General features: G+C 38.0%; 9 protein-coding genes across 15 annotated transcripts in view; 7 read left to right on the top strand and 2 right to left on the bottom strand.

Moving 5' to 3' along the window:
• vstm2la (V-set and transmembrane domain containing 2 like a) overlaps positions 1 to 14,852 on the top strand; it is an 87,404-nt gene extending 72,552 nt beyond the window's left edge. For both annotated transcript variants that reach the window (XM_077218033.1, XM_077218035.1), the window contains exons 3-4: positions 658 to 702; positions 11,243 to 14,852. In XM_077218033.1, coding sequence (XP_077074148.1) covers positions 658 to 702; positions 11,243 to 11,551 — 354 coding nt within the window. In that variant the 3' untranslated portion in view covers positions 11,552 to 14,852. The remainder of the gene's footprint in view (positions 1 to 657; positions 703 to 11,242) is intronic.
• A 3,686-nt stretch (positions 14,853 to 18,538) lies between these two features.
• tti1 (TELO2 interacting protein 1) lies at positions 18,539 to 30,055 on the bottom strand. The gene is made up of 8 exons (XM_077217969.1): positions 29,709 to 30,055; positions 26,301 to 28,627; positions 25,545 to 25,703; positions 23,904 to 24,052; positions 23,593 to 23,733; positions 22,709 to 22,913; positions 20,032 to 20,119; positions 18,539 to 18,891 (listed from the first exon to the last, which is right to left on the bottom strand). Exons 2-8 carry the CDS (start codon positions 28,591 to 28,593, stop codon positions 18,675 to 18,677), a joined length of 3,252 nt encoding a protein of 1,083 aa, XP_077074084.1. The 5' UTR covers positions 28,594 to 28,627; positions 29,709 to 30,055; the 3' UTR covers positions 18,539 to 18,674.
• On the top strand, positions 29,986 to 42,306 carry rprd1b (regulation of nuclear pre-mRNA domain containing 1B). Of its 2 annotated transcripts, none has more exons than XM_077218017.1 (8): positions 29,986 to 30,119; positions 31,167 to 31,343; positions 33,435 to 33,564; positions 33,650 to 33,789; positions 34,787 to 34,905; positions 36,473 to 36,599; positions 40,213 to 40,388; positions 41,564 to 42,306. In XM_077218017.1, the coding sequence occupies exons 1-8, from the start codon at positions 30,017 to 30,019 to the stop codon at positions 41,711 to 41,713; spliced, it is 1,122 nt and encodes a 373-aa protein (XP_077074132.1). In that variant the 5' UTR covers positions 29,986 to 30,016; the 3' UTR covers positions 41,714 to 42,306. The 2 variants fall into 2 exon arrangements, with proteins under 2 accessions (XP_077074132.1, XP_077074133.1); XM_077218018.1 differs by having other exon boundaries at positions 30,030 to 30,262.
• A 2,021-nt stretch (positions 42,307 to 44,327) lies between these two features.
• Positions 44,328 to 61,259, top strand: LOC143725552 (uncharacterized). The gene is made up of 4 exons (XM_077218036.1): positions 44,328 to 44,633; positions 57,330 to 57,665; positions 57,934 to 58,037; positions 59,277 to 61,259. Exons 1-4 carry the CDS (start codon positions 44,573 to 44,575, stop codon positions 59,403 to 59,405), a joined length of 630 nt encoding a protein of 209 aa, XP_077074151.1. The 5' UTR covers positions 44,328 to 44,572; the 3' UTR covers positions 59,406 to 61,259.
• A 2,431-nt stretch (positions 61,260 to 63,690) lies between these two features.
• Positions 63,691 to 70,411, top strand: LOC143725556 (uncharacterized). Its single transcript, XM_077218043.1, has 4 exons — positions 63,691 to 63,927; positions 67,603 to 67,941; positions 68,172 to 68,263; positions 68,954 to 70,411. The coding sequence occupies exons 1-4, from the start codon at positions 63,867 to 63,869 to the stop codon at positions 68,990 to 68,992; spliced, it is 531 nt and encodes a 176-aa protein (XP_077074158.1). The 5' UTR covers positions 63,691 to 63,866; the 3' UTR covers positions 68,993 to 70,411.
• Positions 70,163 to 133,393, bottom strand: LOC143725550 (uncharacterized). 3 transcript variants are annotated; one of them, XM_077218030.1, is made up of 7 exons: positions 132,950 to 133,393; positions 131,536 to 131,862; positions 131,321 to 131,380; positions 104,229 to 104,252; positions 72,288 to 72,311; positions 71,208 to 71,288; positions 70,936 to 71,085 (listed from the first exon to the last, which is right to left on the bottom strand). In XM_077218030.1, the coding sequence occupies exons 1-7, from the start codon at positions 133,005 to 133,007 to the stop codon at positions 70,946 to 70,948; spliced, it is 714 nt and encodes a 237-aa protein (XP_077074145.1). In that variant the 5' UTR covers positions 133,008 to 133,393; the 3' UTR covers positions 70,936 to 70,945. The 3 variants fall into 3 exon arrangements, with proteins under 3 accessions (XP_077074146.1, XP_077074145.1, XP_077074147.1); XM_077218031.1 differs by lacking the exons at positions 104,229 to 104,252; positions 131,321 to 131,380; positions 131,536 to 131,862; positions 132,950 to 133,393 and adding exons at positions 72,505 to 72,831; positions 73,920 to 74,060 and having other exon boundaries at positions 70,163 to 71,085; positions 72,288 to 72,347; XM_077218032.1 differs by lacking the exons at positions 70,936 to 71,085; positions 71,208 to 71,288; positions 72,288 to 72,311; ... (1 more) ...; positions 131,536 to 131,862; positions 132,950 to 133,393 and adding exons at positions 102,711 to 103,037; positions 103,156 to 103,230; positions 104,444 to 104,770; positions 105,860 to 106,242 and having other exon boundaries at positions 104,229 to 104,288.
• LOC143725557 (uncharacterized) lies at positions 83,689 to 94,042 on the top strand. The gene is made up of 4 exons (XM_077218044.1): positions 83,689 to 83,984; positions 90,127 to 90,465; positions 90,734 to 90,837; positions 92,077 to 94,042. Exons 1-4 carry the CDS (start codon positions 83,924 to 83,926, stop codon positions 92,143 to 92,145), a joined length of 573 nt encoding a protein of 190 aa, XP_077074159.1. The 5' UTR covers positions 83,689 to 83,923; the 3' UTR covers positions 92,146 to 94,042.
• Positions 96,532 to 104,466, top strand: LOC143725559 (uncharacterized). 3 transcript variants are annotated; one of them, XR_013198248.1, is made up of 6 exons: positions 96,547 to 96,649; positions 99,294 to 99,367; positions 99,530 to 99,868; positions 100,099 to 100,190; positions 100,885 to 101,063; positions 102,867 to 104,466. XR_013198248.1 is itself a non-coding variant. In XM_077218046.1 (4 exons), exons 1-4 carry the CDS (start codon positions 96,634 to 96,636, stop codon positions 100,921 to 100,923), a joined length of 486 nt encoding a protein of 161 aa, XP_077074161.1. In that variant the 5' UTR covers positions 96,542 to 96,633; the 3' UTR covers positions 100,924 to 102,796. The 3 variants fall into 3 exon arrangements, 1 of the variants encoding a protein (XP_077074161.1); XR_013198247.1 differs by lacking the exon at positions 99,294 to 99,367 and having other exon boundaries at positions 96,532 to 96,649; XM_077218046.1 differs by lacking the exons at positions 99,294 to 99,367; positions 102,867 to 104,466 and having other exon boundaries at positions 96,542 to 96,649; positions 100,885 to 102,796.
• On the top strand, positions 116,026 to 125,523 carry LOC143725554 (uncharacterized). The gene is made up of 4 exons (XM_077218040.1): positions 116,026 to 116,326; positions 122,304 to 122,642; positions 122,911 to 123,014; positions 124,284 to 125,523. Exons 1-4 carry the CDS (start codon positions 116,266 to 116,268, stop codon positions 124,320 to 124,322), a joined length of 543 nt encoding a protein of 180 aa, XP_077074155.1. The 5' UTR covers positions 116,026 to 116,265; the 3' UTR covers positions 124,323 to 125,523.
• Positions 133,394 to 140,184: the final 6,791 nt, after the last annotated feature.

Raw genomic sequence — 140,184 nt, 5'->3', positions numbered from 1 at the left:
CTCGTCCCAGAAGGAAGCCTCTTCTGAAGCTGGCTCACAAGAAAGCTGAAAACAACCTGTCCAAGATTATGAATTTTGCTCATTTTGAATTTTGGAAACATGGATTTCAACATGAACTGTGACATTCTGAAGCAGAACATGATGCCCGTGATGGAGTGGCCAAGTATGTCTCCAGACCTGAACACTATTGAGCACCTGTGCTGATCCTCAAGTGAAAGGTGGAGAAGTAACATGTGTCTAACATCCAGCAGCTCCTTGATGACATTATAGAGGAGTGAAAGAGGATCGCAGCAACAACCTGTGCAGCTCTGGTGAACTCCATGCCTAGGAGGATCAAGGCAGTGCTAGATAACAATGGTACTCACACAAAATATTGACACTTTGGACACAGTTTTGACATGTTCACTTACGGTGTACTCAGTTTTGTTGCTAGCTATTTTGACAATAACGGCTGTATGTTGAGTTATTTTCAGAGGACAGTAAATATATACTGCTATACAAGCAGCACATTGACTACTCTAAAATCTATCCAAGTTTTGTATTGGCCCTTGAGAAGATATACTAAAATGTTTGCTGAAATATGAGGGGTGTACTCACTTTTGTGAGATACTGTATATCATAATATGTTGATTATGACTACAATGTTTCTTGTTGCAGGTGGTGCCACAGAATGAGATGTCAAAGGATGCCACCAAAATCAGTGTAAGTTTGTGATTTACTTCTCATTTCCTTCATGAACGTCTCTTTCGTGTTCGTTCTTAGCTGTTTTCATCTAAAAGTACATGGTGTGTGTGTGTGTGTGTGTGTGTGTGTGTGTGTGTGTGTGTGTGTGTGTGTGTGTGTGTGTGTGTGTGTGTGTGTGTGTGTGTGTGTGTGTATGTGTCAGGAGGGCAAATAACTGGAGCATGCAAACACAACATCACACTCTCTTGGGCTAAAGGTGATTTGTTTGCAACTTGCTCGGCTCTTGCTGGTTGAGTCGCTGCAGGCTGTGTGTGTGTGTGACTCAGAAGCCTCCTCACGTTAAAGCAATGAAGGGTTAGAGAGACACAAACACAGACTGAGATAAAGCGGCTGGGGCTTGTTTCAGAGGTGGAGTGTGTGACACAGAACAACAGTTAAATGTTAACGCACACACACACACACACACACACACACACACACACACACACACACACACACACACACACACACACACACACACACACACACACTCCTCACTCTCATCTGTGATTGCGCTGTAGGTCATCACAACTGTGCTGTTGTGATCCATACTCACTGCATGACTGTCAGTGTGATATTGCATATAAGCATTCAGTGGCTTAACTTTGTTTTAAAAAGTGGGCGGGACAGGTGTGTGTGTGTCTGGGGGGTGGGGAGTGGGGTGGGGGGGGGTACATAGTATACAATAGTACATTGTGTTTAATTTGTCGCTTAATGAGATCTAATATATGTTGTTAGTGGCGAGAACTTTCATGTGAATAAATACATAGATCCGACTGTTATCCCCATGTACTTTAATGGTCCAGTGGCAGGACTTTTGCCAAGCGTGTCAGAGGTTCTGGGTTCTAATCCGCACTAAGTAACGTTAGTATAGTTTTTTTTTTCCTCATCAAAACCGATTGTTTATTAGTGGTTGTATATCAAGCAGGGACACGTTTTTTTGTGCTTTATGTTTTGTGATTTCACCGTAACAAATAGAGAGTCTCCACAACGGATTGAAGCGCGTGTCCTTGTGAAGACTGTGCGCGAGTCACAACAGAACACTGTATCCGCGCCACTGATAGCAGCGGCAACGAGCACTTTGGTCACTTGATTTCAAAAACGACACATTTCAGATCGCCTCTTATTTATCAAACGAACGAAATGAATGCTCTACTAGAGTTAACTGGAAAGGTTTTTTTATTTATTTGTATTTGTACATCCGTGCCGCGAGATGTTTCAAAAGTGGTGGGGACACAATCGACCCTGGCAAAAAGTTATGGGGATATGTCCCACCTGTCTCACCCGCAAATTACGCCTATGTAAGCAGTTAATATTGGTAACGCCTCGGTTACGTCTGTAACCTCGGTTCCCTAAAGAGGGAACGAGACGTAGTGTTGAGATTGACGCTGTGGGAACGCTCTGCGTAATTGTGTTGTGAAGCTCGTGTGAAATCAGTCCAATGGCCTATAGGTGGGTGACGTCATGGCAGGAAGCTATAAAGCGCTCCCAGACCAAACATTGTCAGCGTCTGATAGGTCGAAGCAAGTCGATCACAGGCACGTATGGCAGGGCGACGCAACGTCTCATTCCCTCTTCAGGGAACCGAGGTTACAGTCGTAACCGAGGTGTTCCCTTTCAAGGGAACTCGCGTTTATTAAGATGTGGGAACGTCTTTACAAACGCCACCATAGTGACCAGTGCCTGTCTTGTGTAAAACAATGCATCTACGCATTTTGTGAAAGTGTGGGATGATAGTGCTAGGCCGAATGTAAGAACTCAATATTGGTATGCTTTGCCCCTGAAAGCAAACCTCAGGAACTTCCTGTAATATGGAAGCATGGATATATGGAAGTGCGTCCTTGAGATCTATTGTGACAAACCAGTCCTTGGATCTGATCTGTGGCATGATTTGTCTCAAGGTTAACATTTTGAATTTTAGCTGCATGACGGACTCGTTCAGAACTCGCAGATCCAAAATGGGACGCAACTCACCAACCTTCTTTATGAAATACCGACTGTAGAACCCGGTTTCCCTGTTGGAGGGAGGTACATGTTCTATGGCCCATTTCTCCAACAGGGCTTTCACTTCTTGTTGCATTGGGGCCAACCATGGTTGATAGGACCCCCATGAACTTGGGCAGACAAGACTCAAACTGAGAAACATAGAGGCATGATGAGGTGAGAGGAAGGAGAAACATAGAGGCATGAGGGGTGAGTGAGGAGAAACACAGAGAAACCATTTACAGCTTGCATGATGGACTGAGGGGGTAGAGAAATGGGGAACAGAGAAATCTGGAACGAAGACCACCTCTCATGTAGCCTTATTCTTCAATGCCTATTTCTCTATTAAATAAGAAATAAGAAATCTCTTGGCAAAATATCTGGTGTAGCTTCCATTATTCAACAATAATGGGGAATAGCATGATTTTCAAATCTACACCGTGAACCGTCAGGGAACAGCCGAACTGACAGCTCTGAGACCCTCCTCGGAGGGGGCGAGAATCCCAGCGCCGCTACGTTTCCGGTCGGACACTGAGATATGTGCTCGCCGGAGACCACTGCGCCCTGAAGCACATGAGGTGGCGGGGTACAGGGTCTTAAGGTATGGCACCATTGGCGTCAGGACCTCTTCCCCGAAGCCTTTTTTTTTAGATAATCACTGTCCTCAGATGTCTTATCCCAAGACGACTACGGCTGAGACTACTAAAGGAACCAGCCTATTGACACTGGTCTCTAGTATAGCTTGAGAAGCCAATCCAGTGTCCTGAAACGGATGACCGGCAGGAAACAACCGATCTGACCCTCTTAAACCCTCCTTCCGCGAATCAGACACTGAGACTAAAAGTCGCTGGAGACTGTTGCGCCCTGAAGCACACGAGGTGGTGGGGTTGGCAGAACGGCCCCCGAGGGCACCGAAGGGAAATGGGCACTGTATAATGAGGTGTTATTCATTTCCCCCCCCATGAATTTCACTATTTATTTCCTCAGAATTAAATGGAGCCAAAGATCAACCAGACAAGTAAACACGGTCTGGATGAAAGGCTGAAAAGTATATTAATACAGACATTTAACTCCTCAAAGATCAGATGAGTACATATTTGTCACAAACTGCTCTGAGACACAAAGGTTGTGGATTCAAATGCAGTATTTATTGAACAGGGTAATCCAAAGACGTAATCCAAAGTACAGGCAACCAGTCCACACAAACAAACACAACACAGGAACACGGGCAAAAGAGTAATCAACGGAACAGGCAAGAAATCCAAAAACCAAGAGACATGAAACCAGGGAGAATGCTTGGAATTGCAGTGTAACACTAAACAAGACTTCGCAGATAATGAATGAGAAAACCAGGTTTATATGGGGTGAGCTAAACAAGATAATGAGACACTGTTGAATGTGATAATGGACGAAGAGTTTGGGTAGTGAGTTATTGGGGATGTAGTTTGTGAGGGAATGACAATCGTCTGATGTGGAGTGCCCTCTGGTGGCTCTCAAGGGCACTCCAGCTGGTGACCGTTACAATATTCTGTAATAATATGATATGGTAAGTTGGACATCACTGTCCACCCACAGAAAACTGGTATATTTTTATTATTAAAGCCATGCTGGGTAAACTTCCTACTTACCTCTGTACCCTTCTCTGTCTCAATTCTGCTAGTTACCAGCTACGCTCCTCCAAGTGGTTGCTTTTTAACGGGCATGGAATAATTTGCAAAAAGAAAACGTATGTATCAGTTGATAAATTTAAGAGCATCATAAAGAATGTGGTAAAGGAAACATGTTTTTTTCTTGAGAGGCTTGAGTTTTTTTTTTGTTTTTTTTTGTGAATTGTGAAAAATCGGTCTGTCTAAACGGAAGTTACAACCGGCAAGTCGGTTGGACTAATAGAAAAGAAAAAGAATAATTGGGTCGGTCCTAAATTGACAGGGTCGGTCGGGTTACGGCAAACAAGAATATTTTTAAGGATGGCTTCATACTGTAGGTTATGGCTTGTAATACCGCTTGTCAGAGTAGTGGAAACCACTTGGAGGGTTGCACAATTTGTGATTTCAGTTTTATTTTATTTCAATAAAAGTTTTTTAATTACTATTTTATTGTCCGAACCCATGGGTCCTCAGGATTGCATCCAAATAGTCCCCATAAGCATGTTTGATCGAGGGCGAGTGCACAGTCTGCTCATACGGGGCTTTATTACTGTCAACTAGTGATTGAAGCAACGTGTCGACTAGACAAATCTGTGAATGTGTAGCTTTGCAGGTTAAGTAAGACCTTCAGTATGTGAGGGTCAGTGTGTGTGTGTGTGTGTGTGTGTGTGTGTGTGTGTGTGTGTGTGTGTGTGTGTGTGTGTGTGTGTGTGTGTGTGTGTGTGTGTGTGTGTGTGTGTGTGTGTGTGAGAGAGAGATTGTGTGTGTGTGTGTGTGTGTGTGTGTGTTTTGTGTGAGTGTATAATAGAGAGAGAGAGTGTGTGTGTATGTGTGTGTGTGTGTGTGTGTGTGTGTGTGTGTGTGTGTGAGAGAGAGAGAGATTGTGTGTGTGTTTTGTGAGTTTGTGTGTGTTAGAGTGTGTTGTGTTTGAGTGCATGTTCTAAACGTGTCTAAAACGGTGTGTGTGTGTGGGGGGGGGTGTGTTAGAGTGTGTTGTGTGCATATGTGTGTTCTAAAACTGTGTTTGTTGTGTGAGTGTGTGTGTGTGTGTGTGTGTGTGTGTGTGTGTGCGTGTGTGTGTGTGTGTGTGTGTGTGTGTGTGTGTGTGTGTGTGTGTGTGTGTGTGTGTGTGTGTGTGTGTGTGTGTGTGTGTGTGTGTGTGTGTATGTGTGTGTGTGTGTGTGAATAAATCAAAGCTTCTCTCTCTGCTACTCCATAAAATATTCACAAGGACATTTGCTTCCACTGAATGCAGAGCCGTTGATCTGAGACTGGAGAGCCACTAGAAACACACCGTCCAGGCGCTGGCGTTCACTGGACTCCAGCATGACCTTCCCCATACAGTTGTTAACTCTTGTAGATTTAGCTGTGATCTTATTTCTGATCCTACAGGTGCTGACAGCTAGAGTGTTTGTTTGTTACCATCCTCGACATATGTAACGCTGTGGAAACGAGTTGATGTGTGTTTGAGTGTGTGCATGTGGGTTTGGGAATGTATGTTTATTTATCCACCTGATCCACACTCAATCTGCTTCACTGGCAGACGCTTTATTGAGCGCCTGGACCCGCTGGGAACCCCGACCGCTTTACACAGAGATTGTCCTGTTGTCTGTGTGTTTCAGAGAGAGAGAGAGAGAGAGAGAGAGAGAGAGAGAGAGAGAGAGAGAGAGAGAGAGAGAGAGAGAGTGGGAGAGAGACAGAGAGAGACAGAGAGAGAGAGAGAGAAATGTTGAGTGAATCTCTCTCATCCGTCTCTGCGGTTCCACATCTGCATTTCTATCTCCCACTGCATTCACTTCCATTAGGATTTCTCCCATTTATTCATTTAGCAGATGCTTTTATCCAAAGTGACTTACAACTGAGCAAGAATTTATCATAAAGAGGCAATAAACATGAGAAGTGCTGGTAATACAAAGTTTCAGACATCGTTTAGAAGCTGGAACAGGGAGAGATTAAGGAATAGTCAAAGCATTGGGAAGAAGGTTTTTTTTTTTTTTTTAGGATGCAATTATTTGTGTTTTCAGCTGTTTCTTGAATATTCTGCGTTCAGGATAGGACTGGGAAGATCATTTCACCAGAAGCTATGGGCGATATGGACTTAAAACTATATCACAATATTTTCTGGTATTTATTGCGCTAACTATATCTATGATGATATAAATATCGTACCATTCACCACTGTTTTTGGTTACAAGTGATAGCTGCATTTTTGAGAGCCTCAGAAACACAAACATTGATCTAAAGTAAAACGTACCCATCATCAAATAGGCTCCTACGATATACCACTTACATAAAATAACTAAACAAAACTGTAAAAATCTAAACACCAGCCCTTGCAGAAAAGCAAAAGTTACAGATATATGTTTCTTCTGTAAAAATGCAGATACATGTTTAAATAGAGGAACTCTACTAAAAAACATCACACAATAATATTTACACACAATAATAATCAATTACAAGTTTGAAATGTACAATAATACTGATAAGATAATACAGTTTTTTTTCGATTGCTAAACGACATTGAGCACAACTGGAGCTATATGTGCAAAACTCTAACTACAGTCTGCATTACCAACAGTCCCCTGAGCTAAACAGTTCACATCACCTGCAAAACTCATTCCAAGCAACACAACTCTTAACACATGCTCAAAACAGGCTCAGTGCAGCCAAACACTACACAACCCTCACTGAGATAACACACACTGTCACTCAGAACACACTGAGAGTAAAAACACTACACAACCCTCACTGAGATAACACACACTGTCACTCAGAACACACTGAGAGTAAAAACACTAGCATCAAACACCAATACAGAAAATACAAACATTTCATCTTTACAGTTTGAACAATTTCAGTGACTTCATACAAAGTCATATTTTCTTCAAAGAAAAGATTGACATTCTTTCACATGATTTATTTAAATTTTTAGAACAACAATTCTTTAAGGTACATGGAAATTAGCAGTTTGCTTCAATAGTCTGTAGTAATTTACGGAATTACAGTAATGAGAGAGAAAAAAAATGTAGAAACTAAAAGTACATACTGTAATTCGAACAAATAACAAGCAAGACTCCTGCTTAGCCTTTCAGCTGAAATTGCAGTCAGCCGTGTTTGAAAGGCGCAAGGCTGAAATCTATTCTGTTTTGAATGTGTGGTTCACAGTTTTGACAGCAGTGTGTTAGCATTTGAACAAAGTGCTGTCAATCCACAGTGTTGTGCAGGTTGTGGTTAAAGTCATGGGATAAGTGTGTAGAGTTTTGAAAACTGTGTTCAAGCAATGAAAAACGAACTAGAGTTTGGTCCACATGATCTGCTGCTGTGCAGACTGTAGTTAGAGTTTACACATGTAGCTCCAGTTGTGCTCACTGTCGTTTAGCAATCGAAAAAAACTGTAATACTACTATGAATTCTACTACTAATAACAATATAAACCGCACTAAGCATCGATGAGCTGCTGAGTTCATTAATATTATTCACGTCTGCATTTGCACATAAGTTTCTGCTTGATCATAAAGGCTGAATAATTCCAAATGAACTACATTCTTTTTTACAGGAATATACAACGAATAATATCGTTTAAAATCTATTCTTCTTAAAGCTTAAAAAAAAAAAAATACTTCATCAACTAGGCTTAATCGTTATTATCATTGGAAGACCAAATCTTACCTAGAGGATCCTTTTTAACCGTGTATCCGGATACATAAGTTATCCAGATGATAATAATGATAATATTCACCAGCAAGAAACTGAACGAAAACATTCTGGATAGTGATTTTGTGCCTCTCAGCGTCGACGCTGCTTCTGGAGGGCATGTAGATTCATGAGGAGTGTGTAGAGCCTGTGGCCGTTCTGCAAGCTTCAATCTCATGAACAAGTGCACTGAGATAAACAGAAGTGTGACGTGAGCTCTCTTGGGCTCATTGAAGAACAGTCGTGCTGCATCTGTAGTCTGAACAGCATTGCAATAGGCCAGTCTAGAGATGACCAGGGCCTGGACGAGGAGCTGTGTTTCATGGGCCTGATCTTCCTGATGTTGTGTGGTGCAAACCTGCGTGACGGAGCTGGCCTTGCAGTGTGGTCTTGTTGGTCATCAAACATTACCTCAAGATTTCTGACCGAACTTGATGGGATTATCATTGCTAGAAGGTGAAGTTGGTGAAGTTGAAGGGAAACCGAGACGCTCCGTGTTTGTAAGGTTGCACAGATGCATTTCACTCTCTCTCTCTGAATCTCACTGCTGCATCACACTGGCCCTTTTACTACAATCAATAGTATTCAATGTAATCAATAGTATTCAACAGTTTGCACTAATTAACTAATAAACTAATTACTATAAATAAATAAATAAATATATTTTCATTTTTTTTAGGATTTATAATTTTCATAATTTATTTTTATATTTTAAGTTTTCATAATTTATTTTCCAATAAAATATTTATTAACATTTAAGCTACATTTTGGGTATTTTATTTGCATTTCCCATTTTGAATAACAAATAAAGATATTTGAATAATTTTTGGGGATTTTTTTTTTTCATAATTTATTTTAATCTTTCAATTTTTCGTCATTTATTATTGAATATAGTATTTATTAACATTTGCAGTTGCATTTGGCTATTTTATTTGCATTTCCCATCCAGCATTTTTTATGCAATGTCCCAAAATATGCATAGAAATATGTGGAAGAAAGCTCAGTTATTGACTCCACTGCAGCTGTTTTTGTGTGTAAAAAAAAATTGTCGCAATAAAGCAGTATTTTTATATGCAATGAGTTCAAGAAAAACTAATAATAAATTAATTAATTACTTATAAATAAAGTTATTTTTTAATGCACATGTTAGAAATTTGCTGTTTCCATTTCATTTTTATTCAATATACCAAAATTTGCACACAAAAAAATACATGGATGGAAACCCGGTCTTCAATGCTGCGTGTCACTGTCTCTCACTGCCAAACACTGTTGCATTTCACTGGCCCCGTCCCAAACGCTGTCCTAAATCCCTAGAGTCCACACTTCAGTGACATGATGCCGCATACTTGTCCACTATGGAGTGTGTATTTGGGACAGTGTCTCAGACAGCATCACTGCTGCCTCACATTACATCTAGGCCGTTTCTCAAAACCAAGAATGCAAAGAACGGACTTGTGTTCTTGGGGAGAACGCTCTTGCTAGTTGTTCTTGGAAGAATAAACTTACAAGGTGACGAGCACACAGAACGCTGCTGACAGTTTGAGGCGATGTGTTCTTGCTGGTATTGCGCAATACCCCCGCACACCGCCGTCTTCAGTACGCAAACATAACAAGAATTATTGATGATAACTGCCAGGTTTTTAGCATGACTGGCCGGTTGGCTCGCTAGCTACACCCGCGTGCGCTTATGGAGATTGTTCACTACCGAAAATGTTTGAGCATATTTTCGATTCGCCATAAATTTTCGTAAAAATGGCAATATTTGAAATCAACACAGTAGATTTCTCGCATCAAATGCTCTCAGAAGTGAATTTAGTGATGAAATAGCATACGAAATTGTAGAAAAACGACTAACTGTTGTTCTGCCTTTCTGCTCCCGCTCCTTCCTTGAATGCCGAAATGAATCCTGGGATATTTCTGCCGTCAAGTTCACACAAGTTACCAACCGATGCATCCTCGGGAAAATGGGCGTGTCAAGAACACTTCCGGGATTTTTAACCGTTCTTGCCAAAATGCAAACTTGTGTATTGAGACAGTACTTGGGCAGCGACTGATGACGTTTCACAAGTCCACAAGAACACAAGTACAGACAAGAACGCATATTGAGAAACGGCCCTACTGTAGCGTTTCATGATGATCCACACTGGAGCTCTGATGTTCAGGAGACATGCCTGCGAGACATGACAATGAGTGCTATAGGAACCATAAAAAAAACATTTTGTTAACAAATCCAGAGGTTTATGAGATTTGTGAGTTCCACATGCTTTATTGCATTTAATGCAAGACACTACATTTAATCATTTAGCATCACTATACTTCCCAATTCATTAATCACAGTACATTAAGACAGTTGTATTGTTTTGCAAAGTTGTCTGAAATGTTCAAATATGCAAATTAGGTTTTATATGATTAAATATGCATACATTTGCAGAACAGAAATGTGAATGTTGGATAAAGCGAACAGCAATCCCCTCACTAAAAGCCTTCAGAATATAGATAGGATAAAATCTGTAAAGTTTGGTGCGTGTAAGTGCTGCTGAAGTGCAGTTTTTTTAACCCTTATTAAATATATGTATTGTAATGGAAATCTACAGACTAGTAGATAAAGTGTAAATAAACACTTAAAGGGATAGTTGATGAACATTTTGTCCTAATTTACTCACCCTCGAATTTCTTTCTTCTTCTAAACACAAAAGAAGATATTTTGAATAATATGGGTAAACATACAGTTGATGGTCTCCATTGACTTCTATAGTATATATATAAAAAAATACTATGTAAGTCAATGGGGTCCATCATCTGTTTATCGACATTCTTCGAAATATCTTCTTTTGTGCTCAGAAGAAAAAAATTCATACAGGTTTGGAACAACTTGAGGGCGAGTAAGTTTGATTTTTGGGTGAACTATCTCTTTAAATGTGATTTTGGATGCTTACTTTCCACTAGTTATGGAAGCTAAATGTCCCAAAAAATTTGAAAAACAATGGTTTTGCCTGTAGGGTCTCTCCTTAAATGTTCTCAAAAAGCTGCTCTTTTCTAGAACACAATGCATGTTTTGACCTCCTAGTCATCTCTGCTTCAGCCCAAATCAGTCGGAGTCTGTTTTAAATCAGCATTTTCGAGGCTGATTAATGATTTAATACCCTGACCGATCATTTTCAAACCTCTGAGCAGTTCTCCTGTCCGTCTCTCCGCAGGTGGTGAAGGTCGCCGGAAGCAACATCTCCCACAAGCTCCGACTGTCCAATGTGAAGCCGTCAGACGAGGGCACGTATGAATGCCGCGTCATCGACTTCAGCGACAGCAAGCTACGTCACCATCGCGTGCGGGCGTACCTGCAGGTGGAGCGCGCGGATCCTCCGTCCCACCAGGGGGCGACGTCACAGGAGGACGTTCTGCAGTCTGAGCACCACAAACACCACGCTCACCACAAACCCGGCCGAGAGCTCAGGAAGAGGGCCGCTGATGATAGTACCATCGACTGCACGGAGAGCTGTGCACTTTAGGTTCCTCTTATCTTTACTTACTACCCAACCCGAGAGCCCGTACACCCACATCATTCCTTACACCGACCCTTGAAGTTGGGATAGTTCATCCAAAAATGAAAACATTCTCACATTTTCTCTACTACATTTTATTGTCATTGCAGGTATTATGGTCACTGTGATTTTGCCAAGTAAGACATGTTCCTGGATCAACATATTTTGTTGATCCTGGAATAACATTCCTGTCCCAAAATTTAGTCCTTACCCTATCCCTACCCCTAAACCTAACCCTACCCATAACCTTTCCCTAAAATTAGAGGGAAATAATAGGTGAATAACACTGATGTTGAAGCACCTAACCCTGGTTCTAAGCCTAAACATGACATAAACTGTAAACTTGTCCCTCAAATCTGATTGGTTGATCTGAAAGTTGTTCCAGGATCAACAAAGATGTTGATCCAGGAACATGTGGTACTTGGTGAAATCACGTTCACCCTGGTGGTCATACGGTGAAATTAATTAGCAAACCTTACGGTGCATCCAAACATGACAACACAACAACAATAATTAAGTGACCATAAATGTAACACACCACAATACAGAAACTTGACAGTTTCATGTAAAGATATTGCACATTGTTGTCACAAAGTGACCCTAACTGTAATAATGATTAATGCAATTGAATCATGACTATTCAAGGTGTAATCAAAAGTTCGGTGATCAATTGCAAACCAAGCTCCCGCACAACTCCAGAAAAGTGAAGCCAAAGCGCCTCGATCGCCCCCAGCTGGTTGGTCCCAGTATAGATCGTAAACCATGTAATGTAATTGACGAAGCAATGGACGTGAGGAAAACTAAACAAATTACACTTCAAATACATTTTTTCCAAAGATGTTTTCTGTCATTTTAGGTAGTTTTTATCTCGCTGATGTAAGTTTAAGTGTTCGTTTTTTGAAATAAGTTTGGTTTTAGTTAGTTATTTGTTGCTATAAAAACATTGTGTGACGTCATGATTGACAGCTTCTCTAAATAAAGTATTCACTGATGCACCAACAGACTTTTTTTGGGGATTCTCGGGAGGAGATTGGAGCTTTAACTTTAATTTCGACATTTCCTTAACTGTTTATTTTACACTGACACAATGAGTTGCTAATACTAACGGTTTCTGCGAGAGTGAGGGCGGGACCTTGATATCGCGACTCCACACACACTCACTACTGCGCAGAATCGGATCCCAAATCTGCGCAAGATGTAAGCACCATATTGGGATATTGGTGGCTTCACTTTTCTACAATGGAAGAGAGTGAAGGTGCTTCGTCCATTTTTTTTTTTTACAGACTATGTTCCAAACCCGTATGACCGACTTTCTTATGTAAAAACAAAATAAAACATTTAGGGCCAGATTTACTAAACAGGGCAATTTAGCGTGAGAGCGCAATCCAATAAAAGTGCAGATGGGAGTGTAAAGTTCTGCGCGTGATCTACTGACGACGTCTTTAAAATTTGTCACATGTTAGAAAATTAGAAGTTCTTTAAAATTAAAGAACACAGACAGAACCGGATCATTTCCATAATAACTAAAGCTATCAAGAGCAGCGCAAGTTAGCGTCTGGTTTAAGGCGTGCTTTTTTGAGGGGTAAATAATGGCGGAAACACCAGAGAATTGACTAGCGCAAACCTTAATAAATCACCTTACATGATTCCTTTAAATACTCTCCTCTCATAAATTTAGAGTCTTAAAGGGACACTGTGTAGGAATTTCTCCCATCTAGCGGTGAAATTGTGTTTTGAATTCAAACTAATTGTGTTCTCCCAGCGCCTCGCTTTTTCAAATGCGTGTTGCATCTACGGTAGCTGTTATGTACCAAAAAGCTATGACAGGATGTCTTCTAATAGCACTTCGTCGAGTTTTCCTTCGGGTGAACAGGTTTGTTATTTCAAACAGACTGCAACTTGACACACCTTGTAATCTCCGGTCCAGTTTCCTTTTACGTTCAATTTTGGACTTTTTTGGCGACGAGGATTTCTTCTCCTGTGGCTCGGCATATGTACAGTATGGTCCGCCATTAAAAATAACAGTGCAATGCAGCCTTTTAAACTTGCCGGGGCAGTGAAGCGCCTCTCACTGCTCTGCTCCTCCGTTTCTGCTGCTTTCAGTCACGTGACGCTGGCTCTGAACGAAAACGCGTTGGCCTAGTACTTTTTGTCCCTCTCTGCTATTATAGTTTTCAAGATGGCGGAACGACATGGAAGCCTCCGTGGACCTACCCGTCACATGTATATAAAGATAATAAATTCTTCGTTTACGAGGATAAGTCAGATAATTGGCAGAGGTATTTGTACACCATTGAGGACATATTTATGAATAAAAATATTGATTTTAGATAATAAAATACCTAAAAAAAATTGTAAAAAGATTAGTAAATCTGGCCCTTAAGCTTTTTAGAGCTTTATTTCAGTTTCGTATAGTTTCGTATTTGTCCTTTATTTTATTTGATTAGCCCCTGGTCAGTGGCTACTTTCAAAGAGCAGCTTAGATATTCTGCAAAATAAATACTTTTGTGTTTTATGGTAGAAAGTGAGTCAAGCAGGTTTGAACACGAGGGTTGAGAGAATAAATAAAAACTGAATTTTCATTTTGGAGTGAACTATCCCTATAACAACTGATGTATATTTCTGTATAAAACCGAAGGTAGATATCTGTTCACAACAGCAAGTGCATGTGACAAACGTTTCTAATAATATTTGCCAATGAGCAAGAAACCAAATTAGAGAGTTGATTTAAATTCTTTGGTCATTCTTAGTTTGATCAGATTCATGTTTTGATACGATGTAGACGGCTAGAAGCGACAGAACAAAAGTGAATGTTTGAAATATTCTTCATCAGGCCTAAACGATGACATTTACATGCTGTAATATTACTATCATTGTTTACATGTATAATGTTACGGGCACCAGTCTGAGGAGTTTTCTGGACTGGCATCACCGTTGGCACAAGTGCGATTTAATAGGTGCCAGCTTTTGCAAATATGTTTCATGAAGCTTTTCTGTCAATAGAAGGATGGTGCACACACGATATTCCAATGTTTTGTGGTTTTCATGCAGCTTTAAAATATCTTGAAAACACTCACAGTATGTTCAATGGTATTAATGACGGCTTCGTTTCTGTTTTTTTACTTTATTTTTCTGGTTTGATTCAATTTTCTTTTTGTTTCTGGAAGTAATACATGTACAGATTGTGTATATTACAATAATCCTACAAAAGACTGGTTTCACCTTCAATGTATGCCTTTATCAAATAAATAAAAACATTGTACATTTATCATATATCTTTGTGTCCTATTAATACATGATTTTTCTTGTTTAAAAAAAATGTAAATAGTGTGAAGTACTAAGCTATTCAACCCCAGTTAAAAAAGATATTGTTTTGAAATATTTTTTAAAAGGCTTTGGGTGCTCGAGCCCCTGCCCTTTTTCAAAATTAATCAAAAGTGCCAAAAAGTGCAAATATCAATGATAATATTGTGGTCAATAAAACAAAATGCATTTTATTATAATTAACATGTGAATTTAGGCTACTTTAGTTTTGTACACACGTTTATTTTTACGTTTCTGTCAGTCTGAGGTGTCGTTGCCATAACGCGTTGCTATGGGTTGCGTCAGTTGCGTGTGACCGTCTTGCTTCGGACTTGACTGAACTGAAGAGGTCAGTCTCCCTTCGGGGGTCGAAAACTCCGGAGTAGTGTGTGTGGACAGCAGGCGCAACCGTAGCGAAGGATATGCATTTTAAAATGAAAATGCACTGGTGTAAAACCATGTGTAAAACGTATTCCACAGAGCACAGACTGCTTGGGAGGAACCGATGCTCTCGAGCCAAATATGGTTCTTTCAGTGAGTAGGCCCCCTTTCACACAGCGCGTTGATCCCGGGAAATTCCCAGAACACCTTCTGTGTGAACGCAAACACGACCCGGGATTGATCCCGGGATGGGGACCAGGTAACAAAAACTGTGTGAACAAAAGCCGTAATCAATGCCGTGTCGTAATGATGACGCTGAAGTGAAGTGAGAGCAGGCTAGTGAAACGGTACGTAATGCGCTAGTTTATGATCGAATCAGAGAAAAAATGCACAAGCGTGGTTTGAGAGAGAGAGAGAGAGAGAAATCGCAGCTCATAGACGCTGCTGAGACATTACATGTCACATCGATGTCACGTGTCTTTACGGGATTTTTACGGGTTGTGTGTGAACGCACTCTCTGATTCCGGAAAATCACTGGCAGTGTGAATGAACCAAAATCAAACGAACCCGGGTCAAATCCCGGGTCGCTTTATCCGTGTATTTTCCGGAATCTCTTTGATCCCGGGAATTTGCCGGGAAATTGCCAGAACGCCTTCTGTGTGAACGCAAACACGACCCGGGATTGATGCCGGGATCGGTGCTGGGTTGGGGACCTAGTAACATTGCCGGGATCAGTCCCGGTGTTGTGCCGAATTTCGACCCCCTGCCAAATTATTACCCCCCTCGTTGAAGTCAGTACCTGATTGCCTAATCCTAACCCCACCCATAATCCTAACCCCTCCCCCACAATTAATCCTAAACCTACCAATACTAGGGGGTAATAATTTGGCGGGGGGTCGAAATTCGGCAAACACTGGAACGCGTGCAATGTGAACAAAAGCTGTAATCAATGCCGTGTCGTAATGATGACGCTGAAGTGAAGTGAGAGCAGGCTAGTGAAACGGTACGTAATGCGCTAGTTTATGATCGAATCAGAGAAAAAAATGCACAAGCGTGGTTTCACCAGAGAGAAATCGCAGCTCATAAGCAAACTATAGATGCTGTTGACTGTGCTGAGACATTACATGTCACTTCGATGTCACGGGATTTTTACGGGTTGTGTGTGAACGCACTCTCTGATTCCGGAAAATCACTGGCAGTGTGAATGAACCAAAGTCAAACGAACCCGGGTCAAATCCCGGGTCGCTTTATCCGTGTATTTTCCAGAATATCTGTGTGAAAGGGGCTTCTGTTTGAAAGGGGCTACAGAAACAAGGGCGCCGCCATCTTTAGAATATAAGTTTCTGATAAACATTTTGTCAACTTTATATTGTAATAGCTGAACACACGCACACACTTTTGACAGAGGTTGGGTAATTCAGCCTGAGGGTGGCGCTCAAATATTGATTGACAGATTCATACATGACACAGAACGCTAAATCGCCTTAATATACATATACAAGTTCTGGTGACGAAACACTGCAATGTTTTGAAACATTCACCAGCCCTTACAGTCACCGCTGCCAAGTAGCCTACTATAACATAAAATAAAAACATTGTTCTCTCTAATTAGAAAACAACTATAACGATAACTATAAGGATAGCATTGGAACCATTTTGGGAATCCCTCTCCCTATCATAAGTCATGATCATGAGTATTTTCGTTTATTATTATTCGTTATTATCATTTAGTTTACCGTTCTTGATGCACGGGCAACATAGACATAAACAACATTAAAAACTTGATTTTCACCACAGGGGGAATTAAAGCAATTAAACCACCAATTGCTTTAAGTCCCCCTGTGGTGAAAATCAAGTTTTTAATGTTGTTTATGTGTCTATGTGGTGTTTTTAATATGCTTTAAGACAAACCATGTGTAAATTCATAAGTCGACAGCATTGCTGAGTATTTTCTCCTTAAAACTGCAGTGAACCAAAGACAGTCTCAAAAACACGGTTTGAAATCGCTGGTGTTTCTGACGTCACAAACTACCTTGACCAATCAGATCAACGTGTGATCGTCAACGAGTGGATCTCTGAGTGAGTGAGTGAGTGAGTGGAGGCGGGGCTCATTTGCATATTCATAGAACCGCATAGGCAATACTAAATGAGGCAAGGGTGTCGAGTTACATTCAAGCTATTTTAAGGCATGAATAATTTTTTTTAATGGAAAAAAACAATTAAATATATAATTTTGGTGATCAAAGATGAGTTTTAAGGGATAAAATGATGAACTACAAGGGGACTTTAAGTAAACCACCCAATAATTTTTTTCTGGCATTAGGCCTATATTATAAAAAGCTCCTAAAATTTACGGTAAAACTGTAGATAATGATATTAAAATGACCAACAAAAAAAAAAACGCTGTGGGCTTTTTAACTTTCATTCTAACAAAGAGCTTTTCCACCTACTTAACCTCAAAAATCACCTCGATTCTTCATTTCTTCATCTCTTGAATTTGCTTTGTCGTCTTTAACAGCGGCGAATCCTTCAAACAAAGCTCATGTCAAGCGGTTTGACTCTATAATGATGCTCCGGCACTTATCAGAAGCGGCCGGGAGGAAATTGCATTAGCCGCGTATGAGGCGCGTCAGCCGGTCACCCCGGCGCTCGGGCCCGGTGAATAATAGCGCCTCTGTCAGCCCTGGCAGGAGGATAAATAGCAAAGTACAGTACAGATAACACTACAGCAGGCGAACACAAAGCATATGAGGCAGCTTTAATGCGACTCTCACAGGCCACACATTTATTAGACTGTCACTGAAGAGCCCGCGACCACACCAGACCCAACCAGGCCACAACTAGACCAGAACCTGTGTGTTCAATATAAATATGGGTAACACTTTACAATAAGGTTCATTAGTTAGTTAACATGAACTAAGAATGAACAACACTTCTTCAGCATTTATTAATCTTAGTTATTCATTTCAACATTTACTAACACGTTATTAAAATCAAAGGTTGTATTTGCTAACATTAGTTAATGCACCGTGAACTAACATTAACAAAGATTAATAAATACTGTAACAACTGCATTGCTCATTGTTAGTTAATACATTAACTAATGTTAACCAATGAACCTTATTGTGAAGTGTTAACGAAATATTTAATAATGAAATGAAATACAATAACCATTCATTTATTATTTTAGAGAAGTAGCAATAACTATAATAATTATGGTGATTTGGCAGAAATTATAATTTAAATGGCATTTTTTTGTAAGGAATACACTTTTTTTTTTCTCAATCAGTTTGTTTTATTGTATATATGGCAATCTGTCAACTTTTCAGCCTTGTCCAAAACTTCGTCCATTCACACGTGTAGTCAATGAAGATCAGAATACTAGAATGATTCTGTGGATCGGCATCTAAACCTCAGGAGCCTCATCTGTCCTGTACAGGGAATCAAACTCCCGCAGTAATCTGAGGACGTTGTCGGTGAATTGGTCTCTGGGCTTGTCAGATCCACTCAGTGTCACAGGGAGAAGCTGTGGATGAGGCGGCTCGTACGTTACAGGACAGAACAGCTCGTTCAGAGTGAACCAGCACATATCAGCGTCCAGATCCATCAGCGCCCGGAAAACACTGCGGACAAAAACACAAGACAACTATCAGGGTCCTTCATACTGTTAAAGCAGGGTATGGGAGTGTAACGGCACATAGTGAACTGGAACATGAACAAGTCAGGTTTCAGCTTAAAGAGATAGTTCACCTGAAAATGACAATTCTGTCATCATTTACTTACCCTGTATGAGTTTCATGCTTCTGTTGAACACAAAGGAAGTTATTTTGAAGAATGTTGGTAACTAAACAGTTTTTGGTCTCCATTGACTTCCATTGAAATGTTGGACACTGTGTTCTTACCAACATTCTTCAAATGATCTTATTCATATACAGGTCTAGAAACTCATACTTCTAGAGAGAAGGGTAACCTGTCAATACTGACATCTAAAGGGGTTAAAAATAAATTAATAATAATAATAATAAATATATATATATATATGAGGTATATTATATGATGTATATATGATTAATAAAATTAAAGAAAATTACAAGTGAATAAAAAACATATACAGTATTATATACACATATATATATTTATACATATATATATATATATATTCTTTTTAAATTCACTTGTAAGTTTTAACAATTTCTTTCATATTTATTTATAAAAAATATGAATTATTTTTGTTAAATGAAGTGAAAAAAATATATAATAATATATTTGTTTGAAAATGTGTGTATAACATTTTATATAATTACCATTATATTAAATTATAATTGCTAATATTTTATATATACCAACTTATCTGTCAGGCGCAATTAATAAATGTAGCCATATTTGCCATAAATATTTTATCATATTTATATATATAATATTTTTTTATATTTTCCCCCCGAAGCTGATCATTTCAAAATAGTCAAATTAATGAATTGGTCTGACAGATATATTGATTTAATCTCAATATGACCATATATTACTCAATAGTTTGATTTATTCCTATGTGATAAATCACTACAGCAGAAATGAATGTAAGATTAATATTTAAATTATTTTGATTTTAGTCTGTGCAAGTTACTGGAACGTAAAAAAAATGTAATCAAAATGAGGCACGTAAAAAAAAAAAAAAAAGATTAAACTCACATTAATTAAGGAAGAAGACCTTTTAAAAATGAAAAAAAAAAAGTTGAATTCCAGTTTAGCGATGGGTTGGGCTTTACCTGAGACACGCCTCCTGCAGTTTGATTGGCTGTCGGCAGCTCAGGTACAAAAGACAAGCCTCACACACGCGATCCAGATCCTCCTCCACTAAAAACACACATTCAGAATAAAGATTATCTTATAAAAACTGAATGAAAATGTAACTCTGAACAGTGAAATAGCAAACAATTTGTTAGAGTTCAAATCTATTTGAGACCAAGTACACTATAGATTGGTTCTAATTCTCAATAAAGCTTCATGTATGTCTCCGGTGACTCAAAACTCACAGCAGAAATGCAGAGAACGCCTGCGTCATAATGGCCACAGATGTTCTAATATATTGTAATAGTCTCCATGGCAGCATTATCCTAATTAATTAATTAAGCAGCGTGATGTAGAGCCTCATTACTCTAGAAAAATGGAGGTGAATGCAGAGGGACGGAGAGACCAGAGGAATGAAGGATGGAGGGAGAATAATAAAGAGGGAATATATATGTGTGTGTGTGTATGTGTGTGTGTGTGTGTGTGTGTGTGAGAGAGAGAGAGAGAGAGAGAGAGAGAGAGAGAGAGAGAGACATCACTATAGCCAGCTGGGAAATAAACAGCGTGACCTCTCGTCTTTCTGTCTGTCTCTCAGGTGTCTCACATAACCATGGTAACTCTATCAGTATTCAGTATTCCCTCCACACACGCACACACACACAATCACACAAATATTTTTCTCTCCACATGGCAGCTCAATCAAACCACAAATCACTCCAGCATTTCACAAACCATTGGGTTTGCTTTGCATCACGGTTCTGTTCCGCTAAATCCCTCATTCGGATGCACGAATTAAACTTGAGACTGATATTGATAAGCGATATGTTATCAGCCAATAGTCGATATTTGTTTTCCAAAGAGCACTTTTGCATGCATCAAGGCATATGCCGCAGCAAAATGCATGCAACAGTGAAGTTTTTCCATTTCACCCCTGCATTACATCAGAAAACCCACAGAGATGAAAAACCACTGATAGGAAAGAGCTAAAAATCCCCCTCTGAGCTTCTCCTGAGGAATGAACAGAGCGACGCATGACGGTGTGTGTCAGACCAAAGCTGTGATGTGACTTCATCGCTTACACTGAGAGTGACTTTGACATGTTCACTGCAGCTGTGATGAAACACTGACGCAAGTCTGCCATCTAGTGGTTACAAGTGCTGTTGGAAATCTGTCATACTATTGAGTGCATGATTCATCAGCATGTTTTTTAAATGTGTTTTCATAGTCATTCGTTAAGATGCATTTTTTCTTTCTTTAAAAATATTTTTTTTCTTTTCTGCTGATGCAACTACAGAGACACTAAATGTGATGATACACAGGGTAAGTTTTTGAGCAATGTTGCTGGGCAATCTTGCAGAGCGATTGTTGCTTGGGCACGTTCCCATTGAAAATGGGCAATACATTTCTATCTGTATACTTTAGATAGGTCGTTCGCTGTGTCTCATCTGGTTGCCCGTTGACGGCAACATTGCCCAAAAAGTTGCCCTGTGTATCATCACCTTAAGGGGACATGTTAATAGAAAAAAAATTATATAAATATTACAAAAGAAATTGCTCACAAAACTTTTGCATTCCCCTCAATCTTTAAAAATAAAAGGTTTTCAGTATCTATTGACGGCACCTTCAACATCAGTGGAACATGTCCATTCCACGAAAGGTTCATAATAGTGGGAAAGAAAAGGTTCTTTTTAGAACTGTTCACTGAAAGGTTCTTTGGGGAATCCAAATTGTTTCTTCTGTTCCATTGCTGCAAAAAACCCTTTAGGGAACCTTTATTTTTAAGAATGCTGGGAAACTTTGAGTTTGCTCACACATTTTGAGTTCTCTCTGAAAAGCGTTGAAATAGAGTTTTTCCTCCCATTTTTGTTTTTTATCGTTCTCATCGCTGGTTTTGCAAGATAACGCAAAGTTTCCTGGGGAATGCTTACTTTTGCAAGCGAGCACAAAACTTTGAAATATTTTTTTCCTCCCATCTTAAGGGTTTCTGTGTGTAACCAAGGTAATGCAGGCAATGAAAAATAATATTAAAATAAAACATCAAGCCCACTTTAAATGCTAAAATGAGGTCATATAATAAATTTTTCTAGCTGAATATTCCATTTCATTCAGCACATTATTGAAAGAAGATGCATTTTTAATATATAAATTAATTACATGATAGGTTTTAAATGTTTTTTAGGACTGAGTTGTATTTTATGATATAATAATATACAGTACCGTATTCATACATTTATATGATTTGTTATGATGCTGACGCTGCACATCCATTAAAATAATTATTATTGTACACAGCCATATACTTGTACATTACATTTTAATTTGACGTAATATATTTTAATGTGGGACAAACAATGAGACATTTAGCTGAATTTTTAGCGTTGGAGGTAAATTAATGTCTTTGATTAGACATTTAAATGAATGTCTTTGATTAGACATTTAAATGAATGTCTTTGTTTAAATGAACGTCTTAATTTCCTATTATCACTGTAAAGCTGCTTTGATATTGTTAAAAGCGCTATATAAATGAAGGTGACTTGACTTTAGCACATAACAATAACTGTCACAGGCCCCCTGCTGAATATAATTAAACATTTTCATTGATGTTCTGCATTAATATCAGCAAAGTTTCTAGCAGGCGTTTGTGTAATGACTCACTCAGGTCCAGTTTGACACACAGAGGTCCGAGACCCTGCAGCACGGCGAGCTGGAGTTTGTAAGCCAGTGTGTGTGTGTATACGGGCCCGGAGCGAGCGCTGATCTCCGACTGCTTCATCAGAGAGGACGTGAGACGGGGAAGAACATCTTTAGACACGCGTTTCCTCAGGAAATCTCCACACGACTGCCCAAGAACACACAGCACCTGAGAGAGAGAGTCATGGAGGAACTGAGGATATATCTATAATAGTATTTCCAGTTAATATACACTACTAATCAAAAGTTTGGAGTCTGTACGGTTTTTATGCTTTTCAAAGAAGCCCCTTAGGTTGCATATATTCAATCATATTGTGAAATATTATTACAGTTTAAAATAGCTGTTTTCTATGTGAATATATTGTAAAATGTAATTTATTCCTGTGAATTTTCAGCATCATTACTCCAGTCTTCAGTGTCACATGATCCTTCAGAAATCATTCTGATATTCTGATTTGCTGCTCAAGAAACTTTTATTATTATCAATGTTGAAAAATATTGAGCTGCTTAATATTTTGAAAACCATGATACATTTTTTATGATTCTTTGATGAACGGAAAGTTCAAAAGAATAGATAGACTAGTGAACGCAACAATATCCAACTGCAGTTTTTCCACACCTTTACTTTCAGATCTAGTCACTAATGAATACTTCAGAGGAATTTGTAATTTTGTTTTGACCTGTGCATTTGCAGATCATAAAACTGCATTGTGTTTATCCTATAGAAATATACATGACTTTTAATGTTTCATTCATTTCCATGGCCTTTTAAAACACCATTTTTAAAATGCATGGTCATAGTTTCCTAAATGTTTTGTAGCTGTGTGTATCGAAGGGCATCGTCTCACCTTGAATGCTCGTGGTACAGCGAGAGGGTCATCGTCGGTGAGGCGGTGGAGGAGAGCAGGCCAGCAACGGTGCACCATGGGAAGAAGCTCATCCTCTCGCTCACATAAAACACACACACACAGCTCCAGGATGTCCAACACCTGTAAAGGCACATGCACATTTTACTAGTCTTGTGCTCATCTCAAGGGAAACAGGCCTGCAGCGATACAAATACTTTAACATTTTGAAAAATTTGCACTAAAGTTTCTTTGTTCCAAAAAGGAAGTGTTTTTAAAACAGGATAATACGTGAACAGAAGAGATTTTACAACCTTGAGTCGGGTTCTCAGGTTGGAGTCGGAGAGCATATGAATGCATCGCTCCATCACATCTTTTGCAATCTGGATATGAAGAGGAAGCTCCTTTTTCTCAGCAGGACCTTCCATGTCCTCATCAGAAACAGACGCTGGTGGAGGAACGTCTGGACAGGAGATGAAAAGAAAATTAGAAAATCGAATTGGTCATTTTACGTCGCCTTAGGAAAGTTCAATGTGCATTAGACTAGTCTGGCCCCTGTGAACATATCATCAAGCAAACACAAATAGCAGCTGAAGCCATAATAACAGATCATTCAGGGAATTTTGACTCTGTGTGGTGTTGGTATAATGATCAGAAACTTGAGCCCAGAGTTGAAAGTCTCAGCATGAGGAGGATTGAAGATGAGCCAAAAACAGAGTGATCATAATTCTGCTCTATTACATCTGTACCCTTGTGTAAAGCACTAACCGTAGCTTGTTCCAGGGGAAGTGACTACCTCTGTTTCAGGTCTGCAGTTATGAAGAAACATTCAGAAGAACGAGCGCAACAGTTCTAATTGCTTATTTTTATACTGTAAGGTCTTACTGGATCAATACCGTCATCTGCTGTGCAAGGATTAAATTACAAGCAGGAACTATAACAGAATGTTTCAAGGTGGTAACCATCATCTTCTGGGTGGTTGCTAGGGTGTTGCTATGTGGTTGGTAGGATGTCCAGAATGTTTTTTTTTTTTAGGTAGGGGTAGTTGCTATATATATCGCAATAGAAAAATGCAACATGTATCGTGGATAGTGAAAATCTTTATTGTGTATAGTTCACCCAAAATGAAAATTACTGTGTGAGAAAAAACAACTATATGTAATGTTGAATATAATAATGCAATGGGGGAATATTTGTGCGTTCTGATAATGCCAAATTTCTTATGTTACCAGTAAAAAGTGGCCTATATTATTTTAAATATATCTAGTCAGTGACAGACTGCAAGCATATCCGTCTAAAATAATTCTGTTTCTTCAGCTTCAGAATCATGAATTTTTTTTTATATTCTGGTGTCACTATTGTCCTGTTCATTGGGTTACCAGCACCAAGACAATTTATTTCCACACCCAACGTAATATCAAATTTAGCATTTTAATCAACAGTACAGTTTTTGTGAACCTTTTACCATATGTCTTTTAAGGCATTACTTAACTTACTGGTCCAAGTAAACAGCTCACTCACAAGTTTCTATGATATTTTGGTCTCTAGATATCAGAGGTCTGCAATATTCTGCCAAATTGAAGAATTTTCTCCATTTTAGTTCAAGAGTGTGAATTTTAATTGAATTGGCCACACCCCACTAGAAGTTGAAGTAGAATTCAAATTTAAATGACAGGAAGAGAAATTTACTGAACTGCATTTCAAAGCAAGTCAACACAGATAACGCATCCTGGGAAATAAAGGTCCGAAAAAGTCTCATTAAATGTTGGGAAGTATACAAGTATAAGTTTCTCAATTCAGGTTCAAATGGACCACAACCCTGCTAGATTTGGCTGAAGACCAGTTTTATCATCCAGGTAAGTATGATTCCTTAGAAAGGTAACAGCTTTTACATCGAAGTTTAATTCTTAAAGTTAGGGGTGCAGAACAAACATAAATAAATCAAAATTACAAACCTAGTTCATTAGGATCTTCCTCCTCTACTCCAATGCCTTCAGCAAGCTCCTTCTGCTTCTTATAGTCCAGGAGAAACTGCCTCAAGTTCACACACTCTTTATTCTGGGTGTCTTTGCTTGATGGCTTTTGGTGTCCCATAGTAGCAGGGAACCATCTCACTGTGGTAAAACACATTTGGCTTTTTCAAACTCCAGAGAGTACATTTTGCAACAAATATATAATATTAGAATTGTTCCAACCCTCTAATGCTCTTCGGTCATTTTTGACCAAAACATTTTTTTTGTTTTAGAATTTTTTACTTCATTGCAATGGTAAGAAAATTAGTAAAGGCTTTGGCACTTGCTAAATAGTCTTTTTTTGTTGTTGCATTTTTCATAAAACGCGTAAAATTCTGTTACTTTTCTTAAGTTCAATTTTTGAAAAACTTTTTTCACTTCAGCAATAACCTGCCAAGTGTCGTTTTTGAAAAGAGATCAAACTTAAGTCTGTGCTCCATAGCATTCGACATTTATGACAGTTTAAGTTGGAAATTTAAATTTCAGGTCTATGCTCAAAAAAATTAATAAATGGATTATAAATACAGCATACATATAATTTAGTATAAAATCCCCTAAAAATACAAAATATTAAATAAAAAACATTATCAAACTAAAATATTGTACATTCATTTCATTGCAAAAAATTAATTCGGTCATTTTTGACCGACATGCGAAGAGCACCAGAGGGTTAAGTAAGTAAATTTAAGTTAGACTCACCAAGTGCCTTCATGAGTAAGTGCAGCACACTACAGAACTGTGGCGTTCTCTGGTCGTAGCTGAGATCAAGTGCCATTAACACGTCCTGCACCACATCGGCCACTAGAGGCAGCAGACTGGCATCCGAGTGAGTGAACATGACCGCAAGAACTCTCGGAGCATGAGGGTGAATGCTGGGTCTGGCGAGGTTTAGAGAAACGTCATTGAGGAGGTAGTCTGAATTCTTGATGATAAGCTCCCTGGGAGAACTGTAATCGCAAGCCTTGCAGAGGTCACACATTGCGTTGAAAGCCGCTTGGCTGACGAGAAGCGACTCATCTCCGGCCTTCTCCAGCACAGGGTATAGGGATGTCATGAGAAGCAGACGGAAATCATTGCCTAAAGCCAGGGCGAAGCCTCCGATACCCTCCAACTGGATACAGATTTGCCAGATGTTGCTGTTGAGTTGGTGAAGCGTTGGGGTTTTGGATGCTGGAAGCAGTTGGAGACAGTTTCGTTCTGGATAATTGGGCACTAAGGAGGTTGTAGTCTCAAGTTTCCCTTCCAAGGCCTCTGAGACTGTAGGGAGATGCCAGTTGCTCAAACTGATGTACTCCTCAATGATAGACATGATTGAAGATTTCAAGCCTTCTTGATTTGTTCTAGACTGGTTAATTCCTGATCTATCAATCCTAGAGTTGTCCGTCTCTACGCCAATGCCTGCAGCACCAACTAGTACCTCGTTGAGGACCAAAGCAGCTTGCTTTCTGTAAACCAAGGACTCCTTGTACAATTCCATGAAGCAGTCAACAAGAAGGTAGAGGTTTCCGTAGTATCCCAACATGCGGCAGATCTTCCCAAGCGCTGAGAATATCCTTTCGTCTGTGAAGTAGAGGAAATATTTCCTCTGGGATGGGACTTGGTGCACATCAGGGCCCAGGTCTGTTGAAGACTTAAGAGTTCTCTCCTCAATGATTTTCACATCCGTAACGTCAAGCTCCATCACCTGCATCAATGCTTTGGAGATACGCTCAAGATGGACTGATGACCTTAGTATTGCATCAACTTTAGGTCCCAGAATCTTGAGGTACCCAAGGAACACGTTAAGGACAAAGAGCTTGCGTTGGTCATCCGATGTTCTCATGAGTCGAGGTAAGGATGACGCCAAGCTGTGAAGGTTTTCAGATAGAACGTTTGTAAAGTCCTGTCCGCCATTGGTTTGACCTTTTTGTGCCACTTCATTCAATGCAGCATTGCACCTTTTCTTAACCTCAGGCTCCTCATCGTTGATGGCACCTACCAATGCTTCCAGTAGAGGACCAACACATTCACCCACAGACTGGCTACACTGAGAAAGGAGAAGATGGGATAGATTGACCAACTCAAGCCTGATTCTCCAGTGCGGATGGGAAGAAGTGCAAGAAATGATCTTTTGTAAGACTATGGCAAGGCGCTGGGAAGTGGCTTTGCGCCAAGATGGAGTCCTCTTTACAACCAGCTCCTCAACCCTCCCCAGATCCCCAGCTGCCCTGTCATTGTCTGTCTTCTGAAGCTGCTCATCGGCCATTACCAGTCCTACCGCTTTGTACCAAACCCTCATGGCCTTCATCGTGACTGCATGGCCTTGTCTTATGTCTCCGCTTATTACCTCACTCAGCGCTCGAGAAATGCCAGGCAAAAATGTGGCGAGGGCACGTCCAAGAAGATACCTCTGCTTTTGTCCTGGCTCGATGTGTTCCTCCTTGCAGTTGCATTGTAGAAATAAAGAAAGGAGACATTTAAGGGAAGCCAATTGAACTCCCCTTGCCTTTTCATGCTCTGCAAGTGCCAGAAGTAGCGACACGGCTGCTCCAAGTCCGGGCAACATGCTTGGCTCGTAGAGTTTAAAAACAATGTCACCGTAGGCTGAGTGCAAGAGGGTGTCCAGGCATCTGAGGACGGCCAGCTTTAGTTCCTCGGAAGAAATGGCGGGCTTTCCCGGGTCTTTTGGTGAACAAAGACAAAGGCACAACTCAGAGAAAAGTTCCCGAAGAGTATCCCAACTCTGTACGCATGTGTTCTCCAGCACATACGTCATGGTTTCCATGACCGCCTGGATAAATCCTTCCCGCTTGGAACCAGGGGTTTTGAGGACAAATCTGAGGGGAAACAGTACATAGTCCTGGAGCTGTTGGAGAGCTCCATCACTAATACCCCGGAGATGACCACTAAGAGCTTCTACGTTTGCGGATGTTGGTTCTTTGGTCAGGAGGACACATGATGGGCGGAGATATGCAAATGCAATCTTTGGGTCTTCGATCTGATGTTCAGCCATTCTCCATGTATGGAATATGAATGGAATTTGAGATCTGCAAAGGAAGATTATAAAAGTCATCATGAGAGAATTTATGACAAAGAGAAAAGTTATTTCAATATTACCCCTGCTACAGACTGCGATTACAAATCACACTGTACAACATTAATCTAATAAAATTGGGTATGATTTGTATGTAGACTGTACGCTGATGACACCTATTGAATCGTAGGTTAGTATAGAAGAATAAAACGTCATTAGCATGCGCTACTGGTAAACAAATAGAGCAAGATGCACCACACTTTGGATATTGTGGTTTTATGTGCGATGAAAAAAAGAAGAGGAAGCGAAAGAGGAGAATATGGACGCGGTCATTTTTAGGGAAAAGAGGCCAACTTGGCATGCCAATGTTGCAAATGGAACTTGAAGTAAGTCGTTTTAAGTTTTAGCACCAATAAAAACGTAATTTCATGTTGGATTTTTATTGGCTAGTCAGTAGACGTAGGTCATACAGCTGCAAACACACTATCATGATTATGCTAAATTTCTGACACTGTCAGAAAATTATAGCAAGCTATCTTTGTACCTCGATGTAGAACCATCGTTTAGGAGCCACAACCACAGAAATCACCATGATTGGTCATCTTTCGTCTGGGACAGCCCAAAATCATACAATGTGTACCGGGCATTGCAATTATTCAGTGGGGACTTAACAGTTTGCTTTTCTGAACTATGACTTTCAGAAAACATTCAAAATAATAGTTAGCAATATTAATGGATTTAACTAATCTTATGGCAATTAAACAAAGTATTAATTAGCATCAGTTAGTATTCATTGACTGATTTCTTGAGATACATTTTGGTTATATAGGCTAGCAAATGCAAACAAACAGGCAAAAAAAGAGAGAGAGAGAAAAAAAGTTTGACAATTAGGCTACCAATTTCCCTGTATCATATTTGTTTGTGTGCATGATTAATAAAATGATGCATAATCAGCATATTTAAAACTTAAAGCTGTTAAGTGCAATGCAAATACAACTTGTCTAATGGTCAAGTTTAATTATAATAAGTAAAGAAAAAAAGTATTTTGAACATTTATTTACAGCCCCTCCCCTGAAAATCCCCATAATGCTTACTCTGAGTGGTTCAGTCCAGCGAAGTCATGTCAGCAGCAGCAGCACATATGCAGTTTCAAGCCTACAACATGACATTCAAGTCCTGTTTAATTTTTATTAAAGATAAAATTACCATATCAGTCCATATAGAGAAATACAATCCTGTATACCAGCTACCAAACAAAGGCTGGGATTCATAAACCCCTTTTGTTAGAAACAAAAACAGACATTACTTGCGAATTATTGCTATTTCTATTCAGAGCGACACAAGTAGTGAAGTGAAGATTACAGTGCTGTACAAGACACATCCAGCGTGATGTCGCGTCTCAATGACGTCACGCGCGCGACGCTCGTTTGTTTATCATCCCAACTTGCAACAAAATCCCATCGTGTTCAAACATTCTCCAAAAGTTTCGAGGAATATATACAGAGGTTTGTACCTTATTACCTCGATTTATTAATATTTCGACTTAAACTACCCTTCTAATCCGCGGTAGTTGGTATTTGAGGGGTTTCCGCGTGTGTTGTGCCATATTGAAGTTAAATCCAGATTAGCCAACTAAAACTGCTGACAGGTGAGAATGTATTAACCTTTATTTTTAGTTGTTGGCTTATTTTGTTTCTGTAATCTGCTTAATTTGCTTTTTCTGTATTGATCTTGTTTATTGCATGTCTCAGAAATGATGCATTACAACTAATCAATAACTCGGACTATGCATGGAGTTCAAACTCTCTAATATCGTATTTATTAAGCACAAACATATATGCAACCAGACTACATCGTTATATATACACGATGTTTTACTATATGAGGTTATTTTTAAAAGTACAAATACTCCATGTGGGTTCTCTAATACAAGTAACTTAGGTCATAAATCCTGCATCCATAATAATTATTTAAAATTAAGCTAAATGCTTTTCAAACGTAGTTTAAGATGCTGTATTGTATGTCACACCACAATATTTCATGTCAAATACACGCATAATGTGTATGTATGAGATTAGTTGACTAATAGAATTTAATATTATTATTGCATTTTTATTTAATATCAAGCTTCTAGATTAAAATGTATGTAACCGTATGAGAGAATGTGTATATTTTAGCACCATTTTACATTTTTTTCCCCAGAAGTCCATTTTAATTGGCCCTGCAGTAAAAGTAAATAAAAATACAAATGTTCCTTGTCTAAGCAATAATATAATGTAATGTAAGAAAATATAATATAATGAAAGAATTAGACAAAAGTTTTATTTTAAAAGTAGTTTCAGATGCAGAATAACAAACATTTATCAGTGTCCTATATGACATATCAAGTCGACTACCCATATTCTTTATATACAGTATTTTATTATAATGAATATTAGGGTCCACCTTTTCCCACGAGCCACATGTTTTGGCGTCAACATTTAAGTAAGTAAAATGCAACTCTGTGGCATGAGAAGCTTCAGGCCTGTTTCTAACCGGATGTGTCTTCCTAGGGTTGTTTGGAGAGAGAGCGATCAGCATGTCGTCGTTCTCCGAGTCCGCGCTGGAGAAGAAGCTGTCTGAACTGAGTAACTCTCAGCAGAGCGTTCAGACTCTGTCTCTGTGGATCATTCATCACCGCAAACATTCATCGCTTATCGTGCGCGTGTGGCACAGAGAGCTGAAGAAAGGTACGAGACCGTTGCACTGCTGTCAGCTGCAGTTTCAGGTTCACAGTGCTAGTTAAAGGGAACACACAGGAATATAAGGTTGTGTTCACACTTGACATGTGTGGTGCGATTGCGCTGTTAGTGCGATTCTTTAGAGTAAGTGTGAACGCTGCCACCTGAACCCTGGTGCCACCAAACAAGCGGACGCTGAAAAGATGTGTCTCCGGGTATGACAAAAAAAAATTGTCCTGATCCGCTTAGCGTTCACATTGACATTTTTCACACCGAACCTAAAAACACAGGACCTAAAGATACCGAACCTAAAGGCTTAGGGATACTGTATGTTCACAACCTGATTGATTGCCTTTTATTACATATATTTTGTGACGGAACTAACTAAACATCCAAAACAATACTGTGTTCTGGGATAAATGCGTTCATTGTATGTACGTAGCTAGCCTGGGTTTCCCCATACTGCCTTTGCGCAGCGCGATTATATTCACACCGCTAGGCAGTCTGGATGCCATGGACCAGATTTTCGCCTCAGCGAGGGAACCAATCACAGAACGGGGAGGGACCAGCAAGACAATGACGACATCTATGCGACACACCGAAGCAGTTTGTTTATACCTATGGATCAAACATGGCAGCAGACGCGAAGTTACCTTTCGATACAGCCTTAGATATTGTTCTAAGTAGTTTAGAACGCAAATAAATCTCTAACCCATCGTCGTCTTCCTCGTCTAATTTCTGTCGCTCTACATACGTCATCTGGTATAATTGAAACTATTGGCTGTGAGCTACGTACAGGCGCATTTGATAGTCATTCGTAGCACCCAATAAACGGCTCGGGGCATTCGTAAACCACGCCTCAAATACTAGAATATGAACATGTGGTTCCCAGACCACGTCTCAATTTCAATGAGACGTGGTCTGACGTCAGCCAGGCTAGTACGTAGCTACATATGATGGTATTTTGGCCAGCTGAGAACTCGTGAAGAGCTTATAAAATGTGTAAAGGAGTCAAAACAGCGGCACACACAAACACAGATCTGCTGTGAGGAGACGCGGTTCTGATGCCTGTACCGATCAAGACTATGACGAGAAAAAACTGGCATGCTTGATCAAGCATTCTGTCCTTTGTAGGGTCGCATCTTCCCGTTTTTGGTTCATTTACATGTCTTTGGTCTGTTGTGTTCATATATCATTCGAAATCGCACCAGAGTTGGTCTGGAAGCGGGCCGAGACCCATCTTGCTTGTTTGGTGCACACCAGGGTTCAGATGTCAGCGTTCACACTTATTCAAATGAACCGCACTAACAGAGCAATCGCACCAGAGTTTGTTTTAATCGAGTCAAACATGCCAAGTGTGAACTGAACACCGCCTCAGTCTATTTCTAAACAAAGTATGGTGCGGTTTGAAAGAAATATGAGAGCAACACGGACCAAAGACATGTAAACGAACCAAAAACAGGAAGTGATGTCACAAGATGCGACCCTAAAAAGGACAGAATGCTCAAGCATGCCTGTTTTTTCTCATCATAGTGGCAATGTTGCCCATCACAGTTCGGTACAGTCATCAGAACCATCAAAAATCTTCATTTGTGTGTGTGACGGAGGGATTCCTGACGCTGTTTTGACTCCTTTACACAATTTATAAGCTCTTCACAGGTTCTCAGCTGGTCAAAATACCATCACATGTAGCTACGCACATACAGCGAGCGCATTTATCCCAGAACACAGCATCGTTTTGGGTGTTCGGTACGGTTCGTCGCGAAATATACATTAAAAAAAGCCGACCAGTCAGGGTGTGAACGTATCACTATGCCTTTAGGTTCGGTGTTAAAATGCTAATGTGAACGCTAAGCTGACCAGGACTACATTTTTATTAATTTTAATTTTTTATGGTCTGGCCAAAGAAACCAAGCGAACCGAACCACAAGTGTGAACACAACCCAAACTTTAACTTTCTGAGTTTAGTCTGCACAAGTCATCTTGTTTGTGAAGACAAAGTTAGGCTTCAAAAATGACTGAAATGCTCAAACATTTAAACTGAGCCTTTGTTTTAAATTTAATGATGATTAAATCGAATAAAATGTGTTTGTTGTTTAGCTAAAAGAAACAGGAAATTGACGTTCCTGTATCTGGCTAATGACGTGATTCAGAACAGTAAGAAAAAGGGTCCTGAGTTCACCAAAGACTTCGAAGGCGTCTTGGTGGACGCCTGCTCACACGTGGCCAGGTAAACTCCCCTTCACACGTGCTTCATGTGTTCATAGGCAGGATTTTGTCCTTTCTCATGTGTGTTGTGTGTGTTTCTCTGGCAGAGATGGAGATGACGGTGGAAAGAAGCACATGGAGAGGTTGTTGAATATCTGGCAGGAGCGTAGCCTGTACCGTCCCGACTTCATCCAGCAGCTCAAACTGGCTATTGAGGACTCAGACAGTCCCAAACACAAGCCCAAAGGTCAGAATAACACCAGCATACTGCAAAACGCACAGTATATACTGTGTACTGACAAATATTTGACTGGTAGAGTGTGTTTAGTGTGTCATGCTACCCATACTACACACATTCATTTAGCAATATGTGCATTGTGGTCATTCAAATATGCTAATGTCCTTTTTCTCCCAGATTTGTTTATTGGTTTTTAAGCACAAAAAAGTGATAACAGTAACAAAGCATAGAAAAATCCAATATCCAAAATGCATTTAATCATGGTTATCTGTGTAAAGATGTCTGTCTTAACGTCTGGGAGTCTAGTCAAATAATGAGTCAAAAAGAAATCGAATACTTCCCTATTGTATAATAGTATGCAGAAACAGTACGCCAACATATGTCTGAATTCATATGCTGCGTCCTAAACCGCATACTAAATACTAAATACTAAATACCGTCCTAATACTATTGAAAGTTAGAATCAGAGAACCAAATCATATTATAGTGTGTTGAAATGGGTTTTCCACAGATAACAGGATGGGTATTTTGCACTTTTTTTGTGCGTAAAACCAATTAAGTAAATTTTTAATAACATTAAATTTGCATTCTGTGCACAATATACATACTGCAGAAATTAGTAGTATGCATCACTAAACAGACTAAAGTTTTTAATTCTCATGATCTTGAAGATGTTTTCCTCTTAAAGTTTTTGCTAAAATAATTGAAATTAGCTTTGAATTTCATTAAAATCTAGAATTGAAAAGCATGATGTAGTGCTCATCACATGTTCCTCCTGTAATGGTTCTTTAAAAGCATCCCAGGATGCACCTGGTGCAGTCGTTTGACGAGCAGAGCGGCAATCTAGACAAAAAAGAAGCAGCTCAAATATGAGAGAGATTTTATTTGTGTCACTACATCATTCCCAGACTTCCATGTGTTTCATAACTGCAATATTATTCTAACACTCAGTCTGAATAAAAGATGCGCATGTGTGAAGTAACAGTTGCATGCTCTTTTGTGGCAGATGATAGAAAAAACTTGAAGAGAAGCTACCAGAAGGTGCAGGAGGAAGAGGAGGAGGAAGATGATGATTACAGAGTTCAGTACTCTCCTCATGAGACGGACGCAGCCGCCCCACAGCTGGTATGATTTACACCGACTCAAAGAAACATGATTCTAATGAATTAACACCCGCAAACACACCAAATGCTGGTAAACTCAACTGTGGCGGCAACACTCTCAAATCACCAGCCAATTTAGTGTGTTACTTATTATATTTACTCACTTTGCTGGGGAAGTTTGTGTAAGCAAATCTGCACAGATTTAGTAAATACTCAACTCGAGTCATCATGATGTATTAAATACAGAGTATTGCACAGAATCTGCTAATATCTGACTTATTCGAACAAGACCGTCACTACACAACAAATAACGGCACGCTTGTTCATTTGCATTGAAGCAATAGCGAAGATTAAAAAGCATTTGGTTAACAGAAAAGACATTGTTATTTTCCAACATCCTACATTGTACATTTTTTTAAATGTTTTTTGTACTGTATTGATCTGTGGAGACAGGATTTGGTTTAAATAAGAAATGAATGTATGAAATCCACAATTTATATATATAGATATATATATAGATTAGGGCTGTCACCTTTGTGAAAAAATCCTGTTCGATTTTTTAGACATATGTGTTCATTGAATCGATTGTAAAATCGATTTTTCCATGTCTAACGACGTTTCCATTTTCAACACCAAATATTGGCAAATCCACGGACAACTAACAGGCATTAGGGCGAACGTAAAGAGGGCGCTTGAGACGCGCACAAGTCAGCAATATTTCTGATGATTTATTGGCGTGAAGTTTTTTGCACAATGACAAACAGGAGTGCAGCATTCAAGGATTGAAATTAACACCCGCCAAATTCGGATAAAATGAACCTTGGCGGGTAACGCTGTCATATCACGAGCCAATTTGGCAGGTTTCTATGTTTACTCACTTTGCTGGGGAAGTTCGTGTAAGCCAAATCTGCGTGGATTTAGCGCAAATACGCAACTCGTGAGTCCTCGTGATATATTAAATACAGCGTATTGCGCAGAATCTGCGCATTTCTGGCTTGCTTGAACACACACGTCACTGAGCAACAAATAACGGCGCCCTTGTTCACTTGCACTGAAGTAATAGCGAATATTAAAAAGCATTTGGTTAACAGAAAAGACATTGTTATTTTCCAACATCCTACATGTTCTGTGTACTGTATTGATCTGTCTATCTAAAAAACATTTTTGGTTAAAAAAAAGGCAGTTAAAATCGATTCTCTATTTTCGTTTTCGAAACTTGTGTTGGTTGGTCCGATCGATTGTGCAATCGATTTTCGAACCTAAAGTGACAGCCCTAATATAGATATGCTGTGATGTAATTAATCTGGTTTATTTCTTCTTTCTTTTTTTCTTTTCTCTTTTTTGGCTAGTAGAAGTTCTGAATGGCCAGTAACTTAAAAATTTAGTAGCCAAATTGGCCAGTGAGTGAAAAAGTTAATTTCAAACCCTGATTATAACCCTTGATTCTTTGATCAATTATGGTATTTGTTTCCACTACTATTATTGCGATGATGCCATTTTGAATATGGCTCATCTGGTCAGATTTTAGAGATGCATCTCTCCAGATTAGTGAAGAATGATTGATTGTGATGAATGTCCTGATCCCACAGACGGAGGATCTGGTGAAAGCGCTGCAGGATCTAGAGAACGCGGCGTCTGGTGACGCGGCCGTGAGACAGAAGATCGCTTCACTTCCACAGGAAGTGCAGGACGTTTCCCTTCTAGAGAAGATCACAGGTGAGTCCTCACGTTTTCCATGTAAACATGCATTAAAAGTAGAGGTGTAACGATACACGTATTCGTATTGAACCGTTCGGTACGAGGCTTTCGGTTCGGTGCGCATTACAAACTGAACATTTTGTTCCTACACAGCGCTGAGAGATGCAGTAAAGAAAGCATTTGAATTCTCCACTAAGTAATAACATCTCTGCGAGATCTAGTGAGAAGCGTTACAATTTCTCCGTTATTAACGGATCAAACAGCGCTGATGTGGAAACCAGGAGAAACATTGTGCCTTGAATGAACTAGTTACAGATCAGCAACATTCACCATGGGTTACTGTAGTAACACTCACTGTAACCATGGAAGTTTGGCAGGAATAGTAAAATGCTTTCAAGTAAGTCACACATCTTTTTCCAGCACTTCAAAACTCAAATATTATCATATTTAATATGATATTTTTAATGTGATGACCAAAACATTGTTTGTTCATCCTTCAAGGATTACCCCCATTTATAAAACTAAACGTTTTTAAGATGTAGGGAAACTCACACTTATCTAAAAATAATATTTATTTTAATAAATAATAATAGTTCAATTCTCTGGCATTACTCTATTTTTGCTTTATCGAAAACGTACGGAAACGTGACACTAGGGCTGTAGTACTCGACTGGTATTCGGTCTCGGACTTGTCTTGGTCTCGGCCACTGGTCTTGCCAAATATGGTTTTTGCTCTCGACCGAGTCCAGGTGTCTTTATTATGTTCCCAGTAAGCACACATAAAAGCCGTTTCTTTGCGTGCCGTTTATTTGCTCTGGTGTGAGCCGGCGCCAGAACCAGCCAGTCGTCGAGATAATTCAGCACACGCACTCCCCAGAGTCTCAGGGAAGAAAGCGCCGCGTCCATGCACTTTGTAAATGTACGGGTGCTAGAGACAGACCGAACGGCAGAACTGTGTATTGATAAGCCTGGCCCTCGAAGGCGTATCTCAAGAATGGCCTGTGATGGGGGGCTATCTGGATGTGAAGATCCACAGTGAAACACTGCTATTATGAGGTATCACCATATGTCATCATTCTGTTTTCTTTAGATTAGAAGATTATATGATGTCAAGGGAAATGTCTATACTTGAAAATCCTGGGTGTTGTGACACTGTTTTTGATTTTAGATCAACAAATAATAACCCAAAATGATTGTCTTGATAATGTCATGCATAAGACTTTTTTTTCCTGTCCTGGACTCGGTTTTGACTCGAACCTTTTTGGACTCGGTCTTGACTTGGACTCGACTAGTCCTGGTCTTGGACTCGACAAAGGTGGTCTTGACTGCAGCCCTACGTGACACCACTGTGTCGTTTCGAACTGAACCGTGAATTTTGTAACCGTTACACCCCTAATTAAAATAGTTCACCCAAAAATGAAAATTCTGTCAGTAATTACTCTCCCTCTTGTCGTTCCAAACCCGGAAGACTTCGTTTATCATAGGAACACAAATGAAGATATTTTTTAGTTTCTGTCCCTCCATGTGACTACAGTGGTATATCCGTAATATTATGAAGCGACGAGAATACTTTTTGTGCACAAAAAAACCAAACAAAAATAATGACTTTATTCAACAATTTCTTCTCTTCTAGGTTCTACGTCAAAATGGCGCTTCATTAGCTTGAATGAAGTCTATATGCTTCATATAGAGAGCTATAATAATATAGATCACCCTTTCTCTTTCCATTTGCTCTGTTTTTTTAAACACTGAACTTCATACTCATCGACTCCACTTTGTTCATTCTTGAATTGAACTTTTGCCTGCTTGGTGATTAGTTTAATGGTAGCACTTTATTTTACAGTGCCATGTACATGTACTTATTATAGTTATTATAATAATGATGAAACAGATGAAACTGTTGATCCATTACTTAAGTGTCTTGATGCAAAAAGGCCTGGATGGCTCTTAACTTTTAAGTTTTAATGAAAGTGTGACAGAAGGGATGTTTTTTGGTGGCAACACAATATATCAAGCCTACAATCACTAACCTAGGGGTTAAAATCGACTCCGAGCTCAAGTTTGACAGACAGATAAGGTCAGTGGTTAAAACAAGTTTTTTTCAATTAAGGCAACTGTCCAAAATAAAGCCATTTCTTTCTAGGCAGCACTTTGAGACAGTAATCCACGCTTTTGTCACCACTCGGTTAGATTACTGTAATGACTGTATGTGGGGGTCAGTGGGTCCTCTATGGTGCAAAACGCTGCTGCACGTCTTTTAACTGGAACACGTAAATACGAGCATATTTCCCACATCTTATCCTCACTACATTGGCTGCCTATACATCATAGGATCCATTTTAAGATTATTTTATTTGCTTTTAAATGCCTAAATGGTCGTGCCGCACCATATATCTCTGGGCTGCTAGATCCTTATAGACCTTCCCGATCTCTCGGGTCAGCCGATAAACTGCTCCTAAGTGTGCCCAAAACAAAGCGCAAGCTTAAAGGGGACGTGCTTTTGCTGTAACAGCTCCTAAACTATGGGACGATCTACCTCTGCACATTAGACGGGCATCTTCATTATCTGTTTTTAAGCCTCTTCTTAAAACCCACCTCTTTTCCTTGGCCTATGATAACTGAGATTGACAATTCTTGTTTTGGTTGTTTTGATTTTATTGTCTCTATATATGTTTATTGTTTTTATTTGTATTTTATGGGTTGTGTGAGCTTTGTATTTAGGGCTTTTTGTGTATTAATTTATTCTTTTACTGTACAGCACTTTCTGTCCACTTTGGATTGTTAAAGTGCTCTAGAAATAAATTTTGATTGATTGATTGATTACAATAATTGGGTTCTAACCCTGAACGTACCCTTAAACCTACACTAAGTACATGTACTGTAAAATAATGTGCAACCAGATTAAGTGTTTTGGTCTGGCGCTTTAAACTAAATGTGGCATGTCCGGTGTGAAACCTGTCAGTCGTCCTAGCCGTGACCCATCCTGTGTTTAATCGCCCTTTTTCAAGCATTCACTTTGTTCAAAGAAAGGGAACCGTGTAAAGAAATAACATTAAAGATCAAAGTAAGCATACAGATCATTGACAAATATCTTCTCTTGTAAGATGTGTGGTGTAATCGGTCACTGCAAAAAATGCTTTTCTTACTTAGTATTTTTGTCTTGTTTCCAGTCCAAATATCAAGATGCAATTACTAGATGAGTAAAATGACATAAGATATTATGTCCTGTTTTTCGGAGGAATTAATGAAAACGAAGTGAGTTGATGCTTAAAAAAGCTAAATTATCTGCCAATAGGGTTAGAAAAATAATATTAATTAATGATATTATTTTTCTTACCCCATTGGCAGATAATTTTGCTTGTTTTAAGCAAAAACTCACTTAATTTTTATTTATTTTCCCAGAAAAACAAGACTTAATATCTTATGTAATTTCACTCATCTAGTAAATGCATCTTGATTTTTTTTTTAGAATTGTTAGATATTTGGACTGGAAACAAGACAAAAATACGAAGTAAGAAAAGCAGTGTTTTTTGCAGTGTAACACCGGTGTTGTAACAGGTTTAATATTATGCGTTGGGTAAATTCGCTCACCTCTATGTGGTTTTGTGATGAAAGTCTCTGTGCTCTGCAGATAAACAGGCGGCAGATAAGCTGTCGAAGACGGTGGACGAGGCTTGTCTTCTGCTGGCCGAGTATAACGGACGGCTGGCCGCGGAGCTGGAGGACCGCAGACAGCTGGCCCGTATGCTCACAGAATACATCCAGAGCCAGAAGGAGGCGCTCAACGAGAGGGAGAAGAAGCTGGAGGTACCAGAGACACTCAGAAATCTTTCCAAACCTTTGATTTTCTTTCTCTCATGAGAAAACATCTGCTGAATATCAGAGCTGCTTCTTTCAATATAAAAGTGGAAAGTAGTATTTTTTTCTTCAAGCTCTAAAATAGTGTTATTAATGTAGTCCATATGACTATCATATGTATCCCAAGCTTTCTGAAGTCATCCGATATCTTTGTGTGACAAAAAGACCAACATTAAATCATTATTCACTGATAAATCTGCCCTGTTTTTATAATCGTGCTTGATCCTAAATTTCCGTTTAATTGCTCACACTAAACTGGTTTCAGAAGACATGTCATATGCACATCTTTTATAATACTTTTAATATGCTTATGGTACTTTTGAAAAGAAATTGATATTCTGTAATGTTTCCTTTTGTGTTTCATGGAAGAAAGTAAGTCAAACGTGTTTGGAAAGCCATTTTTGCGTTAATGCATTAATTCAGTTTCCTTTAAGTGTTTCTGAAGAACACTACTATTCAAAAGTATGGGGTTTGTAAGAGTTGTACAATTAAAAAAAGAGTCTTATACTCACCAAGGCTGCATTCATTTGATAAAAAATAGAGTAAAAACAGTATTATTGTGAAATTTTACAACGGATAGCAAAACATTTAATATTTGGCAACTGTTTTACGATATAAATATTACGATATTATATTCAACTTTTAAAAAAAGTGTAATGCGATCATTGAGATGCAAGAGTAGTTTGATTTCTAACATTATTCTCTCAACAGACATTTACATCGATAGTCGTTATAATTGATCGTTATAATTGATTTGCTTTTGGTGTACTGTGGAGTGAGTAAAACAGTTTTTAATGGCAGGCTAGCACATACTAGTGCATTGACAACTGGAAGGACTGGATGAAAATTTTTGAAAACTGTCTCCACTGATGAATAACACCCAGGCTAACTTGGAAATGAGGTCCGATGTCCAAAATCCTGAACCACCCCTTTACATTGATAACTTCATAACTACAGTTAGATCCGTTCTCACTCCTTATTCCTGTAAATCCCTTTTAATCCATTATTTTTTTTAATTCCTTTCAATTAAAAAAGATCAATTACAGCCTTGGTTTATATGTAGTTTGAACAGCAGTGTACTTTGTCTGATCCATTGATTGACTGATTATCACGTGTTCTTGCAGGAATACAAGCAGAAGCTGGCTCGTGTCACACAAGTGCGGAAGGAGCTCAAGTCGCACATCCAGAGTCTTCCGGATCTGTCTCTCCTCCCGAACGTCACGGGCGGCCTCGCACCGCTGCCGTCTGCCGGAGATCTGTTTTCCACTGACTGAAGCCTCTATCAGACTCAAAGTCCTCTAAGACACTGGCTTCCTCCTGACCACAGAAACACCAGAGAGCAGAGCGACTGATCCAGATCCCTCGCCCACTTTTGTATTTCAGTAGTTCTCATGCCAGCCAACAAGGTTACGAACCTCACAGAGATCAAACCCACCAGTCGATCCGCCATTAAACCGGACTCAGAGTGTGGAGATTTTGTTTTGGTGTGACTTTGCTGTGGAAAGCAACCATCTTTTGCTTTTGTCTTATACCTGTAGGTTTTTAGTTTTAATGCTCCAAGTACAAATTTTGCTTCATTTTGGTTTTGGAAGAGACTAAACATGAGGATTCGATTTTAAAGCCCTCACTTCTATAGACTGAGTTCATGATATCAAGAGAAATTAATTAGGAAACTCATTCTCAACATCAAACTGATATATTTTGGTTACAAACTTGATCTGTTCTTCTTCAAATTATTATTTTGCTGATAAATACAACAGATGTGCTGATATTTGTGGAAAAAATACAGTGTGATCCCATTTTCTTCTATAGTCACTGTATGTTTACAGTGTCTCTCATTAAATATGACCAAACACATTCAACAAAATGCATTTTGATATGAGTGAATTCTTGATTATCAGAGGGATGTGTACATGATGCTGTGAAGCGTCTATAGAATATAAACTGGCCGAACATATGTGTGTTTAGAATCTAGACAATACATCAAGCAGATATAATAATGAAGTTAAGCTATTTCTAGAGGTCTTGTTCGTTTTTCTTAAACATATTTATATGTACATACACACACACACGTGTGTGTATTGTGTATTGTAGAACACATGTGTATTGTAGAACCCCTGGCAGATAGTATGAATCACCACACTTCGAGGATGTTCATTCAGCTTTTTTTACTTTATAGCAAACAAACAAATCATAGATATTCAATTCAATTCAATTCAAATTTATTTGTATAGCGCTTTTCACAATACACATTGTCTCAAAGCAGCTTTACAGAAATTGCATTTCGGAAATGTACATAGAAAAATACAGTTAGTTAATCAAGTATTAATTTGACACATAGATATGACACAAAAAGTTTTTGTTCAATAGCTTAACATCTTGGCTTCATGAAACATACCCACAAAAAATTAACTGACAACTTTTTATCAATGGCATGTCTTTTTCCAGATCAAGTGGGGGGGGGAACATTATGGAATCACTTTATGTTGAGAAAAAAATTATGGATCATCTTTTACTTTCCATTTCTAATACAAATTCCAGGGCGTGTCTAAAAAGGCTAGTTAGTTAAAATGGAGTGCTTACACACATTATTGTGCTGTCGGACTTGGCTAATTGAAAGAAAACATGGCCCCAGCGAGAGATTTGTCAGTTGAAACAATGGAAAGGATTATAAAACTCCTTCAACAAGGAATTTCAACACGGACTGTGGCCAAAGAAGTTGGTTTCTCCCAGTCAGCTGTGTCTAAAATTTGGTACAAGTATAAACTAAATGGGAAGTTTATAAAAGGAAAGCATACAGGCTGACGTCAAAGCGTCAGGATAGAAAACTCAAAGCAATATGTCTTGAAAAATGCACAACAAAACAATTGAAAAACAAACAGGAGTCTGCAAAGAAATCAGCTGAATGAAATGGGATTTACATACAGAAAACCAGCGCCAACACCAAAACAGAAGAAAACAAGATTACAATGGGTTAAGGAGAAGCAAACGTATATTCAGTGATGAATAACAAATCTGCATTGGTCAAGAAGATGATATTGGAACTTTAGTCTGGTGCTTTTCTAATGAAACATATAAAGATGACTGCCTGAACAAATTCCCCAACTCATTTATGGGGTTGCATCATGTCAGGTATGGACCAGAGATGTCAATTATTATCTCAACTATCAACGCACGGGTGTACAATGAAATTTTGGATACTTTTCTCATTCCATCCATAGAAAATGGGTTTAGTAATGAAGTCATTTTTCAGGATGACAATGCATCTTGCCATAGAGTAAAGAGTGTTAAAGCTTTTCTTCAGGAAAGGAATATCAACTCGATGTCATGCACTGTCAACTGCTATTCAGGAAAGTTGGAAGCAGATTGATGGGGAATATTGTTTTTCATTAGTGTTTGCCTCAAAGAATTCATCCTGCCATAAAAGCCAGAGTTGGAGCAATAAAGTAGGGTACTAATTGTGTTTTTTTGTTTGTTTTTTGTTGATGATGATGATTCAGTTAATCATTAAGTGATTCCATACTTTTTTTCTCTGCTTGATCTGGGAAAAGACATGCCATATTATTAATAAAAAAGTAAGTTTTTGTTTAAGGTGTGTTTCATGAAGCCAGAATGAATAGCTAATGAGCAAAAACTTTTTGTGTGCGTCAGATATCTGTGAATTTTTTTTTTTTTTTTTTTTTTTTTTTGCTACAAGGTAAAAAAGCTGTGTGAACGTCCTCTGATTGTGGTGGTTATTCCATAATTTCTCTCAGGGGTTGTATTATACTTATGAACTAATTCAAATCTGAAAATCTGGCACATTGTTAAATTGAGGCCATTTTATCTACATCAATGCCCATGTCGTCATACCAAGAGAAGAACTCTCTTCCACATCCGTTTACATGTGGAGTCTGGAGTGTGACTCATATCTCATGACTCGGCAATAATATAATGCGCAGCGGAGCAAGACTATCACGCCACCAGATACAATTGCAACGCGTGTCTCTAATTTTCTTGCCCCCAATACAAGAATTTACTGCAGCTTCTTTCTTCCTGAACATTCACGGGGATTCAGATTATTTTACAACAGCAGCGCTGGTTTTGTATGAGTGAGGTTGGATTGTCAGCGTCGTCGTGAGAGCCTTGATAAGATGCCTGGAACTGTTTCGACTTCCACTGTAAACGCAACTTGTGTCACTATGAAGCTACAAGGTAAGACGTTATAACATTTCAGAATTGCACGACAAAGACGTCTCAGCCTCTTTACATTTGCATGTTTTAAAGTTAGTGTTAATTTCGTTAAAGAAATCTATGACGAAATATGTTCGTTTACGCGCAGGCTTTTCCCATGACTGGCACTGGCAGGCTGATCACACCCATATAAGATAAGACATCAACGATAAATGTGACTATATCAACATGCAATATCGTTGACGTAAAAACACGAGACTAAGTACTTAAAAAATAAAAACTTGACCAAAAAAACTCTTTGTTTTTGTAGAATGAAAAATACAAAACATTACAGACTGTTTTTAAGCCGCTCCGAGTCAGGGATTTCAAGAATTTAAATCCCCCAAACAGAGCTTTATTGTTAAATGAACACGTGTTGTAATCCTACCCATTGTTTTAGTTAATAATTGCAATCTAGCAACCATGTGCTCTCGGCACACTGTGAAAGAAGCGCCGATGATTTGAAAACATGAGGGGCGGGGCTGGCTGCAAAAACCCACGTGCTGCCTCTCGTTGTCAAAGTCCTCTGGAGGTCACATGTGGTTGCATACGTCATCGAGGCGGTCTCATCTAAGAAAATAAAGTAACCGTTGGATTTCAAAGAAGGAAAGAATTTACAGTATTATACTCCTCACGATGAATAACAGTACATTTTATTACGGTTAATTTTCTTAAATAAGACATATTGATGGCGTTTGCAGCCTTCAAATGCGACCGGAGGACGCAGCCTTCAAAATCAGTCCATGCACTTCAAAACCGGCTCAGCTGACAGAAATCGAAAATGGAGGAAGTTACTCAAACAAACGCTTGCTCGTTTTTTCTTTTACTGTCTATGTTTTTTACCAGGCAGCTGCTGTTTGCACAAGAGGCCCTGGAGTTTAAAATAGTGAATTTTAACTACAGTAGGCTACAACAGCAATTACTAATACAGATCGTAGACCTGGTTGTGATACATGCAAAATTATGTCCTTCATAAAAAAGAAGGTCCTTATATTCCTCATGCTTTAGAAGAGCTGTTATGCGTGTTACTTGTTTCACGTCAGACAAATTATTATAGCCCACTAATTAAACTGAAGCACCTTTGTAGATTTCTTGTATGATCATATTATGGGTAACACTTTAGAATACGGTTCCTTCGTTAATGAATAACTACACAAGAACCTATGAATAACACAATATTAACAATCTAGTAACTATTATTAACTAACAAGAAGCTCTGATTAACGAACTAGTAATAGCGCACAGATGAAAGTGGTAACTACTATTTTTTTAATGCTTCCCAGAGAACTACTGAAAAAGTTTATTAACAATCTAGTAACTACTATTAACTAAAAAGAAACTCTGATTAACAAATTAGGAAGTAATAGTGCACAGATGAAAGTCATACTTCATACTTTTATGGGAATTACTAATTATTTGGATCCGTATTCTAAAGTGAAGATCATGGTAACTAACTAGTAATGACTCAAGTGTTACTACATGATCTAGTCATGATTTGTGCAACTAAACACACAAGTAATTTTAAGCGTTTGAGATTTTTGGTGAACTTTAGTATACTTTCAGTAAATTTCTTTAGTAGTATAGTAACACTTGAGTCATTACTAGTTAGTTACCATCAGTGTTGGGAGTAACCCGTTACAAAAGTAATGCATTACAGTAACATATTACGTTTTGCTGTAACGCAGTAGTGTAAGGTATTACTAATCAATTTTCAGTAATATTTTACTCGGTACATGTTCGGCAAGACTTGCGTTACAACAGACTTTTAGTTTTAATTGTAAAACAAACAAACCAAAAAAAAAACAAACAGCAAGACCGCCAGACATTAACGAATGAAAGATGCAAGTAGGCTAAATTACCTGTTCGTGGTCAGTCAATAGCCGCGTGTGGTGTCCAAGTCTGTAATTAAAGACTAAACGGCAGCGTCTGATATATTTGTATAGCGATTTATTTTTGACAGGAGTGCCGTGAGGTATGATTTCGGCCTCTGTGCTCACGCTGGCCAGAGGAAAAGCTGCTAATGGTGAAAATGGCATGAAGAAGACTACATTCGCGAGATGGACGTATGCGCATGGCTATTCGTTCTGTGTTTTCTTTCTAAACAGTTAGGCTATGTTTATGTGGTATTTTTCATGTTTTCATCACGCAATCATGTTTTTGATGCCGTGGTGACGCGTTCATGTAAGGGCGGCGGCGCTGCCGATAAGCACCTAAAAGCTGTCACAAAGAACCGGCAAAAGCAAATATAGCAAGGAGACATGTTGATTGTTTATTAATAAAGTAAAGATGAAGTTGACAATGCTGACTCGCGATCTTCGCAGTAGGCTAGTGAATGCACCAGAGAGAAATGCACATTTCATTTCATAAGCAGAGAGCAGTCTGTTTTCTTTCGTTTTGAATTGTTCTGTTTACAAGTAGACATTTCAATATAGATATATTTTTCAGGTCCGTACAATTAATACAAAACGAAATTCACTTTAAAGAAAGGCTTCTTGTCTTCTGTGTAAGGTGTCTGTGAAAGTTTTAAAGCAGTCTTGTTAGTGCCTCTTCAGAGCGGTCGCGTCCGTAACGGAGAACTGTCTAACTGTGACAATCAGAAAACGGAGAAGAGGCAAAAGCAGGGAAACACTCGTTTATTAAATATAAACAGGAACGGTCAGGTCCACACAAAGGGCGACACACAGTAACGGACAAGTGACGCAGGGACCTCGATGGAACCGGACCAGAAGTGATGAGTAGTGATGAAAAGAAATCCAAATCCAGAAGGTGCAGACGATCAACACAGGAAACACGACGAATAATCCAGGAAGGGAACGAAGACCACGAGGGAAGACCAGACAGGAACGACACCGGAACACATCACAACGATCTGACAAAGACAAGACGCAAACAGTGAGTATATATAGGCACCGCTGATCAGATGCAGCTGGCACCGAAAGTGAAAGCAGCTGGCGCCACTGATCAGCGGCAGTGATCGGTGACCACGCCCATACGCACACACAACACCAAGACATAAGACAAGAAGGCCACGATGGATTGACGAACCGTGACAGTACCCTCCCTCCTAGGAACGCCTCCTGGCGTTACCAGACGTCCTTACCTGTCGATTGTAATCATCGATAAGGGAGTGGTCCAGAATGTCCCTAGCAGGAACCCAACTTCTCTCCTCCGGACCGTAACCCTCCCAGTCCACCAGGTACTGGAATCCGCGTCCCCTCCGCCTAGAGTCCAGAATGCGATTAACCGAATATGTAGGTTCCCCATCTACGAGTCGCGGCGGAGGAGGAACCGGGGCAGGCGGATTAAAGTGAGAATGAAATACAGGTTTTAATTTGGACACATGAAAGGCGGGATGAATTCTCCTGTACGCAGGAGGGAGTTTGAGTCGGACTGTCACCGGACTAATAATCTTGGTGACAGTAAACGGGCCGATAAATTTAGGAGCTAACTTATTAGAGACGGAGCGGAGTGGAATGTTCTTAGTAGAAAGCCACACTTTTTGACCGACGATGTATACGGGAGGCTTCGACCGGTGGCGATCGGCCTTGGCCTTGGTGCGCGCCCTCACTTGGAGCAGAGTCTCTCGGGCTCTGGTCCATGTGCGGTGGCACCTCTGGACGAAGGCGTGAGCGGAGGGGACCGCGACTTCGGATTCCAGGCTAGGAAAAATAGGTGGCTGGTAACCTAAACTACCCTCAAACGGAGATAGGCCCGTGGATGACACTGGTAACGAGTTATGAGCGTACTCAACCATTGAAAGCTGCTGACTCCAGGAGGAAGGATTCTTGGATACCAAACATCGCAACATTCTTTCCAGATCCTGGTTGGCTCTCTCGGTTTGACCATTGCTCTGGGGATGAAACCCAGAGGACAGACTGACAGTCGCTCCCAGTAATTTACAAAATTCTCGCCAAAATTTGGATACGAATTGGGGACCCCTGTCGGAAACCACATCAATCGGGAGGCCATGTAAGCGAAAAACGTGGTCAACGACAGTCTCCGCTGTCTCCTTGGCAGAGGGTAATTTGGGCAAGGGAATGAAATGAGCCGCCTTCGAGAACCGGTCCACAACGGTCAAAACAACCGTCTTGCCCTGGGAGGGTGGGAGGGCGGTAATAAAATCTAGCGCAATGTGGGACCAGGGTCTCGAAGGGACAGACAGCGGTTGGAGTAACCCATCTGGGGGTCGATTGGAAGTCTTACCAGTGGCACAAACCGAGCAAGCCAAGATGAAACTGCGAATGTCGCGAGCCATTAACGGCCACCAGAATCGTTGCTTAACCAAAAAACTGGTGCGATTTACCCCTGGATGACAAGCCACGTTGGAACAATGCCCCCATCGAATGACGTCGGACCGTACTCTCTCTGGCACAAATAACCGGTTCGTTGGGCTACCGGGCGGAGGCGTTACCCCTTCTAAGGCCGTCTTGACCTTCGACTCGATCTCCCATGAGAGTGTAGAGATAAATAGGTTCTCTGGTAAAATGCACTCGGGAGTGGACGGGCGTTCGGAAAGGTCAAAAATACGAGATAAGGAGTCGGGTTTGATGTTCTTGGAACCCGGGCGGTACGAAAGAGAAAAATCAAAACGACCGAAAAAAAGAGCCCACCGAGCCTGCCTGGAGTTGAGTCTTTTGGCAGTGCTGATGTATTCTAAGTTCTTGTGATCGGTCCAGACGATAAAAGGTACCCCCGACCCTTCTAACCAATGACGCCACTCCTCCAACGCTAACTTGACCGCCAACAACTCTCTGTTACCAATGTCATAGTTACGTTCAGCGGGAGACAAACGATGGGAAAAAAACGCGCATGGATGCATCTTGTCGTCTGTGAAAGAGCGTTGGGAAAGAACTGCGCCTACCCCCACCTCTGACGCGTCGACCTCCACCACGAACTGACGTGAGGAATCAGGGGCTATCAAGATGGGAGCCGAAACGAAGCGACTCTTCAGTTTAGCGAACACAGCCTCAGCTGTGTCGGACCACCTGAACGTAGTTCTGGGGGAGGTCAAGGCAGTCAGAGGCGCGGCTAGTTGGCTGAAATTGCGAATGAAACGCCTGTAGAAGTTAGCAAACCCCAGAAACCTCTGTAGGGCCTTACGGGAATCTGGACTTGGCCAATCTACCACAGCCTTAACCTTATCAGGATCCATACGCACTCCCTCAGACGAGACGATATATCCTAGAAAAGAAACAGACTGTGCATGAAAATCGCATTTCTCCGCCTTGACAAAAAGCCCATTCTCTAGCAACCTCTGAAGCACTCGTCGGACGTGCTGCACGTGTTCCTGGAGAGAGGATGAAAAAATCAATATGTCGTCCAGGTAGACATATATGAACTGATCTACCATATCTCGCAGCACGTCGTTGACGAGTGCCTGGAAAACCGCTGGGGAGTTGGACAGCCCAAACGGCATAACCAAATATTCAAAGTGCCCCCTGGGGGTGTTAAACGCGGTTTTCCATTCATCCCCCTCCCTAATGCGAACCAAATGATAGGCATTACGTAAGTCCAGTTTTGTGAAGATTGATGCTCCCTGTAACCTCTCGAAGGCTGAAGACATCAACGGCAAAGGATAAGTATTCTTTACCGTGATGTTATTCAACCCCCGGTAGTCAATACAAGGTCGCAGAGAACCATCCTTCTTGCCCACAAAAAAGAACCCCGCCCCCGCCGGTGAAGAGGAAGGACGGATGAATTTGGATGCTAGAGAATCAGAAATATATTTCTCCATAGCCTCCCTTTCTGGAACAGAAAGCGAATAAAGTTTGCCCTTAGGCGGAGACTTACCTGGCAGTAAATCTATGGCACAGTCGTAGGGACGATGCGGAGGGAGAGAAGCAGCACGGGACTTACTGAACACTTCCTTCAGGTCCAGGTACTCAACGGGCACGTTAAGTAAATCCACCGTCTCCTCCTGAAACACAGAAACAGGTACAGACGGACAAGCAGACGTAAGACAAGACTTATAACACTGAGTGCTCCATTCGGAGATGGAATGTTGACGCCAGTCTACTCGGGGGTTATGGAGTGTGAGCCAGGGATGACCAAGGACTACGGGTGCTAAGGGTGAGTCCAATAGAAGAAATGACAGAGTTTCAGAATGATTGCCTGATGTGATGAGTGTTATGGGTCCTGTGGTGAGAGCAATGTTAGGGAGTCTTTGACCAGTAAGAGCATTGACGGATATGCTGTGAGTGAGTGAGGTGACAGGAATGAGTAACTTCTGGGCCAGCTTACGATCCATGAAGTTTCCCTCCGCTCCTGAGTCCAGTAAGGCGTGACAGTCGTGTGTGCCGGTGGTCCATCTCAGTCTTACCGGGAGGAGCGTGGATGATGGTGATGAGGTCTTCTCAGCGGAGATCCCACCCGATAGTAGCCTCAGATTTACTACCGGGCTTGGCCTTTTACCGGGCAGGCGTGTAGGAAGTGGCCCGCCTCCCCACAGTAAAGACAGAGTCTGAGGGATCTCCGCCTCTCCTTCTCCTCCCGGGAAAGCCGAGCCCTACCCACCTGCATGGGCTCGTGGTCGAATGCAGGGCTGACCGTGTCTGCGCTGCTGGTTCTGGGATCCCCTGTACCTCCAGAAAAACGAACCTGAGGAGCACGACGTTCTCTCCTGGCCAGACGTGCATCCACCCTGAGTGCCAGGTCAATGAGGCCGTTCAGAGTCGTGGGTAGATCCAGCGCGTAGATCTCGTTCTGGACACGGTCAGCCAGCCCACGCAGGAACATGTCCCACTGCGCCTCCTCGTTCCATTGGCACTCGGCCGCCAGGGTGCGAAACTCAATCGAGTAGTCTGAAACGGATCGGTCCCCCTGGTGAAGATCGGCAAGAACTCTGGCTGCTTCTCGTCCCGCCATCGACCGATCAAAAACCCGTTTCATCTCTTCGGCGAGTGCCTGGAACGAGGCGCAGCATGGGTCCTGGTTCTCCCACACCGCCGTTCCCCATAATGCCGCCCTCCCAGTCAGCAGCGTCAAAACAAAAGCCACTTTAGACTGCTCACTGTAGAAGGTACGGGGCTGAAGGGAAAAGTGCATAGAACACCTGGTTATGAAGGCTCTGCAGAAGTTTGGTTCCCCTGAATACGCCTCCGGGATCGGCAGACGAGGCTCTGACTGGAAGGACGACCCAGGTGATGCGGGTTGAATCGGCGGTGTGGGTGGCGCAGTGGGATTCCTCAGCTGTTGGAATTGCTGGGTGAGCTCGGACACCTGCGTCACTAAAGCTTGTACCGCCCGTCCTGTGTGCGCGATGCAATCCTCTTGCGAATCCATACGATTGATGCTTCTGGTGATGAAATCAGAGAGACTGGAATCAGATCCACCTGCTGCCTCCATTTCTGGTCAGATCGTTCTGTGACAATCAGAAAACGGAGAAGAGGCAAAAGCAGGGAAACACTCGTTTATTAAATATAAACAGGAACGGTCAGGTCCACACAAAGGGCGACACACAGTAACGGACAAGTGAAGCAGGGACCTCGATGGAACCGGACCAGAAGTGATGAGTAGTGATGAAAAGAAATCCAAATCCAGAAGGTGCAGACGATCAACACAGGAAACACGACGAATAATCCAGGAAGGGAACGAAGACCACGAGGGAAGACCAGACAGGAACGACACCGGAACACATCACAACGATCTGACAAAGACAAGACGCAAACAGTGAGTATATATAGGCACCGCTGATCAGATGCAGCTGGCACCGAAAGTGAAAGCAGCTGGCGCCACTGATCAGCGGCAGTGATCGGTGACCACGCCCATACGCACACACAACACCAAGACATAAGACAAGAAGGCCACGATGGATTGACGAACCGTGACACTAACATTGTTTTTTCCTCATAAATGCGAACACGAAAAATAAAATAAAATGAATATTTTATGTTCTGTGGAGAGCCAACCCTTCTTCATTAGATTTGCGCAGTGTAATTCACATAATTACAACAAAAAAAATCGTTGCCTCCTAAAAGTTAAAGTTTTTTTTGTCACACATGACTGTCGATTTCCCTAATACTAAATATAAAACGCATGTGTAGACTGATATTTTTCTAATGTCTGGACTCCTTTCTGGGAGGAGCCTATGGATAAACAGACGTTTCAATATTTTGGTATTAATGCATTTTCTGAGAATTTATATAATTGTATAAGTTTTGACTGCAAGTCTGCAAATGTCATGTCCATAACGCTGGAATTCCCAAATTTTAAATAATTTATCCTCAACTAGTTTTGTGGTGTAGGTCTACATATTTTATAATGTTAAGTTAACTTCAAATAATACTAATAGTAATTTAAAGATGTGGTAGCATTGGATCGGGACGGTATGGATAACGCTGGAAGTTGGAAGGGTGTGTTGCGATTCTGCAGGTTCGTGGATCTGAGTGTCGCGATTTCGGTTTCATATCGCATATAGTTACAGCCTTAGTCATTTTAGAATGTTAAGTTCTACTTCTGTATAGTTATTTTGGTGAAAGTAACTCAAAAGTAATACAGGAGTAATGTAACGCAGTACAATTCTGAGACAGTAATATTGTAAGGTAATGAATTACTTTTAAATAACAGTAACAAGTAATGTATAATGTATTACAGTTTGGAAGTAACTTGCACAACACTGGTTACCATGATCTTCACTTTAGAGTACGGATCCAAATAATTAGTAATTCCCATAGAAGTATGTAGTAACACATGAGTCATTACTAGTTAGTTCCCATAATTCTTACAGTAGTTACTAATGAAAAGCCAATAAAGTGTAGAATCTTCTCACTCACAAGACACACACTCACAAGACACACACACACACACACACACACACACACACACACACACACACACACACACACACACACACACACACACACACACACACACACACACACACACATATATATATATATATATATATGCTAGGAGACATACATATATATACATATATATATATATGCTAGGAGACATACATATATATACATATATATATATGCTAGGAGACATACATAAAAACAATTTTTTTGTGTGAGGTAAGTTAAATAATAAATTCAATCTATATGGTACTTGGATGGCTGATGACTCAATATGTTCCAGTCGTCACCGTGACTCTAGTCACGTGATTCAATGTCAGTCCAGAGGAATGCCGGAAAATTGGCCACAGGACAAGTAAGGTCCCGAGTCCCGACAACTGCATTTAAAAATCCATTTCTTTAAATTATTCAGTTGATAAATAGACAGCATAGGCCAATTACAAACAGCTTACATATTGATAATGTAAACAACCTTGTGTATTCGTTTACGGTAGCAGTTCAAATGTTAATGTAGTGCTAGTCATTTATCCTGCATTGGTTATTGATTAGTTTTGTATGAATTATGAACATTTTCAGTAGTTCTCTGGGAAGCATAAAAGAATATAGTAGTTATTGAAGTACCACTTTCATCTGTGCACTATTACTTCCTAATTTGTTAATCAGAGTTTCTTTTTAGTTAATAGTAGTTACTAGATTGTTAATAAACTTTTTCAGTAGTTCTCTGGGAAGCATAAAAAAATAGTAGTTATTGATTAGTAAATAGTGAACTACCACTTTCATCCGTGCGCTATTACTTACTAGTTCGTTAATCAGAGTTTCTTGTTAGTTAATAATTGTTACTAGATTGTTAATATTGTGTTACTCATTGGTTCTTGTGTAGTTATTCTTTAACGAAGGAACCGTATTCTAAAGTGTTACCATATTATGTAGGCTGTCTCGTCATAACAACTTACTGTTAACCATGTATTGCATAACAGACCATAAAACACGAGCTCTGCTAAAAGTAGCATAATTACAGGAAGTTGCGTGAAAGATATTCCAGATGAGGAACTGCGGCACGGGTTGTAAACTTAAATAAGATTGCATCACCAGTACTTTAAAGAGACCAGAGAGAATATGTCAAGAGACAGCTGTTGATTGTTATGACTTTAGTAATAATAATAAAAATAGATATTATACTGTACAACATGACACTACAAAATGAAAGTTTGAATATTTACAGTTGATATTACTGAACAGTGTAATATATGTTTAATTACCACAAAATGGAACAAAAAATATATGAATACTGCACAGATTGAACAATTACCTAGCAGATTTTATAATAATAGCCAGATACCTGGGCTTTGTACCTCTGTTCGGCAGTAGATCATTAGATTCATTTGATCTCTTATCTCACTCATGCTCAAGAAATGTGTATGACCTGCATAAATGTCAAATCAAAATAATGACATCATCATCCCAGAGAATCATACGCTGAAGAACCCGTCGAGGGCGTCAACAACTTCAGTTTACAATCAGCTGAACTGTACCGATGTCCAAAAGTCCCCTGAATGTTCACACCCTTTAGTCTTCATGCTCTGTGACATACACCTAATGAGAATAAATAAAAATATTGTAAACACAAATGAAAACATGCTAATGCCACGAATGTTAAAAAGCAGAACAAATCATCTATTACTTTGGCCTGATATTGATACACCCCAAATATAACCTATTACTGCCTTCTCCAATGCAGGCTTTATGATCAAAATGTTTGTTTCAAGTGAACTTGATTATTTAAAAGATTAAATGTTAATATCAAATAGTTTGTATGTCAAGACTATGCAATTGTTGATGGGTCTATACTACAAAGAATAATGCTAACTCTTTATATGGGGAACAATTCTCATTTTTAACTTGTTGCTTATTAGCTTGCATATATTGGCTGTTTATTAGTACTTATAAAGCACATATTAATGCCTTATTCTACATCCAATAATCCACCCAATACATAAACTTAACAACAATAATATATAATAACAATAATAATATCAAACCATGCATATGGGTTGACATTCTCTGGATTTGATCTTAAAGGTGAAAGTGCAATAATTCTAATGAAATAGTGTGTGTCTGACATATCTCAGACCAGCAATAAAAAAACTTTTTTTTTTAAAGAAGCATTGAGATATAAGTTACATTTATAGCACATATGTCATTAAGAGTGGAGATGAAACAAGCGCATCCTACAGTATAACTCCTGATTGTCTTGTGTTGTTCTAAGCCACAGTATATTATATTCTAATACATGGTAATTCAAACTGAAATGGTTACATATTATTTTAATTAGTAATGAGGGATTATTTAAGTACGGCTCATACAAGTATGACTTCAAAAACTTTAATAAATTAATATAATGATTTTGATGGTAATAGTAATAATAATAATTATTTTAGGGGTTGAGAGTTTCTCCTCCCCTAGGGAAGATAACTAAACTGGCAAGGTGCTTAAAATGGTTCAGTATGCTTAATAAATTACTTTTGTGAGAAAACGGCTAAATGCTTAATTATTGACAGCTTGTCCACTAACCTTCAATGTGTTCAATGTTTGTTTTGGAGTGAGCTGTATATGAAGTTTAGAACAAAAAATGTTTTATAAGAGAAGTCTCGAACGACAGGTATCATTCAGTGTACAAATTTATTCCCATGGTATCCGCAAGTCCACATACAGTGATTTGACTGATTTCAGTCGTAGGAATTTGGGACACTTTTCGCCACAATTTTTCGTGTTGTTCATAAATTTTTTAATAGGCAAAAAAAAAACATTTAAGGGATATACAGTACAGAAATAGACAATATAGAAAATAAATAATGAAATCAAGTAAATTAAGTAAAATGTAGGCTATAAAATAATAGAAAGGGTTAAGTATAAAGTTAAAAAAGAACTTGCGAATAAGAATTAATTAAAATTTCCTGATAATTTACTGTCCCCCACGTCATCCAAGATGTTCATGTCTTTCTAAAAGAAATTAAGTGTTTTTTAAAGAAAATATTCCGTGATTTTTCTCCATATAGTGACTTCAATGGGGTCCAACGGGTTGAAGATCCAAATGTGAGTTTCAGTGCAGATTCAAAGCCTCGACACGATCCCAGCCGATGAATAAGAGTCTTATCTAGACAAACCATCTGCCATTTCCCCCCTGAAAAAACAACAACATTTATATACATTTAACCACAAATCCTCGTCTTGCACTTGCTCTGTCATGCGCCACACATTATGTAATAACGTTGAAAGGTCAAGCGTGAAGGAGGTACCGACCTAGTTTACAAAGCGAACGCCATTTACACACACACACACACACACACACACACACACACACACACACACACACACACACACACACACACACACACACACACACACATATATATATATATATAAAAGTTAAACAAGGATGGCGGATGTTTTTGAAGTTGGAGGAGAAAATTTGATGTTTTTCGCCCTACCCTACATTTATGAACCGGAACACGTGTGTCCTTTCAACTTGAATACGGAAAACAAGACGAGCATTAGTGGATAACAAGTATATAAATGTTTATTTTTATATATAAAATGAGCGATGGTTTGGCTAGATAAGACTCTTATTCCTCAGCTGGGATCATGTGGAGACTTTGAAGCTGCATTGATGCATTGAACCCGTTGGACCCCACTGAAGTCACTAAATGTAGAAAAATCCTGGAATGTTTTCCTCAAAAAACATAATGTCTTTTCGACAAAAGAAAGACATGAACATGTTGGATGACGTGGGGGCGAGTAAATTATCAGGAAATTTTAATCCTGAACTAATTCTTTAAATGCATATGTTGTTTAAAGTAATATATGTTCTATACCTTTTCAGTTGCACTGTTTCTTCTGGCCAGCTGCACAAGCTCTAATGTTCCCACGACTGTGAAGACCGTTCGACAGGGAGAGACTGTGAACGAACCCGTTTTAAACATTTCTACACTGGATGAGCATGATCAGCTGATGGCGTGTCATCGAGGAGAATTGGGTGCTCAATATTTCTGCAATAACGGGACATGTAAAAACCAGCCTGCATTGGTGTGCCAGTTTCAAGTTTCCCTAGGGTATTTGTGTCTCATCTTCCCAAATGTCACTGTCAGTATCTCTGGCGAATACAAAGTAGTTCTCAATGGACATAAGACTGTCCGGAACTTCATTCTTCAAGTTGAAGGTCAGTATTTTACAGTAATATTGTGAGTCATAACTGATGTGAGTCATTCCTGCACTTGTAGCATGTTGGCCTCAGTTGTGTCCTTCATGTTTACATTGTTTGATGACTAAATTAAGGTGTCAAGAAGAATAAATGTTACTGTCCTCATTGCAAACAGTAATACTGCTTTAGTAAGATAATCGGATTCTGATATGAGCTGATTGAGGTATTTCTGATGTGTGAACTCGTTTAAAGTTGTGTTTTTTCCTGTTTTTGCTATCCTTTACAGTGGGTCCACAACGTTCACAACTTTCCATCTTAATTTGGTTAATCCCTGTAATCGCAGTACCTTTAGCAGCTGCCGTCTTCTTGTTTATTTTTTTAAACTACAAGGTAAGTCTCATAATATTCATATTGGGATATGTACTTAGGATTAAAACATTATATATATATTTACTTTTACTCTGCACAAAAAATTCAATCGAAATCAATCCACACATCAATCACCCTTCAAAGAACTTTAATTAAGTTAATTTTTCAACTATTTTTTTGTTGTTAAGCCCCACTGTAGTCAGTAATTAAATCCCTTAAAACTCACCAAAATTAGATATTTAAACGTTTTTTCCTGTGAAAAAATATTCTTCTTGCCTTAAAATCGCTTGAATGCAACTCTGCACCCTTGCCTCATTTAGTATGAGCGGTTCTATGAATATGCAAATGAGTTCCGCCTCCACTCACTCACACAGCTCAAAGATCCACTCGCTCAACTTACTGAGGTAAACGCTGCACAATGGTATCGCTCTTTACAACGTCAGACACATAGCGATAATTATTATGATTAGCCTTTTGCTTGACTATGTTATCAAACAGCTAACAATGTGTTGCTAATGTTACACAAACCATGCCATTTTCCCATTGGCATCTCAGAGTCAAATTGTAATATACATCATACATCCGCTATATTGCTAAATCTACCCGATATTTCATATCAACTGAAAAATATACCGGGATAACCTGGCTTCTCTCAAGACTCCCCTGCTAGTTCACTGTTAATGATATGCTAAAGCCCGCCCACACGTTGATCTGATTGGTTACAAGGTAGTTTGTGACGTCAGAAACACCAGCGATTTCAAACCGTGTTTTTGAGACTGTCTTTGGTTCACTGCAGTTTTAAGCAGAAAATACTCAGCAATGCTGTCGACTTATGAATTTACACATGGTTTGTCTTAAAGCACATTTAAAACACCACATAGACAACATTAAAAACTTGATTTTCACCACAGGGGGACTTTAGATTAATTAGGGAATTTTTTTTTCTGAAAAGCCTGTAATCGGCTTTTAAATTACCGTGTTCATTGTAACAACTTGCCCGAAATAGTGACAACATGCTCAGTGTGTGTGTTACATCGCTTTTCCTGGGTAATAAATGTGTACTAAGAACTTTAAGGTATCTAAATATGAATTGACTATTCACTGGAGTAAAAAGTAAAAACTGTAACAATCAACGTCAGGCTGGAAGAATCAGATTTATTTTGTGCATAAAAAGAAATCCTTAGTAGAAGTAGCTCTCTGTGAGAATGGCGATATGCATCGCTTAAAATAAGAAAACACTGATCACGTGATGTCGCACAGATTTGTATCCTCATCGTCATCATCATCACACGGAGGATTGAGCTTCTCTTCGGGCTGTGCAGCATCTTATGTGATCAAGCAGAAATACAACAGTGGCAATCCCCACCAGACCAGACAGAACCAGTCTGACCAGAACCTCAGCCTCACCACAACTCCCCACAGAGTCTGAAGATTTTGTTTGTGGATGGGTGATTCCCTGTGATGAACCTGATGGACAAGAGTTTGTAAGGTTAAGTTATTTGAGTGTTTTAAATGTCCTGGCAGTTTGCAGTCTGTCACTTCCAAAGACAGGTCACCTTGTCCTAACTATTATTACTGATGAGGGTCAAGGGCGCTTTCGAAACACTGCCTCATGAAAAAACGGATCTTTTGTTTCGATTCAGTGGTTCGGAGCTTCAATCTCGCCAAATCAGGTTTTAAAAAAAAAAATTATAAACAATTGGATTTCAGCAAACAAGAGTGCTTCAGGACAGATGTCAGATATCCTGAAGCAAGTTAACAAGTTAAACAAAACAAAAAGGAGCAACAAGAGAAAGAAAAAGAAAAGAAAAAAGCTAAAACATTTCTTTCTTTTTCCTGTGGACACATTCAAGGTCTCGCCAAATCCAGCCTCAGGTGATTTCAGCAAACAAGGCTTCGTTACTGTAACTTACGGACAGAGGCGGTCGGATCCATGTGCAGAACTTTATTAGAACTGGAACATAAGCAGAAATGAACCAGGCACACAAATAATCAAGGGCAATCCAATAACTCGTGGTGTGAACAGGCGTCGGTCGAGGTAGGCAGCACAGGTTCGCAAACAGTCCAGGATACAGGCTAAGGTCGAGAGTCCAGGGAAACACGGAGAAACAGAACTGGGAATAACGCTCAGAAATGCACGCTTACAGTGTAACAAGACTTCGCAAAGGACAGAGGAGAAACACAGGTTTAAATAAGGAACTCAATAAACAATAATGAAACACAGCTGAACATAATAACATAATGAGTCCATGGGGAAAAACATAACACAATGAGAGAGTGCCCTCCAGTGGCTCTCGAGGGCACTACAGCTGCCGATCGTCACAGTTACGTCATAATGTTTCGAACCATTTTAAAATTCTATGGGTTTGCCGCTGGATGACGTTGATCTGTTGAATCTATGAATGAGTGTCATGTAGATTAATTTTTTTGTAAAATTTTGATTAATTTTAATACTTACAAAAAAGTAAGTGATTGTCAAGCCCTGACTAATAACACAAATCAAGGAATGCAAATTGATTATTTAATATATTAGCATATTTAATGGTATTTAATTATATGTATATTACATTTAATAGCATTTCAATTGGTTTCAATTGGTTTTTAAAAAGTGCCATTACTCATTATAGGCCTACATCTTTGTACTGGGGTTTCGTTGCATTTACATTGTTTTGATCAGCAGATGCCGCCAGTTTTGAAACAGTAAATCATTTTACGAAGCTTCGAAGAGTCCTCGTTTCCCCATCACTTATCATAGCTTGGTGCAAACTGTCAAGTTTGCGTGTTATAAGTAATTTCAGTCCCCAATGAAAGCCAGACAAATCACAACTAGATATTAAATGGTTAATGTTGAAATAATCAGGAAATTACCTTTATTGAAGTGTTTTTTTTAAACTTTGTTTATTTATCTAATGTGTCAAATGATTATGAGTCAATACTCCCACTGTTTAGTGCAATATCCTACAACTCAGGTGATACTTATATGTAGATTTATTTATTTATAATATTCAAAACACTGTAAATATGTTCATAATCTGTAAATCTGAAAATGCCTATTCTGACTAAACCCAACTGTGATACTTTTATTCTCATATATTTATATTTTTATTTTTTATTCTTAGAATTTGTAGTATTATGTTTGTTGTTGTATCTGTATTTGTATATGTCCACTGGAAGCCTCAGTACCAAAACAAATTACTTGTGTTTGCAAGCACACTTGGCAATAAAGCTCTTTCTGATTCTGATTCTGAAAGACTTATTTGAGTTAATGCATTAATGAAATTACCTTAAGCATCTGAAATAGACTATTGTTCAAAAGTACTTCTGATCATCAAGGCTGCATTTATTTGATTCAATATCCAGTAAAAACAGGAACGTTTTCTATAGAAAATATATATTAATAATTTGTGATATAATTTTCAGGATTCTTTGATAAATGAAAAGTTAAAAAGAAGTGTTGATTTGAAATATAAATCTTTTGTTGCATTATAAATGTCTTTACTGTCAATTTTGATCCGTTTAATGCATCCTTGCTGAATAAAAGTATTAATTTAAATTAATTTAAAGAAAAATATTAACCCTAAATATTTGTCAAGCCACGTTTATTTCTATGCACTTTGTATAAAACAGATTGTTTCAAAGCAGCTTCACTGTAAATAAACAGGAAAATAACAGAATTAATGATGCAGACAAATTAAAACTCTCAAGTAAAGCAGCTCTAAGAAAGACAAGTGTGTCATTCAGCTCGAGTCAGTTCAGTTGCTACAAAATTATGAAACAGAAGCTGGCTCGTGTCACACAAGTGCGGAAGGAGCTGAAGTCGCACATCCAGAGTCTTCCGGATCTGTCTCTCCTCCCGAACGTCACGGGCGGCCTCGCACCGCTGCCGTCTGCCGGAGATCTGTTTTCCACTGACTGAAGCCTCTATCAGACTCAAAGTCCTCTAAGACACTGGCTTCCTCCTGACCACAGAAACACCAGAGAGCAGAGCGACTGATCCAGATCCCTCGCCCACTTTTGTATTTCAGTAGTTCTCATGCCAGCCAACAAGGTTACGAACCTCACAGAGATCAAACCCACCAGTCGATCCGCCATTAAACCGGACTCAGAGTGTGGAGATTTTGTTTTGGTGTGACTTTGCTGTGGAAAGCAACCATCTTTTGCTTTTGTCTTATACCTGTAGGTTTTTAGTTTTAATGCTCCAAGTACAAATTTTGCTTCATTTTGGTTTTGGAAGAGACTAAACATGAGGATTCGATTTTAAAGCCCTCACTTCTATAGACTGAGTTCATGATATCGAGAAATTAATTAGGAAACTCATTCTCAACATCAAACTGATATATTTTGGTTACAAACTTCATCTGTTCTTCTTCAAATTATTATTTTGCTGATAAATACAACAGATGTGCTGATATTTGTGGAAAAATACAGTGTGATCCCATTTTCTTCTATAGTCACTGTATGTTTACAGTGTCTCTCATTAAATATGACCGAACACATTCAACAAAATGCATTTTGATACGAGTGAATTCTTGATTATCAGAGGGATGTGTACATGATGCTGTGAAGCGTCTATAAGATATAAACTGGCCAAACATATGCGTGTTTAGAATCTAGACAATACATCAAGCAGATATAATAATGAAGTTAAGCTTTTTCTAAAGGTCTTAAGTCTTTTTTAAACATATTTATATGTACATACACACACATACAGAACTGTAAGAAACCGGCTGAATGAAATGGGATTTACAAACAGAAAAGCCAGACAAAATCCAGCAGTAACACTGAAGAAAAGATTACAGTGGGTTAAGGAGAAGCAATCATGGAGTGTGGATGATCAGATGCAAGCAATATTCAGTGATGAGTAACAAATCTGCATTGGTCAAGGAGATGATTCTGGAACTTTAGTCTGGTGCGTTCTTATGTAACATATAAAGACGACTGCCTGAATAAAACAATCAAATTTCCCAACTCATTTATGATGTGGGGTTGCATGTCAGGTAAAGGACCAGGGGAGATGGCAATCATTACCTCAGCAATCAATGCACAGGTGTACAATGACATTTTAGACACTTTTCTCATTCCATCACCAGAAAATGGGTTAAGTAATGAAGTTATTTTTCAGGATGACAATGAATCTTGCCACAGAGCAAAGCTTTTCTTCAGGAAAGGTATATCAACTGAATGATACGGGCTGTCAACTGCTATTCGAGAAAGTTGGAAGCAGATTGATGGGGATTATTCTTTTTCATTAGTGTTTGTGTTTTTCACAAGATGCCTCAAAGAATTCAGCCTGTTGTTAAAGCCAGAGTAGGTGCAATAAAGTACTAATTGTGTTTTTTTTTTTGTTGTTGTTGTTGATTCTTTAATCATGACAGAATGTTAAGCTATTGAGCAAAACCTTTTTGTGTGCGTCAGATATTGATTTTGATCAATATCTGTGATTTTGTTGTTTACTATAAGGTAAAAAAGCTGGGTGAACGTTTTCTGAGTGTGGTTATTTCATAATTTCTGCCAGGGGTTGTATTATCCTTTCTGAAAATCTGGCACATTGTAAAAATGAGGCAATCTTGCTTACATCAATGCCCATGTCAAAGGAGAAGAACGTTGTACGTTCACATCCGTTTGTATGCTTTGGAGTATGACTCATAGTCTCGTGATTCGGCAGTTATCAGTAGTTTTGGCAGAGCAAGGAATATCACGCCACCAGTGACAAGCGAGAAGGGTGTGTGCCGCATCAAGTCTTTCTAGCTGAACAAACACATGGATTCAGATTATTATAGCCGACAACAGCAGCGCTGGTTTTGATGAGGGAGGTGGGAATGTCAGCGTCTTCCTGAGAGCCTTGATAAGATGCCTGGAAATGTTTTAACTTCCACTATAAACGCAACTTGTGTCACTTGGATGCTACAAGGTAAGACGTTATAACATTTCAGAAGTGCACGGCAAAGACGTCTCTGCCTCTTTAATTTGCATGTTTCAAAGTAACGTTAGTGTTTTGCCCCGTTTACATGAAGGGAAGAAGCAGATATATTCTCCTGCTGTTTGGCCTCTCATTTACACGATTATTTTTAAAAACTCCTGCCAAATAGGAGATTTCTGATAACGCCGGTTATGTGTTGCCGTGTCAACTGGGAGAAACTGGGTTTTAGGTTCTCAAACGGCGCCAGAAAATGCTTAACGTCATGTGAGCACTCTGTGTTTACAGTTCGTTTGGCTACTGATCATGGATGTTGTTATGGTGGTACTCATTTTTACTTTTGTGCGAACGCTTTTGGCCTGTTTGCATTTGCCAATGGACATTAAACTGTTCAACACTTGCCCGTTGCTTGCAGCACATGAGGACGATGGAGAGGTGGGGTTTATCGCGAGGGCGGAGGCGCATAAAGCAAAAAAGCCGTCGGGGCTAAAAATAGAAAAAGAAAGAGGGAAAGGAGATGGCATGTCAAGGTATGCGACAGCAGCTAAACAAGTGGATGGTGAAAGGTGATATATAAATGTGTGTGTGTGTGTGTGTGTGCGCGCGTGTGCCTTGTGCTTTTTAAAATCCAAAATGTGAATGTAATTTCAACAGCAGCACAACCTTACTTCATAATAGTTGTCTTATCTGATGTCATCACTAGGCTGATTTAAAGTCCCCATGAATTCAAAATTGACCATACTTACTTTGTTTGCTTAAATTGATCGTTTTGTGGTGAACAATTCATCCATGCAAGTCAATCCACACAAAAAAATTGTTTGGCTTCGTAATCTTTAATCAAAATCTGAAATTTCCCCTCCCCTCTGCGTTGGAGGACCTTGCCTGATGACGTAGGTTTCACGGTTTGGGCGTCTTCTTAACATCCGTAATCACGCCCCTCCAACTGACAGTAGACAGGCTGAATGAAAACACCTACTTTTCTAGATCCAATCAGGTGCTAGTTGGGGAAAAAGCCACGCCCGCCATTTTGCCTCATTTAGTATTCCGTTTCTCTCGGAAATACGTCACAACACTGGAGAAAAGTCGTTTGCAACTTCCGGTTCACGGGGACTTTAAGGATTGAATTTAGGCTGCTATATTCAACAGTGAGTTTATTTCATTCAGGTGTGAGGATGGTGGATCAGGAAAGACTGGGGATGGCAACAGGTAGTGTAGGGGGAGCCACTTGATACCAACAGATTCATTTCTTATTAATATGTAAAATCTATTACATAATGTTTGTTTGACAACAACTACATTATAGTTAACAGAGAGGGTTCTGAATGATCTTTGTAGGCTTACTTTTGAATCTTAAGGCATTATGTTGCATTGGTTATAATGATAATGTTAATGTTACTCAATTTGTAACTGTTTATTATTTGTTAACATTGTTAACAATAATATATATATTTATAAGAATACCGGTAATAAAAAATAAATAGCCAGATACCTGGATTTATACCTCTGTTTTTATCTCTTATCTCACTCGTGCTCAAGAAATTTATGTATGACCTGCATAAATGTCAACTCAAAATAATGACATCATCATCCCAGAGAATCATACACTGAAGAACCCGTCGAGGGCGTCAACAACTTCAGTTTACAATCAGCTGAACTGTACCGATGTCCAAAAGTCCCCTGAATGTTCACACCCTTTAGTCTTCATGCTCTGTGACATACACCTAATGAGAACAAATCAAAATAATGAAAACAAAAATGAAAACGTTAATGCCTCTAATGTTAAAAAGCAGAACAAATCATCTATTACTTTGGCCTGATATTGATACACCCCAAATATAACCTATTACTGCCTTCTCCAATGCAGGCTTTATGATCAAAATGTTTGTTTCAAGTGACCTTGATTATTTAAAAGATTTAATGTTAATATCAAATAGTTTGGTTGTCAAGACATTATGCAATTGTTGATGCGTCTATACTAAAAAAATAATGCTAACACTTTATATGGGGAATAATTCTCATTTTTAACTTGTTGCTTATTAGCTTGCATATTGAATGTGTATTAGTACTTGTAAAGCACATGTTAATGCCTTATTTACATCCATTAATCCACCCAATACCTAAACTTAACAACAATAATATATAATAACAATAATAATATTAAACCATGCATATGGGTTGACATTCTCTGGATTTCATCTTAAAGGTGAAAGTGCAATGATTCTAATGAAATAGTGTGTGTCTGACATATCTCAGACCAGCAATAAAAAAACTTTTTTTTCAAGAAGCATTGAGATATAAGTTACATTATAGTACATCCTTTTCCAGTGACCATTTTAGAACAACTCTTAAAAAAATTAAAATAACACTTTTTTTTAAACTTAACTTGTTTATTTTAATGATGTCCTTAAGAGACATGAAACAAGCGCATCCTACAGTATAACTCCTGATTGTCTTGTTGTTCTAAGCCACAGTATATTATATTCTAATACATGGTAATTCAAACCTGAAATGGTTACATATTATTTTAATGAGTGATTATTTAAGTATGGCTCATACAAGTATGACTTCAAAAACTTTAATAATTTAATATAATGATTTTAATGATAATAGTAATAATAATAATAATAGTTATTTTAGGGGTTGAGAGTTTTCTCCCCGAGGGAAGATAACTAAACTGGCAAGGTGACAAGAGGATGCCGAAGCTACTTTTGTGAGAAAACGGCAAAATGCTTAATTATTGACAGCCTGCCCACTAACCTTCAATGTGTTAAATGTTTGTTTTGTATAAAATAATAGAAAGGGTTAAATATAAAGAATTTAATAAAGACCTTGCGAATAAGATTGAATTAAAGGAGTAGTTCACTTCACAATTAAAAATTTCCTGATAATTTATTCCCCCCACGTCATCCAAGATGTTCATGTCTTTCTTTCTTCAGTCGAAAAGAAATTAAGTTTTTTTGAAGAAAAAATTCCATGATTTTTCTCCATATAGTGACTTCAATGGGGTCCGACAGGTCCAAATGTCAGTTTCAGTGCAGATTCAAAGTCTCGATACGATCCCAGCCGAGGAATAAGAGTCTTATCTAGACAAACCAGCGGCCATTTTATATTAAAATAAATATTTATATACTTTTTAACCACAAATGTTCGTCTTGCACTAGCTCTGAGATGCGCCACACATTATGTAAAAAGGTTGAAAGGTCAAGCTCACGCTTGCGGAAGAACAGACCTAGTGTTTACAAAGGGAATGCCATTTACATATATGTGTGTGTATATATATATATATATATATAAAAGGTAAAACACTGATGGCGGACGATTTTGAAGTTGGAGGAGAATATTTGATGTTTTTCGTCCCTACATTTATGAACCGGAACACATGTGACCTTTCAGCTTGATTATGGAAAACAAGATGAGCATTAGTGGATAAAAAGTATATAAATGTTTATTTTTTTAAATAAAATGAGCGATGGTTTGGCTAGATAAGACCCTATATAATCCTGGAATGTTTTCCTCAAAAAAACGTACTTTCTTTTCGACTGAAGAAAGACATGAACATCTTGGATGACGTTGGGGCGAGTAAATTATCAGGAAATTTTAATTCTGAAGTGAACTAATTCTTTAAATTCACATCTTTTTTAAAGTAATATATGTTCTATACCTTTTCAGTTGCACTGTTACTACTTCTGGCCAGCTGTACAAGCTCTAATGTTCCCACGACTGTGAAGACTGTTCGACAGGGAGAGACTGTGAACGAACCCATTTTAAACATTTCTACACTGGATGAGCATGATCAGCTGATGGCGTACTATGGAAGAGAATTAAGTGCTGAATATTTCTGTGATAACGGGACATGTAATAACCTCCCAACATCAGTGTGCCAGTTTCAAGTTTACTCGGGGGATTTGTGTCTCATCATCCCAAATGCCAACGTCAGTAACTCTGGCGAATACAAAGTCATTCTCAATGGATATCAGGATGTACTGAACTTAATTCTTAAAGTTGAAGGTCAGTATGTTACAGTACAATTGTCATACCTGCATTTGTAGCATGTTGGCCTTAGTGGTGTCCTTAATTTTTACATTGGGTGACGACTAAAGTTAAACTAAAGGTGTCAAGGATAAATGTGACTGTCCTCACGAGCTAATGGTTGATTCTGAGGATCTGATAGAGGTTTATCTGATGTCATGTGTGAAGTACTTAAGTTGTGTTTTTTCCTGTTTCGCCATGCTTTACAGCGGTTCCACAACATTCCCTCTTAATTTGGTTAATCCCTGTTATTGGAGTTACTGCAGCTGTCCTCTTCTTGGTCATTCGTTTAAACTACATGGTAAGTCTTTTTTCCTGTGAAAAAAATTCTTCATGCCTTAAAATATCTTGAATGTAACTCGACACCCTTGCCTCATTTCGCATACATGGTTCTATGAATATGCAAATGAGCCCCGCCTCCACTCACTCACTCACTCAGAGATCCACTCGTTGACGATCACACGTTGATCTGATTGGTCAAGGTAGTTTGTGACGTCAGAAACACCAGCGATTTCAAACCGTGTTTTTGAGACTGTCTTTGGTTCACTGCAGTTTTAAGCAGAAAATACTCAGCAATGCTGTCGACTTATGAATTTACACATGGTTTGTCTTAAAGCATATTAAAAACACCACATAGACACATAAACAACATTGAAAGCTTAATTTTCACCACAGGGGGACGTTAGTGTGTGTGTTACATCACTGTTACATCACTTTTCCAGAGGAATAAATGTGTAATAATGACTTTACGGTATCTAGATATAAATTGACATTCAAAAATAAATCTACCTTGCAAACTATTCACTGGAGTAAAAAGTGTGACAACTATAGATACCATATTTGTATTTATAGAAACCAAACCAAGCATGTTCTCTTGCCACAAGAAAATTTAGTTTTGAGGCGAACTGCACTTAAATTTATTTTTAGCATTAACAAGGTTACAATTCAGTAGGTTTACATTCTGTAATTGTGGTTTTGTTTTGTTTTACAGAAGTTCGGCTTTCAGAGGACAGAAACGACTTCGATATAACTTTCTTACGTTAAGCATTAAGTGAAACGATGCTCGTCCTGACCATTCTCATCAAGATCCACAATTACAAGATGCACAGGAAATAGAGTAATGGGATATGAGGGATATAAGCTGGACCTTTCAAAAGCTGTATTTAATCAGTAGGTTGTAGTCATGTAGCAAATAGATTTTTATAAATACACACACAATCATCCAGTTTAAATGGATACTTCACTGATTAACATTAAGCTTTGTATCAGTAGAAACCCGGTAGTATTTTCGAATGACCGTGCTTCCCCCCCTCATGTTCCCCTGAGACGAGAGATTTCTGCATTGTGTGTCTGGAAAAAAAAACCTCAGATGACGCAAAAATGGTCATTTAGCATCAGCAGAGGCTTTTTTGTCCAGAGCCTAGAGACTACAGCCAGTAGTAGGGGCGAGTGGCGCATGTTCCCCATAGGTTGGGCTGTACATTCTGGTACAAAGCAATTTAGCACCATTTCGATGGAAAAAAACACTAGTATTTAAATTAATTTATCAACTAACTCGTCACGGAGACTCACGATAAAACAGCGTCTTTTCAGTTTCGAGTCAACTAGTAGCCTAGTTGTATCATTTCTTACCGGTAGGCGTGGCTTGGGAGTTGTTGTCTTTCATCCACATGAGCCAAAAATACATCATACATCTCTCTCTCTCTCTCTCTCTCTCTCTCTCTCTCTCTCTCTCTCTCTCTCTCTCTCTCTCTCTCTCTTCTCTCTCTCTCTCTCTCTCTCTCTCTCTCTCTCTCTCTCTCTCTCTGTCTCTCTCTCTCTCTCTCTCTCTCTCTCTCTCTCTAGCTGCTTCCTTATATACACTAACAGTGTAATAATATATTTATTTTTGCTAGGAATTTGCACTCCTTTTTCTTAACCTTCCATGACACTTTTTAGAACTTGACAAATGTAGCGTACTTCATCTCATTTGATTTTCATTTCTTTTTTTATTAGTAACATAATGAATTTAGAACAAATGTTGCAATAATACTGCACATAAACCGTTCGCAATATTTAGTCTACAACAAAATTTCAATATAAACTACAAAGCTGCCTATAAATGCCTGAAAGATGTCTGTGGCCATTGCACAGGTGCTCTCAAATATTTTGTGGTGATATGACCCTTTTAAAGTCATATCTACATTGTTCTACATTATTATTTTTTTTTTTAAAAAAGTATATTTTTTACAATGCAACATTTAAAGTACTGTTACAACCTAAAATTTCATATCAAAAAAGGTTAAATTTGGTGCTGCTTTGTAAAATATGAGCCATCCTTTCCTACCGAACAAGGTGTGAAAAGCATTCAATTATTGAATGTATTTTTAAGTATTTGATTGTTAACATTGCTGTTACGCCACTTTTTTCAGTGCAGAACACATAATAAACTGCTTATTTATAAAACCTTTCTTTATTTGTACACTTTTACTTCCTGTGTGTATTTTATATTTTGTAAAATTTTACAATCAAGGTCAGACTGGAAGAATCAGAAATATTAATCTGATTGATATTATAATGATTTATTGTGTGCATAAAGACCTTAGTTGAAGTGATTCGCTGTGAGAATGGCGACATGCATCGCTTATGTTATCGATTTGTTTTTGTTTTCAGGAAAATTTTATATTCACCAAACTAAATTAGTAACTCAAAACCCAAGTTTGCTCATTTTAAAGCAGCCTTTAAAGTGTATTTAGAGTCTGTAAAGTTGTACAAAAACCAAAATCCCAAAGATCTGTCTCTGACAAATGAATTTAACATATGTTTGTGATACCCTTTATTATTGTTGTTGTTTCAAGTTGTACTTGACAAATGTGACATTTTGTAAAAGAAATGTGTCAAGAACTTGATATTGAATTCTGTCATTTTTGAAAATTCAATTTAAAAAAAAGGATACACTGATCACGTGATGTCGCACAGATTTGTATCATCATCATCATCATCATCACACGGAAGATTGAGCTCCTCTTCTGGGAGTGCAACATCTTATGTGATCAACCAGAAAGACAACAGTGGCAATCCCCACCAGTCCAGACAGAACCAGTCTGACCAGAACCTCAGTCTCACCACAACTCCCCACAGGATCTGAGGATTCAGGAGAAACACACACAGGCAGGGTGTTATTCATAAACCTAGCTCTACACATAACTACCTTTGTATTTGTGGAAACACAAGAAAACGTCATTGTGTCAAAAAGTTGATTGTACCTTGATGATTAGGGAAGAACTCGTTTGTTTGTGGATGGGTGGCGCTGTTGCTCGCGTGTGATCCCTGTGATGTAGGCCTACCTGTGGACAGTTATAGTTTGTAAGGTTAAAGTTATTTGAATGCTTTTTAAAAGTACTGGCAGTTTGCTGTCTGTCACTTCGTCCTAACTATTAGTGATGATTAGTGACACTTTCGAAACACTGCTTAATGGAGAAACGGATCTTTTGTTTCGATTCAGTGGTTCAGAGCTTCAATCGCGCCAAGTCAGGTGATTTCAGGAAACGAGGATTTGTTACGTCATACTGTTTCAAACACTGATCTATAGGCCTAATGTCATTATATAGATCAGTGATTTCGAAGCATTGTAAAATCCTGATGATGTGATTCTAGATGAAGTTGATCTGGTGAACCTATGAATTAATACTTTTTTGTAATTAATACTTACAAAAAAGAAACTGATTGTCCAGCCCTGACTAATAACACAAATCAAGGACTACAAATTAATTATGTAATATATAAAAAAATTTAATGGTATTTATGTGTATATTACATTTAATAGCATGTGCAATTGGTTTTTAAAAAGTGCCATAACTCATTATACATGTTTGTACTGAGTTTCGTTGCATTTACATTGTTTTGACCAGCAGTCTCGACCCCTCGAAACAGCCAGTTTCGAAACAGTAAATCATTTTACGAAGCAATTGGTGATTCAGAGCTTCGAAAAATCCTCGTTTTCCCATCACTAGTCCTCCTAACTAGGTGCAACCTGTCAAGTTTGTGTGCTATTAGTCATTTTTCTGTCTCCATTGAAAGCCAGACAAATCACAACTAGATATTAAATGTCTAATGTTGAAATAATCAGGAAATTAACTTTATTGAAGTGTTGTTTTTTTAACTTTGTATAGTTAACTTATGTTTCTAGTCTTATTGTGATTCATCAGTGCAAGATGTTTCAAAGAAAATGTTTTACACTTAGTGCCCTGCACCCCTCCTGACATGAATATCAGGAATCATGACGACAATTTTTAGATGATAATTGTATGTTCATTACAGAAAGACAGATATAAACAGAGACAGACCTGTAGATGTGTGTACAGTAACTGCTGAGCTGATGCTGATGGCAGGAACAGTGACCGGTGCTTTAGGACGAGAGGAAACATGTACATCACCAATTTTACACTGAAACATATATAATTAGACCATTTGAGATCCTATTAGCAGTTATTATCCTGAAGCTTATTGCTTTGATCCCATATTATTAGTTATTTTTCCATATTGACTGCAGTTGTAACTTACCATAAACTGCCACTTCGTATTTCTGCACTGTGACCTTTTTATTAACAATGATTACTGCTTTATACAGTCCAGATTCATTAGTCCTGATGTCTGTGATGGTTAAAATGCCTGTTGCTTGGTGTAACTGTACTCTCCCAGTGAGTCTCTTGTCATAATGTGTGTATATTTTCCCTTGATACATCTGTGCAACACGAGTACTTTGTCTGTCGCTTTCAAACGTCCACAGAATCTGAACGTCTCCATTTAGATCATGAAGTCCCGGATGCAGATTGAGGAAACCTCCCTCCTTCACTTTAACTGTTTCAATGTCATCAACCTCTCCTCCCACTGAAACAATATGAAAACAGGTTTAATATACAGGTAAACAAACAAAACAATATCCTATAATGAGACCTGTTACTTTCAACAAATGGTCGGGTAACTTTATAAGAAAAAAACTTGATCGTTAAAATGCCACATATGTCTGTAAAAAACGATAACCAATAATTTTAAGTGTAATTTACATGTATGTGTTTAGAAAGTGAAAGCTAGAGAAGATGAGAAATGCAGAGAAAGTTTTTTTTTTTTGGTGACTGTCAGTGCATTGGGTGTAAAACACAATAAAATATCTATCAGAGGTTCAATAAGATCTGTTACTAAGGATTTTAAACAAACAATTTAACAAACAATACAATGCGTAATGCTTTGAGAAATACATTTTCTTTTCTGTACATTTTTCCATGCATAATATAGTGTACGTATCTCAGATAACCCCGCCACTGAACAGCACACTGTAAAAAATTATATCACCAGTTATGACAACATATGTTTTTACATTGCTTTAACCCAGCAAAATAAGTTATGCAAAACATTTTTTTCATACAAGATTCAACTGATTTTCAAGTCAGTTTAATGTAATTTAAGTTTAAATGACTTGAACATCCAAGTTGACTGTACTTAAATTTAAGGCAGCAACTTTATTTATTTTTTACAGTGTAAAAATAACTAAATAATTGCTTTACACAATGCAATTTGTGGACAGTTCTTGGCAATAAACTGAATTATGGACCAGACCCTCTGCTGTCTAGTCGTTGACTATAAGCTGATTTTTATAAGCCCGGAAAGTGAGATCACAATACATATTTCTTGCAGCACTGCAACACTAGCAGACACTTTTGTGGTTTGACTGAAAGCGATCTGAAGAGTGGAAAAGGAAGTTGGTCATTATGAGTGTTTAAACAATAATGGTCGGAAATCACCTGAGACTAACCTTAAAGTGTTTCTTTGAGAATAGTTTTCTTGAAAAAAAAAAAGTTTTTTGAAAATTATTCACAGCATACACCATCAGTTACTAAATATGTTCCAATAAGTTACTAGATGAGGGAATACTAAAACAAATAAAAAAATTATAATAAAATAAAGTAAAAATACCTTACCCAGTTGCACACTGATGAAACTCAAGACAAGAGCCAGAATACTGATGGACATTTTCATGAATAATCAAATATTCAGTGTTGTGACAGAAGCTCAAGTGATGAACTTTTTATAAAGATATTCTCATCAAGAGGAAGTGACCGCTGTCTTGCTGTCATGGGAAGGTACGAGTGTTTTTCTGAAACCGTACTTCCAAAGTCCTCTTCCAGTATCATATAACATCCAATTCTGCACCAATGGCCATCAAGCTGTTGAGAGAAGAGCCTCACCAAGACAGATGAACGTTAGGAGTTCAGACTCATAGTCCTGATGTCTGTGATGGTTAAAATGTCCATTTCTTGGTCCAGGTCATAATGCATGTACATTCTCTATTGATGCATCTGTGCAACACAGTATCTGAACGTCTCCAGATCATCGACTGAACCTCCCTCCTCCACTTTAACCGTTTAATCGTCATCCACACCTCCACCCACTGAAACAGGTTATACGCGAGTAAACAAACCCTGGTTACAGTTACCTCCATCATATACGAGAAATAACCTTAAGTGTTAGACGTAATAGTCAAGTGAATCTCAACTATCAACCCGTCAACTAGTTTTCAGGTTTAAAATGGATATCTAATGGCAACTGAACACACTACCAGAATTGTTAGTTTTTCAATTAAATAAACCATGATTTTCTCACTGCAAGTGGGCCTTTATTTAATGTAGTGTGGGTAATATATATATATATGTTCATGTATACTGTGAATAAAGCAATAACATTTCATCCATTACGGGATAGTAAATGAGCGACCACATTGTCTGTATTGCAACACTATCGCTCTGAGATTTGACATAGCATGATCTAAAGAGCTGTAAAGGAAGTTGATGTTTTTTGTGGTTTCAGAAAGTGTTGTATGTAAATGGATTGGCCTTGACCAGAAGTTGCTTTTAACTTTAAAGAGTGAAACCAATAAAATGTGGCACTTTTTAGTTGAACATAAACCAACTTTTTTGCAGGAAATTAAATTTAAACAAATAAAATATTAATTGATAAAAAATATACATATATTTTTTGTTTGTTTCTAATATGAGCTGTGTGTGAACATGAAGACACACCGTTAAGTTCTACAGGCAGGAAATTGTCACTCTTTCCACTCTTTTTTTTTTTAAATGTGACTTGTGCATGTTATGTGGGCAAAATGTTTAATTTCCCCCCTTATTTATTATCATGTTATGGTAAACATCAAGAGATGGACTTCACAAGTTGGGTTATTCTTAGAAACCGAATTTTACTATAAAACAATAACTAAAACAAAGAACAGTCACCACAACCTACATACAATGAAACCTATTCGCGTGTTTGAGCGCCCGCACATACGTCATCATGCGACGGGAAGCTCGCGCTCAGGACTATCGTGAACGCGCTCAGGATCGTTTGCCGAGGCTGTGGATTACAGGTAATATGTTGTAAATAATGTTTTTTTCACAGACTAAAAATCTTCTTTACTGTTCTGCTGAAAAAAAAGCCACCTATAGATCTTGGATGGTCTGAGAGTGAGTAAATTAACTGCAAATTTTAGTTTTGGGATGAACGATCCCTTGAAAACAATGAAAACAAATAAATATGAGAACATATACAAATTTTAATTTTTAACATTTTCTAATTGTATTTAATATGCTATTTTCAGAATAGGCCTACTGAAATTAACTTTTTGAGGGGTGGCATTTTTACCTTTATCACATGCATTTTGTTTTGTAATTCAATGTATGCATAATCTTTTACGTCAAATTCTTAAAGTTAAAGGGTAACTAAACCCTAAACCAACTTTTTTTAGTTAATGATCTATAATAATGGGGCTTTATTCGTGCTGTTCATTGATTCGAGTAACTTTTTTGACTTTTGGGTATAAAGTGTTTTAATTCTACAATATATGGTGTAGAAAAGTCTGAGTGCTGCCCTCTTCAGGTTGAACAGTGGCTACTGCAGTTGAATTTTCCTATTGGATGTTTGGGGTGGCAGGTGATGTAAGCAGGTTCCAGCTCACCTTGCCCTTGGCAGTATAAAAACCATCTTGTTACGTCAAAACCACTGTTTGTCAGTTTGGTTTGAAATGTGCGGGGGTCAGAGACGCATTCGGAAGTGCATTTTCAGAAGTGCTGGGTACAAACTAGAGGTCTGCACTCCCGCGGGTCCCGACGCACAACAGTGCGGCGCGGGACAAATTTTTAAAGGTCATTGCGGGAGCGGGCGGGATGATGAGGTGCACTTGCGGGTGCGGGCGGGAGGGATGATACGCTGCACTCCCGCAAATGAAATATGAGTATTAAGTAAAATATATAAATGATTAAAGTAGCGTACATAATTTGTAGTTGTGAGGGAGATTCTGATTGGCAGCAATAAAAACGTTTTAAGCAGCCTAAACTTGTGAATGTTGTCGGGTATGGCGGGGCCTAATCTCACGCACACTTGTTTAGAGACAATTCCTTTCCCGCTGCTCCGAGTTCGAATTCGAAAGCTAGTTCAAGTTCAAAATAGACAGCATGGACGAGGAACAGAGCGCCTCTAGTGCTTCAGATAAAGTACTGTTGTGAATATTATGCTGTTCGTAATATGGGACCAATAAATATGTTACCAATTATTGGTAAGGAATTTTGTGTGCACGCATTTTTTTCCCCAAGACCTTTCGTCAGACAGAAAGTGCGGGCGGGAGCGGGACATTATATCACAGATGCGGGCGGGAGCGGTACTAAAAATGACAAATCTTTGCGGGAGCGGGCGGGAGCGGGACTGAACACTGCGGGAGCGGGCGGGAGCGGGTCTGAAAATTGTGTCCCGCGCAGACCTCTAGTACAAACTTGTCAAACTGTGCAGCCTCTCTGCTCAACCCGTAAATAAATGCATCGATCCGCAAAATTTGTTTGAGTTCTTAAATGGTCTGGTGGTAGATCTTTTGCCAATCGTGTCAGAGGTTACGGATTCTAATAGAGTGCCGAAGTTATGACGTCACTTTGTAGGCCAAAACGCGGAAGTGAGTTAGCATTTTAGCACTTCCGGCTCACTCGCCCTAAAGTCTATGGTTATTTTAATGGGTTTTTGCTAAATCGCCTGAAATAAGGTCTGTGGTTAACAAAGCCTCTAAATATTTTCACGTTTTGATCTATGACATAAAACACACCAGTTATAACCTGCTTGTGGTTTTTTAAACTTTATTGTGTCTGCTTGTGGTTTTTTAAACTTTATATAGGCTTCAAAATGTATACATTTTCGATTAACTTGTAAAGATTATTGATAGACAAAACGCGTAAGGGTCACAACTCTTTGTTCAACACAGATCTTATTTTTTGGGATTTTCCAAAAGTCTATGGGGAAAATGCATAGCTTTTCGATCGAGGGAACCCATGCGCCGCTAACTTCCGAGTTGTCCTACAAAGTGACGTCATAACTTCGGCACTCTATTCCCCACTCATATAATTTTTTTTTCTCTCATAATAACGGAATATGTTCATCAGTGATTACAGCCTATATCAAGCAGGGACACGTTTGTGTGCGTTTTATTTTGTGATTTCAGTCTCCACAACGGCGAGATCGAAGAGCGCGTCCGAATGTGAAGACAAGAGAGCACTGTATCCATGACACTGATAGCAGCGGCAAACGAGCGCTCCGCTTGATTTCTAAAACAACACATTTTAGCGCTAGATCTCTTGTTTAATAGCGAACTAAATGAATGCTCTGGTAGTTAACTTGAGATGTTTTATTTATTTGTATTTGGTTACGGTCATGGGCGTAGATTACGCGTAATGCGTACATTACTTTTTATACAATGTAAATTCGTCCCCCGCACTTTTTCATAGGGCAAGTGTTTCAACGACAAGCTGAGGTTTTCACGGGTGTGTATACATCGATATTTAAAATCAAAAGAGTCAATGACTTCACGTTTCCATGGTAATCAGTCACTCGTGCATTAGCTTACGACACGCCCGCATCCGCGTCGAATCCATCAGTTTCATAGAGTTCAAAATGGCAAAAAAACTCTTCACTCCTTTTTCACGAAAAAGTTAAGCACTGTAAGTTGTTATGTAGTATCCGAATTGTGTTGCACAATGATGAATAACTCCGCCTATTTCTCTTGTTGAATAATTAACAGGTTTTGTTGTAAATTCACTACCCGAACAAACATGCCATATTTTCAATCTTTTTTTACTCGTAATACATTTTATTTTCACAGATATGTTATCAAAGCCCTTCAATTTAGAATAAACATGGTGAATGTTAATGCTGAACTTGTATTTTCATGCATTAACAGCCACGATCTGCTTGAATCAGGCAGCGTTGTAACATGCGTACATGATGTTTATCATAATTTGGTAACACTTTACAATTAGATAAAAAAAAAAGTTTGTAGACAAACTTTAAGTTCTCTTGAAAAAGCCTAACTAGAAAGTTTGTTGTAGTTTTAAAAGCTTGAAGTTTGAAGGTTTTCAATTGGAAAGTTTTAGTTTAGTAAGACAGACTTTGTTTAGGCTAGTAAGAAAATGTAATTTTGCCAAAAGAAGAACTTTTATTTTAAGTAAATGTTATTTTAAAATCAGCTTCAGTGTGATATTTAACCATATTATCATGCTTAACACTGATAATTTGAATAATTGTAATGCGATGATCAGATATCAAAATCAGAGAATATCATATGTTTGTGCAGTTGGATTATTTATTTTTAACAGCAGATTCGGGGCACTCAAAGTGCACCAGATTAGTGAATTTATCTTTAAAATGTAAAAAATCTTCTTTCAGGGGGGCATGCCTCCGGACCCCCCTAGAGGTACAGAGATCCACCTACGAAAATACTGTGGTAAAACAGTAGACTATATGATGGTCTATGAAAAATACACATTTTATTATCTTATTAAAATACATGATCAGGATTTTACCACCTTCGCCTAGTTTTAAGCCAGGAAAAACCCTGCATGTGCAATATAAAGTACTGGACAACTTTCTTTCTTTTTTTCTGCTTTATTGCTTTAAAATAAATAGCATATTAAGCCAATTAAGCAAAAATCTGTCAACAAAAGTCTGAAGAAAAATAAAACTGGTATTACACTTGACATTCTGTCCCCCTCACTTTTGAAATGATGGCTACGCCCCTGGTTACGATACATCCGTACAAGTTTCCGCTCAGCCCCGCCCTCGGTCTGTCTCCTCCATAGATATCATATAGAGACTAGATGCCCTATTGGCCGCTGTGGCGCAAGAAATGCGGCCGCCATATTAAGCAGGTCATACTCCTATTTGCGTTGCATAGCAGCAGTAGATGCCAGAGCACTGTGCAGCATATTCCTGCTCAAATCGGCGGACCATCGCTCGGGGATTACTTTACACAAGTAAGATTTAACATTTAACATTACCGTACTATTAGTTGTATTTTGTGAACAAAATATTCAATGTCCTGTATCGTAGCTACGTGTATGACCTTTGCAGCAAAAAAACCCGCGTGAAAATCCGTTCGGTTTTCAGTGAGATATGATTAATTAAATGCGCTGGCAGCTCATTGCACCTGCCAAACAGATTACACCGAGCGGAGCGAGTGACCGGTTTAAGATGGCGGCCCCACGGCTCGTCCGCGCCAATAGGCAGTAGCGGTCGATAGGGCGTCTATCTATATGATGTCTATGGTTTCCTCTATCTCCGCTGGGCTCTATCTATTGCCAGTGGGTGGAGCCAGGCTCTGACCAGGGGTTTAGTTACCCTTTAATCAATAAACTCAATTAGCGATCTGAAATGATGGAAATTAAGCTAAAACCGCCAATAGTTGGTAGCAAATCACTGTTTTAATGAATACATCAGTCATTCAACCGATTGGTTCAAAACAGCTCATAGATTCAGGTGTAATAGTTTGGTCTCACACAGACACTAGTTAGTGTATTTGTGCGTCAGAAGCAGCTCAGAGCTTTAAATCTGCATCTGTCTCTTCCTTCACAGGCCAGAGACTCAGAACGCTGTATCTGTCAGTGTTTCACTCACTCGGGTCGGAGACTCAGAACTTGGTGTGTCTGTTCTGGTTTCAGAAGGATACGGTGTATCTATTAATGTCTCACCGGACGGGAGACTCAGAACAAGGTGTTGAAAGTGTACATTATCCCTTTCCTATGTGGAGATGTTAGAGGACCACAGACACAGAATAGGCCTATCCAAAACCAGCAGGCGCTCAATGAGAGAGAAGAAACTGGAGGTATGAGACTCTTAAATGATTTAAGGAAAAGTTCATAATCTACATCATCTTTTTGTATGATTTTCTTTCTTCCGTGAGAATTTCTGCTGAACATCAGAGCTGCTGCTTTCAATACAGTGAAAGTGGATGTGATTTTTTTTAATTTATTTTTTTACCTTCAAGCTACAAATTTGACAAAGTAGAATTATTAAAAAGTGGTGGTTATTCCAAGCTTTTTGATGTCATTTAATAGCTTTATCATGTGACAATAATCATTATTGACTGATAAATCTGCCCTCTTCCTTTGTTTTCCTAATGGTGCTTGAACTAAAATTCTGTTTTACTTCCTCACACAAAACTGTCTTGGTTTCAGGAGAACTTTTATGGTACTTTTGATGTATTAATGGTGCTTCTTTTTTTTATTGTCAAACTAGATTTTACATTTTGTAAAATATTTCCATTTGTTTTTCATGGAAGAAAAAAAAGTAAGTCAAACATGTTTGGAAAGACTTATTTGAGTTAATGCATTAATTAAATTACCTTAAGCATCTAAAATAGACTATTGTTCAAAAGTACTTCTGATCATCAAGGCTGCATTTATTTGATTCAATATCCAGTAAAACAGGAATATTGTGAAAAATTATTACAATTTAAAATAAATGTTTTCTATAGAAAATATTTTAATAATTTGTGATATAATTTTCAAGATTCTTTGATAAATGAAAAGTTAAAAAGAAGTGTTGATTTGAAATATAAATCTTTTGTAGCATTATACATGTCTTTACTGTCAATTTTGATCCGTTTAATGCATCCTGGCTGAATGAAAGTATTCATTTCTTTAATGATTAATGCAACACAATTAATGATGCAGACGAATTAAAATTCTGCAGTAAAGCAGCTCTAAGAAAGACAAGTTTGTCATTCAGCTCGAGTCAAATTCAGTTCCTGCAAAATACTGAAACAAAGTCAGTTCTTCTATAAAGTTATAGTTTGTATATAGTTTGAACAGCAGTGTACTTTGTCTGATCCATTGATTGACTGATTATCACGTGTTCTTGCAGGAATACAAGCAGAAGCTGGCTCGTGTCACACAAGTGCGGAAGGAGCTCAAGTCGCACATCCAGAGTCTTCCGGATCTGTCTCTCCTCCCGAACGTCACGGGCGGCCTCGCACCGCTGCCGTCTGCCGGAGATCTGTTTTCCACTGACTGAAGCCTCTATCAGACTCAAAGTCCTCTAAGACACTGGCTTCCTCCTGACCACAGAAACACCAGAGAGCAGAGCGACTGACAGATCCCTCGCCCACTTTTGTATTTCAGTAGTTCTCATGCCAGCCAACAAGGTTACGAACCTCACAGAGATCAAACCCACCAGTCGATCCGCCATTAAACCGGACTCAGAGTGTGGAGATTTTGTTTTGGTGTGACTTTGCTGTGGAAAGCAACCATCTTTTGCTTTTGTCTTATACCTGTAGGTTTTTAGTTTTAATGCTCCAAGTACAAATTTTGCTTCATTTTGGTTTTGGAAGAGACTAAACATGAGGATTCGATTTTAAAGCCCTCACTTCTATAGACTGAGTTCATGATATCGAGAAATTAATTAGGAAACTCATTCTCAACATCAAACTGATATATTTTGGTTACAAACTTGATCTGTTCTTCTTCAAATTATTATTTTGCTGATAAATACAACAGATGTGCTGATATTTGTGGAAAAATACAGTGTGATCCCATTTTCTTCTATAGTCACTGTATGTTTACAGTGTCTCTCATTAAATATGACCGAACACATTCAACAAAATGCATTTTGATACGAGTGAATTCTTGATTATCAGAGGGATGTGTACATGATGCTGTGAAGCGTCTATAGAATATAAACTGGCCGAACATATGTGTGTTTAGAATCTAGACAATACATCAAGCAGATATAATAATGAAGTTAAGCTATTTCTAGAGGTCTTGTTCGTTTTTCTTAAACATATTTATATGTACATACACACACACACGTGTGTGTATTGTGTATTGTAGAACACATGTGTATTGTAGAACCCCTGGCAGATAGTATGAATCACCACACTTCGAGGATGTTCATTCAGCTTTTTTTACTTTATAGCAAACAAACAAATCATAGATATGACACAAAAAGTTTTTGTTCAATAGCTTAACATCTTGGCTTCATGAAACATACCCACAAAAAATTAACTGACAACTTTTTATCAATGGCATGTCTTTTTCCAGATCAAGTGGGGGGGGAACATTATGGAATCACTTTATGTTGAGAAAAAAATTATGGATCATCTTTTACTTTCCATTTCTAATACAAATTCCAGGGCGTGTCTAAAAAGGCTAGTTAGTTAAAATGGAGTGCTTACACACATTATTGTGCTGTCGGACTTGGCTAATTGAAAGAAAACATGGCCCCAGCGAGAGATTTGTCAGTTGAAACAATGGAAAGGATTATAAAACTCCTTCAACAAGGAATTTCAACACGGACTGTGGCCAAAGAAGTTGGTTTCTCCCAGTCAGCTGTGTCTAAAATTTGGTACAAGTATAAACTAAATGGGAAGTTTATAAAAGGAAAGCATACAGGCTGACGTCAAAGCGTCAGGATAGAAAACTCAAAGCAATATGTCTTGAAAAATGCACAACAAAACAATTGAAAAACAAACAGGAGTCTGCAAAGAAATCAGCTGAATGAAATGGGATTTACATACAGAAAACCAGCGCCAACACCAAAACAGAAGAAAACAAGATTACAATGGGTTAAGGAGAAGCAAACGTATATTCAGTGATGAATAACAAATCTGCATTGGTCAAGAAGATGATATTGGAACTTTAGTCTGGTGCTTTTCTAATGAAACATATAAAGATGACTGCCTGAACAAATTCCCCAACTCATTTATGGGGCTGCATCATGTCAGGTATGGACCAGAGATGTCAATTATTATCTCAACTATCAACGCACGGGTGTAAAATGAAATTTTGGACACTTTTCTCATTCCATCCATAGAAAATGGGTTTAGTAATGAAGTCATTTTTCAGGATGACAATGCGTCTTGCCATAGAGTAAAGAGTGTTAAAGCTTTTCTTCAGGAAAGGAATATCAACTCGATGTCATGCACTGTCAACTGCTATTCAGGAAAGTTGGAAGCAGGTTGATGGGGAATATTGTTTTTCATTAGTGTTTGCCTCAAAGAATTCATCCTGCCATAAAAGCCAGAGTTGAAGCAATAAACTAGGGTACTAATTGTGTTTTTTTGTTTGTTTTTTGTTGATGATTCAGTTAATCATTAAGTGATTCCATGAATAGCTAATGAGCAAAAACTTTTTGTGTGCGTCAGATATCTGTGAATTTTTTTTTTTTTTTTTTTTTTTGCTACAAGGTAAAAAAGCTGTGTGAACGTCCTCTGATTGTGGTGGTTATTCCATAATTTCTCTCAGGGGTTGTATTATACTTATGAACTAATTCAAATCTGAAAATCTGGCACATTGTTAAATTGAGGCCATTTTATCTACATCAATGCCCATGTCGTCATACCAAGAGAAGAACTCTCTTCCACATCCGTTTACATGTGGAGTCTGGAGTGTGACTCATAGGTCTCATGACTCGGCAATAATATAATGCGCAGCGGAGCAAGACTATCACGCCACCAGATACAATTGCAAGGCGTGCCTCTAATTTTCTTGCCCCCAATACAAGAATTTACTGCAGCTTCTTTCTTCCTGAACATTCACGGGGATTCAGATTATTTTACAACAGCAGCGCTGGTTTTGTATGAGTGAGGTTGGATTGTCAGCGTCGTCGTGAGAGCCTTGATAAGATGCCTGGAACTGTTTCGACTTCCACTGTAAACGCAACTTGTGTCACTATGAAGCTACAAGGTAAGACGTTATAACATTTCAGAATTGCACGACAAAGACGTCTCAGCCTCTTTACATTTGCATGTTTTAAAGTTAGTGTTAATTTCGTTAAAGAAATCTATGACGAAATATGTTCGTTTACGCGCAGGCTTTTCCCATGACTGGCACTGGCCTATCGTTGTCGTAAAAACACGAGACTAAGTACTTAAAAAATAAAAACTTGACCAAAACCACTCTTTGTTTTTGTAGAATGAAAAATACAAAACATTACAGACTGTTTTTAAGCCGCTCCGAGTCAGGGATTTCAAGAATTTAAATCCCCCAAACAGAGCTTTATTGTTAAATGAACACGTGTTGTAATCCTACCCATTGTTTTAGTTAATAATTGCAATCTAGCAGCAACCATGTGCTCTCGGCACACTGTGAAAGAAGCGCCGATGATTTGAAAACATGAGGGGCGGGGCTGGCTGCAAAAACCCACGTGCTGCCTCTCGTTAGGCTTGTTCGACTTGAACCGGCGCTGCACAGACCGATCGGTTGATGACATCAAAGTACCGCGAGAGCGATTCAAAAGCATAAGGATTCGTCGCTCTCTAATCGCTCTCGCGGTACTTTGATGTCATCAACCGATCGGTCTGTGCAGCGCCGGTTCAAGTCGAACAAGCCTATTGTCAAAGTCCTCTGGAGGTCACATGTGGTTGCATACGTCATCGAGGCGGTCTCATCTAAGAAAATAAAGTAACCGTTGGATTTCAAAGAAGGAAAGAATTTACAGTATTATACTCCTCACGATGAATAACAGTACATTTTATTACGGTTAATTTTCTTAAATAAGACATATTGATGGCGTTTGCAGCCTTCAAATGCGACCGGAGGACGCAGCCTTCAAAATCAGTCCATGCACTTCAAAACCGGCTCAGCTGACAGAAATCGAAAATGGAGGAAGTTACTCAAACAAACGCTTGCTCGTTTTTTCTTTTACTGTCTATATTTTTTACCCGGCAGCTGCTGTTTACACAAGAGGCCCTGGAGTTTAAAATAGTGAATTTTAACTACAGTAGGCTACAACAGCAATTACTAATACAGATCGTAGACCTGGTTGGGATACATGCAAAATTATGTCCTTCATAAAAAAGAAGGTCCTTATATTCCTCATGCTTTAGAAGAGCTGTTATGCGTGTTACTTGTTTCACGTCAGACAAATTATTATAGCCCACTAATTAAACTGAAGCACCTTTGTAGATTTCTTGTATGATCATATTATGGGTAACACTTTAGAATACGGTTCCTTCGTTAATGAATAACTACACAAGAACCTATGAATAACACAATATTAACAATCTAGTAACTATTATTAACTAACAAGAAACTCTGATTAACGAACTAGTCAGTAATAGCGCACGGATGAAAGTGGTAGTTCACTATTAACTAATCAATAACTACTATTTTTTTAATGCTTCCCAGAGAACTACTGAAAAAGTTTATTAACAATCTAGTAACTACTATTAACTAAAAAGAAACTCTGATTAATGAATTAGGAGGTAATAGTGCACAGATGAAAGTCATACTTCATACTTTTATGGGAATTACTAATTATTTGGATCCGTATTCTAAAGTGAAGATCATGGGAACTAACTAGTAATGACTCAAGTGTTAATACATGATCTAGTCATGATTTGTGCAACCAAACACAAAAGTAATTTTAAGCGTTTGAGATTTTTGGTGAACTTTAGTATACTTTCAGTAAATTTCTTTAGTAGTATAGTAACACTTGAGTCATTACTAGTTAGTTACCATGATCTTCACTTTAGAGTACGGATCCAAATAATTAGTAATTCCCATAGAAGTATGTAGTAACACATGAGTCATTACTAGTTAGTTCCCATGATTCTTACAGTAGTTACTAATGAAAAGCCAATAAAGTGTAGAATCTTCTCACTCACAAGACACACACTCACAAGACACACACACACACACACACACACACACACACACACACACACACACACACACACACACACACACACACATATATATATATACATATATATATATATATATATATATATATATATATATATATATATATATATATATGCTAGGAGACATACATATATATACATATATATATATGCTAGGAGACATACATAAAAACAATTTTTTTTGTGAGGTAAGTTAAATAATAAATTCAATCTATATGGTACTTGGATGGCTGATGACTCAATATGTTCCAGTCGTCACCGTGACTCTAGTCACGTGATTCAATGTCAGTCCAGAGGAATGCCGGAAAATTGGCCACAGGACAAGTAAGGTCCCGAGTCCCGACAACTGCATTTAAAAATCCATTTCTTTAAATTATTCAGTTGATAAATAGACAGCATAGGCCAATTACAAACAGCTTACATATTGATAATGTAAACAACCTTGTGTATTCGTTTACGGTAGCAGTTCAAATGTTAATGTAGTGCTAGTCATTTATCCTGCATTGGTTATTGATTAGTTCTGTATGAATTATGAACATTTTCAGTTGTTCTCTGGGAAGCATAAAAGAATATAGTAGTTATTGAAGTACCACTTTCATCTGTGCACTATTACCTCCTAATTCGTTAATCAGAGTTTCTTTTTAGTTAATAGTAGTTACTAGATTGTTAATAAACCTTTTTCAGTAGTTCTCTGGGAAGCATAAAAAAATAGTAGTTATTGATTAGTTAATAGTGAACTACCACTTTCATCCGTGCGCTATTACTTACTAGTTCGTTAATCAGAGTTTCTTGTTAGTTAATAATTGTTACTAGATTGTTAATATTGTGTTACTCATTGGTTCTTGTGTAGTTATTCTTTAACGAAGGAACCGTATTCTAAAGTGTTACCATATTATGTAGGCTGTCTCGTCATAACAACTTACTGTTAACCATGTATTGCATAACAGACCATAAAACACGAGCTCTGCTAAAAGTAGCATAATTACAGGAAGTTGCGTGAAAGATATTCCAGATGAGGAAGTGCGGCACGGGTTGTAAACTTAAATAAGATTGCATCACCAGTACTTTAAAGAGACCAGAGAGAATATGTCAAGAGACAGCTGTTGATTGTTATGACTTTAGTAATAATAATAAAAATAGATATTATACTGTACAACATGACACTACAAAATGAAAGTTTGAATATTTACAGTTGATATTACTGAACAGTGTAATATATGTTTAATTACCACAAAATGGAACAAAAAATATATGAATAATGCACAGATTGAACAATTACCTAGCAGATTTTATAATAATAGCCAGATACCTGAGCTTTGTACCTCTGTTTGGCAGTAGATCATTAGATTCATTTGATCTCTTATCTCACTCGTGCTCAAGAAATGTGTATGACCTGCATAAATGTCAAATCAAAATAATGACATCATCATCCCAGAGAATCCTGCAGAACCCGTCGAGGGCGTCAACAACTTCAGTTTACAATCGGCTGAACTGTACCAATGTCCAAAAGTCCCCTGAATGTTCACACCCTTTAGTCTTCATGCTGTGACATACACCTAATGAGAATAAATCAAAATATTGTAAACACAAATGAAAACATGTTAATGCCACAAATGTTAAAAAGCAAAACAAATCATCTATTACTTTGGCCTGATATTGATACACCCCAAATATAACCTATTACTGCCTTCTCCAATGCAGGCTTTATGATCAAAATGTTTGTTTCAAGTGAACTTGATTATTTAAAAGATTCAATGTTAATATCAAATAGTTTGTATGTCAAGACTATGCAATTGTTGATGAGTCTATACTACAAAGAATAATGCTAACTCTTTATATGGGGAACAATTCTAGTTTTTAACTGGTTGCTTATTAGCTTGCATATATTGGCTGTTTATTAGTACTTATAAAGCACATATTAATTCCTTATTCTACATCCATTAACCCACCCAATACCTAAACTTAAAAACAATAATATATAATAACATTAATAATATCAAACCATGCATATGAGTTGACATTCTCTGGATTTGATCTTAAAGGTGAAAGTGCAATAATTCTAATGAAATAGTGTGTGTCTGACATATCTCAGACCAGCAATAAAAAAACTTTTTTTTTTAAAGAAGCATTGAGATATAAGTTACATTTATAGCACATATGTCATTAAGAGTGGAGATGAAACAAGCGCATCCTACAGTATAACTCCTGATTGTCTTGTGTTGTTCTAAGCCACAGTATATTATATTCTAATACATGGTAATTCAAACTGAAATGGTTACATATTATTTTAATTAGTAATGAGGGATTATTTAAGTACGGCTCATACAAGTATGACTTCAAAAACTTTAATAAATTAATAGAATGATTTTGATGGTAATAGTAATAATAATTATTATTTTAGGGGTTGAGAGTTTCTCCTCCCCTAGGGAAGATAACTAAACTGGCAAGGTGCTTAAAATGGTTCAGTATGCTTAATAAATTACTTTTGTGAGAAAACGGCTAAATGCTTAATTATTGACAGCCTGTCCACTAACCTTCAATGTGTTAAATGTTTGTTTTGGAGTGAGCTGTATATGAAGTTTAGAACAAAAAATGTTATATAAGAGAAGTCTCGAACGACAGGTATCATTCAGTGTACAAATTTATTCCCATGGTATCCGCAAGTCCACATACAGTGATTTGACTGATTTCAGTCGTAGGAATTTGGGACACTTTTCGCCACAATTTTTCGTGTTGTTCATAAATTTTTTAATAGGCAAAAAAAAAACATTTAAGGGATATACAGTACAGAAATAGACAATATAGAAAATAAATAATGAAATCAAGTAAATTAAGTAAAATGTAGGCTATAAAATAATAGAAAGGGTTAAGTATAAAGTTAAAAAAGAACTTGCGAATAAGAATTAATTAAAATTTCCTGATAATTTACTGTCTCCCACGTCATCCAAGATGTTCATGTCTTTCTAAAAGAAATTAAGTGTTTTTTAAAGAAAATATTCCGTGATTTTTCTCCATATAGTGACTTCAATGGGGTCCAACGGGTTGAAGATCCAAATGTGAGTTTCAGTGCAGATTCAAAGCCTCGACACGATCCCAGCCGATGAATAAGAGTCTTATCTAGACAAACCATCTGCCATTTCCCCCCTAAAAAAACAACAACATTTATATACATTTAACCACAAATACTCGTCTTGCACTAGCTCTGTTATGCGCCACACATTATGTAATAACGTTGAAAGGTCAAGCGTGAAGGAGGTAACGACCTAGTTTACAAAGCGAACGCCATTTACACACACACACACACACACACACACACACACACACACACACACACACACACACACACACACACACACACACACACACACACACACACACACACACACACACACACACACACACACACACATATATATATATATATATATATATATATAAAAGTAAAACAAGGATGGCGGATGTTTTTGAAGTTGGTGGAGAAAATTTGATGTTTTTCGCCCTACCCTACATTTATGAACCGGAACACGTGTGTCCTTTCAACTTGAATACGGAAAACAAGACGAGCATTAGTGGATAACAAGTATATAAATGTTTATTTTTTATATAAAATGAGCGATGGTTTGGCTAGATAAGACTCTTATTCCTCAGCTGGGACCATGTGGAGACTTTGAAGCTGCATTGATGCATTGAAACCGTTGGACCCCACTGAAGTCACTAAATGTAGAAAAATCCTGGAATGTTTTCCTCAAAAAACACAATGTCTTTTCGACTGAAGAAAGACATGAACATCTTGGATGACGTGAGGGCGAGTAAATTATCAGGAAATTTTAATCCTGAACTATGGTAAATGGACTGCATTTATATAGCGCTTTCACAGACCGAATGGCCACCAAAGCGCTTTACATAGTTGCCTCACATTCACCCATTCATACACACATTCAAACACCGACGGCGGTGTCAGCCATGCAAGGCGCCACCCAGCTCGTCGGGAGCAGTTGGGGTTAGGTGTCTTGCTCATGGACACCTCGACACTTGGTCAGGTGGAACCGGGGATTGAACCACCAACCTTTCGGTTTGTAGATAACCTACATGAACCACTGAGCCACTGCCGCCCCTAATAAAGAACTAATTCTTTAAATGCATATGTTGTTTAAAGTAATATATGTTCTATACCTTTTCAGTGGTACTGTTGTTTCTTCTGGCCAGCTGTACAAGCTCTAATGTTCCCACGACTGTGAAGACCGTTCGACAGGGAGAGACTGTGAACGAACCCGTTTTAAACATTTCTACACTGGATGAGCATGATCAGCTGATGGCGTATCATCGAGGAGAATTGGGTGCTCAATATTTCTGCAATAACGGGACATGTAAAAACCAGCCTGCATTGGTGTGCCAGTTTCAAGTTTCCCTAGGGTATTTGTGTCTCATCATCCCAAATGTCACTGTCAGTATCTCTGGCAAATACAAAGTAGTTCTCAATGGACATAAGACTGTCCGGAACTTCATTCTTCAAGTTGAAGGTCAGTATTTTACAGTAATATTGTGAGTCATAACTGATGTGAGTCATTCCTGCACTTGTAGCATGTTGGCCTCAGTTGTGTCCTTCATGTTTACATTGTTTGATGACTAAATTAAGGTGTCAAGAAGAATAAATGTTACTGTCCTCATTGCAAACAGTAATACTGCTTTAGTAAGATAATCGGATTCTGATATGAGCTGATTGAGGTATATCTGATGTGTGAACTCGTTTAAAGTTGTGTTTTTTCCTGTTTTTGCCATCCTTTACAGAGGGTCCACAACGTTCACAACTTTCCATCTTAGTTTGGTTAATCCCTGTAATCGCAGTACCTTTAGCAGCTGCCGTCTTCTTGTTTATTTTTTTAAACTACAAGGTAAGTCTCATAATATTCATATTGGGATATGTACTTAGGATTAAAACATTATATACATATTTACTTTTACTCTGCACAAAAAATTCAATCGAAATCAATCCACACATCAATCACCCTTCAAAGAACTTTAATTAAGTTAATTTTTCAACTATTTTTTTGTTGTTAAGCCCCACTGTAGTCAGTAATTAAATCCCTTAAAACTCACCAAAATTAGATATTTAAACGTTTTTTCCTGTGAAAAAATATTCTTCTTGCCTTAAAATCGCTTGAATGCAACTCTGCACCCTTGCCTCATTTAGTATGAGCGGTTCTATGAATATGCAAATGAGTTCCGCCTCCACTCACTCACACAGCTCAGAGATCCACTCGCTCAACTTACTGAGGTAAACGCTGCACAATGGTATCGCTCTTTACAACGTCAGACACATAGCGATAATTATTATGATTAGCCTTTTGCTTGACTATGTTATCAAACAGCTAACAATGTGTTGCTAATGTTACACAAACCATGCCATTTTCCCATTGGCATCTCAGAGTCAAATTGTAATATACATCATACATCCGCTATATTGCTAAATCTACCCGATATTTCATATCAACAGAAAAATATACCGGGATAACCTGGCTTCTCTCAAGACTCCCCTGCTAGTTCACTGTTAATGATATGCTAAAGCCCGCCCACACGTTGATCTGATTGGTTACAAGGTAGTTTGTGACGTCAGAAACACCAGCGATTTCAGACCGTGTTTTTGAGACTGTCTTTGGTTCACTGCAGTTTTAAGCAGAAAATACTCAGCAATGCTGTCGACTTATGAATTTACACATGGTTTGTCTTAAAGCACATTTAAAACACCACATAGACAACATTAAAAACTTGATTTTCACCACAGGGGGACTTTAGATTAATTAGGGAATTTTTTTTTCTGAAAAGCCTGTAATCGGCTTTTAAATTACCGTGTTCATTGTAACAACTTGCCCGAAATAGTGACAACATGCTCAGTGTGTGTGTTACATCGCTTTTCCTGGGTAATAAATGTGTACTAAGAACTTTAAGGTATCTAAATATGAATTGACTATTCACTGGAGTAAAAAGTAAAAACTGTAACAATCAACGTCAGGCTGGAAGAATCAGATTTATTTTGTGCATAAAAAGAAATCCTTAGTAGAAGTGGCTCTCTGTGAGAATGGCGATATGCATCGCTTAAAATAAGAAAACACTGATCACGTGATGTCGCACAGATTTTAATCGTCATCGTCGTCATCATCACACTGAGGATTGAGCTTCTCTTCGAGCTGTGCAGCATCTGATGTGATCAAGCAGAAATACAACAGTGGCAATCCCCACCAGACCAGACAGAACCAGTCTGACCAGAACCTCAGCCTCACCACAACTCCCCACAGAGTCTGAAGATTTTGTTTGTGGATGGGTGATTCCCTGTGATGAACCTGATGGACAAGAGTTTGTAAGGTTAAGTTATTTGAGTGTTTTAAATGTCCTGGCAGTTTGCAGTCTGTCACTTCCAAAGACAGGTCACCTTGTCCTAACTATTATTACTGATGAGGGTCAAGGGCGCTTTCGAAACACTGCCTCATGAAAAAACGGATCTTTTGTTTCGATTCAGTGGTTCGGAGCTTCAATCTCGCCAAATCAGGTTTTAAAAAAAAAAATTATAAACAATTGGATTTCAGCAAACAAGAGTGCTTCAGGACAGATGTCAGATATCCTGAAGCAAGTTAACAAGTTAAACAAAACAAAAAGGAGCAACAAGAGAAAGAAAAAGAAAAGAAAAAAGCTAAAACATTTCTTTCTTTTTCCTGTGGACACATTCAAGCTCTCGCCAAATCCAGCCTCAGGTGATTTCAGCAAACAAGGCTTCGTTACTGTAACTTACGGACAGAGGCGGTCGGATCCATGTGCAGAACTTTATTAGAACTGGAACATAAGCAGAAATGAACCAGGCACACAAATAATCAAGGGCAATCCAATAACTCGTGGTCGAGGTAGGCAGCACAGGTTCGCAAACAGTCCAGGATACAGGCTAAGGTCGAGAGTCCAGGGAAACACGGAGAAACAGAACTGGGAATAACGCTCAGAAATGCACGCTTACAGTGTAACAAGACTTCGCAAAGGACAGAGGAGAAACACAGGTTTAAATAAGGAACTCAATAAACAATAATGAAACACAGCTGAACATAATAACATAATGAGTCCATGGGGAAAAACATAACACAATGAGAGAGTGCCCTCCAGTGGCTCTCGAGGGCACTACAGCTGCCGATCGTCACAGTTACGTCATAATGTTTCGAACCATTTTAAAATTCTATGGGTTTGCCGCTGGATGACGTTGATCTGTTGAATCTATGAATGAGTGTCATGTAGATTAATTTTTTTGTAAAATTTTGATTAATTTTAATACTTACAAAAAAGTAAGTGATTGTCAAGCCCTGACTAATAACACAAATCAAGGAATGCAAATTGATTATTTAATATATTAGCATATTTAATGGTATTTAATTATATGTATATTACATTTAATAGCATTTCAATTGGTTTCAATTGGTTTTTAAAAAGTGCCATTACTCATTATAGGCCTACATCTTTGTACTGGGGTTTCGTTGCATTTACATTGTTTTGATCAGCAGATGCCGCCAGTTTTGAAACAGTAAATCATTTTACGAAGCTTCGAAGAGTCCTCGTTTCCCCATCACTTATCATAGCTTGGTGCAAACTGTCAAGTTTGCGTGTTATAAGTAATTTCAGTCCCCAATGAAAGCCAGACAAATCACAACTAGATATTAAATGGTTAATGTTGAAATAATCAGGAAATTACCTTTATTGAAGTGTTTTTTTTAAACTTTGTTTATTTATCTAATGTGTCAAATGATTATGAGTCAATACTCCCACTGTTTAGTGCAATATCCTACAACTCAGGTGATACTTATATGTAGATTTATTTATTTATAATATTCAAAACACTGTAAATATGTTCATAATCTGTAAATCTGAAAATGCCTATTCTGACTAAACCCAACTGTGATACTTTTATTCTCATATATTTATATTTTTATTTTTTATTCTTAGAATTTGTAGTATTATGTTTGTTGTTGTATCTGTATTTGTATATGTCCACTGGAAGCCTCAGTACCAAAACAAATTACTTGTGTTTGCAAGCACACTTGGCAATAAAGCTCTTTCTGATTCTGATTCTGAAAGACTTATTTGAGTTAATGCATTAATTAAATTACCTTAAGCATCTGAAATAGACTATTGTTCAAAAGTACTTCTGATCATCAAGGCTGCATTTATTTGATTCAATATCCAGTAAAAACAGGAACGTTTTCTATAGAAAATATATATTAATAATTTGTGATATAATTTTCAGGATTCTTTGATAAATGAAAAGTTAAAAAGAAGTGTTGATTTGAAATATAAATCTTTTGTAGCATTATAAATGTCTTTACTGTCAATTTTGATCCGTTTAATGCATCCTTGCTGAATAAAAGTATTAATTTAAATTAATTTAAAGAAAAATATTAACCCTAAATATTTGTCAAGCCACGTTTATTTCTATGCACTTTGTATAAAACAGATTGTTTCAAAGCAGCTTCACTGTAAATAAACAGGAAAATAACAGAATTAATGATGCAGACAAATTAAAACTCTCAAGTAAAGCAGCTCTAAGAAAGACAAGTGTGTCATTCAGCTCGAGTCAGTTCAGTTGCTACAAAATTATGAAACAGAAGCTGGCTCGTGTCACACAAGTGCGGAAGGAGCTCAAGTCGCACATCCAGAGTCTTCCGGATCTGTCTCTCCTCCCGAACGTCACGGGCGGCCTCGCACCGCTGCCGTCTGCCGGAGATCTGTTTTCCACTGACTGAAGCCTCTATCAGACTCAAAGTCCTCTAAGACACTGGCTTCCTCCTGACCGCAGAAACACCAGAGAGCAGAGCGACTGATCCAGATCCCTCGCCCACTTTTGTATTTCAGTAGTTCTCATGCCAGCCAACAAGGTTACGAACCTCACAGAGATCAAACCCACCAGTCGATCCGCCATTAAACCGGACTCAGAGTGTGGAGATTTTGTTTTGGTGTGACTTTGCTGTGGAAAGCAACCATCTTTTGCTTTTGTCTTATACCTGTAGGTTTTTAGTTTTAATGCTCCAAGTACAAATTTTGCTTCATTTTGGTTTTGGAAGAGACTAAACATGAGGATTCGATTTTAAAGCCCTCACTGCTATAGACTGAGTTCATGATATCAAGAGAAATTAATTAGGAAACTCATTCTCAACATCAAACTGATATATTTTGGTTACAAACTTGATCTGTTCTTCTTCAAATTATTATTTTGCTGATAAATACAACAGATGTGCTGATATTTGTGGAAAAATACAGTGTGATCCCATTTTCTTCTATAGTCACTGTATGTTTACAGTGTCTCTCATTAAATATGACCGAACACATTCAACAACAAAATGCATTTTGATATGAGTGAATTCTTGATTATCAGAGGGATGTGTACATGATGCTGTGAAGCGTCTATAAAATATAAACTGGCCGAACATATGTGTGTTTAGAATCTAGACAATACATCAAGCAGATATAATAATGAAGTTAAGCTATTTCTAGGGTTCTCTTTTTGAAACATATATTTATACGTACAAACACACATACAGAACTGTAAGAAACCGGCTGAATGAAATGGGATTTACATACAGAAAAGCCAGACGAAAACCAGCACTAACACCAAAACAGAAGAAAACAAGATTACAGTGGGTTAAGAAGAAGCAATCATGGTGTGGATGATCGGATGCAAGCGATATTCAGTGATTCAGAATAAGGAATATGCATTTGTCAAGGAGATGATTCTGAAACTGTAGTCTGGTGCCGTTCTAATGAAACATATAAAGACGACTGCCTGAAGAAAACTATCAAATTTTCCAACTCATTTATGATGTGGGGTTGCATCATGTCAGGTAAAGGACCAGGGGACGGGAGATGGCAATCATTACCTCAGCAATCCATGCACAGGTGTACAATGACATTTTCAGGATGAAAATGAGGAAGAGTGTTAAAGCTTTTCTTCAGGAAAGGCATATCAACTCAATGACATGAACGGTCAACTGCTATTTGAGAAAGATGGAAACAGATAGATGGGGATTATTGTTTTTCATTAGTGAAGTCGATGCCTCAAAAAATTCAAGCTGTCATAAAAGTCAGAGGAGGAGCAATAAAGTACTAATTGTGTGTTTTTTGTTGTTGTTGATGATTCCATTTTTTCCCTCAACATTAAATGATTACATACTTTTTTCTCTGCTTGATCTGGGAAAAGACATGCCATCATTATTAATAAAAAAGTAAGTTATTTTGTTTAAGGTGTGTTTCAAGCCAGAAGCCAGAATGTTAAGCTATTGAGCAAAATCTTTTTGTCTGCTATAAGGTAAAAAAGCTGGGTGAACATCCTCTGAGTGAGGTGATTTTATACTTTCTGCCAGGGGTTGTATTATTCTTATTAACTAATTCAAATCTGAAAATCTGGCACATTGTTAAGCTGAGAAGCCATTTTGTCTATATTAATGCCCATGACATGTCTTTATTAAATGTTAAGACGGGAGGGCGGGGGGAAACATCCGTTTTGTGTGTGCGGGGTGACCTATTTTCTTTTTTCACTGTCTATGAGTGACTCATGCAGTCTCATGACTTGGCGGTTTAGGCACTAGGCAGAGCATTCAAGAACCTCACACGAGCGAGATGCGTCTCGAATCGATTTCGGGAGCTGTTTCATATATTGGGTCACTATGCTGTGTATTCAAGGTAAGACGTTATTAAATTTGCACGACAAAGATGTTTCAGTCTCCTCAATTGCCATTTTTTCAAACTAGTGTTTCATCTATGACGCAAAATGACAACCAGCACTTTTCCCATTACTGACAAGACGATAACGACACCAGTCAATAAACGATAACTCTGTGACTATATCAATATGCAATATCGTTGACTAAAATGTAGTTATATACATTTAAAAAGTAGGCCCTAGTTGAATAAAAGAGAAGACAAAACATTACAGACTGTTTTTAACAAAGTCGATGAGCTGTCATGCCATATTTCAAGAATTTAAATCCCCCAACCAGAGCTTTTCTGTTAAAAGAACACGTGTTCTTCTACCCAGTGTAATAATTGCAATCTAGCAACCATGTGCTCTCGCTACACTGCGAAAGAAGCGCTGATTATTTGAAAACATGTCTGACTCCAAGCACTGACCCACGTGCTGCATCTCATTTAAACGCTGTCTTCCGGAGTTCACTTGTGTAAAGGCGGATTCCAAAGAAAGAAATAATTTTCAGTATTTTACACCTTAAGATTAATAACAGTCAATTGTATTATGGTTACTTTTCTTAAATAAGACATAATTGATGACGTAGGCAGCCTTTTTTTCTTTTTCTTTTTTTATTATGCAGTAATAACAAATACAAATAAGGACAATAATAAACAATACAGAATACAGAGGATTACACTACATAAACATAAAGAACATTAAACTAGCTTAAATGATTGACACCATTGCAGAGTCTTAAATGCAGTGGAATTTTTAGAGTTCTTCAAAGAGTTTAGATACATATCAAAATCTTTCTTGAAAATGAAAAAAGAAGGAGTTTTCTTTGGAAATTTACACTTGTGAATATAAAATTTGGCAAGAAGACGTAGGAAGCCTTTAAATGCGACGTATGATGCGACGTGACGTGACATCCAACAGGAAATAAGCTCAGCTCAGCTGACAGAGATCGAAAATGGAAAAAGTTACTGTTTACAAACAAATGCTTGCTCGTTTCGCATGAGCGCTGCCTTAAAATGTAGCCGAAAATTGCAGTTTTATCTTTGTTTAAATATCGGCGGAGATTGTGATTTCTCAAGATTACCAGGTCACGGCCAGGATTTTATATAAATCATCGTTCTCGGTCATTACGTTCACCTCAGATCTGATTAAGTTACCCCGCAGCTGCTGTTTGCACAAGATCCTTGATTTTTTTTTCACCCTTCTTATTCCTCATGCTTTAGAAACGCTGTTATCTGTGTGATGATTTCTACTTGTTTCACGTCAGACAAATGATTATATACCCGACTAATTAAACTGAAACCTCCTTTGTATGTTTCTTGTATAGCCTATATGATCATATGTAGGCTATGACTTCATAGTAACTTGTATTGCGTAACTGTACAACTGTAAAACCATGTATTGCGTAACAGCCCATAAAACACGAGCTCTGCTAAAAGTAGCAGGAAGTAACGTGAAAGATATTACAGAAGAGGAAGTGCGGCAGCTGTTGTAACATTAAATAAGATTGCATCGCCAGTATTTTAAAGAGACCAGAGAGAATATGACAAAAGACAGCTGTTGATTGTTATGACTTTAGTAATAATAAAAAAATAGACATAATACTGTACAACACGACACCACTATGAAAGTTTAAATGTTTACAGTTGATATTACTGAACAATATGTTAAATTACCACAAAATGGAACAAAAAAATATATGAATGATGGCGCACAGATTGAACAATATCTTAGCAGATTTTATAATAATAGCCAGATACCTGGGCTTTGTACCTCTGTTCGGCAGTAGATGATTAAATTAATTTTATCTCATGTTCAATAAATGTATGAATGACCTGCATAAATGTCAACTCAAAATAATGACATCATCATCCCAGAGAATCCTGCAGAACCCGTCGAGGGCGTCAACAACTTCATTTTACAATCAGCTGAACTGTACCGATGTCCAAAAGTCCCCTGAATGTTCACACCCTTTAGTCTTCATGCTGTGACATACACCTAATGAGAATAAATCAAAATATTGTAAACACAAATGAAAACATGTTAATGCCACAAATGTTAAAAAGCAAAACAAATCATCTATTACTTTGGCCTGATATTGATACACCCCAAATATAACCTATTACTGCCTTCTCCAATGCAGGCTTTATGATCAAAATGTTTGTTTCAAGTGAACTTGATTATTTAAAAGATTTAATGTTAATATAAAATAGTTTGATTGTCAAGACACTATGCAATTGTTGATGGGTCTATACTAAAAAAAATTATGTTAAAAGTTTAGTATGGGGAACAATTCTCATTTTTAACTTTTTGCTTATTAGATTGCATATATTGGCTGTTTATTAGTAGGCTACTTATAAAGCATATTAATGCCTTATTCTACATCCATTAATCCACCCAACTTAACAACAATAATATATAATAACATTAATAATATCAAACCAAGCATATGAGTTGACATTCTCTGGATTTGATCTTAAAGGTGAAAGTGCAATAATTCTAATGAAATAGTGTGTGTCTGACATATCTCAGACCAGCAATAAAACAAAATGTAATTAATTTTTTTAAAATTTCAAAATAAAAATCTTTTTTTTTTAACTTGTTTATTTGAATGATTTCATTAAGAGTGGACAAAGTGGACATGGAACAAGCGCATCTGACAGTATCCTCTAACTCCTGATTGTCTCGTGTAATACATGGTAATTCAAACTGGAATGGTTACATATTATTTTAATTAGTAATGAGTGATTATTTAAGTATGGCTCATACAAAAATCTAATTTATAAAATAATAGAAACCTCAAAAAATAAGAATGAATTTAATGCATATGTTGTTTAAAGTAATGCTCTATACCTTTTCAGTGGTACTGTTGTTTCTTCTGGCCAGCTGCACAAGCTCTAATGTTCCCACGACTGTGAAGACCGTTCGACAGGGAGAGACTGTGAACGAACCCGTTTTAAACATTTCTACACTGGATGAGCATGATCAGCTGATGGCGTACTATGGAAGAGAATTAAGTGCTCAATATTTCTGCAATAACGGGACATGTAATAACCTCCCAGCACTGGTGTGTCAGTTTCAAGTTTACTCGGGGGATTTGTGTCTCATCATCCCCAATGCCAACGTCAGTAACTCTGGCGAATACAAAGTCATTCTCAATGGATATGAGGATGTACTGAACTTAATTCTTAAAGTTGAAGGTCAGTATGTTACAGTACAATTGTCATACCTGCATTTGTAGCATGTTGGCCTTAGTGGTGTCCTTAATTTTTACATTGGGTGACGACTAAAGTTAAACTAAAGGTGTCAAGGATAAATGTGACTGTCCTCACGAGCTAATGGTTGATTCTGAGGATCTGATAGAGGTTTATCTGATGTCATGTGTGAAGTACTTAAGTTGTGTTTTTTCCTGTTTCGCCATGCTTTACAGCGGTTCCACAACATTCCCTCTTAATTTGGTTAATCCCTGTTATTGGAGTTACTGCAGCTGTCCTCTTCTTGGTCATTCGTTTAAACTACATGGTAAGTCTTTTTTCCTGTGAAAAAAATTCTTCATGCCTTAAAATATCTTGAATGTAACTCGACACCCTTGCCTCATTTCGCATACATGGTTCTATGAATATGCAAATGAGCCCCGCCTCCACTCACTCACTCACTCACTCAGAGATCCACTCGTTGACGATCACACGTTGATCTGATTGGTCAAGGTAGTTTGTGACGTCAGAAACACCAGCGATTTCAAACCGTGTTTTTGAGACTGTCTTTGGTTCACTGCAGTTTTAAGCAGAAAATACTCAGCAATGCTGTCGACTTATGAATTTACACATGGTTTGTCTTAAAGCACATTTAAAACACCACATAGACACATAAACAACATTGAAAGCTTAATTTTCACCACAGGGGGACGTTAGTGTGTGTGTTACATCACTGTTACATCACTTTTCCAGAGGAATAAATGTGTAATAATGACTTTACGGTATCTAGATATAAATTGACATTCAAAAATAAATCTACCTTGCAAACTATTCACTGGAGTAAAAAGTGTGACAACTATAGATACCATATTTGTTTTTATAGAAACCAAACCAAGCATGTTCTCTTGCCACAAGAAAATTTAGTTTTGAGGCGAACTGCACTTAAATTTATTTTTAGCATTAACAAGGTTACAATTCAGTAGGTTTACATTCTGTAATTGTGGTTTTGTTTTGTTTTACAGAAGTTCGGCTTTCAGAGGACAGAAACGACTTCGATATAACTTTCTTACGTTAAGCATTAAGTGAAACGATGCTCGTCCTGACCATTCTCATCAAGATCCACAATTACAAGATGCACAGGAAATAGAGTAATGGGATATGAGGGATATAAGCTGGACCTTTCAAAAGCTGTATTTAATCAGTAAGTTGTAGTCATGTAGCAAATAGATTTTTATAAATACACACACAATCATCCAGTTTAAATGGATACTTCACTGATTAACATTAAGCTTTGTATCAGTAGAAACCCGGTAGTATTTTCGAATGACCGTGCTTCCCCCCCTCATGTTCCCCTGAGACGAGAGATTTCTGCATTGTGTGTCTGGAAAAAAAAACCTCAGATGACGCAAAAATGGTCATTTAGCATCATCAGAGGCTTTTTTGTCCAGAGCCTAGAGACTAAAGCCAGTAGTAGGGGCGAGTGGCGCATGTTCCCCATAGGTTGGGCTGTACATTCTGGTACAAAGCAATTTAGCACCATTTCGATGGAAAAAACACTAGTATTTAAATTAATTTATCAACTAACTCTTCACGGAGACTCACGATAAAACAGCGTCTTTTCAGTTTCGAGTCAACTAGTAGCCTAGTTGTATCATTTCTTACCGGTAGGCGTGGCTTGGGAGTTGTTGTCTTTCATCCACATGAGCCAAAAATACATCATACATCTCTCTCTCTCTCTCTCTCTCTCTCTCTCTCTCTCTCTTTCTCTCTCTCTCTCTCTCTCTCTCTCTCTCTCTCTCTGTCTCTCTCTCTCTCTCTCTCTCTCTCTGTCTCTCTCTCTCTCTCTCTCTCTTTCTCTCTCTCTCTCTCTCTCTCTCTCTCTCTCTAGCTGCTTCCTTATATACACTAACAGTGTATGTATAATAATATATTTATTTTTGCTAGGAATTTGCACTCCTTTTTCTTAACCTTCCATGACACTTTTTAGAACTTGACAAATGTAGCGTACTTCATCTCATTTGATTTTCATTTCTTTTTTTATTAGTAACATAATGAATTTAGAACAAATGTTGCAATAATACTGCACATAAACCGTTAGCAATATTTAGTCTACAACAAAATTTCAATATAAACTACAAAGCTGCCTATAAATGCCTGAAAGATGTCTGTGGCCATTGCACAGGTGCTCTCAAATATTTTGTGGTGATATGACCCTTTTAAAGTCATATCTACATTGTTCTACATTATTTATTTTTTTTAAAAAGTATATTTTTTACAATGCAACATTTAAAGTACTGTTACAACCTAAAATTTCATATCAAAAAAGGTTAAATTTGGTGCTGCTTTGTAAAATATGAGCCATCCTTTCCTACCGAACAAGGTGTGAAAAGCATTCAATTATTGAATGTATTTTTAAGTATTTGATTGTTAACATTGCTGTTACGCCACTTTTTTCAGTGCAGAACACATAATAAACTGCTTATTTATAAAACCTTTCTTTATATTTACACTTTTACTTCCTGTGTGTATTTTATATTTTGTAAAATTTTACAATCAAGGTCAGACTGGAAGAATCAGAAATATTAATATGATTGATATTATAATGATTTATTGTGTGCATAAAGACCTTAGTTGAAGTGATTCGCTGTGAGAATGGCGACATGCATCGCTTATGTTATCGATTTGTTTTTGTTTTCAGGAAAATTTTATATTCACCAAACTAAATTAGTAACTCAAAACCCAAGTTTGCTCATTTTAAAGCAGCCTTTAAAGTGTATTTAGAGTCTGTAAAGTTGTACAAAAACCAAAATCCCAAAGATCTGTCTCTGACAAATGAATTTAACATATGTTTGTGATACCCTTTATTATTGTTGTTGTTTCAAGTTGTACTTGACAAATGTGACATTTTGTAAAAGAAATGTGTCAAGAACTTGATATTGAATTCTGTCATTTTTGAAAATTCAATTTAAAAAAAAGGATACACTGATCACGTGATGTCGCACAGATTTGTATCATCATCATCATCATCATCATCATCACACGGAAGATTGAGCTCCTCTTCTGGGAGTGCAACATCTTATGTGATCAACCAGAAAGACAACAGTGGCAATCCCCACCAGTCCAGACAGAACCAGTCTGACCAGAACCTCAGCCTCACCACAACTCCCCACAGGATCTGAGGATTCAGGAGAAACACACACAGTGTGTTATTCATAAACCTAGCTCTACACATAACTACCTTTGTATTTGTGGAAACACAAGAAAACGTCATTCTGTCAAAAAGTTGATTGTACCTTGATGATTAGGGAAGAACTCGTTTGTTTGTGGATGGGTGGCGCTGTTGCTCGCGTGTGATCCCTGTGATGTACCTGTGGACAGTTATAGTTTGTAAGGTTAAAGTTATTTGAGTGCTTTTTAAAAGTACTGGCAGTTTGCTGTCTGTCACTTCGTCCTAACTATTAGTGATGATTAGTGACGCTTTCGAAACACTGCTTAATGGAGAAACGGATCTTTTGTTTCGATTCAGTGGTTCGGAGCTTCAATCGCGCCAAGTCAGGTGATTTCAGGAAACGAGGATTTGTTACGTCATACTGTTTCAAACACTGATCTATAGGCCTAATGTCATTATATAGATCAGTGATTTCGAAGCATTGTAAAATTCTGATGATGTGATTCTAGATGACGTTGATCTGGTGAACCTATGAATTAATACTTTTTTGTAATTAATACTTACAAAAAAGAAACTGATTGTCAAGCCCTGACTAATAACACAAATCAAGGACTACAAATTAATTATGTAATATATAAAAAAAATTAATGGTATTATGTGTATATTACATTTAATAGCATGTGCAATTGGTTTTTAAAAAGTGCCATAACTCATTATACATGTTTGTACTGAGTTTCGTTGCATTTACATTGTTTTGACCAGCAGTCTCGACCCCTCGAAACAGCCAGTTTCGAAACAGTAAATCATTTTACGAAGCAATTGGTGATTCAGAGCTTCGAAAAATCCTCGTTTTCCCATCACTAGTCCTCCTAACTAGGTGCAACCTGTCAAGTTTGTGTGCTATTAGTCATTTTTCTGTCTCCATTGAAAGCCAGACAAATCACAACTAGATATTAAATGTCTAATGTTGAAATAATCAGGAAATTAACTTTATTGAAGTGTTGTTTTTTTAACTTTGTATAGTTAACTTATGTTTCTAGTCTTATTGTGATTCATCAGTGCAAGATGTTTCAAAGAAAATGTTTTACACTTAGTGCCCTGCACCCCTCCTGAGTTGAATATCAGGAATCATGACGACAATTTTTAGAGGATAATTGTATGTTCATTACAGAAAGACAGATATAAACAGAGACAGACCTGTAGATGTGTGTACAGTAACTGCTGAGCTGATGCTGATGGCAGGAACAGTGACCGGTGCTTTAGGACGAGAGGAAACATGTACATCACCAATTTTACACTGAAACATATAATTAGACCATTTGAGATCCTATTAGCAGTTATCATCCTGAATCGTATTGCTTTGATCCCATATTATTAGTTATTTTTCCATATTGACTGCAGTTGTAACTTACCATAAACTTCCACTTCATATTTCTGCACTGTGACTTCTTTATTAACAATGATTACTGCTTTATACAGTCCAGAATCATTAGTCCTGATGTCTGTGATGGTTAAAATGCCTGTTGCTTGGTCTAACTGTATTCTGCCAGTGAGTCTCTTGTCATAATGTGTGTATATTTTCCCTTGATACATCTGTGCGACACGAGTACTTTGTCTGCCGCTTTCAAACGTCCACAGAATCTGAACGTCTCCATTTAGATCATGAAGTCCCGGATGCAGATTGAGGAAACCTCCCTCCTTCACTTTAACTGTTTCAACGTCATCAACCTCTCCTCCCACTGAAACAATATGAAAACAGGTTTAATATACAGGTAAACAAACAAAACAATATCCTATAATGAGACCTGTTACTTCCAACAAATGGTCGGGTAACTTTATAAGAAAAAATCTTGATCGTTAAAATGCCACATATGTCTGTAAAAAACGATAACCATTAATTTTAAGTGTAATTTACATGTATGTGTTTAGAAAGTGAAAGCTAGAGAAGATGAGAATGCAGAGAAAGTTTTTTTTTTTTTTGGTTACTGTCAGTGCATTGGGTGTAAAACACAATAAAATATCTATCAGAGGTTCAATAAGATCTGTTACTAAGGATTTTAAACAAACAATTTAACAAACAATACAATGCGTAATGCTTTGAGAAATACATTTTCTTTTCTGTACATTTTTCCATGCATAATATAGTGTACGTATCTCAGATAACCCCGCCACTGAACAGCACACTGTAAAAAATTATATCATCAGTTATGACAACATATGTTTTTACATTGCTTTAACCCAGCAAAATAAGTAATGCAAAACATTTTTTTCATACAAGATTCAACTGATTTTCAAGTCAGTTTAATGTAATTTAAGTTTAAATGACTTGAACATCCAAGTTGACTGTACTTAAATTTAAGGCAGCAACTTTATTTATTTTTTACAGTGTAAAAATAACTAAATAATTGCTTTACACAATGCAATTTGTGGACAGTTCTTGGCAATAAACTGAATTATGGACCAGACCTTCTGCTGTCTAGTCGTTGACTATAAGCTGATTTTTATAAGCCCGGAAAGTGAGATCACAATACATATTTCTTGCAGCACTGCAACACTAGCAGACACTTTTGTGGTTTGACTGAAAGCGATCTGAAGAGTGGAAAAGGAAGTTGGTCATTATGAGTGTTTAAACAATAATGGTCGGAAATCACCTGAGACTAACCTTAAAGTGTTTCTTTGAGAATAGTTTTCTTGAAAAAAAAAAAGTTTTTTGAAAATTATTCACAGCATACACCATCAGTTACTAAATATGTTCCAATAAGTTACTAGATGAGGGAATACTAAAACAAATAAAAAAAATATAATAAAATAAAGTAAAAATACCTTACCCAGTTGCACACTGATGAAACTCAAGACAAGAGCCAGAATACTGATGGACATTTTCATGAATAATCAAATATTCAGTGTTGTGACAGAAGCTCAAGTGATGAACTTTTTATAAAGATATTCTCATCAAGAGGAAGTGACCGCTGTCTTGCTGTCATGGGAAGGTACGAGTGTTTTTCTGAAACCGTACTTCCAAAGTCCTCTTCCAGTATCATATAACATCCAATTCTGCACCAATGGCCATCAAGCTGTTGAGAGAAGAGCCTCACCAAGACAGATGAACGTTAGGAGTTCAGACTCATAGTCCTGATGTCTGTGATGGTTAAAATGTCCATTTCTTGATCCAGGTCATAATGCATGTACATTCTCTATTGATGCATCTGTGCAACACAGTATCTGAACGTCTCCAGATCATCGACTGAACCTCCCTCCTCCACTTTAACCGTTTAATCGTCATCCACACCTCCACCCACTGAAACAGGTTATACGCGAGTAAACAAACCCTGGTTACAGTTACCTCCATCATATACGAGAAATAACCTTAAGTGTTAGACGTAATAGTCAAGTGAATCTCAACTATCAACCCATCAACTAGTTTTCAGGTTTAAAATGGATATCTAATGGCAACTGAACACACTACCAGAATTGTTAGTTTTTCAATTAAATAAACCATGATTTTCTCACTGCAAGTGGGCCTTTATTTAATGTAGTGTGGGTAATATATATATATGTTCATGTATACTGTGAATAAAGCAATAACATTTCATCCATTACGGGATAGTAAATGAGCGACCACATTGTCTGTATTGCAACACTATCGCTCTGAGATTTGACATAGCATGATCTAAAGAGCTGTAAAGGAAGTTGATGTTTTTTGTGGTTTCAGAAAGTGTTGTATGTAAATGGATTGGCCTTGACCAGAAGTTGCTTTTAACTTTAAAGAGTGAAACCAATAAAATGTGGCACTTTTTAGTTGAACATAAACCAACTTTTTTGCAGGAAATTAAATTTAAACAAATAAAATATTAATTGATAAAAAATATACATATATTTTTTGTTTGTTTCTAATATGAGCTGTGTGTGAACATGAAGACACACCGTTAAGTTCTACAGGCAGGAAATTGTCACTCTTTCCACTCTTTTTTTTTTTAAATGTGACTTGTGCATGTTATGTGGGCAAAATGTTTAAAGTCCCCGTGAACCGGAAGTTGCAAACGACTTTTCTCCAGTGTTGTGACGTATTTCCGAGAGAAACGGAATACTAAATGAGGCAAAATAGTGTGCGTGGCTTTTTTTCCAACTAGCACCTGATTGGATCTAGAAAAGTAGGTGTTTCATTCAAACACACAGGCAGCCTGTGTACTGTCAGTTGGAGGGGCGTCGTTACGGATGTTAAGCAGACACCCAAACCGTCAAACCTACGTCATCAGGGAAGGTCCTCCAATGCAGAGGGGAGGGGAAATTTCAGATTTTGATTAAAGATTACGAAGCCAAAAAATTTTTTTGTGTGGATTGACTTGCATGGATGAATTGTTCACCACAAAACGATCAATTTAGGCAAACAAAGTAAGTATGGTCAATTTTGAATTCATGGGGACTTTAATTTCCCCCCTTATTTATTATCATGTTATGGTAAACATCAAGAGATGGACTTCACAAGTTGGGTTATTCTTAGAAACCGAATTTTACTATAAAACAATAACTAAAACAAAGAACAGTCACCACAACCTACATACAATGAAACCTATTCGCGTGTTTGAGCGCCCGCACATACGTCATCATGCGACGGGAAGCTCGCGCTCAGGACTATCGTGAACGCGCTCAGGATCGTTTGCCGAGGCTGTGGATTACAGGTAATATGTTGTAAATAATGTTTTTTTCACAGACTAAAAATCTTCTTTACTGTTCTGCTGAAAAAAAAGCCACCTATAGATCTTGGATGGTCTGAGAGTGAGTAAATTAACTGCAAATTTTAGTTTTGGGATGAACGATCCCTTGAAAACAATGAAAACAAATAAATATGAGAACATATACAAATTTTAATTTTTAACATTTTCTAATTGTATTTAATATGCTATTTTCAGAATAGGCCTACTGAAATTAACTTTTTGAGGGGTGGCATTTTTACCTTTATCACATGCATTTTGTTTTGTAATTCAATGTATGCATAATCTTTTACGTCAAATTCTTAAAGTTAAAGGGTAACTAAACCCTAAACCAACTTTTTTTAGTTAATGATCTATAATAATGGGGCTTTATTCGTGCTGTTCATTGATTCGAGTAACTTTTTTGACTTTTGGGTATAAAGTGTTTTAATTCTACAATATATGGTGTAGAAAAGTCTGAGTGCTGCCCTCTTCAGGTTGAACAGTGGCTACTGCAGTTGAATTTTCCTATTGGATGTTTGGGGTGGCAGGTGATGTAAGCAGGTTCCAGCTCACCACGCCCTTGGCAGTATAAAAACCATCTTGTTACGTCAAAACCACTGTTTGTCAGTTTGGTTTGAAATGTGCGGGGGTCAGAGACGCATTCGGAAGTGCATTTTCAGAAGTGCTGGGTACAAACTAGAGGTCTGCACTCCCGCGGGTCCCGACGCACAACAGTGCGGCGCGGGACAAATTTTTAAAGGTCATTGCGGGAGCGGGCGGGATGATGAGGTGCACTTGCGGGTGCGGGCGGGAGGGATGATACGCTGCACTCCCGCAAATGAAATATGAGTATTAAGTAAAATATATAAATGATTAAAGTAGCGTACATAATTTGTAGTTGTGAGGGAGATTCTGATTGGCAGCAATAAAAACGTTTTAAGCAGCCTAAACTTGTGAATGTTGTCGGGTATGGCGGGGCCTAATCTCACGCACACTTGTTTAGAGACAATTCCTTTCCCGCTGCTCCGAGTTCGAATTCGAAAGCTAGTTCAAGTTCAAAATAGACAGCATGGACGAGGAACAGAGCGCCTCTAGTGCTTCAGATAAAGTACTGTTGTGAATATTATGCTGTTCGTAATATGGGACCAATAAATATGTTACCAATTATTGGTAAGGAATTTTGTGTGCACGCATTTTTTTCCCCAAGACCTTTCGTCAGACAGAAAGTGCGGGCGGGAGCGGGACATTATATCACAGATGCGGGCGGGAGCGGTACTAAAAATGACAAATCTTTGCGGGAGCGGGCGGGAGCGGGACTGAACACTGCGGGAGCGGGCGGGAGCGGGTCTGAAAATTGTGTCCCGCGCAGACCTCTAGTACAAACTTGTCAAACTGTGCAGCCTCTCTGCTCAACCCGTAAATAAATGCATCGATCCGCAAAATTTGTTTGAGTTCTTAAATGGTCTGGTGGTAGATCTTTTGCCAATCGTGTCAGAGGTTACGGATTCTAATAGAGTGCCGAAGTTATGACGTCACTTTGTAGGCCAAAACGCGGAAGTGAGTTAGCATTTTAGCACTTCCGGCTCACTCGCCCTAAAGTCTATGGTTATTTTAATGGGTTTTTGCTAAATCGCCTGAAATAAGGTCTGTGGTTAACAAAGCCTCTAAATATTTTCACGTTTTGATCTATGACATAAAACACACCAGTTATAACCTGCTTGTGGTTTTTTAAACTTTATTGTGTCTGCTTGTGGTTTTTTAAACTTTATATAGGCTTCAAAATGTATACATTTTCGATTAACTTGTAAAGATTATTGATAGACAAAACGCGTAAGGGTCACAACTCTTTGTTCAACACAGATCTTATTTTTTGGGATTTTCCAAAAGTCTATGGGGAAAATGCATAGCTTTTCGATCGAGGGAACCCATGCGCCGCTAACTTCCGAGTTGTCCTACAAAGTGACGTCATAACTTCGGCACTCTATTCCCCACTCATATAATTTTTTTTTCTCTCATAATAACGGAATATGTTCATCAGTGATTACAGCCTATATCAAGCAGGGACACGTTTGTGTGCGTTTTATTTTGTGATTTCAGTCTCCACAACGGCGAGATCGAAGAGCGCGTCCGAATGTGAAGACAAGAGAGCACTGTATCCATGACACTGATAGCAGCGGCAAACGAGCGCTCCGCTTGATTTCTAAAACAACACATTTTAGCGCTAGATCTCTTGTTTAATAGCGAACTAAATGAATGCTCTGGTAGTTAACTTGAGATGTTTTATTTATTTGTATTTGGTTACGGTCATGGGCGTAGATTACGCGTAATGCGTACATTACTTTTTATACAATGTAAATTCGTCCCCCGCACTTTTTCATAGGGCAAGTGTTTCAACGACAAGCTGAGGTTTTCACGGGTGTGTATACATCGATATTTAAAATCAAAAGAGTCAATGACTTCACGTTTCCATGGTAATCAGTCACTCGTGCATTAGCTTACGACACGCCCGCATCCGCGTCGAATCCATCAGTTTCATAGAGTTCAAAATGGCAAAAAACTCTTCACTCCTTTTTCACGAAAAAGTTAAGCACTGTAAGTTGTTATGTAGTATCCGAATTGTGTTGCACAATGATGAATAACTCCGCCTATTTCTCTTGTTGAATAATTAACAGGTTTTGTTGTAAATTCACTACCCGAACAAACATGCCATATTTTCAATCTTTTTTTACTCGTAATACATTTTATTTTCACAGATATGTTATCAAAGCCCTTCAATTTAGAATAAACATGGTGAATGTTAATGCTGAACTTGTATTTTCATGCATTAACAGCCACGATCTGCTTGAATCAGGCAGCGTTGTAACATGCGTACATGATGTTTATCATAATTTGGTAACACTTTACAATTAGATAAAAAAAAAGTTTGTAGACAAACTTTAAGTTCTCTTGAAAAAGCCTAACTAGAAAGTTTGTTGTAGTTTTAAAAGCTTGAAGTTTGAAGGTTTTCAATTGGAAAGTTTTAGTTTAGTAAGACAGACTTTGTTTAGGCTAGTAAGAAAATGTAATTTTGCCAAAAGAAGAACTTTTATTTTAAGTAAATGTTATTTTAAAATCAGCTTCAGTGTGATATTTAACCATATTATCATGCTTAACACTGATAATTTGAATAATTGTAATGCGATGATCAGATATCAAAATCAGAGAATATCATATGTTTGGGCAGTTGGATTATTTATTTTTAACAGCAGATTCGGGGCACTCAAAGTGCAGCAGATTAGTGAATTTATCTTTAAAATGTAAAACATTTTCTTTCAGGGGGGCATGCCTCCGGACCCCCCTAGAGGTACAGAGATCCACCTACGAAAATACTGTGGTAAAACAGTAGACTATATGATGGTCTATGAAAAATACACATTTTATTATCTTATTAAAATACATGATCAGGATTTTACCACCTTCGCCTAGTTTTAAGCCAGGAAAAACCCTGCATGTGCAATATAAAGTACTGGACAACTTTCTTTCTTTTTTTCTGCTTTATTGCTTTAAAATAAATAGCATATTAAGCCAATTAAGCAAAAATCTGTCAACAAAAGTCTGAAGAAAAATAAAACTGGTATTACACTTGACATTCTGTCCCCCTCACTTTTGAAATGATGGCTACGCCCCTGGTTACGATACATCCGTACAAGTTTCCGCTCAGCCCCGCCCTCGGTCTGTCTCCTCCATAGATATCATATAGAGACTAGATGCCCTATTGGCCGCTGTGGCGCAAGAAATGCGGCCGCCATATTAAGCAGGTCATACTCCTATTTGCGTTGCATAGCAGCAGTAGATGCCAGAGCACTGTGCAGCATATTCCTGCTCAAATCGGCGGACCATCGCTCGGGGATTACTTTACACAAGTAAGATTTAACATTTAACATTACCGTACTATTAGTTGTATTTTGTGAACAAAATATTCAATGTCCTGTATCGTAGCTACGTGTATGACCTTTGCAGCAAAAAAACCCGCGTGAAAATCCGTTCGGTTTTCAGTGAGATATGATTAATTAAATGCGCTGGCAGCTCATTGCACCTGCCAAACAGATTACACCGAGCGGAGCGAGTGACCGGTTTAAGATGGCGGCCCCACGGCTCGTCCGCGCCAATAGGCAGTAGCGGTCGATAGGGCGTCTATCTATATGATGTCTATGGTTTCCTCTATCTCCGCTGGGCTCTATCTATTGCCAGTGGGTGGAGCCAGGCTCTGACCAGGGGTTTAGTTACCCTTTAATCAATAAACTCAATTAGCGATCTGAAATGATGGAAATTAAGCTAAAACCGCCAATAGTTGGTAGCAAATCACTGTTTTAATGAATACATCAGTCATTCAACCGATTGGTTCAAAACAGCTCATAGATTCAGGTGTAATAGTTTGGTCTCACACAGACACTAGTTAGTGTATTTGTGCGTCAGAAGCAGCTCAGAGCTTTAAATCTGCATCTGTCTCTTCCTTCACAGGCCAGAGACTCAGAACGCTGTATCTGTCAGTGTTTCACTCACTCGGGTCGGAGACTCAGAACTTGGTGTGTCTGTTCTGGTTTCAGAAGGATACGGTGTATCTATTAATGTCTCACCGGACGGGAGACTCAGAACAAGGTGTTGAAAGTGTACATTATCCCTTTCCTATGTGGAGATGTTAGAGGACCACAGACACAGAATAGGCCTATCCAAAACCAGCAGGCGCTCAATGAGAGAGAAGAAACTGGAGGTATGAGACTCTTAAATGATTTAAGGAAAAGTTCATAATCTACATCATCTTTTTGTATGATTTTCTTTCTTCCGTGAGAATTTCTGCTGAACATCAGAGCTGCTGCTTTCAATACAGTGAAAGTGGATGTGATTTTTTTTAATTTATTTTTTTACCTTCAAGCTACAAATTTGACAAAGTAGAATTATTAAAAAGTGGTGGTTATTCCAAGCTTTTTGATGTCATTTAATAGCTTTATCATGTGACAATAATCATTATTGACTGATAAATCTGCCCTCTTCCTTTGTTTTCCTAATGGTGCTTGAACTAAAATTCTGTTTTACTTCCTCACACAAAACTGTCTTGGTTTCAGGAGAACTTTTATGGTACTTTTGATGTATTAATGGTGCTTCTTTTTTTTATTGTCAAACTAGATTTTACATTTTGTAAAATATTTCCATTTGTTTTTCATGGAAGAAAAAAAAGTAAGTCAAACATGTTTGGAAAGACTTATTTGAGTTAATGCATTAATTAAATTACCTTAAGCATCTAAAATAGACTATTGTTCAAAAGTACTTCTGATCATCAAGGCTGCATTTATTTGATTCAATATCCAGTAAAACAGGAATATTGTGAAAAATTATTACAATTTAAAATAAATGTTTTCTATAGAAAATATTTTAATAATTTGTGATATAATTTTCAAGATTCTTTGATAAATGAAAAGTTAAAAAGAAGTGTTGATTTGAAATATAAATCTTTTGTAGCATTATACATGTCTTTACTGTCAATTTTGATCCGTTTAATGCATCCTGGCTGAATGAAAGTATTCATTTCTTTAATGATTAATGCAACACAATTAATGATGCAGACGAATTAAAATTCTGCAGTAAAGCAGCTCTAAGAAAGACAAGTTTGTCATTCAGCTCGAGTCAGTTCAGTTGCTGCAAAATACTGAAACAAAGTCAGTTCTTCTATAAAGTTATAGTTTGTATATAGTTTGAACAGCAGTGTACTTTGTCTGATCCATTGATTGACTGATTATCACGTGTTCTTGCAGGAATACAAGCAGAAGCTGGCTCGTGTCACACAAGTGCGGAAGGAGCTCAAGTCGCACATCCAGAGTCTTCCGGATCTGTCTCTCCTCCCGAACGTCACGGGCGGCCTCGCACCGCTGCCGTCTGCCGGAGATCTGTTTTCCACTGACTGAAGCCTCTATCAGACTCAAAGTCCTCTAAGACACTGGCTTCCTCCTGACCACAGAAACACCAGAGAGCAGAGCGACTGACAGATCCCTCGCCCACTTTTGTATTTCAGTAGTTCTCATGCCAGCCAACAAGGTTACGAACCTCACAGAGATCAAACCCACCAGTCGATCCGCCATTAAACCGGACTCAGAGTGTGGAGATTTTGTTTTGGTGTGACTTTGCTGTGGAAAGCAACCATCTTTTGCTTTTGTCTTATACCTGTAGGTTTTTAGTTTTAATGCTCCAAGTACAAATTTTGCTTCATTTTGGTTTTGGAAGAGACTAAACATGAGGATTCGATTTTAAAGCCCTCACTTCTATAGACTGAGTTCATGATATCGAGAAATTAATTAGGAAACTCATTCTCAACATCAAACTGATATATTTTGGTTACAAACTTGATCTGTTCTTCTTCAAATTATTATTTTGCTGATAAATACAACAGATGTGCTGATATTTGTGGAAAAATACAGTGTGATCCCATTTTCTTCTATAGTCACTGTATGTTTACAGTGTCTCTCATTAAATATGACCGAACACATTCAACAAAATGCATTTTGATACGAGTGAATTCTTGATTATCAGAGGGATGTGTACATGATGCTGTGAAGCGTCTATAGAATATAAACTGGCCGAACATATGTGTGTTTAGAATCTAGACAATACATCAAGCAGATATAATAATGAAGTTAAGCTATTTCTAGAGGTCTTGTTCGTTTTTCTTAAACATATTTATATGTACATACACACACACACGTGTGTGTATTGTGTATTGTAGAACACATGTGTATTGTAGAACCCCTGGCAGATAGTATGAATCACCACACTTCGAGGATGTTCATTCAGCTTTTTTTACTTTATAGCAAACAAACAAATCATAGATATGACACAAAAAGTTTTTGTTCAATAGCTTAACATCTTGGCTTCATGAAACATACCCACAAAAAATTAACTGACAACTTTTTATCAATGGCATGTCTTTTTCCAGATCAAGTGGGGGGGGAACATTATGGAATCACTTTATGTTGAGAAAAAAATTATGGATCATCTTTTACTTTCCATTTCTAATACAAATTCCAGGGCGTGTCTAAAAAGGCTAGTTAGTTAAAATGGAGTGCTTACACACATTATTGTGCTGTCGGACTTGGCTAATTGAAAGAAAACATGGCCCCAGCGAGAGATTTGTCAGTTGAAACAATGGAAAGGATTATAAAACTCCTTCAACAAGGAATTTCAACACGGACTGTGGCCAAAGAAGTTGGTTTCTCCCAGTCAGCTGTGTCTAAAATTTGGTACAAGTATAAACTAAATGGGAAGTTTATAAAAGGAAAGCATACAGGCTGACGTCAAAGCGTCAGGATAGAAAACTCAAAGCAATATGTCTTGAAAAATGCACAACAAAACAATTGAAAAACAAACAGGAGTCTGCAAAGAAATCAGCTGAATGAAATGGGATTTACATACAGAAAACCAGCGCCAACACCAAAACAGAAGAAAACAAGATTACAATGGGTTAAGGAGAAGCAAACGTATATTCAGTGATGAATAACAAATCTGCATTGGTCAAGAAGATGATATTGGAACTTTAGTCTGGTGCTTTTCTAATGAAACATATAAAGATGACTGCCTGAACAAATTCCCCAACTCATTTATGGGGCTGCATCATGTCAGGTATGGACCAGAGATGTCAATTATTATCTCAACTATCAACGCACGGGTGTAAAATGAAATTTTGGACACTTTTCTCATTCCATCCATAGAAAATGGGTTTAGTAATGAAGTCATTTTTCAGGATGACAATGCGTCTTGCCATAGAGTAAAGAGTGTTAAAGCTTTTCTTCAGGAAAGGAATATCAACTCGATGTCATGCACTGTCAACTGCTATTCAGGAAAGTTGGAAGCAGGTTGATGGGGAATATTGTTTTTCATTAGTGTTTGCCTCAAAGAATTCATCCTGCCATAAAAGCCAGAGTTGAAGCAATAAACTAGGGTACTAATTGTGTTTTTTTGTTTGTTTTTTGTTGATGATTCAGTTAATCATTAAGTGATTCCATGAATAGCTAATGAGCAAAAACTTTTTGTGTGCGTCAGATATCTGTGAATTTTTTTTTTTTTTTTGCTACAAGGTAAAAAAGCTGTGTGAACGTCCTCTGATTGTGGTGGTTATTCCATAATTTCTCTCAGGGGTTGTATTATACTTATGAACTAATTCAAATCTGAAAATCTGGCACATTGTTAAATTGAGGCCATTTTATCTACATCAATGCCCATGTCGTCATACCAAGAGAAGAACTCTCTTCCACATCCGTTTACATGTGGAGTCTGGAGTGTGACTCATAGGTCTCATGACTCGGCAATAATATAATGCGCAGCGGAGCAAGACTATCACGCCACCAGATACAATTGCAAGGCGTGCCTCTAATTTTCTTGCCCCCAATACAAGAATTTACTGCAGCTTCTTTCTTCCTGAACATTCACGGGGATTCAGATTATTTTACAACAGCAGCGCTGGTTTTGTATGAGTGAGGTTGGATTGTCAGCGTCGTCGTGAGAGCCTTGATAAGATGCCTGGAACTGTTTCGACTTCCACTGTAAACGCAACTTGTGTCACTATGAAGCTACAAGGTAAGACGTTATAACATTTCAGAATTGCACGACAAAGACGTCTCAGCCTCTTTACATTTGCATGTTTTAAAGTTAGTGTTAATTTCGTTAAAGAAATCTATGACGAAATATGTTCGTTTACGCGCAGGCTTTTCCCATGACTGGCACTGGCCTATCGTTGTCGTAAAAACACGAGACTAAGTACTTAAAAAATAAAAACTTGACCAAAACCACTCTTTGTTTTTGTAGAATGAAAAATACAAAACATTACAGACTGTTTTTAAGCCGCTCCGAGTCAGGGATTTCAAGAATTTAAATCCCCCAAACAGAGCTTTATTGTTAAATGAACACGTGTTGTAATCCTACCCATTGTTTTAGTTAATAATTGCAATCTAGCAGCAACCATGTGCTCTCGGCACACTGTGAAAGAAGCGCCGATGATTTGAAAACATGAGGGGCGGGGCTGGCTGCAAAAACCCACGTGCTGCCTCTCGTTGTCAAAGTCCTCTGGAGGTCACATGTGGTTGCATACGTCATCGAGGCGGTCTCATCTAAGAAAATAAAGTAACCGTTGGATTTCAAAGAAGGAAAGAATTTACAGTATTATACTCCTCACGATGAATAACAGTACATTTTATTACGGTTAATTTTCTTAAATAAGACATATTGATGGCGTTTGCAGCCTTCAAATGCGACCGGAGGACGCAGCCTTCAAAATCAGTCCATGCACTTCAAAACCGGCTCAGCTGACAGAAATCGAAAATGGAGGAAGTTACTCAAACAAACGCTTGCTCGTTTTTTCTTTTACTGTCTATATTTTTTACCCGGCAGCTGCTGTTTACACAAGAGGCCCTGGAGTTTAAAATAGTGAATTTTAACTACAGTAGGCTACAACAGCAATTACTAATACAGATCGTAGACCTGGTTGGGATACATGCAAAATTATGTCCTTCATAAAAAAGAAGGTCCTTATATTCCTCATGCTTTAGAAGAGCTGTTATGCGTGTTACTTGTTTCACGTCAGACAAATTATTATAGCCCACTAATTAAACTGAAGCACCTTTGTAGATTTCTTGTATGATCATATTATGGGTAACACTTTAGAATACGGTTCCTTCGTTAATGAATAACTACACAAGAACCTATGAATAACACAATATTAACAATCTAGTAACTATTATTAACTAACAAGAAACTCTGATTAACGAACTAGTCAGTAATAGCGCACGGATGAAAGTGGTAGTTCACTATTAACTAATCAATAACTACTATTTTTTTAATGCTTCCCAGAGAACTACTGAAAAAGTTTATTAACAATCTAGTAACTACTATTAACTAAAAAGAAACTCTGATTAATGAATTAGGAGGTAATAGTGCACAGTTGAAAGTCATACTTCATACTTTTATGGGAATTACTAATTATTTGGATCCGTATTCTAAAGTGAAGATCATGGGAACTAACTAGTAATGACTCAAGTGTTAATACATGATCTAGTCATGATTTGTGCAACCAAACACAAAAGTAATTTTAAGCGTTTGAGATTTTTGGTGAACTTTAGTATACTTTCAGTAAATTTCTTTAGTAGTATAGTAACACTTGAGTCATTACTAGTTAGTTACCATGATCTTCACTTTAGAGTACGGATCCAAATAATTAGTAATTCCCATAGAAGTATGTAGTAACACATGAGTCATTACTAGTTAGTTCCCATGATTCTTACAGTAGTTACTAATGAAAAGCCAATAAAGTGTAGAATCTTCTCACTCACAAGACACACACTCACAAGACACACACACACACACACACACACACACACACACACACACACACACACACACACACACACACACACACACACACACACACACACATATATATATATACATATATATATATATATATATATATATATATATATATATATATATATATATATATATATATGCTAGGAGACATACATATATATACATATATATATATGCTAGGAGACATACATAAAAACAATTTTTTTTGTGAGGTAAGTTAAATAATAAATTCAATCTATATGGTACTTGGATGGCTGATGACTCAATATGTTCCAGTCGTCACCGTGACTCTAGTCACGTGATTCAATGTCAGTCCAGAGGAATGCCGGAAAATTGGCCACAGGACAAGTAAGGTCCCGAGTCCCGACAACTGCATTTAAAAATCCATTTCTTTAAATTATTCAGTTGATAAATAGACAGCATAGGCCAATTACAAACAGCTTACATATTGATAATGTAAACAACCTTGTGTATTCGTTTACGGTAGCAGTTCAAATGTTAATGTAGTGCTAGTCATTTATCCTGCATTGGTTATTGATTAGTTCTGTATGAATTATGAACATTTTCAGTTGTTCTCTGGGAAGCATAAAAGAATATAGTAGTTATTGAAGTACCACTTTCATCTGTGCACTATTACCTCCTAATTCGTTAATCAGAGTTTCTTTTTAGTTAATAGTAGTTACTAGATTGTTAATAAACCTTTTTCAGTAGTTCTCTGGGAAGCATAAAAAAATAGTAGTTATTGATTAGTTAATAGTGAACTACCACTTTCATCCGTGCGCTATTACTTACTAGTTCGTTAATCAGAGTTTCTTGTTAGTTAATAATTGTTACTAGATTGTTAATATTGTGTTACTCATTGGTTCTTGTGTAGTTATTCTTTAACGAAGGAACCGTATTCTAAAGTGTTACCATATTATGTAGGCTGTCTCGTCATAACAACTTACTGTTAACCATGTATTGCATAACAGACCATAAAACACGAGCTCTGCTAAAAGTAGCATAATTACAGGAAGTTGCGTGAAAGATATTCCAGATGAGGAAGTGCGGCACGGGTTGTAAACTTAAATAAGATTGCATCACCAGTACTTTAAAGAGACCAGAGAGAATATGTCAAGAGACAGCTGTTGATTGTTATGACTTTAGTAATAATAATAAAAATAGATATTATACTGTACAACATGACACTACAAAATGAAAGTTTGAATATTTACAGTTGATATTACTGAACAGTGTAATATATGTTTAATTACCACAAAATGGAACAAAAAATATATGAATAATGCACAGATTGAACAATTACCTAGCAGATTTTATAATAATAGCCAGATACCTGAGCTTTGTACCTCTGTTTGGCAGTAGATCATTAGATTCATTTGATCTCTTATCTCACTCGTGCTCAAGAAATGTGTATGACCTGCATAAATGTCAAATCAAAATAATGACATCATCATCCCAGAGAATCATACGCTGAAGAACCCGTCGAGGGCGTCAACAACTTCAGTTTACAATCGGCTGAACTGTACCAATGTCCAAAAGTCCCCTGAATGTTCACACCCTTTAGTCTTCATGCTGTGACATACACCTAATGAGAATAAATCAAAATATTGTAAACACAAATGAAAACATGTTAATGCCACAAATGTTAAAAAGCAAAACAAATCATCTATTACTTTGGCCTGATATTGATACACCCCAAATATAACCTATTACTGCCTTCTCCAATGCAGGCTTTATGATCAAAATGTTTGTTTCAAGTGAACTTGATTATTTAAAAGATTCAATGTTAATATCAAATAGTTTGTATGTCAAGACTATGCAATTGTTGATGAGTCTATACTACAAAGAATAATGCTAACTCTTTATATGGGGAACAATTCTAGTTTTTAACTGGTTGCTTATTAGCTTGCATATATTGGCTGTTTATTAGTACTTATAAAGCACATATTAATTCCTTATTCTACATCCATTAACCCACCCAATACCTAAACTTAAAAACAATAATATATAATAACATTAATAATATCAAACCATGCATATGAGTTGACATTCTCTGGATTTGATCTTAAAGGTGAAAGTGCAATAATTCTAATGAAATAGTGTGTGTCTGACATATCTCAGACCAGCAATAAAAAAACTTTTTTTTTTAAAGAAGCATTGAGATATAAGTTACATTTATAGCACATATGTCATTAAGAGTGGAGATGAAACAAGCGCATCCTACAGTATAACTCCTGATTGTCTTGTGTTGTTCTAAGCCACAGTATATTATATTCTAATACATGGTAATTCAAACTGAAATGGTTACATATTATTTTAATTAGTAATGAGGGATTATTTAAGTACGGCTCATACAAGTATGACTTCAAAAACTTTAATAAATTAATAGAATGATTTTGATGGTAATAGTAATAATAATTATTATTTTAGGGGTTGAGAGTTTCTCCTCCCCTAGGGAAGATAACTAAACTGGCAAGGTGCTTAAAATGGTTCAGTATGCTTAATAAATTACTTTTGTGAGAAAACGGCTAAATGCTTAATTATTGACAGCCTGTCCACTAACCTTCAATGTGTTAAATGTTTGTTTTGGAGTGAGCTGTATATGAAGTTTAGAACAAAAAATGTTATATAAGAGAAGTCTCGAACGACAGGTATCATTCAGTGTACAAATTTATTCCCATGGTATCCGCAAGTCCACATACAGTGATTTGACTGATTTCAGTCGTAGGAATTTGGGACACTTTTCGCCACAATTTTTCGTGTTGTTCATAAATTTTTTAATAGGCAAAAAAAAAACATTTAAGGGATATACAGTACAGAAATAGACAATATAGAAAATAAATAATGAAATCAAGTAAATTAAGTAAAATGTAGGCTATAAAATAATAGAAAGGGTTAAGTATAAAGTTAAAAAAGAACTTGCGAATAAGAATTAATTAAAATTTCCTGATAATTTACTGTCTCCCACGTCATCCAAGATGTTCATGTCTTTCTAAAAGAAATTAAGTGTTTTTTAAAGAAAATATTCCGTGATTTTTCTCCATATAGTGACTTCAATGGGGTCCAACGGGTTGAAGATCCAAATGTGAGTTTCAGTGCAGATTCAAAGTCTCGACACGATCCCAGCCGATGAATAAGAGTCTTATCTAGACAAACCATCTGCCATTTCCCCCCTAAAAAAACAACAACATTTATATACATTTAACCACAAATACTCGTCTTGCACTAGCTCTGTTATGCGCCACACATTATGTAATAACGTTGAAAGGTCAAGCGTGAAGGAGGTACCGACCTAGTTTACAAAGCGAACGCCATTTACACACACACACACACACACACACACACACACACACACACACACACACACACACACACACACACACACACACACACACACACACACACACACACACACATATATATATATATATATATATATATATATATAAAAGTAAAACAAGGATGGCGGATGTTTTTGAAGTTGGTGGAGAAAATTTGATGTTTTTCGCCCTACCCTACATTTATGAACCGGAACACGTGTGTCCTTTCAACTTGAATACGGAAAACAAGACGAGCATTAGTGGATAACAAGTATATAAATGTTTATTTTTTATATAAAATGAGCGATGGTTTGGCTAGATAAGACTCTTATTCCTCAGCTGGGACCATGTGGAGACTTTGAAGCTGCATTGATGCATTGAAACCGTTGGACCCCACTGAAGTCACTAAATGTAGAAAAATCCTGGAATGTTTTCCTCAAAAAACACAATGTCTTTTCGACTGAAGAAAGACATGAACATCTTGGATGACGTGAGGGCGAGTAAATTATCAGGAAATTTTAATCCTGAACTATGGTAAATGGACTGCATTTATATAGCGCTTTCACAGACCGAATGGCCACCAAAGCGCTTTACATAGTTGCCTCACATTCACCCATTCATACACACATTCAAACACCGACGGCGGTGTCAGCCATGCAAGGCGCCACCCAGCTCGTCGGGAGCAGTTGGGGTTAGGTGTCTTGCTCATGGACACCTCGACACTTGGTCAGGTGGAACCGGGGATTGAACCACCAACCTTTCGGTTTGTAGATAACCTACATGAACCACTGAGCCACTGCCGCCCCTAATAAAGAACTAATTCTTTAAATGCATATGTTGTTTAAAGTAATATATGTTCTATACCTTTTCAGTGGTACTGTTGTTTCTTCTGGCCAGCTGTACAAGCTCTAATGTTCCCACGACTGTGAAGACCGTTCGACAGGGAGAGACTGTGAACGAACCCGTTTTAAACATTTCTACACTGGATGAGCATGATCAGCTGATGGCGTATCATCGAGGAGAATTGGGTGCTCAATATTTCTGCAATAACGGGACATGTAAAAACCAGCCTGCATTGGTGTGCCAGTTTCAAGTTTACTCAGGGTATTTGTGTCTCATCATCCCAAATGTCACTGTCAGTATCTCTGGCGAATACAAAGTAGTTCTCAATGGACATAAGACTGTCCGGAACTTGATTCTTCAAGTTGAAGGTCAGTATTTTACAGTAATATTGTGAGTCATAACTGATGTGAGTCATTCCTGCACTTGTAGCATGTTGGCCTCAGCTGTGTCCTTCATGTTTACATTGTTTGATGACTAAATTAAGGTGTCAAGAAGAATAAATGTTACTGTCCTCATTGCAAACAGTAATACTGCTTTAGTAAGATAATCAGATTCTGATATGAGCTGATTGAGGTATATCTGATGTGTGAACTCGTTTAAAGTAGTGTTTTTTCCTGTTTTTGCGATCCTTTACAGAGGGTCCACAACGTTCACAACTTTCCATCTTAGTTTGGTTAATCCCTGTAATCGCAGTACCTTTAGCAGCTGCCGTCTTCTTGGTTATTTTTTTAAACTACAAGGTAAGTCTCATAATATTCATATTGGGATATGTACTTAGGATTAAAACATTATATATATATTTACTTTTACTCTGCACAAAAAATTCAATCGAAATCAATCCACACATCATTCACCCTTCAAAGAACTTTAATTAAGTTAATTTTTCAACTATTTTTTTGTTGTTAAGCCCCACTGTAGTCAGTAATTAAATCCCTTAAAACTCACCAAAATTAGATATTTAAACGTTTTTTCCTGTGAAAAAAAATTCTTCTTGCCTTAAAAGCGCTTGAATGCAACTCTACACCCTTGCCTCATTTAGTATGAGCGGTTCTATGAATATGCAAATGAGCTCCGCCTCCACTCACTCACACAGCTCAGAGATCCACTCGCTCAACTTACTGAGGTAAACGCTGCACAATGGTATCGCTCTTTACAACGTCAGACACATAGCGATAATTATTATGATTAGCCTTTTGCTTGACTATGTTATCAAACAGCTAACAATGTGTTGCTAATGTTACACAAACCATGCCATTTTCCCATTGGCATCTCAGAGTCAAATTGTAATATACATCATACATCCGCTATATTGCTAAATCTACCCGATATTTCATATCAACAGAAAAATATACCGGGATAACCTGGCTTCTCTCAAGACTCCCCTGCTAGTTCACTGTTAATGATATGCTAAAGCCCGCCCACACGTTGATCTGATTGGTTACAAGGTAGTTTGTGGTGTCAGAAACACCAGCGATTTCAAACCGTGTTTTTGAGACTGTCTTTGGTTCACTACAGTTTTAAGCAGAAAATACTCAGCAATGCTGTCGACTTATGAATTTACACATGGTTTGTCTTAAAGCACATTTAAAACACCACATAGACAACATTAAAAACTTGATTTTCACCACAGGGGGACTTTAGATTAATTAGGGAATTTTTTTTTCTGAAAAGCCTGTAATCGGCTTTTAAATTACCGTGTTCATTGTAACAACTTGCCCGAAATAGTGACAACATGCTCAGTGTGTGTGTTACATCGCTTTTCCTGGGTAATAAATGTGTACTAAGAACTTTAAGGTATCTAAATATGAATTGACTATTCACTGGAGTAAAAAGTGTGACAACTATGAATACCGTATTTAATTTATAGGAACAAAACCACGCATGTTCGCTTACCACAAGCAAATTTAGTTTTGAGGTGAACTACTGCACTTAAATGTATTTTTAGCTTCAACAAGTTTACAATTCAATAGGTTTACATTCTGTTATTGTGGTTTTGTTTTGTTTTGCAGAAATTCGGCTTTCAGAGGACAGAAACGACTTCGATATAACTTTCTTACATTAAGCATTAAGTGAAATGATGTTCGTCCTGACCATTCTCATCAATGTCCACGATTACTAGAAGCTCAGGAAATAGAGTAAAGGGATATGAGGGATATAAGCTGGACTATTTAAAAGCTGTATTTAATCAGTAGGCTGTAGTCATGTAGAAAATAGATTTTTTATAAATATACACACAATCATCCAGTTTAAGTGCAACTGCACTTGAAAAAAAAAGTATGATAGATGGGGCAAAATATATAGGCGCGTAGTGTTTCTTTACAAAGTGATATCACCAACTACTGGCCTGGCAGCAGAACACAGCATTTTTAGTCATTTTCACGGATCCGTGTGAACGGAATCGTTTCAACAACATTGTCATCAGTACGCTGTTTTTTTTTATTACATCGTTGTTGTGTAAACACGCCCTTCGTGTGAACAAAGCTTTATAACTCTTTCTCTCTCTCCTTCAGCTGCTCCCTTATATACACTTAAAGTCTATGCATATTTATATATTTATTTTTGCTAGAAAGTTTGCACTTCTATTTCACTTCTCACTTTTTAGAACTTAACAAATTAAGCACGCTTCATCTCATCTCATTTTCTTTTCTTTTTTATTTGGAACATAATGCATTTAGAACAAGGAAAAGATTAATACATACATTATAATTTTCATGTTACAGTATACTATATACACAATATCATTTTAAGTACAAACAAAATACTCCCAAAACATTTCTTCAAACTCTAAATTCTGGTTCGATGAACCACTGCAAGTCAGTTGATTTCATGTGCCAAGTTGCAATGCTGCTCATAAACCATTAGCAATCTTTAGTCTACTACAAAATTGCATTCAATATAAACTACAAAGCTGCCTATAAGTGCCTGAAAGATGTCTGGCCATTGCACAGGTGTTCTCAAATATTTTGTGGTGATATGACCCCTTTAAAGTCACGTCTACATTGTTCTACATTTTATTACAACTTTTTTAGTATGTTTTTATTTAAAGTCCTGTTACAACCTACAATTTTATATCAAGAGAGGTATGTCTTAAATTTGGTGCTGCTTTTTAAAATATGAGCCATACTTTCCTACCAAACAGTGTGAAAAGCATTGAAGTATTGAATGTATTTTTAAGAAATTGATTGTTAACATTGTTTTTACGCTATTTTTTCAGTGCAATACAACATAATAAAACACTTTACACTTTAACTTGCTGTGTGTCTTTTAACAAATATATTTTGTAATATTTTACAATCAACGTCAGGCTGGAAGAATCAGATTTATTTTGTGCATAAAGAAGACCTTAGTAGAAGTGACTCTCTGTGAGAATGGCGATATGCATCGCTTAAAATAAGAAAACACTGATCACGTGATGTCGCACAGATTTGTATCCTCATCTTCATCATCATCACACGGAGGATTGAGCTTCTCTTCGGGCTGTGCAGCATCTTATGTGATCAAGCAGAAATACAACAGTGGCAATCCCCACCAGACCAGACAGAACCAGTCTGACCAGAACCTCAGTCTCACCACAACTTCCCACAGAGTCTGAAGATTTTGTTTGTGGATGGGTGATTCCCTGTGATGAACCTGATGGACAAGAGTTTGTAAGGTTAAGTTATTTAGTGTTTAAAATGTCCTGGCAGTTTGCAGTCTGTCACTTCCAAAGACAGGTCACCTTGTCCTAACTATTATTACTGATGAGGGTCAAGGGCGCTTTCGAAACACTGCCTCATGAAAAAACGGATCTTTTGTTTCGATTCAATGGTTCGGAGCTTCAATCTCGCCAAATCAGGTTTTTAAAAAAAAATGATAAACAATTGGATTTCAGCAAACAAGAGTGCTTCACAGCAGGGGCGTGTCTAGAAGGGGGGCACGGGGTGGCACTGGCCCCCCCTGAAATATGATTGCCCCCCCCCCCCCCCCCCCCCCCCCCCCGGTGCCCCCCCAACATCATTGGGCTAGATTTACTGTCAACCTGACAATGCCCAACGCCATTGGATCAGAGCGCTGTCAATCACTGCTTGATTTGCGATTCGCAAAGTGGAATCACAGGTCCGCGTTTTTCAAACAGTAGGAGAGAGAGAGAAACACCTCGACATGTCACTGTTTATGGTATATACACACTCAATTACAGTATATATTTCGAAATATCGCACCATATGTTGGGCTGATTACTTTCATGTGTGACTGATCAAGCCAGTAACGTTAGATTAGCTAACGTAATTTCGGCAGATGACGATTTATAATAAATGGCTTCAATTGTTGATTTAAGTATTCTTTACCATTTAATCAGAGATAATAGACATTAAAAATACTATTTTTATTTTACACAATTTTAATTGATATATGCATTCAATTATATCATGTCCTCAAGTGCACAGTAATCAACTTCTGCAAGAAATATAAACCATGAAATGACAAAAACCTCAAAATATTTTTAAATTATGTTATAGGCTAAATTGCCTCTAATCATACATATAAATCATGTGGAAATATAGGTCTTTTTCTTAAAATTTTCTTCAGTTACTGCGTCCCTGAAGTCATCTTCCACCCAGTTAGTATGTACTTTTTTGCCTTCCAAATCCAACTGCAATTTCCTTGAGACCATTTTCAAGAAGTGAAATTTCTTTTCTTTTACCTGCTGGAATTCAACTGTACAAACTGAGGTAAGCTTCAGCTCTCACTCCTAACTTTTTTTTTTAGTTTTTGAAATGTTATCCTGCTTGTCCCACCCTTAAAGTTCCACCCTGTTAGGCTATGTTATGGAGAATGTTTGTCCTATCAAAAAAATGTGAAAAGAAATCTGACATAGTTATAAAAGTTCTGTTCATCTGAAGAAGGTTAGCTAGCTAAAAATGTTGATCACTCAAAGAGCTATGGCTAACTTAGCTCAGAATTTTCCACCCTGTTAGATCTATAAACCTAGCAGGGTGGAATGTTAAACATATTCGATTCATCAAAAATTGTTTTGCTTGTTTCAAGAAGAAGAAAAAATCTAAGATGGCATAAGGGACATATACTATACAAGAAAAGCTCATTATTGTTTAACATTTACAGTTTTAACATGTTGTGATATACGTATATGTCCCTAACAAGGTGGAATATTTATATGGACAGTGTCTGAACAATCTACCAATAATTATTATTATAGAGTCCCTGAGCTTGACCTATATGTCAAACATTAAACCTATATGTTAAACATGTCACTATTTTGATAGAATGCTAAAAATATGAAAATCATGTCCTTTTTCCCAACATTTATGAAGCCAAAATGTCACCGCATACCAGGAATGACCCACATATTACTTTATCTTTTGTTTTAAAGACTAAATGCACTATAATATTTTTCCAAAAAAGCAGAGCCATGGTAAACATTAAAATGTGAGAACTTTACATGCAACTCTGTGTAATTTATACTGAATGGGTTTTTGTTTATTTTTACACCGCAACAGGACGTCCAAGGTTTCTTTAAGAAGAAACCATGTCAGAGATAGATTTCATGCAGAGAACATTCACCAACGCGCGCGCGCGCACGCACACGCACACACACACACACACACACACACACACACACACACACACACACACACACAGACAGACAGACAGACAGTGTTTGTGTTGAGAATAAAGCATGTTAAATGAGTAAATAATGCCTAGGTGATGTTTTTTATTTATTAGAACAAAACTGTGTGGTCCAATCCATGTAAAATACGAAATGATTTTCAGGCTCTTGTTCAGTGCCACATTTAATACCATCTATATTAGGTCACTGAGCATTGCAAAGATTTTTTTTAATTCGTGCTTAATATTTTCTAAACACGTATTTATTTCCATTTGAATTTTCTGATTTCCCATGGGCCCCCCCTGACTGGATCTTGGTCCCCCCTGTGCCCCCCCATTTATAAAATCCTGGAATCGCCCCTGCTTCACAGGACAGATGTCAGATATCCTGAAGCAAGTTAACAAGTTAAACAAAACAAAAAGGAGCAACAAGAGAAAGAAAAAGAAAAGAAAAAAGCTAAAACATTTCTTTCTTTTTCCTGTGGACACATTCAAGGTCTCGCCAAATCCAGCCTCAGGTGATTTCAGCAAACGAGGCTTCGTTACTGTAACTTACGGACAGAGGCGGTCGGATCCATGTGCAGAACTTTATTAGAACTGGAACATAAGCAGAAATGAACCAGGCACACAAATAATCAAGGGCAATCCAATAACTCGTGGTGTGAACAGGCGTCGGTCGAGGTAGGCAGCACAGGTTCGCAAACAGTCCAGGATACAGGCTAAGGTCGAGAGTCCAGGGAAACACGGAGAAACAGAACTGGGAATAACGCTCAGAAATGCACGCTTACAGTGTAACAAGACTTCGCAAAGGACAGAGGAGAAACACAGGTTTAAATCAGGAACTCAATAACCAATAATGAAACACAGCTGAACATAATAACATAATGAGTCCATGGGGAAAAACATAACACAATGAGAGAGTGCCCTCCAGTGGCTCTCGAGGGCACTACAGCTGCCGATCGTCACATAACCCCCCCTCTAATGAGCGGCTTCCAGACGCTCCTAAAAGCTCCGGGGGGAGGTCAACGGGGGCTGGGATGGAGGGCCAGGCCGATGCAGGGGAACGGACCCTGGACATAGACAAGGCGGGCCTGGGCCGTGGAGCGTGGGTGGACCTGACTGAACAGGCAGCCAGGGCGGAGCAAGACGAGGCGGAGGCCAGGGCGGAGCAAGACGAGGCGAAGGCCAGGGTGGTGAAGCCCCTGCAGACGACCATGGCGGCACAGCCCTCATGGTCTCCTCACCGGACCCTTGGCCCCCCCCAAAAAAATACTTGGGGAAATCCACGGGTTTAGGAAAGGCCTCCCGGAGCTTAAAGGGCGCAGGCAGGGCGAGGCGCAGAGGCGGGGCCGGCAGGGCGAGGAGTCTGGTTACGCTCACCGGAGCCTGGCGAGCCGAACGAGTCCTCTTCCTGCGACGGCGAGTCACTGGGCTAGATACCTTCACTTGGCTAGATTCACTCGCTTGGTTTGATTCAGCACTGGACGCATTTGACTCGCTTGACTCGGCTCTTGACTCGCTTGACTCGGCTCTTGACTCGCTTGACTCGGCTCTTGACTCGCTTGACTCGGCTCTTGACTCGGCTCTTGACTCACTTGACTCTTTCGAGTCGGCTGACACGCGCTAAAACTCAATTTCGGCCGGCGAAACCACACCGGTCTCTGGAATAGCACGTTTAACAGGGCCAGTGCGGAATACGGGCTCGAGGGGTCCGACACGATGTGTGGGTTTGGCAGGAACGATATGCTTAAAAGCTCTTCTGACGGTCCTCAAGGGAGGATCAAACGGTTTGGCGAGCTGAGGCTTTAGCGGCGTGCAGAATGAGTGAGAGAAATCCACCGCATACAAACCTCCCCGGCGCAGAGACAAGAGCAGTTCCTCGGGATCCTCTTCTGCGGGGATTTCAAAAGCCCTTCTGAATAGGGCGATAAACACATCATAAGAAGGGAATGACATCCGACCTGGTTCCCAGAATATGCCTGCCCACTCCAGAGCCTTTCCAGTGAGCAGTGAGCAGATAAAGGAAACGCGGTCATCATCCGATGTGTAAAACTGGGGCTGAAGATTCATAAATAAGCTGCACTGCTGAAGGAATCCTTCACACGCCACAGGTGAGCCATCAAACTTTTCGGGAAATGACAGACTGGGATAGTTAGATGCGGTACTCACACTGGATTGCGGTGGAACAGGTGCAGCGGTAGTTTGGGCTTGATTAGCCGTTGTGCTTGAAGTCTGCGTAGACCAGGATTGCACAGAGCTTGCTAGTTCCTCGAGGAGAGAAGTTAGTCTCGTCAGCTGAGAACGATGAGAGGCTAGCATGGAAGCTCGGGTCTTGACCACGGTGGATAGATGCTGTAAGTCTGCTGGATCCACGTTCCAATAATCCAATAACTCGTGGTGTGAACAGGCGTCGGTCGAGGTAGGCAGCACAGGTTCGCAAACAGTCCAGGATACAGGCTAAGGTCGAGAGTCCAGGGAAACACGGAGAAACAGAACTGGGAATAACGCTCAGAAATGCACGCTTACAGTGTAACAAGACTTCGCAAAGGACAGAGGAGAAACACAGGTTTAAATAAGGAACTCAATAAACAATAATGAAACACAGCTGAACATAATAACATAATGAGTCCATGGGGAAAAACATAACACAATGAGAGAGTGCCCTCCAGTGGCTCTCGAGGGCACTACAGCTGCCGATCGTCACAGTTACGTCATAATGTTTCGAACCATTTTAAAATTCTATGGGTTTGCCGCTGGATGACGTTGATCTGTTGAATCTATGAATGAGTGTCATGTAGATTAATTTTTTTGTATCATTTTGATTAATTTTAATACTTACAAAAAAGAAAGTGATTGTCAAGCCCTGACTAATAACACAAATCAAGGAATGCAAATTAATTATTTAATATATTAGCATATTTAATGGTATTTAATTATATGTATATTACATTTAATAGCATTTCAATTGGTTTTTAAAAAGTGCCATTACTCATTATAGGCCTACATCTTTGTACTGGGGTTTCGTTGCATTTACATTGTTTTGATCAGCAGATGCCGCCAGTTTTGAAACAGTAAATCATTTTACGAAGCTTCGAAGAGTCCTCGTTTCCCCATCACTTATCATAGCTTGGTGCAAACTGTCAAGTTTGCGTGTTATAAGTAATTTCAGTCCCCAATGAAAGCCAGACAAATCACAACTAGATATTAAATGGTTAATGTTGAAATAATCAGGAAATTACCTTTATTGAAGTGTTTTTTTTAAACTTTGTTTATTTATCTAATGTGTCTTATTGTGATTCATCAGTGCAAGATGTTTCAAAGAAAATATTTTACACTTAGTGCCCTGCACCCCTCCTGAGTTGAATATCAGGAATCATGACGACAATTTTTAGAGGATAATTGTATGTTCATTACAGAAAGACAGATATAAACAGAGACAGACCTGTAGATGTGTGTACAGTAACTGCTGAGCTGATGCTGATGGCAGGAACAGTGACCGGTGCTTTAGGACGAGAGGAAACATGTACATCACCAATTTTACACTGAAACATATAATTAGACCATTTGAGATCCTATTAGCAGTTATCATCCTGAATCGTATTGCTTTGATCCCATATTATTAGTTATTTTTCCATATTGACTGCAGTTGTAACTTACCATAAACTTCCACTTCGTATTTCTGCACTGTGACTTCTTTATTAACAATGATTACTGCTTTATACAGTCCAGATTCATTAGTCCTGATGTCTGTGATGGTTAAAATGCCTGTTGCTTGGTGTAACTGTACTCTGCCAGTGAGTCTCTTGTCATAATGTGTGTATATTTTCCCTTGATACATCTGTGCAACACGAATACTTTGTCTGTCGCTTTCAAACGTCCACAGAATCTGAACGTCTCCATTTAGATCATGAAGTCCCGGATGCAGATTGAGGAAACCTCCCTCCTTCACTTTAACTGTTTCAATGTCATCAACCTCTCCTCCCACTGAAACAATATGAAAACAGGTTTAATATACAGGTAAACAAACAAAACAATATCCTATAATGAGACCTGTTACTTTCAACAAATGGTCGGGTAACTTTATAAGAAAAAAACTTGATCGTTAAAATGCCACATATGTCTGTAAAAAACGATAACCAATAATTTTAAGTGTAATTTACATGTATGTGTTTAGAAAGTGAAAGCTAGAGAAGATGAGAATGCAGAGAAAGTTTTTTTTTTTTTGGTTACTGTCAGTGCATTGGGTGTAAAATACAATAAAATATCTATCAGAGGTTCAATAAGATCTGTTACTAAGGATTTTAAACAAACAATTTAACAAACAATACAATGTGTAATGCTTTGAGAAATACATTTTCTTTTCTGTACATTTTTCCATGCATAATATAGTGTACGTATCTCAGATAACCCCGCCACTGAACAGCACACTGTAAAAAATTATATCACCAGTTATGACAACATATGTTTTTACATTGCTTTAACCCAGCAAAATAAGTTCTGCAAAACATTTTTTTCATACAAGATTCAACTGATTTTCAAGTCAGTTTAATGTAATTTAAGTTTAAATGACTTGAACATCCAAGTTGACTGTACTTAAATTTAAGGCAGCAACTTTATTTATTTTTTACAGTGTAAAAATAACTAAATAATTGCTTTACACAATGCAATTTGTGGACAGTTCTTGGCAATAAACTGAATTATGGACCAGACCCTCTGCTGTCTAGTCGTTGACTATAAGCTGATTTTTATAAGCCCGGAAAGTGAGATCACAATACATATTTCTTGCAGCACTGCAACACTAGCAGACACTTTTGTGGTTTGACTGAAAGCGATCTGAAGAGTGGAAAAGGAAGTTGGTCATTATGAGTGTTTAAACAATAATGGTCGGAAATCACCTGAGACTAACCTGAGGGTGTTTCTTTGAGAATAGTTTTCTTGAAAAAAAAAAGTTTTTTGAAAATTATTCACAGCATACACCATCAGTTACTAAATATGTTCCAATAAGTTACTAGATGAGGGAATACTAAAACAAATAAAAAAATTATAATAAAATAAAGTAAAAATACCTTACCCAGTTGCACACTGATGAAACTCAAGACAAGAGCCAGAATCCTGATGGACATTTTCATGGATAATCAAATATTCAGTGCTGTGACTGAAGCTCAAGTGATGAACTTTTTATAAAGATATTCTCATCAAGAGGAAGTGACCGCTGTCTTGCTGTCATGGGAAGGTACGAGTGTTTTTCTGAAACCGTACTCCCAAAGTCCTCTTCCAGTATCATATAACATCCAATTCTGCACCAATGGCCATCAAGCTGTTGAGAGAAGAGCCTCACCAAGACAGATGAACGTTAGGAGTTCAGACTCATAGTCCTGATGTCTGTGATAGTTAAAATGTCTATTTCTTGATCCAGGTCATAATGCATGTATTCTCCCTTGATGCATCTGTGCAACACAAGTACTTTTTCTGCTGCATTTAAAAGTCCACAGTATCTGAACATCTCCAGATCATCGACTGCAGAATGCAGATTCAGGAAACCTCCCTCCTCCACTTTAACCGTTTAATCGCCATCCACACCTCTTCACCCACTGAAACAGGTTATACGCGAGTAAACAAACCCTGGTTACAGTTACCTCCATCATATACGAGAAATAACCTTAAGTGTTAGACGTAATAGTCAAGTGAATCTCAACTATCAACCCGTCAACTAGTTTTCAGGTTTAAAATGGATATCTAATGGCAACTGAACACACTACCACAATTGTTCGTTTTTCAATTAAATAAACCTTGTTTTTCTCACTGCAAGTGGGCCTTTATTTAATGTAGTGTGGGTAATATATATATATAGTTCATGTATACTGTGAATAAAGCAATGGCATTTCATCCATTACGGGATAGTAAATGAGCGACCACATTGTCTGTATTGCAACACTATCGCTCTGAGATTTGACATAGCATGATCTAAAGAGCTGTAAAGGAAGTTGATGTTTTTTGTGGTTTCATAAAGTGTTGTATGTAAATGGATTGGCCTTGACCAGAAGTTGCTTTTAACTTTAAAGAGTGAAACCAATAAAATGTGGTACTTTTTAGTTGAACATAAACCAACTTTTTTGCAGGAAATTATAATTATAATTGATAAAAAATATACATATATTTTTTGTTTGTTTCTAATATGAGCTGTGTGTGAACATGAAGACACACCGTTAAGTTCTACAGGCAGGAAATTGTCACTCTTTCCACTCTTTTTTTTTTTAAATGTGACTTGTGCATGTTATGTAGGCAAAATGTTTAATTTCCCCCCTTATTTATTATCATGTTATGGTAAACATCAAGAGATGGACTTCACAAGTTGGGTTATTCTTAGAAACCGAATTTTACTATTAAACAATAACTAAAACAAAGAACAGTCACCACAACCTACATACAAATGAAGCCTATTCGCGTGTTTGAGCGCCCGCACATACGTCATCATGCGACGGGAAGCTCGCGCTCAGGACTATCGTGAACGCGCTCAGGATCGTTTGCCGAGGCTGTGGATTAGGCAGGTAATATGTTGTAAATAATGTTTTTTTCACAGACTAAAAATCTTCTTTACTGTTCTGCTGAAAAAAAAGCCACCTATAGATCTTGGATGGTCTGAGAGTGAGTAAATTAACTGCAAATTTTAGTTTTGGGGTGAACGATCCCTTAAGAATGTAAAAGTGTCATCAAAATATATACAATGAAAACAAATAAATATGAGAACATATACAAATTTTAATTTTTAACATTTTCTAATTGTATTTAATATGCTATTTTCAGAATAGGTCTACTGAAATTAACTTTTTGAGGGGTGGCATTTTTACCTTTATCACATGCATTTTGTTTTGTAATTCAATGTATGCATAATCTTTTATGTCAAATTCTTAAAGTTAAAGGGTAACTAAACCCTAAACCAACTTTTTTTAGTTAATGATCTATAAGAATGGGGCTTTATTCGTGCTGTTCATTGATTCGAGTAACTTTTTTGACTTTTGGGTATAAAGTGTTTTAATTCTACAATATATGGTGTAGAAAGGTTTGAGTGCTGCCCTCTTCAGGTTGAACGGTGGCTACTGCAGTTGAATTTTCCTATTGGATGTTTGGGGTGGCAGGTGACGTAAGCAGGTTCCAGCTCACCACGCCCTTGGCAGTATAAAACCATCTTGTTTCGTCAAAACCACTGTTTGTCAGTTTGGTTTGAAATGTGCTGGGGACAGAGACGCATTCGGAAGTGCATTTTCAGAAGTGCTGGGTACAAACTTGTCAAACTGTGCAGCCTCTCTGCTCAACCCGTAAATAAATGCATCGATCCGCAAAATTTGTTTGAGTTCTTAAATGGTCTGGTGGTAGATCTTTTGCCAATCGTGTCAGAGGTTACGGATTCTAATAGAGTGCCGAAGTTATGACGTCACTTTGTAGGCCAAAACGCAGAAGTGAGTTAGCATTTTAGCACTTCCGGCTCACTCGCCCTAAAGTCTATGGGTTTTTTAAATGGGTTTTTGCTAAATCGCCTGAAATAAGGTCTGTGGTTAACAAAGCCTCTAAATATTTTCACGTTTTGATCTATGACATAAAACACACCAGTTATAACCTGCTTGTGTTTTTTTAAACTTTATTGTGTCTGCTTGTGGTTTTTTAAACTTTATATAGGCTTCAAAATGTATACATTTTCGATTAACTTGTAAAGATTATTGATAGACAAAACGCGTAAGGGTCACAACTCTTTGTTCAACACAGATCTTATTTTTTGGGATTTTCCAAAAGTCTATGGGGAAAATGCATAGCTTTTCGATCGAGGTAACCCATGCGCGCTAACTTCCGAGTTGGCCTACAAAGTGACGTCATAACTTCGGCACTCTATTCCGCACTCATATAGTTTTTTTTTCTCTCATAATAACTGAATATGTTCATCAGTGATTAAGGCCTATATCAAGCAGGGACACGTTTGTGTGCGTTTTATTTTGTGATTTCAGTCTCCACAACGGCGAGATCGAAGAGCGCGTCCGAATGTGAAGACAAGAGAGCACTGTATCCATGACACTGATAGCAGCGGCAAACGAGCGCTCAGCTTGATTTCAAAAACAACACATTTTAGCGCTAGATCTCTTGTTTAATAGCGAACTAAATGACTGCTCTGATAGTTAACTGGAGATGTTTTATTTATTTGTATTTGGTTACGGTCATGGGCGTAGATTACGCGGGGGACGGGGGGACGTGTCCCCCCCCACTTTTTATACAATGTAAATTCGTCCCCCGCACTTTTTCATAGGGCAAGTGTTTCAACGACAAGCTGAGGTTTTCACGGGTGTGTATACATCGATATTTAAATCAAAAGAGTCAATGACTTCACGTTTCCATGGTAATCAGTCACTCGTGCATTAGCTTAGGACACGCCCGCATCCGCGTCGAATCCATCAGTTTCATAGAGTTCAAAATGGCAAAAAACTCTTCACTCCTTTTTCACGAAAAAGTTAAGCACTGTAAGTAAGTTGTTATGTAGTATCCGAATTGTGTTGCACAATGATGAATAACTCCGCCTATTTCTCTTGTTGAATAATTAACAGGTTTTGTTGTAAATTCACTACCCGAACAAACATGCCATATTTTCAATCTTTTTTTACTCGTAATACATTTTATTTTCACAGATATGTTATCAAAGCCCTTCAATTTAGAATAAACATGGTGAATGTTAATGCTGAACTTGTATTTTCATGCATTAACAGCCACGTTCTGCTTGAATCAGGCAGCGTTGTAACATGTGTACATGATGTTTATCATAATTTGGTAACACTTTACAATTAGATAAAAAAAAGTTTGTAGACAAACTTTAAGTTCTCTTGAAAAAGCCTAACTAGAAAGTTTGTAGTAGTTTTAAAAGCTTGAAGTTTGAAGGTTTTCAATTGGAAAGTTTTAGTTTAGTAAGACAGACTTTGTTTAGGCTAGTAAGAAAATGTAATTTTGCCAAAAGAAGAACTTTTATTTTAAGTAAATGTTATTTTAAAATCAGCTTCAGTGTGATATTTAACCATATTATCATGCTTAACACTGATAATTTGAATAATTGTAATGCGATGATCAGATATCAAAATCAGAGAATATCATATGTTTGTGCAGTTGGATTATTTATTTTTAACAGCAGATTCGGGGCACTCAAAGTGCACCAGATTAGTGAATTTATCTTTAAAATGTAAAAAATCTTCTTTCAGGGGGGCATGCCTCCGGACCCCCCTAGAGGTACAGAGATCCACCTACGAAAATACTGTGGTAAAACAGTAGACTATATGATGGTCTATGAAAAATACACATTTTATTATCTTATTAAAATACATGATCAGGATTTTACCACCTTCGCCTAGTTTTAAGCCAGGAAAAACCCTGCATGTGCAATATAAAGTACTGGACAACTTTCTTTCTTTTTTTCTGCTTTATTGCTTTAAAATAAATAGCATATTAAGCCAATTAAGCAAAAATCTGTCAACAAAAGTCTGAAGAAAAATAAAACTGGTATTACACTTGACATTCTGTCCCCCTCACTTTTGAAATGATGGCTACGCCCCTGGTTACGATACATCCGTACAAGTTTCCGCTCAGCCCCGCCCTCGGTCTGTCTCCTCCATAGATATCATATAGAGACTAGATGCCCTATTGGCCGCTGTGGCGCAAGAAATGCGGCCGCCATATTAAGCAGGTCATACTCCTATTTGCGTTGCATAGCAGCAGTAGATGCCAGAGCACTGTGCAGCATATTCCTGCTCAAATCGGCGGACCATCGCTCGGGGATTACTTTACACAAGTAAGATTTAACATTTAACATTACCGTACTATTAGTTGTATTTTGTGAACAAAATATTCAATGTCCTGTATCGTAGCTACGTGTATGACCTTTGCAGCAAAAAAACCCGCGTGAAAATCCGTTCGGTTTTCAGTGAGATATGATTAATTAAATGCGCTGGCAGCTCATTGCACCTGCCAAACAGATTACACCGAGCGGAGCGGGTGACCGGTTTAAGATGGTGGCTCCACGGCTCGTCCGCGCCAATAGGCAGTAGCGGTCGATAGGGCGTCTATCTATATGATGTCTATGGTTTCCTCTATCTCCGCTGGGCTCTATCTATTGCCAGTGGGTGGAGCCAGGCTCTGACCAGGGGTTTAGTTACCCTTTAATCAATAAACTCAATTAGCGATCTGAAATGATGGAAATTAAGCTAAAACCGCCAATAGTTGGTAGCAAATCACTGTTTTAATGAATACATCAGTCATTCAACCGATTGGTTCAAAACAGCTCATAGATTCAGGTGTAATAGTTTGGTCTCACACAGACACTAGTTAGTGTATTTGTGCGTCAGAAGCAGCTCAGAGCTTTAAATCTGCATCTGTCTCTTCCTTCACAGGCCAGAGACTCAGAACGCTGTATCTGTCAGTGTTTCACTCACTCGGGTCGGAGACTCAGAACTTGGTGTGTCTGTTCTGGTTTCAGAAGGATACGGTGTATCTATTAATGTCTCACCGGACGGGAGACTCAGAACAAGGTGTTGAAAGTGTACATTATCCCTTTCCTATGTGGAGATGTTAGAGGACCACAGACACAGAATAGGCCTATCCAAAACCAGCAGGCGCTCAATGAGAGAGAAGAAACTGGAGGTATGAGACTCTTAAATGATTTAAGGAAAAGTTCATAATCTACATCATCTTTTTGTATGATTTTCTTTCTTCCGTGAGAATTTCTGCTGAACATCAGAGCTGCTGCTTTCAATACAGTGAAAGTGGATGTGATTTTTTTAATTTATTTTTTTTACCTTCAAGCTACATAATTGACAAAGTAGAATTATTAAAAAGTGGTGGTTATTCCAAGCTTTTTGAGGTCATTTAATAGCTTTATCATGTGACAATAATCATTATTGACTGATAAATCTGCCCTCTTCCTTTGTTTTCCTAATGGTGCTTGAACTAAAATTCTGTTTTACTTCCTCACACAAAACTGTCTTGGTTTCAGGAGAACTTTTATGGTACTTTTGATGTATTAATGGTGCTTCTTTTTTTTATTGTCAAACTAGATTTTACATTTTGTAAAATATTTCCATTTGTTTTTCATGGAAGAAAAAAAAGTAAGTCAAACATGTTTGGAAAGTATTATTTGAGTTAATGCATTAATTAAATTACCTTAAGCATCTAAAATAGACTATTGTTCAAAAGTACTTCTGATCATCAAGGCTGCATTTATTTGATTCAATATCCAGTAAAACAGGAATATTGTGAAAAATTATTACAATTTAAAATAAATGTTTTCTATAGAAAATATTTTAATAATTTGTGATATAATTTTCAAGATTCTTTGATAAATGAAAAGTTCAAAAGTTGATTTGAAATATAAATCTTTTGTTGCATTATAAATGTCTTTACTGTCAATTTTGATCCGTTTAATGCATCCTTGCTGAATAAAAGTATTAATTTAAATTAATTTAAAGAAAAATATTAACCCTAAATATTTGTCAAGCCACCTTTATTTCTATGCACTTTGTATAATGCAGATTGTTTCAAAGCAGCTTCACTGTAATAAACAGGAAAATAACAGAATTAATGATGCAGACGAATTAAAATTCTGCAGTAAAGCAGCTCTAAGAAAGACAAGTGTGTCATTCAGCTCGAGTCAAATTCAGTTCCTGCAAAATACTGAAACAAAGTCAGTTCTTCTATAAAGTTATAGTTTGTATATAGTTTGAACAGTAGTGTACTTTGTCTGATCCATTGATTGACTGATTATCACGTGTTCTTGCAGGAATACAAGCAGAAGCTGGCTCGTGTCACACAAGTGCGGAAGGAGCTCAAGTCGCACATCCAGAGTCTTCCGGATCTGTCTCTCCTCCCGAACGTCACGGGCGGCCTCGCACCGCTGCCGTCTGCCGGAGATCTGTTTTCCACTGACTGAAGCCTCTATCAGACTCAAAGTCCTCTAAGACACTGGCTTCCTCCTGACCACAGAAACACCAGAGAGCAGAGCGACTGATCCAGATCCCTCGCCCACTTTTGTATTTCAGTAGTTCTCATGCCAGCCAACAAGGTTACGAACCTCACAGAGATCAAACCCACCAGTCGATCCGCCATTAAACCGGACTCAGAGTGTGGAGATTTTGTTTTGGTGTGACTTTGCTGTGGAAAGCGAAACCATCTTTTGCTTTTGTCTAATACCTGTAGGTTTTTAGTTTTAATGCTCCAAGTACAAATTTTGCTTCATTTTGGTTTTGGAAGAGACTAAACATGAGGATTCGATTTTAAAGCCCTCAC

Source organism: Siphateles boraxobius, unplaced genomic scaffold (assembly GCF_051911475.1).
Source record: "Siphateles boraxobius isolate OS27281-9 unplaced genomic scaffold, OSU_SipBor_1 77, whole genome shotgun sequence".
Lineage (NCBI taxonomy): Eukaryota > Metazoa > Chordata > Actinopteri > Cypriniformes > Leuciscidae > Siphateles > Siphateles boraxobius.
Note: the sequence above shows the minus strand (reverse complement) of the source record. Positions and strands in the feature narration are given on the sequence as shown.

Excerpts from the sequence above, each read along its gene's own strand:
- LOC143725557 (XM_077218044.1), top strand. The coding sequence starts at position 83,924 with ATGCCTGGAACTGTTTCGACTTCCACTGTAAACGCAACTTGTGTCACT. Across the intron at positions 90,466-90,733 it reads CTTCATTCTTCAAGTTGAAG|AGGGTCCACAACGTTCACAA; the intron begins GTCAGTATTTTA and ends CATCCTTTACAG. Across the intron at positions 90,838-92,076 it reads TTATTTTTTTAAACTACAAG|ATTTTAATCGTCATCGTCGT; the intron begins GTAAGTCTCATA and ends GATGTCGCACAG.
- LOC143725556 (XM_077218043.1), top strand. The coding sequence starts at position 63,867 with ATGCCTGGAAATGTTTTAACTTCCACTATAAACGCAACTTGTGTCACT. Across the intron at positions 67,942-68,171 it reads CTTAATTCTTAAAGTTGAAG|CGGTTCCACAACATTCCCTC; the intron begins GTCAGTATGTTA and ends CATGCTTTACAG. Across the intron at positions 68,264-68,953 it reads TCATTCGTTTAAACTACATG|AAGTTCGGCTTTCAGAGGAC; the intron begins GTAAGTCTTTTT and ends TTTGTTTTACAG.
- LOC143725550 (XM_077218030.1), bottom strand. The coding sequence starts at position 133,007 with ATGAAAATGTCCATCAGGATTCTGGCTCTTGTCTTGAGTTTCATCAGT. Across the intron at positions 131,863-132,949 it reads TTTCATCAGTGTGCAACTGG|TGGGAGGAGAGGTTGATGAC; the intron begins GTAAGGTATTTT and ends ATATTGTTTCAG. Across the intron at positions 71,086-71,207 it reads GTTCTTCCCTAATCATCAAG|ATCCTGTGGGGAGTTGTGGT; the intron begins GTACAATCAACT and ends CTGAATCCTCAG.
- rprd1b (XM_077218017.1), top strand. The coding sequence starts at position 30,017 with ATGACGTCACGCGCGCGACGCTCGTTTGTTTATCATCCCAACTTGCAA. Across the intron at positions 30,120-31,166 it reads TTCGAGGAATATATACAGAG|GGTTGTTTGGAGAGAGAGCG; the intron begins GTTTGTACCTTA and ends GTGTCTTCCTAG. Across the intron at positions 33,565-33,649 it reads GCCTGCTCACACGTGGCCAG|AGATGGAGATGACGGTGGAA; the intron begins GTAAACTCCCCT and ends TTTCTCTGGCAG.
- LOC143725552 (XM_077218036.1), top strand. The coding sequence starts at position 44,573 with ATGCCTGGAACTGTTTCGACTTCCACTGTAAACGCAACTTGTGTCACT. Across the intron at positions 44,634-57,329 it reads TGTCACTATGAAGCTACAAG|TTGCACTGTTTCTTCTGGCC; the intron begins GTAAGACGTTAT and ends ATACCTTTTCAG. Across the intron at positions 58,038-59,276 it reads TTATTTTTTTAAACTACAAG|ATTTGTATCCTCATCGTCAT; the intron begins GTAAGTCTCATA and ends GATGTCGCACAG.
- tti1 (XM_077217969.1), bottom strand. The coding sequence starts at position 28,593 with ATGGCTGAACATCAGATCGAAGACCCAAAGATTGCATTTGCATATCTC. Across the intron at positions 23,734-23,903 it reads ACCTGAGAACCCGACTCAAG|GTGTTGGACATCCTGGAGCT; the intron begins GTTGTAAAATCT and ends GTGCCTTTACAG. Across the intron at positions 18,892-20,031 it reads CTGCAGGAGGCGTGTCTCAG|TGTTTTCCGGGCGCTGATGG; the intron begins GTAAAGCCCAAC and ends TTTTGTCCGCAG.
- LOC143725559 (XM_077218046.1), top strand. Across the intron at positions 99,869-100,098 it reads CTTAATTCTTAAAGTTGAAG|CGGTTCCACAACATTCCCTC; the intron begins GTCAGTATGTTA and ends CATGCTTTACAG. Across the intron at positions 100,191-100,884 it reads TCATTCGTTTAAACTACATG|AAGTTCGGCTTTCAGAGGAC; the intron begins GTAAGTCTTTTT and ends TTTGTTTTACAG.
- LOC143725554 (XM_077218040.1), top strand. The coding sequence starts at position 116,266 with ATGCCTGGAACTGTTTCGACTTCCACTGTAAACGCAACTTGTGTCACT. Across the intron at positions 116,327-122,303 it reads TGTCACTATGAAGCTACAAG|TGGTACTGTTGTTTCTTCTG; the intron begins GTAAGACGTTAT and ends ATACCTTTTCAG. Across the intron at positions 122,643-122,910 it reads CTTGATTCTTCAAGTTGAAG|AGGGTCCACAACGTTCACAA; the intron begins GTCAGTATTTTA and ends GATCCTTTACAG.